General features: G+C 37.6%; 5 protein-coding genes and 1 long non-coding RNA gene across 12 annotated transcripts; 3 read left to right on the forward strand and 3 right to left on the reverse strand.

Annotated features, from left to right (window-relative positions):
• Window positions 1-28,344: 28,344 nt before the first annotated feature.
• Window positions 28,345-29,223, forward strand: LOC149957310 (uncharacterized). Its single transcript, XR_016478202.1, has 3 exons — window positions 28,345-28,448; window positions 28,640-28,743; window positions 29,059-29,223. It is a non-coding gene; the product is annotated as an uncharacterized LOC149957310 (long non-coding RNA).
• A 1,988-nt stretch (window positions 29,224-31,211) lies between these two features.
• On the forward strand, window positions 31,212-40,888 carry twin (CCR4-NOT transcription complex subunit 6-like twin). Of its 7 annotated transcripts, none has more exons than XM_090165514.1 (10): window positions 31,212-31,357; window positions 32,048-32,202; window positions 34,197-34,559; window positions 34,841-34,909; window positions 35,218-35,375; window positions 35,899-36,053; window positions 36,143-36,294; window positions 36,948-37,196; window positions 37,508-37,712; window positions 38,679-40,888. In XM_090165514.1, exons 2-10 carry the CDS (start codon window positions 32,064-32,066, stop codon window positions 38,953-38,955), a joined length of 1,767 nt encoding a protein of 588 aa, XP_090021640.1. In that variant the 5' UTR covers window positions 31,212-31,357; window positions 32,048-32,063; the 3' UTR covers window positions 38,956-40,888. The 7 variants fall into 7 exon arrangements, with proteins under 7 accessions (XP_090021640.1, XP_090021641.1, XP_090021639.1 ...); XM_090165515.1 differs by lacking the exon at window positions 31,212-31,357 and adding an exon at window positions 31,372-31,479; XM_090165513.1 differs by lacking the exon at window positions 31,212-31,357 and adding an exon at window positions 31,404-31,420.
• A 3,208-nt stretch (window positions 40,889-44,096) lies between these two features.
• On the reverse strand, window positions 44,097-47,390 carry LOC149957312 (uncharacterized). Its single transcript, XM_090165518.1, has 3 exons — window positions 47,112-47,390; window positions 46,542-46,862; window positions 44,097-46,483 (listed from the first exon to the last, which is right to left on the reverse strand). The coding sequence occupies exons 1-3, from the start codon at window positions 47,356-47,358 to the stop codon at window positions 44,724-44,726; spliced, it is 2,328 nt and encodes a 775-aa protein (XP_090021644.1). The 5' UTR covers window positions 47,359-47,390; the 3' UTR covers window positions 44,097-44,723.
• Window positions 47,391-53,881: 6,491 nt separating this feature from the next.
• Window positions 53,882-57,994, forward strand: LOC149957313 (uncharacterized). The gene has a single exon (XM_090166963.1). It carries the CDS (start codon window positions 53,882-53,884, stop codon window positions 57,992-57,994), a length of 4,113 nt encoding a protein of 1,370 aa, XP_090023089.1.
• A 22,141-nt stretch (window positions 57,995-80,135) lies between these two features.
• LOC149957314 (uncharacterized) lies at window positions 80,136-92,866 on the reverse strand. The gene is made up of 5 exons (XM_090166965.1): window positions 92,780-92,866; window positions 91,916-92,392; window positions 90,827-91,153; window positions 89,174-89,336; window positions 80,136-87,344 (listed from the first exon to the last, which is right to left on the reverse strand). Exons 1-5 carry the CDS (start codon window positions 92,864-92,866, stop codon window positions 80,143-80,145), a joined length of 8,256 nt encoding a protein of 2,751 aa, XP_090023091.1. The 3' UTR covers window positions 80,136-80,142.
• Window positions 92,867-132,545: 39,679 nt separating this feature from the next.
• LOC149957315 (uncharacterized) lies at window positions 132,546-136,285 on the reverse strand. Its single transcript, XM_090164779.1, has 4 exons — window positions 136,196-136,285; window positions 135,266-135,742; window positions 133,979-134,305; window positions 132,546-132,886 (listed from the first exon to the last, which is right to left on the reverse strand). The coding sequence occupies exons 1-4, from the start codon at window positions 136,271-136,273 to the stop codon at window positions 132,704-132,706; spliced, it is 1,065 nt and encodes a 354-aa protein (XP_090020905.1). The 5' UTR covers window positions 136,274-136,285; the 3' UTR covers window positions 132,546-132,703.
• Between the last annotated feature and the right edge of the window lie 7,894 nt (window positions 136,286-144,179).

A 144,179-nucleotide genomic window follows, 5' to 3' on the forward strand; every position in this document is an offset into this window, starting at 1 on the left:
TATAACGGTGTCCGAGAGGCTTATAATTTTTTTTTAATCTATAAAAGGTATAAAAAAAGTTTCATTTGGCAAAACAATTATAAAATTTACTATTACAATATCCCCTTCGCTTATGATTTGGTATTTTTCGAATTTGAGACTTAAGCCGCGTTTTTTTTCGTATTTATCGCTATCAAACTAAGCTAGCGGTAACTTTGCCACCGAAGAGAGTAAGGTGTTATGTCTATGGTATTTGTATTTTTAATGATACACACATTCAATTTATAACTTGGACGGTAGGCGGCGATACTTGTTACCAAAATTTTAACTATGCACGAAGCCGGAAGGGTCTAAAAATTATAAAAACGTAATGTAACGTAATTCAACGTAACGTAACGGCACGTAACGGCACGTAACTTAATGTAATGTAATGTAGATAATTTAATGATTATAAAGTATAGAGAAAATTCAAAAAGTGACCAGGAATCTAGAATATGGTGAGCTAATACAATGTAAACCTAGACTTTATGACTTTGAGGCTATGGCTAAATCACCTAATAACAAGCACTAGAATCAAATTAAATTCAAATTTAATCGTTGCAAAGTTCACACTCTGACGAATTGCCCACCAGCCTTATACGGCGCTTTGAAGAGTAGCTCACTGCTCCAAACAGTAGATAGATTCGGGAGGCGAAGGGAGCGGAAATGGAGAGAAAGTTTAATGAACAATTGAAAGAAAAGAAAGGCGATTCGACTGTGGTGCATAATGGTGCATAATGGTGCGTTTAATTGGTTAACAAGTTTTAGGGAAAAATGGAAGTGGGGGGTGGGCTAGGATAAAGTTGCCCCCCCCCCCTTTGAAATTGCAATTTCTTACTGAACACCATGGGTGCGTAATGGTTTACTGATGGTGCAAAATGGGTGCCTTTCAATCAACTTTTTAATTTTTGAACACAGCGTTTGGGGGGGGGGGGGACAAGTTTACTGAGCCACTCGAAAGTAGGATTGGGCTCATTTGAAGAAGTTAAGGCGGGTTTATAAAGGAGCGAGAAAATCCAAAGAAGCTTGTGCATGAAGCCGAAAGCTGATCGACGCTATCGGAAAAAGCTTTCGGAATCTGCCTCTGCACCGTAAGCTACTGTTTACAAAAGCGCTTGTCGTGCTGAGCCCGTTGCTCAACTTGACGTGATCACGTGGTGTTTTTTTAGTATAAATGGCGGCTACAAAAAAGTCGCGAAATTGTGGTGCTGAATGCAGTTTTTTATTATTGCTTCAAAAACGAAAATTGTTAATTTTAAAAAAGATAAATAAATTAAATTAAAAAAAAACAATAAATCCACGAAGGTCATAGAACGGGTTGCCTTATTATTGGTTAAATATGACCACGTGTTTGCAAGCGAGAGCCGAGACCCTAGAAAAACACGCGAGAATATCAAACGGAGTTTGATGCCGCCAGCGTCGGAATTCGGCGTAAGCTGTCTGCTACAGCAAGTAGGAAATCGGCTCTCACTTCTTTGTAAACGCTTACGCGGGAGCCGACGCTGACGAAAAAGTTTCAGTTTCTACAAAAAGCTTCAGCTTTTCGCTTGCTTATAAACCCGCCTTTAGTGCTTAGTGGAACCTAATTCTGAAGATAGCTTAATTTTAGTAATGACCAACGAAAGAATGCTTCTCCTTCTTAGGATTGAGTTTGTGTTCGTTGACGTATTAATTTTCCTAAGCTAATAAATTGGGAAATTAATAAAGCTAAAGCAGTTTTTAGCATTAAACTGGGATCGATTTGCTTGGAGTTTACAGTAATCACGCGCTACTGCAAAATTAAACGAACGGCCAGCTGCCCTTATCCGAAGGAAGTCGAGAGAGTAGTAAGAACATTCCAAGTGTAGAGGTTTCTGGGGTGTGAAACCCGTTTGAAAGTAAAGAGTGGACTTCCATGAAAACGTCCAAATACGAGTTTCTTAAAAAGCTCCCCGCTGAGAACAAAATCGGGATTTCCTCAAATCCGCATTTCCTACCTTCATGAAAACATAGTCAATGCTCGGAATCCGACGCTCGGATACAAGCTCAGAAGGGGGTCCAGTAAACGCGACGATAGCCACAACAATAAAACGACCTTGCTCTTCTCGCTTCCTGGAAAATTCTGCGGTTTTTCGATTTCACCACTTTTGCGAAATATGGTCAATGCCAGGCTCGACCGCTAAGCTGCTTTTTGTTTTAAACATTTCTTTCCATTTCGTCTTGACTCTTGAGCTCCAGAACGAGTCAGGTCTATTTTGAAAGTCTCGAATTTTAAGTCTTTAGTCTTTCTGTTCTATTATTTTGGCAAGAGCGGACTTCTACCTCCTCGAGGTTTAAAGAAGCCCTAATGCGCTTGTTTAAAATATAAACACTTAGCTAAATGACTAGTTGATAGTTTAATTTTATTTCAAATTATTTCAACAGCCTTTTAAAGGCTAATTAACTATTAATAATTAATTTTTCCAAACAGCCTTTTTCAAGGCTAGCTAACTATTAGTAGATATATATTTTGAAAGTCTTTCTCGAATTATAAGTAGTTTAGTCTTTTCTGTTCTAATATTTTAGCAAGAGCGGACTTCTACCTCCTCGAGGTTTAAAGAAGCCCTAATGCGCTTGTTTAAAATATAAACACTTAGCTAAATGACTATTTCAATAGTTAATTTTTCCAAAAAGCATTTTTCAGGGCTAGCTAACTATTAGTAGATATATATTTTCCAAACCACCTTTGTCAAGGCAAATTACTATTATTAGTTATTTTTCTAATATCTTAGAAACTTAGTCTTATTATTTACTAAGATAAATATTGAAGGACGCTATAGTGGTTCATGTTGAAAGTAATCTTTCAACTAATAAATCGAACGATGTTATAAATAAACATTCTATGTTGCAAACGAGTCAAAATGTTTTCGATAAAGTTGTAGAAGGCATTGAAGAATCAGTTATTGATAATATCTTAATAGGAGCTCCTAGTGAAAGTGAATCAAACAATTCAAATGACATTGCACTTTCATTTGTCGCTTCCAGGAATTCCCGAGAACTCCATGAGAATAGCAGTATCGTGCACCATTTAACTCCTGCTCTATCTGATTTAAATGCAACTCAATTTATTCCTGACATTAGTATCGACATGGATTCTCCACTCGCTCAACCAAGGCACTTATCATTTCCCCAAACGATTATTAGGGATCAAAAACGAAGTTTCAATAGTTTTTATTATGTAAAATATCCCTTTTTGGAATATTCTGTAGAAAATGACATGGTATACTGTTTTTGCTGCCGTCATTTTCCAAGCAGTGGTAAAAAAACATATTTCACAACTGGTTTTAAAAATTGGAAAAATATGAATGAGAAATTTCACGAACATTTTACTTCCGAGAAATCGACCCACCAATTAGCGGAAACGAAGTACATACATTTTTTACAGTCTAAGAAACGAGGAGCTATAACTTCACAGATAAATAAGCAACACCGTTTAGATACTATTCGAAACAGAGAAGTTTTATCCGCCCATGTGCAAATTGTTTTAACATGCGCTCAACAGGATATCGCGTTAAGAGGGCATCGAGAGAACGACGATCAGCAAAATCGTGGAAATTTCATTGAAATCCTAGAATTGTTAAAGCGCATTTCACCTGACTTAAAGAAAAAAGTAGATAGCATGCCCAATGTAGCAAAATATACCCACGGATCAATACAAAACGAGCTTATTAACACTAGTGGTGCACTTGTTCAAAGAATGATTATTCAGGATATTAATGATTCGGGTGGTTTTTACGCAATAATTGCTGACGAAACTAGGGACAAAGGCGGTGTAGAACAACTAAGTGTTTGTGTTCGATTTACCACCACTAAGGGAGAGGTTCTTGAAAGGTTTTTGTCTTTTGTTGATTTACATAAATTTGACGCTGAATCTTTATCTTCCGCGATTATTAATATTCTTTTATCAAATAGGTTAAAAATATCAAACTGTGTAGCGCAAACATATGACGGAGCGAGTGTAATGAGTGGAAGTAAGTCGGGAGTGAACATTAGGATTAAGGATGCTGTGGGTGGGATGTGTCTATGTGTGCACTGTTACGCCCATCGCCTAAATTTAGTTTTGGTGGATACCTGTAAGAATGTACCAATAATTCGTGAAACACTTGGTTTGTTACAGGCAATTTATACATTTCAAAGTAAGAGGCCCAAAAAGAGCTTGAATACGTTGTAATATTAAAATTACCTAAGAGTTGTGACACTAGATGGTCCAGTAAAAAAAATGTCTAAATTTTTTTAGAACTAGATATAATGCGGTAGTTTTAGCTTTAGAAAACTTAATTGAAAGTGGCAAATCTGAGGAAGCAGCCGAATATAGAGGGTACCATTCCCAGCTTCAAAATTTCAGCATTTTATTAATGGCCGTAGCATTAGATGAGATTTTAGGCGTAACAAATGTGTTGTCTGAATATTTGCAAAATCCAAAAGTAGTTATAACTCAAGCCGTAGCAATTTGCGGTGCCACAATAAAAAAGTTAGAAACAGACCGAAATTCTGAAAGATTCGATCAAATTAGGGATGTTGCGAAACAATTAGCTCTCTCAGCCTCAATTCCAGTACCAGAAAAGAATAATTCCGTCAAAGTACCCATGAAAAGAAAAATTATTCAAAACAAAAGGTTAAAAGGTACCATAATAACGGGTACTATAGGAAGTCGGGAAACTGAGTTCAAAACTATTGGCGACCAACTTAAAGCAACTTATTTTGAAATTTTAGATAGACTCGTATTAGAAATGAAAAAAAAGATTGTTCTATTTATGAAGAACTTTGCGCATCAGACCCAAATTCGAGCGAGTTTTTGAACGTTGAAAAAATTACTGCGTTTTGTCAAAACTACAAAAGATTTAATTTTGAAATGGAGTCTCTGAAAAATCAGGTCAACGTTGCTAAATTGTTATTTAGTACCAAAAGCGGTGAAAACATAAACACAGAAAGTTTGCAAACGCAGCTTGAAACCAATGAATATCTTAAACCTCAAAATTTGCAAAATGTTTCCGATTGCTATAAATATTTATTGACATACGAGCAGGCATTCCCAGATCTCGTAAAATATTTCCAAATTGTATTATGCATACCTGTTGCTAATACTATTTCAGAGCGTAGTTTTAGTACACTTAATGGACTCGAATCATTTTTAAGAACAACAATGTCTGAAAATCGATTAACAAATTTAGCCTTGCTCTCTATAAATAGAGATTTATCTAATAGGTTAAGAGACAATCCTTTGTTGGTTGTTGACGAGTTTAGTAAAAAAGAGAAGAGTGCAATTTATACTTTGAGTTAAATTTTCAAATTTTTAAATATGTAGAAGCTATAAGAGACATATTGGAGGACAAGCCACAGCTGCCACTAAATTATAAAGGGTAACTAAAATGGTAAGGGCCACAAAATTCTTAGGGGCCACAAAATATTTAGCCCACCCGTGAAAAAAACCTTAGCGCCGCTACTGGCTCCAAAATCCATTACAGAAGGATTGAGCTTGAGGTTTCAATTTTAACTTTGTTTAAAATTAGCACCTATCCTCCATAAAAGTTCCATCGCTTTCCTGTCCTACCGTGTCACAATATGGTTCAGTTCTGTAATGTATGTATGGAATATAGCTAGATGGCGCACCATCCATAACCAATCCGAAAGGGTTACCAGATTATTCCGACCACAATATGACCAGAAACACCATCAACGCAGAAAACCATTCAGCAACGTCTGGATTTCCTGCCATACGAAACTCCAGTAAGGATTGCCTTAGTTACGATTAGCTCTGTCACAAGCATTAAGAAATCAACTAAAATTAAAGTGCTAGCACAACAAGCCATCTATAAACCTCCAGCACGAAGCAGGAAACCTCCAGAACGCCTGAATCTTTGAAAGTGTCGTAATGAAATTCTTAAAGCTAAGATCTGATCATCGATAAACATAAATTAAAGTAAAATGTTAAATATAAATAGCAATGTGTAAACCAAACTAAAAATCAATCTAAGAGGAGGGAACTGTATTCAAAATGATGTGTATTAAAATTTTAGAAACAAAATTGGCACTGAAAGTTAGTCAAGTTTCAAAACGTTGCCCTTCAATACAATTTGTGAGCGGCGGCGCGTGACCGACGTCATGATAGCTAAGCTCCTCCCATCCTAACGACTGAGGTCAGACTACCTTATGCAGTTCGATATTCATGGTTGTAAGGAAAACATCCATGCTCATATGTTATCAAAATGTGGCTGGCATTTATACATCGGACCTCCGGAAGGCTTTGTTCTCTAAACAAAACCTAACTCTGGCTCAAGCAATCTCTCTGTTCCAAGCTGAGGAGACATTAACATAACACTCTGCATTCATGCGCACCAATATAATCCGTTACGTCTATGTCCACGTCATCAACCTCCTCCGATGCGTCCAAGTTTCCCATCAAAGTTACAGAGTCAGAGACCTTCTTCTTCTTCACGGCAGACTTCTTCTCAGCGTATCTCTCATCCACAGACCCGCCATCCATCGACTCGTCATCTACCAGCGCGTCCCTTCTCCCAGGACAGGCACCATACTTGTACCAATTGTGGTTTACACCATAATTACGCTGCCCCTTGCCCGGCGGTAAACTCAATCTGTCGGAACTGTTCTTGCCGAGGGCACTGAGCTGCTCATACTTTCAAGACCTCAACCATTCCCAGGAAGATAACTCATTTGGAGCACTACCCTCAGCATGACGATCCCATTGGCTACGACTCCATGTTTGACCGGCAGGATATCATGAATCGGTTTGCAGAGATATTTTTCAACCAATCACACGTGCCTCTTCCTGACAATTCTGTTTTCTCTTTATGCACTCTAACTGCAGTATGCAGTGCCACTCAGTATCTTAACTTATCTTCCTCTGACAATGAGTGGTATGAATCACTTCTATTAAATAACACTTCTATTTTTTTTTACTTGGATTCTGGATCACAAGTGAACATTCTGCCGAAACATCTTTACGATATATGATTCCAGTCAAACCACCTATCCAACGGCCACTTCGTAGGATCATTGCGTATACAGGTCACAGTGTCCCTATTCTTGGTGTTTTCGAATTGCCATGTGCTTCATCGACTGTCTCGAAACTATCCTCCTATTCTGGGAGCGACTGCCTCAGCAGCACTGGCTTAATTCACCAGAGGGAGTTGCTTGGAATTGTTTTTGCATGTGAGAAATTCCACCATTACATTATTGGGATGCAGGTGTACATTGAAACCAACCACAAGCCACTTACGACGATTGTACATAATCCCCTATACATATGCTTTCACCTCGGCTCCAACGTATGGTATTACGTTTATAAAGATATACTTTTACTCCAGGGACGAAATTGCAAATCGCTGATACGTTGCTGCTCTTTGTCACTCCTCCATTGACACATCTGATTCATACCCTGACGGCACTATCTGACGAAAAATGGCTCGCCCTTCCAGATGCCGTCAAGAATGATCCAACCTATCAGATATTGATCACCTACCTCTACGAGGGATAGCCATTAACTCGGAAGAAACTACCAACTGAGTTGAAGCCTTACTGGCCCCACCAAGAAGAGATTCATGAGGCTGAGGGGCTTCCGTACCGAGGGAACCGTCTCATTATTCCACCACTCATCCGCCACGAAGTCATTCGACAGCTTCATGCGGTGCATCAAGGCATAACGGCATGCTTAGCTAAGGCGAAATGACATGTCAACTGGCTGCCAAGTGCCAATGTCAGAAGACATATAGCGAACTTCATCAGGGCTTGCCATGTTTTTCTAAGTTTATAGAGGAGCAAGAGCTACGTTCCACGACTGCTGAATTAGTCATAGACTTTCTCACCCCTCATTTTGCCTGGTATGGCGCTCCGCAGATACTAATATCTGACAATGGGCCACCATTTGGGTCTTATAAATTTAAAGATATAATAAAATAAATCTGAATTTCGTTACTCTTATAAATTAATACTAAACATTGTAAGGTCTTTCTTGAGTCGTAAAGTGGTCCAAAATGAAAGGTTGCCATACCGACTTTAAAAGTGATCAAAAGCGTACTAAACGCGGAATTATCTTAAAAACGTTTAAGACTTTTAGAGTCGACCTTTGGACTAGGACGCAAAAGCGACTTATCGACCAAAGCCCGACACTAATCAACTTTTTGTGCTACAGGGGCCCGACACCATAGCGGATTCATACCAGACTCCGAATAGGATCCATCCCGACCCCATTTCGGATTAATATCCGACCCCGTTATGGAGTCATACCCAACCCCGTTTCAGATTCATACCCGGACTGAACTTTTTGGAATATTAAAATATCTAGACCTTTACTGGTATACACCTATAAAACGTATTATATGAATACATCCCGAATTTAAACAGTACAATATTTCTTAAAAATATATTTATTGAAAAATAATTTAGATTTTTTTAACAAATTTTGATCATTAAGATCAGGTGGCATGAAGGGCTTGCCTCCACCCTCCTACGCATTTTAACCCGGCCACCTGAATTTAAGGCTTCAAAAGTCGCTTGATGACTTAGGCCTAAGGTGGTGCCTTGGGTATTAGCCTAGCTGATTATTATTAAAACCCTGTGCTCCTTCAGGGAAAGTAACTTCGCCGCTAGGGGTCACAGCTAAAAACTTTTCGTGCTGCGTCACTCTCCATTATTTCCTTATTATAAAAATGTACATAATATTTGTAGCAGACCATTTTTAATTTTTTCCAAAATTTGGACTCTTTGAAACACGGTGCGACTGTCGGAAATCAGGCACATAAAAAATATACCGTTGACAGTTATTTGAACAGTTGGCCTGCTGAATATGGTAGACATTGTTCGGAGTTTCAACGGGACATTAAGAGGAGTAGCTTCAGCCGTGGGATATCTCAAATTGGTGTAGAGGACAGAGAGTACTCAACTTTCCGTATCTACCTTGTACACTGCTAGACCTTAACTGCTAAACCTTGAAATACTAAATTATTTCTTAGTCTCATTTGAAACAATGTTGGGGGTTCGTTATTAATTTGTGGTATCTACCAAGACTCTTTTCCCACACTCATCCAATTCAATAGACTCCACTAGCAGAGTGAAACCCTCATTAAACAAAACGTAATCAATTGAGGGCATTCTATTCTGAGCACTCCATAACATTGCTAATGAACATACCGTGTCTTAAAAAGTTAGAAAAAAGTGTTGAAGTTCATATTTAACTAAATCAGCAAAGCTTCAGTGACGGAGACGAAGTTAAAAAAAAGTAAACTGGTTCCCTAAAACGACAACATAATAATAGTTACAGCAACGAGTGCTACAAGAGAATGAACCAAAAGAACAATAATAACCTGCGGTTATAGGCTTCGAGCTTAAGAAATATAACGCCATCTGCCTTAATATCCATGAAGAAATAGCAGACGACTTAGGAATTTCAACGTTTTTCGGTTGAAACTTTCGGCTGTTGTGCAGAGCGAATTTTGAACGAGCAGTCAGCTTTCATATATTCAATTTAGTTCTTTCAAGAAAGACCTAGTCGATTTGAAATACGTCATTTGGTTGTAACGAATGACGTATATAAATTGACTAGAGGGTCTCTTGAAAGTCCCTTTAAATGACATGGCTTATGAGAACAGTATACTGTATAGTCATAATTATTGAAGCCAATTATAGAACCGAACTGATAATTAAGACGCGTTACAGGTTTAAATATACATAGTTAAAAAATACCAGACTGTAACAGATAAACCATAAAAAACCTTAGGTGGGGGGGAAATCTCGTAACCTGGATGGTTTATTTATATATACATTAAAAAGTCTTCTATCGTAATCTTCAAACTTCATTGTGCAGGAGTCCACATTGCTTTATCTCCAACACTCACCCTCGAGCCGGGAGTAGTGGCTCACTCCTGTAATCCCAGGCGTCCGGGAGGCAGAGTTTGTGGATGGCCGTGTGAGGAAGACCACCAATCCCCCAACGGGTGGTCGCAATACTTCCGCCACGGGTGTCCCCACCTCTGTCCCCACGTATCCCCCTGTTTGCGTGGCCGTTACACATATATCGCCCTGATTAATCAGATGGTGTCTTCGCCGGGCTCGTGGTCTTCTCAGACTCAATCAGCCCTTTCGTCTTTGAATAAAAAAAACACTCACCCTCGATGTAGACTTCTGTATGGTCTCGTAGGTTGAGCATTCGTCGAAGATTTCCTTCGGTAGTGGCTTCGATAGATTATCAGCTCGCTGATCATCGCTCGGAACGTTTCGAAAGTGTTAACAGGTTTTTTTGCAAGGAGACACCTGTCTAGTAAGCAAAGACTATATATACGCTTCGATAAATGGACTGGCGTGTTCAATGGCTCAACTTGCATACGATAGCAGACGCTGGTTAAAATTATCCCCGCGCTTCATCAGTGCTACTAGTGGCGCCTCTAACAGCTGGTCAAAGGCTTCACCCGTGTTTCGAAAGTGTTAACAGGTTTTTTTGTATGGAGACGCCTGTCTAGTAAGCGAAGCGTATATATAGTCTTTCGTCGATACTAATGACTGGAACCTCGTTCTCGTTGTGGATACTGATGGCAGATTTGATTGACTAATAATAATAATAACAATAATAATAATCAGTACCACGTTAAGCCTAAGTCATCAAGTACCCGATCCATATACTTCTTTGGCTGCTTCTGTAGCTGCTACCATCTCTGACTCATTTATCGGGATCGAATTTAACGTTTCTAGGTCGAATCACGTCATTAAGCTCAGGAACGTAGATTCGAAAACCATCTGCGTCATCTTCATAACCGACGAAAAACTCTTGTAGGCTTTCTTTGAAAGCTTCTTTCGTTCCTCCTTCGAAATGTGGACATAGCAGTAAGTTCCGAAGACTCTTGGATGCTTGATGGACGGTGTAGGCTTCCCCGTTCATAACTCGTACGGCGTCTTTCCGGCAACTTGTGTCGGAGCTGTGTGGTTTAAGACATCCATCGTCGTATTTACTGCTTCTACCCAGTGTTTTGGTGAGAGATTAGGCTTGGAGTGTAACATAGCCCGTACGGACTCCATAATCGTGCGGTTTTCTATCTCCGCTACTCCATTCTGTTCTGGTATATATGGCATAGACGTGCGATGCTTCAGACCGACATCTTGAGTTGACTCAAGATTTTGGATGCGCTGCATCGTGCTTCTGAGCAAAACAAAACGTTACAGGCGATGTACTTCACGTATCAGACGCTTGAGATGACTTCTTTACGAATCCTCTTTCCGGTGCGGACAAGAAAAACAATGTCTCCCTCATGTTGGCTTTTTTTCCGATTTCAATATATTCTGGAGCATTTAATTTCTGGAACCAAAAATTTTTCGTAGCATCATTCGTGACGAATCTTTCTTGGGCTCTCGGCAATCCTTTGCGTAATGTCCAGGTTTGTTACAGCTGTAGCAGGTGGTTTTCTTTGTAGATCTTTTCTCATTAAGTTTCTTCGGTTTATTGACTTGCTTCTTTTGTCCTTGACCATACTAATTTACCAAGAGACCTAAAGACTCGCCGATCCTTTATCTTTCTCGAGTAGCTCATCCAATTAGAAGCCGTTTAACCTCACCAACCGTCTGCTTATCTCCGGGTAACGGGTCTCATATCATAATAAACTCTCTATATTCGTCATGTGGTAGTGACTCAAAGAAACGGGCAACGATAATAAAATCGTCAAACGATGTCTTTCTGTCGTCCGAATATCTGACCAGAGGGAATGCATCTGGGTGAGATGAGTGACCATATCCACACCATGAGATTTTTTTGCTCGGAACATCTGTTAGCCAATAGCTTTCGAAGACGATTCAACGACTTCCAACAATTTCTCCCACCTCTCTCGAGGAGAGTCACAATTCATAATTGATCTGGACTTAACTTGTTAACGACGACCATATAATAGCGCGGGCGTGCTGAAAGCTATCTCGAATTTCTTTAGGTCTGCCAAGTACGTTATGGTCTCCGATGCTGGTACTGTCGATAGTGGTGCGATTGGCGCAATCCAACTACCATTGAATATCCCTAAGACATCCCGGATCGTAAGGGCATCGCTGATTTGACGTTTGCAGCTCTTCCAATTCTCAAAACCACTCAGCTTAATTATCAATATCGCTGCGAAGAAGACTATCCATATTTGACTGCTGATCGGGTGTCAGAAACCGGATACACAGCTGTGCCACAAGTAACTTAACTTTTGCGCAGTTGTGCAGTGGAAGCGTGCTGAGACCATAACCCGTTGAAGTTCATATTCAACGTGTTCTTTTTTATTAAAACGACTACATAATAATAGTTACAGCAACGAGTGCTACAAGGGAATGAAAGAACAATAATAACCCGCGGTTATATACTAAGAAAAAAAATTCTTTATTTATAACATTATAATAAAACATTCCCGATATTCAGCAGGGTAAATATAATTTGTGTCAGGAGTTCGTATGGCTTTATCTCCAACAAAAAGGGATCCATTTGAGCAGTTATACTATAAGTGTATAATATTGTTACATACGTGTGACACTTCTTATTCTTCACATGCAAATGTTTTACTGAGAGCTATTCACAAGACAGATTGCATTATGGGTTTCGTCGCAGTTTTCCGTCCGCTTGTTAACGCGTCACACGTAGCCTTTGATAGCGCCTCACTATGGGGATATTTTCTTCTGGTGATGACGTCACTCCATTACTAGCTCTCAGTAAAATATTCTTTATAGGGAAATGTTATAGATCTAGACCGTCCCTGTTAAGAATAACGAAGAGTAAAAACTAATAACGTCTGCTTTAGCCGCTACCTATCTAGGTTCAACGGCCGACCAAAAGAGGCGTAAAGATAGTTTCCGGTCGCGAATTGGTACCATGGTAACCAACTATAAAGGGTGTGTTCATTTGATCGGCCCAGGCATTTTTATAAAAAACTATACCTTCTAGAAATGTTAAATTTTCAGTATGTACTCTCTCGGTGGCAATCATTGTTATTTGTGAATTTCAGAAAAATCGTGAAAGTTTTCACTGTTATTGAATTTTTAGTTTTTGAACACTAAGTGGTAGACGAAAAGTTTCAATGAGTAAGTTGTAGAGCGTACTCGAAAACCTTTAAGGGTCAATCCATGTCAAATCACCCGAGGTCCCCACGCTACCCCCTCCGATTTTAGTGAAACTCTCACCAAATTTAATTCCCGCCTGTTTAGTACGAAATCCAAAATTTCAGCTCTGTATTTAATATAGCTCTTGAGATACTGGTTTTGAAATTTACCCCTGGACGCGCTCGAAATTTCAAACCTTTCAAAAATCCCATTTTTTACGAATTATATTTCAGGAACGGCTTCGCTTTCCAGAATGATTTTTTTTATTTTGATAAAACAGTTGCTAGAGTCCACAAATAAGGTGTCACAAAGTAAAATAAATGAGTAATTTATTTTATAAAAATTTTCAAAGATGCTTGATAAATCACGGTTTTTGTTCGACAGATTTATTTAAACAATTTCCCAATTCCTAACAGTAGATATTATATTGTTAATTATGACTTGTAGTAGGTAAAAAGGGGTCGGGAAACACTAAAATAGAACTAAAATTTAAAAATGACGTCACGGTGTGAAGATACGAAACTTTAATTAATGGCTTTTTTTGAAAATTTCAAAATCGAAGCCGTCTTTGGTGGCGATTTCGGGTTGGTGAGAAACTAAAATTGCAAAAAACTGTAATACCACTGGAAAGATAAGGGTTTCATATAAAACATATCAAAAATTCATTTTGAGTTTACAATTCCTTGATACTTTAAATAACTTCTCAAATAGCGGTAGAAATCTCTATGTTTATGTGATAAGTGTCAGCCCTAGAACCGCTTTGGAAACAAGCTACTCAATTCGCAACTAAAATCAGGCACCCTCGTTACTGATTTGTTTTTTATTATTGTGGCGTTAACGTTATTACAGTTACTTTTAATCAGTATGTTCATAAGTTACATAATAAGCATAAGTATGACACTGAATGATATCGGTTAATGACAGTCTCTCACAAAGTGGTTGCGTATATAAGCAGCGTAACCTGAGGATTTGTAAAACAAAATTCGACACTGCCTAATAAAAAATAATAATATCAGCTAGGCTAGTACCCAAGGCACCACCTTAGGCCTAAGTCATCAAGCGACCTTTGAAGCCATTAATTCAGGTGGCCGGATTACAACGCGTAGGAGGCTGGCGGCGAGCCCTGCAAGCCACGCGATCGAGTCAACAGCTCCCTACACTAACTATTACCTATCCTTTGGTGGCATTATATATCAGCCAAAACATATTTCAATCTCAAATTCGAATGTAAGTTCCGTCATAAACAAAATTAATGCATATAATGCTATTGAATACAGAGCTGAAATTTTGTATTTCGTACTAAACAGGCGGGAATTAAATTTGGTGAGAGTTTCACTAAAATCGGAGGGGGTAGCGTGGGGACCTTGGGTGATTTGACATGGATTGACCCTTAATGGAGTAGGTATGGTCAAAATCGTATATTTTGTCACTGAAATAATAGGTCATGACAAATAACAAGTTGGTACTACCCAAATGTTTTTAAGCCTCATGTTATTGTAATGATTGTCTGTGAAAAATGAAAATTCTTTTGAGCCAAATTATTGTTTTATTTTTAAAATTAAGTGTTAGAACAAGTGCAATTTTATAAGGAATGACTTCTAAAGAGACGGCAATGTGAATCCCAGATTCCGCGGACCTGGACGTCATAACATGTTAGGGTTAGCTATTTTGAAATTGATGTTAACCTATATTTAGTTAATGAACGTAACTGCATAATGATGGCGCCACCTTCTCTACAATTGTTTTATTTCTTACCCGTGTTTGACTAGCGGGAATAAAGATAAAAAACGAGCACTTCTCGCGGGGACTTCGTTACGAGCTATAATGTTGTAAATTTACCTGTTGTAACATGATTTATTAATACAGTTAATTAAATGTTTATTTCATTTATAATTAAGTTTTATTGGTAAGGAAACAACCTTAACAAAATGGCGACGGAAATGCGAGTTTATTCGATATCAACGAGTTATCACGCTTCGTAAAACAACACCTTTGTTTGGATGACAACGAAGCCGGCCATATTGACTTTTTTCTCGGACGGAGAAGTGAATCATAGCCTAATTCGAACATGACTGCCACAGTGGGACAATTTCCAGAATTTGATGAAAAAACAACACAATGGACAATTTATGCGGAACGTTTGGAAATTTATTTTATTGCCAACGACATTGTGGAAAAAACAGTCACCGAAGCAAATGCAGCTACCGTAGTACCATTGAACAACGAGGTCAAAACCAAAAAAAGGGCCGTAATATTAACAGTACTCGGACCAAAAACATATACCATTCTTCGAAGTCTTATATCACCCGCCAAACCTACAGAGAAGTCGTACGAGGAGTTAATTGATGCACTGACGTTACATTTCGATCCTGTCCCATCGGAGCTGGTAGAACGAAGTAAATTTTACCAAAGAAATCAAAAACCAGATGAATCCGTGGCTAGTTTCGTGTCATCCATTCGAAAATTAGCAGAATTTTGTGACTTTGGTGCAAACTTAGATGAGTATTTACGCGATCGTCTTGTTTTCGGCATTAACAATGACAAAGTCCGAAAAATATTATTGTCTGAAACGGGTCTCACTCTTAGAAAAGCTATCACTCTTGCTCAATCTATGGAAACTGTGGAGCGCGATGCCTCTGTTATTAAAAGTCACAAGCCCGAAGGGACTGCATCAGTAAACAAGATTTCGAATTACCAACGGAATTTAAAGAAGTCAACCTATCAACACGCTAGCAACAGTGGCCAATCGAAGTCTCAATCGCAGCCAGTTCAAAATCATAATAATAATAAATGTATACGCTGTTTAAGTACAGTACATCCAGAATGGGAATGCCATTTTCTAAATGCAGAATGTTACGTATGTCATAAAATAGGTCACATCGGCAAAGCATGTCGAGGTGGAAGCCGTACCAGTCAACCGCACCGCCACCCGCACAGTCATAGCCAACAACAACGTAAATCACAGAGTCGACCACAGAACTACTCGCACAACCAACACCAACGTCGAAGTCCTGGTAACGAAAATTATGCCAACTGCAGATCTTATACTGGCAACAATAGCAACCGACAGAAAGCTAATCATATAGCTGACGAGACGAGCGAAAAAGGAAGTCAATCATCCTCACGTGTTGAACCACTGACGTAGTACGAAATATTTCACGTAAATTAATCCATCGTCTCACCCAATGCGCAAATGAGCACGGCAAGAAATCGCGCTACTTCACTGTCACCAATTAAAGTATCCTGTCTGGTTAACCAAGTACCGCTAAATTTCGAACTGGACACAGGATCTGTGCACACACTCGTTCCAGAAACTGTACAAGCTCAATTGCCTAACATAGGTACTCTAGAAAAAGTTCTTTAATTTTGTCCTCATTCTCGGGTCACGCAATTCACGTCAAGGGACAAGCAATTGTTCAGGTCAAGTACAATGACATCACTTTATCACTACCATTGGTATTTTATCATGACCCAGGCCCACATCTTATTGGTCGTAGTTGGATCTTCTCGGATTTTCAAATGATACAAAGGCCAATCAACGCAATTTGTCACGTCGCAACAGTGCAAGATCGCTTAACAATAATATTGGATAAGCACAAACCAGGGCCCCCACTCAAATATTAAAATTTTTTATATGAAAAATAGGATTATATTTCTAAAAATATAGGACTTTATAGGACTATTTTTGCAAATTATAGGATTTTATAGGACTAAATATGTTATTTCATTTACTAACTTTATGCATTTATAAAATCAAAATCTATATTTAGTGAAATAAATCTTTGATTTTCACTTGAAAAATAGAAACTATTGAACCATTTCATCACAAAAATATACTAGTAGCTAACCATGTTAACAATGACAAAAGCATAGACTAGAGTGACTTTGTATAGGAATTTATCCTATAGCTAATTCTAGCAATTTAACAGAGTGGCGGGATTTGAAATGGGCAAAATATCAAAATTATAGGATTTTTATAGGACTTTTTAGGGATTTCGCTAAAAATATAGGATGTTATAGGACATTTTTGAAAATATAGGATTTCTGGGGGCCCTGACAAACGTGTATTTTCACCGGGCATTGGCCGTTTGAAGAACGTAAAAGTCAAGGTGCACATTCGCGCAGATGCGCCTACTCCACTTTTCCATAAAGCACGTTCTGTACCATACCATCTAAGGGAAAAGGTCGAAGCAGAAATTTCAAGATTGGAGAAAGAAAATATCATTAGCTCGATTCCGTATGCTTATCGATGTAGATCAGTTCCCTATACTGAAAGTGGAAGACATATTTGCTAGATTAGCAGGGTGCAAAGTTTTCGCACGATTGGATTTACGTAACGCTTACAACCAATTGGAGCTCGAGCCAGAGTCAAGAAAATATGTCGTCGTCAACACGTCTAAAGGATTCTACCAGTATAACTGTCTGCCATTCGGGATTGCTAGCGCATCAACTATTTTCCAAAAACACATTGAAATGGTACTGCAAGATCACCCACAAACCCAACCATTCCAAGACGATATTATAATGGGAGGAAGAAATTCCCAAGATTTGTTGCAGACACTCGATGGCGTATTAGCTACCCTTGATCAAGCTGGTCTAAAACTGAATAGAGATAAATGTAAATTCAACGAAGAAGTAGTTGATTTCTTAGGGTATCGTCTAGACAAAGACGGTTTACACCCACAAACACAGAAGCTATCCGCTATACGCGACGCTCCAACTCCACAGAATGTAGACCAATTACGTTCTTTTGTCGGTCTAATAAATTACTATGGTCGCTTCATTCCCAATTCATCAACACTACTGGATCCATTTTACAAGTTGATGACCAAAACCGCCAAATGGGAGTGGAATTTAATTCACCAACGCACTTTTGAAGCGGCAAAACAAGGCGTACAGTCAACCGATTTATTGGTTCTTTTTGACCCAACAAAAGAAGTAATTTTGGCATGCGACGCTTCACCATTTGGTTTGGGAGCCGTCATTTCGCATCACATTAACGGCGAAGAACGGCCGATAGCGTTTGCTTCAAGAACATTGTCATCGGCAGAAAAAAATTATCCGCAAATTGAGCGCGAAGCGCTATCTATTATATTCGCAGTAACTCGATTCCGCAACTACCTTTTGGGAAAGTCCTTCACGCTGGTCACAGACCACAAACCTTTGGTCACAATTTTTAATGAAAACAAACCTGTACCGCCAATGGCCACTGCCCGCCTACAGCGATGGGCGCTCATACTCTCAGCATACAACTACAAAATAGTTCATAAAAAAGGAGTTCACCACGGCAACGCCGACGCGCTCAGTCGCCTTCCGTTGAAGGTACCAGATCAAGAACCACCTTTACCGACTGAGTTAGTGCTAATGCTTCGAACAGGGTCATTCCAGGACAGATTTTCCCACTTGTTCACCCGACCATCGCCAAATTTCGTGAAAACTTCTATTTAGGGTTATTTTGGCCGTAGAAGTCGATTATGAAATTTTCAGAAAGATTGGAGGAGCGGTTGCTGAGATACAGTGTAGTCACATTTTTGAAAATGACATTGAACCCTACCATTAACCATTTTTTATCTCAGCTTCTACTTAACCCAAAAATTCGAAAGAGGGCTCATTTTAAAGAAATTGAAGAGCGCAATGTAAATAAGCACTTAGGTTCATGCTATATATAATATAAAATACAATAAATCAAGTTTTAAATAGTTGACCTTTAACCCTGAAAATAGCTCATTTTTAATTTTCAAAATTTAATTTTTTTCCGCATTCCCTATACGCGCTTTAGTTGCAGTCTAAAAACTGCGAGGGTAATATTTTTGTTTTCGAGAAAAAAAATTATTTCGTATACCCCTCCTTAAAAAAATATATAGAAATTTAAGATTAGAATACGACACACGACCTTATGGTTTTTGGTCTAACATTTCTCGGCTTCCCATTGGTCAAATTAGATCGGGTCAAAGTTGCTTGGACTTAAAATTAAACGTAGAACGCATTTCTAATTGGAACCATTTTTCTAATAATAATGGTTCTCGAGATAAAATTTGAATGACCTTAAAGACCCGGTTCAAGGTCATTGAAATTTTCATTGACATTTGTCCCCCTGAACCCTCTTTGTAACCTGCAAATTTAAAATTCTAACTTAAAACACATGTTGAGTAATTGGCTCTGTATCGTTTTTTAGTTAACACCCTGTATATATTTTTTTAAATTTCTATGTATTTCTTTAAGGAGGGGCGTACGAAATAATTTTTTTTCTCAAAAACAAAAAATATTACCCTCGCAGTTTTTTGACTGCAACTAAAGCGCGTATAGGGAATGCGGAAAATAATTAAATTTTGAAAATTAAAAATGAGCTATTTTCAGGGTCAAAGGTCAACTATTTAAAACTTGATTTATTGTATTTTATCTTATATATAGCATGAATCTAAGTGCTTATTTACATTGCGCTCTTTAATTCCTTTAAAATGAACCCTCTTTCGAATTTGTGGGTTAAGTAGAAGCTGAGATAAAAAGTGGTTAATGGTAGGGTTCAATGTCATTTTCAAAAATGTGACTACACTGTATCTCAGCAACCGCTCCTCCAATCTTTCTGAAAATTTCAGAATCGACTTCTACGGCCAAAATAACCCTAAATAAAAGTTTTCACGAAATTTGGCGATGGTCGGGTGAACAAGTGGGAAAATCTGTCCTGGAATGACCCAACAGAAGACCCTCCAATTAACGTCGAACTGATGTCTACCGCTACAAATGAAGACCCAGTATTAGTTAAAGTAATCACATTCACCCAAAGTGGATGGCCTCCAAAAAGCACACTTGACGCTGAACTGCTCAAATATTACAAGAGACACCACGATATATCTGTAGTGTTTGATGATCGATGATTATTCCCGGTTTCCGGTTGTCGAAGTAGCTAAAACCACCGCTGGAGGCATTGTCATACCTGTACTAATTCGTATATTTTGTACCTTCGGCGTACCACGTACGGTGAAAACAGATAACGGTCCTCTTTTCAACGGACTTGATTTTGGAACTTTCGCATCTAAGCTCGGATTTCATCATCGACGAGTCACTCCACTTTGGCCTCAGGCAAATGGCCTCATCGAACGTTTGAATCGCACAATTAAAAAGTTTTTACGGACGTCTACAGTCGAACAGTCCCAACTGTCGTGACACCATCCATCAGTTTATTTTGAACTATCGCGCCACACCTCACTCCTCAACCCTCGCTGCTCCGGCAATGGCCCTGTTCGGTAGAGACATTCATACCAAATTACCTCAAATACCCACTGTTCTCGATTCTCCCATCGCGGAAAAAATTCGTATTTCGGACGCAGCTGCAACCCGATTCCATAACCTCAAGAAGTTGACCTCGATTACGACAACCGACGGCATCCTAGACCGAACAACATCCGGCAACCCGAACCTAACCCACAAATAAATCCGGAGGTGGGACAACACGTCGATCAACCTGATAACATTCCTCGGGTTCATAGATATAACTTTCGTCAAGACAGAAGACCCCCGCGATATTTAATTGACGAGATATAAAATAACTGAAGCTGTATTTAAATGTATAATGTTAACCTGAAACTCATATTTAAAAAAAAACATCTATATTTGATAATCAAAGATTGATTAGAACTTTTACCAAGATGATGTACTATAGAGCCGGGTATGTGATAATAAAAGTGTTACATTGTTCTAATGCTGCCGTGATCATTTATTTATCTAAGAAAGTGACAATTCACCAAATCACGTCCCAACAATATCTGTAGCCGACCAAATTCTTTTGATGGGAAATCGAGTCGTAGTGCCTGAAGCACTAAGAGAAGAAATTCTAAGGGAACTACACAGTACCCATCAAGGCGTCAGGTCAATGAAAGAACTCGCTCGTTCTAAGGTCTGGTGGCCTGGAATCGACGCAGACTTAGATAAGACATCAAAAAGCTGTGAAATATGTCGCCAAAATGCTCCTATGCCACACAAACTATATTCTCCGTGGATTCAAGAAAGTGAACCCTGGCGACGAGTACATTTAGATTTCGCGGGTCCCATCGAGAATCACTACCTTCTAGTCACGGTGGACGCCACTTCTAAATGGCTCGAAGTTGATTTCACGAAGAATACCTCATCTGCCACCGTTATTAATTGTTTACGCCAACACATCACGCGTTTTGGTATCATGAACACTTTGGTGAGCGACAACGCCACATGCTTTACCAGTGCAGAATTTCGCACCTTTCTAAATCAGAATGGAATCATACACAAGACCATCGCACCTTATCACCCTGAATCGAATGGCCAAGCCGAAAGGTCCGTTCGAACTCTTAAAACAACGCTTAAAAAGATCAGCGGCGGTTCGTCACACGAACTTCAACTGATTGAAAATGGTTTGAATCGTTTTAAAGAGGGTTCCTTACAACTTCGCATAGCGTGGTTTTTAATGAACTATAGAAGGACCCCAATAAATGGTGGCGCTTCTCCAGCAGAAAATATGTTTCGACGCACCATTCGCCCGAAACTGGATCTGTTTCGTCCTCAACAACTTAAACCGTCAGTCAAACCACTTTACGAAGGTTACTAAAATGAACGTCCGAGAATATCGGGTCGGTCAATCCGTGTACGCACGCAACTTTGGAAAATGGCAAAAATGGATACCTGGCCACGTCAACAATTTCTTAGGCAACATCATGGTCAGCGTTAAAACCCTCAACGGTGATACAATCAGGCGTCACCGAAACCAAATACGAACTGGTTTAGACAAAGACCCGATTAAGAACTCTAAGCCCACCGACACTATACCATTGCAATCTGAAACTAGTCATCAGCTGCCGAAAGTAATTTCTATCAGATCCACCATACATCACGATTCAGTGAGTAACACTGAGTACACATTTGCCGAGACCTTCACTGCACACGCAATCTACCTCTACACCAACGCAGCTGACTCCAAGCGGAAATCACTCCTCACCGAAAGCAGCTACAGAATCTAGTCAATCGCCGATCAATCGGAGATCTTCTACAGCCCCACAAGATGTTTCAACTCCTAGATCAATCTCCCAGAATCAGCTGCATATAACAACTATATCGCAGCCACAACTTCAAAACAATACTACACCAATACTACGACGCTCATCTCGTTTGCGTAAGCCACGTCAACCTTTTGATGTTTAAATTCGTGCATTTCGGTTTCATTTAAAACGGAAAGGTGATGTTAGGGTTAGCTATTTTGAAATTGATGTTAACCTATATTTGGTTAATGAACGTAACTGCATAATGATGGCGCCACCTTCTCTACAATTGTTTTATTTCTTACCCGTGTTTGACTAGAGGGGATAAAGATCAAAAACGCGCACTTCTCGCGGGGACTTCGTTACGAGCTGTAATGTTGTAAATTTACCTGTTGTAACATGATTTATTAATACAGTTAATTAAATGTTTATTTCATTTATAATTAAGTTTTATTGTTAAGTAAACAACCTTAGCATAACACTAATATGGAAGACACAGTCATCGCCTACTTTATCGCTTACCCTCGAGCAAGTATGAGAATGGCACGCTCCGATTTGGACTTGTCAAAATATTATGTCTGGAGTGTCTTTAACCACCATAAATTTCACCCATTTCGTGCCATGCTCTACCAAGCACTTCACGATGGTGATCAGCGCCTTAGGTTGGATTTTGGTAACTGGTTCAGTACCATGGCGGATGCCAACGAAGATTTCCTCCGTCACATCCTGGCGTTCGACGAGTGTTCCTTTGGAAGGGACGGCCCATTTAACCGCCAGAATAACCATATGTGGAGGGATGTAAATCCGCACTGGGGATTTCCACATCACAATCAAGTACAATTCCGCTTAAACGTCTGGGCAGGTCTACTAGGAGATCGCGTCATTGGGACATTTTTTCTTCCGAATCGGTTAACGGGGTGAGCTACTAGGCGCTTCTACGAAATGAAGTAGCAGAAGCATTGGAAGATGTCCCTTTAGTCGACCTGTCACGCCTTTGGTTCTTACATGACAGTGCACCTAATCACCAGGAAAGTCATGCGGTGCAATACCTCAACACCGAGTACCTTGAGCATTGGATTGGGAAGAATTGTCCAGTACGATGGCCTCCTAGGTCCCCAGATTTGACACCGCTGGACTTTTACCTGTGGGGATTCGTCAAGGAGGAAGTATACAAGACGCCAGTCACTAGCGAAGACGACTTGCGCCAGAGAATCATTGCAGCGTTCCAACTCGTTACTCCAGATATGCTCCGTGGTTCGTTCCAGAATATGCTTCATCGCGTACGGATTTTTATAGCAGCGGACGGGGGCATTATTGAACCGTATTTGTAAAAACCTTTCTGGAATTCCTTATTATCATAATTGCACTTGTTCTAACACTTAATTTGTAAAAGTAAAACAATGATTTTGTTCAAATTTATGACGTCAGGCGTGCTTGGCGGCCATTTTCCAAGGTGGCGTCGGAAGCTCACGCTCTAGAGGTGGGAACTTTTAGTATATTTTGTTTGGGGTCCAAAACTACCTATGTACCAATTTTCATCTCTATGGGAAAATGTTCCGGGTCATGCCCATTTTTAGTCTATCTGTCCTGGGCTAAAAAGGATCGACGGGCATACAAAAGCTACGTTCACACGTAGGGTAGAAACCAAGGGAACTATAAGGTTGGATGATCAGACAGAAAATGTTTTCCATAAAAAAGGTACAAACCTGAACAGAAATCATCCTCCTTGAAATGCAGGCTGCAGACCAACTGTGTATCTTTTGGTACAAAATCATCCCAACTAATGTTTTTTAACCATAAACTTCTAAGGCTTTCTTCGCTAGTAAACTCGTGAAAACGTAGGTCTTTTCTATTTACACGGTTTGATGTATTATATGGTACGCAACACGAAGGCATATTGTGATGAATATTTCTATCTTTTACCTATTTAGTTCCAAAGATGTTCACTATTTGATATTCTAGAATTTTAAAAACTAAAATTCGATTTGTCGGTGCGAATAGTTTAGCTTAAAATTACCAAATAATTTGATCAAATCGAATAATGACGAATACTTTTCACAGCCCTACTGGAAAAACGCTACCTACCCCTCTCATTGTTTTATCATTCCCCCTAAAGAGGGCCTGGGCCGGGAGTAGTGGCGTACTCCTGTAATCCCAAGCGTCTGGGAAGCAGAGTTTGTGGATGGCCGTTTGAGGAAGACCACCAATCCCCCAACGGGTGGTCGGAATACTTCCGCCACGGGTGTCCCCACCCCTGTCCCCACCCCTGTCCCCACGTATCCCCCCGTTGGCGTGGCCGTTACACATATCTCGCCCTGATTAATTAAATGGACGGGAGGACTGAATTGTCCCACAAGTCACTATCGACTTAAAAAAAGAGGGCCTAGGGATAGGTATCAGTCAGTCACGAACATAGAGATAGATTTTCTATCTCTATGGTCACGAATAGATAAATCATCGACGTTAAAACAAAACCACGTATCTTTTCAGTGGCCTTTTTGAGAAGAATGGATTTTTTAATTTTGCAGGGACTTGTGAAATTGCGCGTCAGGTTTTTACATGTGAGTTAATTTTATAGTTAAATAATTTCGTTTCAATATTGACTTTTATGAGGATTTTAATTTAAAAATATTTTGCTAAAGGGGAATTTTTAGAGATACGTGGTTTTGCGTCATGAAGTGAGATAGGAGCTGAAAATAAGCAAGATACCTGCTTTTGCGCGAAATAAGTTGTGAATATCAAAGATACGTTTAAATGTTTTCTCGATTTAAAAAAATAAATCCAATTACAACCTATTAATGTTTTTAATGTTATATACGTAAATTGGGGTGTAGAATCTAAATATGTCAATTTTGACAAAACCACGTATCTCAAGTTACGTGGTTTTGTTTTAAAGGCAACGAAATAACGTCACACTGAGTTACCCCATGGACACTGTATCTCTAACCGGACGGGAAAAGCTGTAGCTTCCAATATACAAAATCATCTGCCGCCGCCACCGTCTCTCTGTAAAGGGGGGGGGGGAGGTTCAAGAATTTTGAAAGTTTCGGGCTGTCAAGGCCATATAATTCGTCACGTGGTCAACAAAACACCTTCCGTTTGAAATAGGGGTTTACATTCTTTCGAATGACCTTGATGGCCCTGCGAATCGAGTACGGCCGACTATTTCAGCTAATACGAAGTAGGACGCAAACGGACAGTGAAGAGGTACCTCTTTTAAGCTGCTTTTCTCGTCCGGTTAGAGATACAGTGTCCATGAATAAACCCAAGATTGTACGGGTGGTTAATACGGAGGCGACGACTAGCAGACAACCGGTTGTTGTTCCGTATTCCTGTGGTACTACTTTTAAGCGACGCCTGTCGATTAGGTGAGAAAATAAAAAATCATCACGTGATCGTGTTTGAAATTTTTTCGGTACTCTGACGTGATTGGCGAGAATCGTGAATATTTCGGCTGTGATAATTTAAAATAAGGTTAATTTTAATTATAATTTGTAAATAAGTCAATTAATTCTTTCAAAACCCTAATAAAAAGCAGCAGATAAACTTTTAATAAAAATGATATTTTGTCAAAGACTTAAGTAACTCGTGTACTATACAGGTGTTGTGGTTATGGCTTGTTATGGGAATATTCTGAGATTCTAGATTGTAAACAAAAGCAAATGAAATTTTGATGAAATTGATGATTCTACTAAAGGTATGGAGCTATTATCCTTGAAATAAAATGAGCTTTGACATTTTAAGTCTGATGGCTTGACCCTTCATTTCTTAATTTTTGTCCTTCGCTAATTTGTGGAGTCTGAGATAGCAATATAAATTAATAACTTTCTTAATCCATGGCCAACTTCGATCACGCATACAGCGCTTTAGCGGCCCCGTCAATCGCCTCGCATCTAATGTTAATTTACGTGTATGAATAATCCCGATAGGGGCGGTACATACGACCAAAAACCTACTATCGCCAAAGGCGGGGAATACAAGCGAAATCGCGGAAAAAATGTTTTTTCTTCGGTTTTCCACTTTCCTATTTAGAAAAAACAAGGTATAGTTAGTTAAACTATCTTTTCGCAATATATTTATGTATTATTCATAATTTAAAAAAAAATATTTCCTTTTAAATATTAAATGAAGGAAAAGAGCCGCGTTTTTTAGCAAATTCACGAGTTTATAACCGTTCTTAGGTAGTATTTTCTGTAAATCTAATTAGTTTTAAGAGTAAGAATCTTAAAACTAAAATTTTTGAAGATAAAAAATGCGTAGGTACATCTTTGGAACTAAATATGTAAAAGATAGATGGTCTTCAGCCTGTATTTCAAGGAGGATGATTTCTGTTCAGGTTCGTACCTTTATTATGGAAAATCTTTTCAGTCAGATAAAATTACAAACCGGCCCTTACTAAATATACAATATTATTCTAGGTTTAAAAAGACGAAATCTTAAAACTTGTTGAAACCTAAAAAATTATAATTTATAGCGCTTATAATATATTTTAACTTAATATTATTTAATAAAATATGTTAAAATAATAGTGACTTAGCCCGAAAAAACCTGTTAAAAAAACCTGAAAATATTAATAAAATAATTGAATTGAATTGAATCTTCTTTTCACTTTTTGTTTTATTTATATATTTACATGTGTTTCAAGTATTAAACATAGAAATCGGATAACAAACTAGAAAGCTTAATCGAATGGCTGACAATCCGATTTCTATGGTATTAAACAATAATACAAGCGAGTATACTATGTTGCTGGCAGCATCTAAAGGATGTTCTTAGTTTCTGTTTAACTCTTTTATAATTTATAAACACCGTTAAAAAAATAGAATCATTAAAAAAATATTATACTAATAGTTAAATATTAACCTACATTCGGTTTAATTCAATGTTTTTTTAAATTTATTTAAAAATAATTGTTTTTTGTGGATTTTTCCTATCTGACTAACGTTAAATTTTGGCAGTAGCGAAACCCTGGTGGGAAAATATATACACGGTAAATTCAGGCGATTGACGGGGTGCGATCGAAGTTGGCCGTGCTTAATAAAACTGATGCGATGATGTTCGATATGTCCATGCCAACAATATTTTGTAATACAGCAAGTTCTAGTTCTTAGACTACATTTCTGTTATAGAGAGAGGAATATTTCTTCATAACAACTTAACAAAGTTGGCTAAAAACCAAGGAGATGTCGCTCAAATTATAATAACATAACTAAACCTACACGAAATTATCCTTGGTCAAAATTTAAAGGTGAGACGTTAGCATCACCGGTTTTTTCTATTTTACTTTCAAGTGGATGTAATTTCTTTACATTAAATAAAAAAATAATTTAGACTATTTTTACTTGTTTTGGAAACGAAACCGGAGTTGGAATGGCTTTTGGCGTGACCCACCTTTTCCAAATTACCATCTGTATATCCCGTTCTAAAAAGTGATCATTACAAATTAAATCATGATTTGAAGGTGTCCAGTAGTCGCGATTTACAGAAATTATCCATTGAGAAAGTATTGTAGGTTTAGATAAGGGAAACCTATGCTACTTAAAATTATGGAATGAAACCTTTTCCGGTATTGTTTTACTTGTTGAAAAGTTATTGCAATGCGTAAAAGCTCAAATATTAACCATTTTTACCAAATAAAAACCGATTTTCAGTAGAAAACACTTTTACTACTACTTTTTTAATAAACAAACCATTTATTTATAAAACATGTTAGCTAACATAAACGTACTACCCGTTTTTCAAATTCACCGCTAAAGTTTTTGCGTCTGATTTTAAACCCGATAAATATTCTTAAGCGTTAGGTTCTACCACGGCCGTCTCGAGATCTGCTTCGCGCTCATAGCGGCCCAGGCGATCGTACGAAAATCGCGTATGGGAAATTAGTTCAAAAACTTCTCACATCGTTTTATGGCGCTAGTCTAGCCCCCCCTTGAGAAAATTCACAGCCATGTTATCGAATGGGAGGAACGGCGCGGAACTTTGGAATTTCAATTATTATCGCGTAATGTGTAATTTTTTGTAAAATATTTTTTTAGTAATATTTAAGTTAATTAATAATAAAAAATTTAAACACCTCTTCAGATTTTTAACGCAAAGTAAAGTTTTGAAAAATGTTATTAAAATTTGGTCATTCTGGAGCCAGAAGTCACCGTTTCTGTATAAAAATGTAAACATAAACACGTGGTTCTCTTTACAGCTGTATTTTTGTTATGTAGTAACTTCCAGAGGCCTGTGTTTTGTATTAATGTTTAAAAACTTAATTGAATTAAAGTAGTAAAATAAATGAATTTTAAAAGAAAACAAATGTGACTTCTCTTGAAGATTATGTAAAAGTTTATTATTAAGGTATTAACTTGTTTATTTAAGAGCCAAAATAAGTTTAATAATACATAATAGTTAGAATATAGGATGATGTATTATAATGATAATTTATACAGGACTAGTTGGAATATTGTTTAACATAGTATGATTATTTATTCAAATATTGACTAGTTGAAATATGGGTTAACGTGTGATAATTTATATGTGTTGACTAGGTGGAATATGAGTTAACATATAATGATGATTTATACTGGCATGGATTAACTAACTGTCACTTGGAAGATCTCTATGAATGAAAATAGTGATGGAAACTTGGAAGGTATTTAAATCTGATAAATATAATAAACCAAGGTGGATTTCCCACTGAATGATACACAACTAAACAATAGATAGGAAAAATTTAGAATTTACGACTTGAGTACTTTTTGAGAAAGAGGCTTATGCACAAGTTCTTTCACTTTCTAAAATTTTGCGGACAGAGTTTTGGTAATATTTGTGATAATTAGGGGTACGACCTTTCTACAAATTAAATCAGCAATTTCATTCGGGTGATTATTATTCAAATCACATTGGATGTAAGGGCATAGAGCAATTTTTGGCTACAAGTGGATTTCAATGTTTTTTAAAATTGCAGGTGAATCCCAAAGATAGGGTACAGCTCTCTCTAGAATGTTGTTACTATATCCAATATTAGCCATTAACATGATAAAGCTTTGCTGGGGATACCTAAGGTTTCCTCTGTCGGATAATTTAAATGGTGAGTCAGAATTAGGCACAATTCGCAAAAATGTTTTTCTTCTAGGATTTGTGCTACATAATCAGCCAAGTATGCGATACTTGCTAGCCGTCCAAAGCATTTAGTATGTCAGTAACTTCAGATGGTAATGTAACTTCATGGCTGATAGATCTGTGAAGCTGTCTTGGGGAACGTTAGATGTTTTAGGTTTTTGACTAAATTCTTTTTCCCATAGTTTCATTACCGATTGGAATGCTTTGCCATCAAATATTGTGACACAATCTAATTATCACAAATTCCGCTATTTATTATCTGAACATTTATCTGCCTGGTCATGATCTTTTAATTATTTTTTACTCGTTTGTTCATTGTTTTCTTAATGTTGGCTTTGCTTTTTGCTTTTAATTATTTGTATATATCTCATTATTATTACTATTATTATTTTTTTTTGCTTACTTTTATACAATTTTTTATATTCTGTTCATTTTTAATCCTGCGATTCTGTAAGTCTACACATAAGTTGGCCTATGCGGCTTTGTAGATAACCTCTAAATAAATAAATAATGATATAGTGCCACCTGAATTAAAGGCTTCAAAAGTCGCTTGATGACTTAGGCCTAAGGTGGTGCCTTGGGTATTAGCCTAGCTGATTATTATTATCTCTTAAGGATGGATTCCAAACTGAATATAGTGGCTCTTGCATCCAGCATGTCATTCCCTCCAGCCATTTGCCTGAGAATGCTGAAAAACATTTCAATAGCATCGCTCGTTACATTTCTTGTCAAGACAAACTGGAAACCAGATTTAAGGAGGTATGACACGCAAGATATTGTAGACAATGAAGTTATTCTAATAGATTCATATGTTTCCTTTGTCAATATTTTCTTCTCGCAGTCGGTTTGAACTTTTTCTAGATATTGAGGAAAATAATTTTCTAGCAAAGAATGGACACTTGTTCTGATTTTAAAACTAAAATTTGAGAAATGTGAACTTAATTTAAAGAATAATAAAGCTATTTATTAAATAATATGAATAGTATTTTGGTTATTTATTTAAAATTCTGATAAAATAAATGTGAATACTGGTTTGAAAACTGAAAAACTTGAAACCTGTGAAAAACAAAATAAACTTTGGTTAGGCTTAGCAATTAACTAATATAACTCAATATAAGCATATTACTTTAATTAAATAAATGTTTTAAATGAAAACTTATTAGATAAAGATCAAATCATAAGTTGTATATCCCAAACTTTCCAGAAGTTTTTGAAAAACAATGCAAAAATGATTAACTAGTTGAATTTACCGCCATAGAAAACTATTAAATATCCCGCTGATTTTTTACATTTAAGGGGGGGCTCGGACAGCGCTCCTAGTGTTAAAAAAAGGTATTCGCGGAAATACATAGGAGAGGAAATCTTTGCCTGGGCCGCTATGAGCGCGAAGCAGATCTCGAGACGGCCGTGGTTCTACCAAGGATACTGTATCCTTGGTTCTACGTGGCATAGGCCAAGCGCAACTTAAGTTTGGTCCACAGGCCCTCCGTTTCGTATCCGTCCTGCCTTCCACAAGGCATTGTCTCCGTTACGAAGCAAAGGCTTGTGGAAGGTAGTACGTAGACGGACTAACTGCCGGTTGTCTGCTAGTTATCGCTCCCGTATTTTTTTTGTAAAATCCAATTCCGCGTAAGGTGTCTATTTCTTTATTATGTCTATGGAGTTACCAGACTTGGAAATAGCGGGAGTCTTGGGGCCAATGCATGGCTCTTAAAAAAAATCAGGTGGCCCTTAAAATAAATCATTCGAAAGGGGTTGTGAGCCACCGGGGCTCCCAAATTAAATAAAAAATATATATTACAAATATCATGGACATTTATGGAAATTATTTTTTTACGGTGCTTCTGAACCCCCCTTGGGCCAGTCACTGTGGCCCTCAATAAAAATAAAGTTATGGGGGGTCGGAGGCCCGTAGGACCCCTATTAAAAATATCACTATTACCAGACGAGAGTTAGTTTTACAATTTTTTTGGGATTGGAAACTGCCGATTCTGGCAGTGTCTTACGTCCGCTATTTCGTTCCTAGTCTGTGGTCTGTGTAGGTTAGAAATAGACCTAAGTTAAACTTTGCTTTCTGCTATTTTGTTTTTTATCAAGATGTTGCCTACCAAAATTGATTTTTTAAGCGCAAAATTTAAATAACAGTAAGTATTAATGTTAATTAATTAATTAGTGTTGTCGATAATTTGTAAAGAGGGTCTTGAAATGTAATTCGTATTACAGTTCTCCTTCCGCTCTGGCTTTTAATTATTGTTTTACGTAATAGGTAAAGGCCAAGGCTTCAGCTTTAGAATGTTTGAGATCACTGACCAGTCATAAAATTCCTTTTTATGTTAATTCGTTAACTCTATTCTTGTTTTTAGTAAATATTATTCGCGTAAAATCTCGTTTAAAATGTAACAGGTGCACCACTTAGCTTAATGTTATAATCCAATGATTTAGTATTGGTTATTTAAATCTGCTTACTTTATAAGAACAATTATCAATAGTAGAATAAAGGCAGTGTTAAATATTTACTCTTATGAATTCGTTTTTATATAACCCCATCATAATAGTACACTTAAATAGATTCGAAATGGAATACTTGCTATTATAAGATTTGTTTATCTTTGATGTTAAAGTATATTACGTACATTTGACATGGCCTGGTGTGTGCATTTGTGTGCTTTGTTCCTCCAGACAAAAATAGAATAATATTGTGTAGAAAACCAAAAGGTTTAGAATATACTTGTAGGGTATAATATCTCTATAGTTCCTACGTGTGAAAAATGTCAAATAGAATATATGCGTTGGAAACTTCTGGGTTTAGGTAAATACATTGAACTTCTTTGTAGGAATTATTGGAAGCAAATGTCGAGACAAGAGAAGAATGACAGCAAATCAGAATGGCAAAACAGCTACCAAGTTGGCCGACGTATGCATACCATTATGTCATCAGAAGATGCTAGTAATGGAAAAAAGTCTTTTTGGCCCGAATTGGAGATAACAGGTACCAAATTGTTAAGAATAGTTCTGTATGAAGATTACACAACCAGTTCACAAGGATGTATTTATCTGTTTTATTTTTATTTTAAAAGTAATTACAATATTTGGGATGCCTGCCTTAAAGGGTTTAAATATTGACTCTTTCCTCCTAATCTACCCTCACAGTTTATCTTCTGAGATCTTAATTATTCCACTCAGTGTTCTGAAGTGGTAAATGTCAGGTGTCAAATAATGTGGCAAAAAGTGGTAAATACCGACATGGCGAATAATACTTTTACTGGCTAATATGCCAAAAAGTGTGAAATAATAAATTTTAATAAAAATAAAAAAACATACGAAAGGAAAAATATATTTGTGCCATTTTAGACAAATATACTGTATTAGTTGTCAGGTTTTGGGCTAGATACTCAATTATAGCCCAATCTAGTAATTTCTTTTGGCTATTTTTCAACGATTTTTCCTGAGTTTGAATTCGTCTGCTATATATCTTTAAGGTGTTTTTAATGGTTCTTTTGTGAAAAAACTGAAACATTATCTCACATGTAAGTGATGCTACATCTCTGAAAGATATTATTTACATCATTTAAATGCATTTATTGATTATTAGTCACTATTTGTCACTTTTTGCCATATTTGCCACTTTTGGCCATATTTGCCACTTTATGCCACTGACATGGACTTTATTCTAAAAATGTGACATTTAGGTAACACTGATTCCACTGCTTAAAAGAGATTAGTACACTCTCTAGACGTCTAATTGTTCAAACTAAGTAGTGTAGGGGAAAAGTGCTTCATTCTCAGTATTTATTATAATAAAAATTATGATTGACTGAGGGACGATCCACTTATGTTGCTGGTGGAACCAAGAACTCTTAGGGTTACTGAGACTGTATAAATTAGCCCTTCAGTTTACCTATAGCTACATAGTGGTCAACCTGAGAAGCTCATAAACTGCCAAATTTGGCTTAGCAGTCTGCGAGTTTCACAGGTTTGCCTCAACGCCACTCTGTGACCCTTTGCCAAAGCAAATATTACCTAGACTTGACTAAAAGTTGCAATTCAAACTAAAACCATTAAGTAATGCCATCTGTTTTAACTTTTTAAGTTTTTTACTAAAAGTGAAAATCTAACTGTTTTACTGTTATGATGAATTTATAAATTAGTTTATATTGAGTTTTAATTCAAGTTGCACAAACTAAATTAATTTAACTTTTCCGTAATGAATTATAGGCATTTATTGTCAAAAGCAAAAAAATTCTTAAGAAAAAAAGTTAAAACTAATACTAGATAGTGTACACTTAAGTGTGTCGAATATGGAGATATTTCATTTGAGAGAAGAGTTTATTCTCATAAGTAGTCAGTAATTGAAATAAATTATTGGTGGAACCCTTTCTAAATATGCATGTACATTATTGCCTAATTCCAAATTGTTAAGATTTATTAAGTTAAAGGTCAACACAAGTAGCAAGGCACTGGGTCGTGGGGAAAATGGAAGGGAATTCGGTGACAGGCTGCTTTCACCATTCATTTTCCCTCTCCACAATTTAGAGTTTTTCCATCTTCAGCGATAGATATGCAACATGTTTCTTATTGCCTTTCCCCTAAAGTAGGGAAGTCTCTGTGGCTTTCGAAAAATCACTCCACTCCCAGCAACTTTCTGCCACCATAGTTAAATATGTTTTGCAAAATAAAATTTATTTTTAAAAGCACTTTTTTTTTAAATGGAATATTTATATAATTTAAGGTCCACATGGATAAATTGAACAGCTTATACCAATATCAACTAACATAAAAATGTATGGACAAATCAAAAATTGTCATATTATGGTTGTAATGCTATTTCTGATGACAAGCAATTGTTGCAGTCTAATTGGCCAATTTTTGTCCTTAAACTATTTTACCTATTGAACTCCATTTTCATAGAAAAATTGTTGCTTTGTGTTAGGCAAGCTAATTATTATTTATTATTGATTGGTTTTAACTCTCCTTTTTTTACAGGAACAATATGTAATTTAAGCCCGGCCCTTTGGCATATGCAGCACCTTACCTCTCTGTATTTGAATGATAATAACTTAAGTGAAGTACCTGGGGAAATTTCACTTCTGTCATCTTTGCGGCATCTAGATTTATCATGTAATAAAATACGAAGACTTCCTGCTGAAATTGGCGATATACACAGTCTGAAAGATTTACTGCTCAACAATAACTACCTTCGAGTGCTACCGTACGAATTAGGAAAACTATTTCAACTTCATAAGTTAACTCTTAAAGGGAATCCCTTATCACAAGAAATCACTGGAATTTTCAGTGAACCAAATGGGATTCAAAAGCTTTTAACCTATTTATTGGACAACTTAGTTGGTGAGCTCAAGTCGATGTTTTCTTTGTCATTTTATCAAACTCGCAACAAACCTCCCTCCTAAAATTTTATCCACCAATGGTTCTCATTTTCCTATAACGAATTTAAATTTTTGGTTGGGCTTCCTGGGTGCACGATCACTTGCATTGTTCTTTAAGTAATTCAATATTTTCTACAAGTGTAAGAGCTTTAGTAAATCATAACTACTTATGTTTTTTTTTAGTTATTCTATTATGTTAACTTGTCCCTGTTAATTTAAGGTTAATGTTTTTCATATTTACAGTGACAACTGCTCATCCACCTCAAAGACCATGGCTTACATTAGCTTCACCTGATAAATCACGTCCAACTTGTAAGTTGAAATTTTATAAGAAAGCAATTTGGGTATGCAATTGTTATTTTTCAACAATAGAAAGCTAGCGCTGCTTGGTTTCCATGTCCCCAACTTCAAGAGTTTAATATTTTTCATAAATTTAATAAACTTGTACATCTTTTGTTTTACATTTGTATTTTAACAATAAGTTATTATAATATTTCAAGATTTAATGTAGGCATTAATTCAATTTGTGAAAATGCCTACTATCTAAAATAATTTTTCTGCAAAAATTCCTAAATTCTAAATAGAATATTTTCTTAACATTTTGGAACATTTTCTTTCAGTTGTCTTTACTGTGATGTGTTACAATATCTTGTGTGATAAATATGCCACGAGGCAGCTCTACGGTTACTGCCCTAATTGGGCTCTCTCTTGGGATTATAGGCGGAAAGGCATCATGGATGAGATCAATCTGTATGGAGCCGACCTGATCTGTTTGCAGGTATTTAAAAAAAAATCTCTAATACAAGCGTAAAACTTCTGATGAGAGGAGAGAGAGCTAGGTTGTATCATCTTGTTAACCTTTGTCCATGGCACCTGTGTGAACCTAAAAGAAATCCTGGGGGGATACAATTTGAAACAATGGCTTACTCTTGATTTGATAGACGTAAGTCTAAAAACTTTCCAACATTCACGACCTAATTATTAGTGAAAGGGGTGAAGGGCTAAGGACATGCCCGTTCGCGCACTTCGACCAGAGGTAGGTACATTGTGCGAAAGATGGATTTAGTATTTAAAATCTAAAAAACAGAACCCATGCCAATTCCAAAAGCCGAAATGGGAAAGCCTAGTTTGGACACGGGCGTTGAATGATATGTTTTGAATAAAATCAGTATTAGCATATTTGGGGTTAAATTGGTAAAAATGAAATAGGTGGATACATATGTGCGCAATACTGTTTAATGCTTAGTATTTCGTATTTTTAAAAACTTGTTAATTTTTTATATAAATTTATTGTATTTCAGGAAGTTGAAACTGAACAATTTTATCAGTATTTCTTACCCGAACTTAAAAAAGATAACTATGAAGGTATTTTTTCACCAAAATCTCGAGCAAAAACAATGTCAAAAAATGATAGAAAACATGTTGATGGATGTGCTATATTTTATAAAGCAAACAAGTAAGGTTTTGGTGTAATTTATTAGTTTTTATAAAGTTACGCTACTAGTCGGTCAGTTTTTGTTTGTTATATAAGGTTCTTTCATTCAGATTTACCATGATGCGACACTACCTTTTCGAATTCAACCAATTAGCAATGGCCAATGCCGAAGGTTCTGACAACATGCTAAATCGAGTTATGACAAAAGATAACATTGGACTTGCATGCCTCTTGCAACCAAAGGATGATCGTTCTGCAAATGGTATGTCCAATTTTAGTACTTCTTAGTCTAATGCTGCACAAAGAATCACTGAAGTATATTAAAAAATTTGCAAATATCTCCGCCATCATTAATGTCCTTCATCTGCTGGCTTTTATTTATAGCCAAGGTTTCTAACATAATATTTTAAAATCTTAGATTTTGCACAGTTGGAAATGTGTACTCAAAATTAAAATAATAACTGTGCATTTAGAGGTTGCTGTTTCATAATCTTACACTACGTCACTGCTAGTTCTTTCCCTAAAATAAATATGTCAATATTATTTGAATATGACCAAATTTCACACATTTTTTGCTAACCAAACCATTAGTTACAATCAATTATATTGTAATTTTATTAATTATTAATTATAGTAAAATTATGGTTCCCAATTGAGATTTAGATTCTTGTAGGCCTTGAAATTCATTCCTTTATATCTTTAGCTTTATCCTGAATCTTAAGCAAACAATGTAGTTGGTGGTTAGGTTTAATATACGCCTCAAGATCTACAACAGAAACTATTATTAGTGCTCAGTGTAACAAAATAAATACACAAAAACTATGTACTTAAGCACTCACACTTAAAACCTTTTTATATAGGGTTTAAGAGTGTTACCTGCGTATAAATTTAATTTCTTATTTTCTATTTTTGAAGGTCACATAAACGAATATGGAGGGCGAAATATATGCAAACCCGTTTTGGTTTGCACAGCTCACATTCACTGGGACCCTGAATTTTGTGATGTGAAACTTATACAAACAATGATGTTGATGCGTGAACTGCAAAAGATAGTGGAGGATGCGACTGAGACTTATAACTATCTTTCGAAGATCCCAAAGGAAAATGCTGCTTCAGCCATTCCGCTTATACTGTGTGGTGACTTTAACTCGCTACCAAATTCAGGTATGGTGTACATAAGGTGTTTGATGTAGGAACGTTTTTTGAAATTTACTCTTGAGCCAGCTGTAATTGCCTTCATTGTAAATCACCACTACCTGCTCAAACTATGCTATAATATAAAATGGGGTAGATAAAAGAACATCAAGCTTGTCCTTTATTAGGAATCCCTTGATCTTCCATTAGCCTCATCTCAGCCCCTCATACAATATGGCTACTTTGCTTAATAGTACTCAGCCTATTGGTTAAGCTACCACTGGTTGAAATTGTACGTAGTAATCCAATTTTCAAATACTTCATTTTCTGGTTATTTTCAGGTGTGTTTGAGCTGTTAAGCACAGGCCACATTTCATCTGGTCATGCTGATTTCAAAGGACTGGGTTATAAAGAGTGCTTATTAAAACTAAGCAGCACAATCCCCAAAGGTGACAGCAACAGCTCAACAAAGAATATTGAATATACTCACCCATTCAAACTTACCAGTGCATACTGTGATTCAGTGATGCCTTACACAAACTATACGTAAGTGCATAATATATTCAGTACATATTTATTTTCACCATATTTATTAAATGATTCAGTATTAAATATTCATGATATTGGAGTTGGGGTACTAGCAGAACCAAGAGATAAACTTCATCCTAGTTTAAATTTAACTAAGGTTCCCACAAATCAACTAAAAGGATCACCAAAAAACCTCTTCATTGTCAGTTTTTGGAATACCATAATAAGGCAATTTATTATGGTTAGAGTAGTAAGTCTACAGGGGTCCAAAATAGGAATTTCAATAAAACCAATTCAGAAATCCACTAGAAAGTATTAATACAAAGAGCTTTGACATGCAAGCCACTCTTTTTATGGTTTGGGTCATTGAGGCTTAAAGTGTTGTCAGAATAAGGGCTGGTTTTCGAACGTTCACAAATGCTGCAACAGTGAGTCGTAAAAACATACTTAGGCTTAACACACTTTTTTGTGTTGACACTTGCTGTCATGTCATTTCTACTCTTTGGAAAAATTAACTAGCTTCAAGGAATAAATTGCTGTTATAAAGTGAATGTTGAGCATAGTTGACACAAGAACTTGAATTTGTTAAAATATTTATTTTAGAGCAATAATATTATATTTAAACTAGTGAGAATACTAAAAAGTACAAAATACAATGCTAAATCTTAAATCTGAGTCTACGTGATGTATAATATAAATTTTTTCAGTATAAAATATTTGTTAACTATTTGCCACATTAGCCAGTAAACTGATTATTATTTTGGCTGGAAATTTCCACTACTCCATACTAATTGCAATTTGGATTTTTCCACTTCAGAACACACTATTCGTGGGAAAATTCCTTAATCGAAACCTGTACCTGTGTGTGGAATAAATTTAAATCTGCCCATTGCCAGTTTATTTTGAGGATGGGGTTTAACCATTTTAAAAACCATTAATTCAAAGTAGCAATAATGATTTATTTTTGAACTTTTTTCTTTTAAGGTTTGATTTCAAAGGTATCATTGATTACATCTTTTGTTCCAAGTTGCACATGACTGTCTTGGGTCTACTTGGTCCGGTTGACATGGAGTGGCTAGATAAAAACAAAATCGTTGGCTGCCCTCATCCACACATCCCATCCGACCATTTCAGTTTACTTGCCGAAATTGAACTTTCTGCTTTGTATGCCCCGACAATTCAGAACAATAACTCTAATAGTTCCAGTAACAACAACAGTTCTGGTACTCCGCAGTCCAATAACTTCAGTTTCTCCAGATAGCAAAGGCCTACCTTTTTACTAGCGTCATAAATTTCACCAATTTTTAAATTGAGAAATATTTATCTTATTTTAAATGTAATTGAAATTGCACTTAGTTTTAATAACTTATTAGTTTTAACTTAGATTTTTAATTTTGTAACTGGATTGTAAATTTTTAAAATGTTTCTAAATGGTACAAATATTTGTTTCCACATTTTTTAGAATGTGCAATGCAGTTATCTTTCGATTAAAATTGATTTCAGTAAATTAACGGTATATTGCGCATTTTGGAAGTGCATTATCACCATTACAATGCAGCTAAATAAGGTTCGCCATAGTCTTTCAATTTCTTCAAATTTCTTGTTACTGGTATTTGGAAACTTCCGTTGCTTTTTGGGCTGCCTCTAAGCCTTTTAAATGTTATGGCTGTCAAAAATATTTTAAGTTCAAGTTGGAAGCGGTAAATTGAGTGTTTTAAATTAAGTTTACGGGACGCATCAACAACCACAATCATTTCAGGCTTTTATATTGTTAATGTAATTTTTATTTAAACTTTTTTTATTTGGTGCATTACAATGGACAATCATCATTCATTCAGGACATCATGAGACATTTGGGACTACAAAATAGTATTACGAAAGTGATGATGGTTTATTACAAAATAACAAAGCTCAATTTGTAAATATAAGTACCCAACTGTGAAAAAAAGTAATTGACCAAACAATTCCATTATTATTTGCGACTAATTTATCCCAATATAAGGAAAAATTGTAGATCAGACCATGGAGCTTTAGATCTAGTTTTGAATGTTTGTTCGGAAAACTATCTACTTTTAAATATAACCCTCCACGTATTTAAATAAATATTTTAAAAAGTACTTTATGCAAGTGTCTTTGCAATTGATTAAGGGGCTAGTTTGACATTAGCTTTGTTTTCTTCTTTCGTACTCGTTAAATATGCGAATAACTACGCAAAATCATCTTTTCACTACATAAATATACTTGTACTTTATGTTGATAAGATTTTTCTAATGAAGAATACTACTTTTTACCTACAAGTTCAATTTTTTATTTATTTTCAAGGATTTCATTGGAAGTGTATGAAACTTAATTTATTGGTTTCCGAGTTTCTTTAGGTTAATGCTTTTTAAAATTCTCCTAGTTGGAAAAATTTCAAAATTTTTATTTTTTTAAAAATCAATGGTAATTGTTTGGTACTGGTAATTATAAATTTGAGACTGCTATTGACTGAATTTATTCAACCCTTTGTAGTGAGATCTAACGAAATTTGAGGAAATTTTTGGTTGAAATGTAATTTATCGGTTAATGGCTTAATGATTTAGATAAAACTTAAACGCTCTAAGCATATCATAAAAAATATTCATTTGAAAATAAATGAAGTCTTAAGTAATTTTTGTTTAATATCCCAGCGTTGCTTAAAAGGTTTCAACGGTAGTTTTAATATATTTTATTATAGCATTTAGTTTTTTACTGCACTTTTTGATATTTTAGTAAAATAACCAATATTCAGAAGTAAATGACGAAACGCACACACTTCTCATCCAAAATAGTTTTTCCTCCCCAATGTTGGACTATACAATAACTTGATTAGTAAATTTTATAACTTAAATGTACTGATAATTGTGATTTATCCTTTCACCCATTTGTAACTCACATACTCAAACTGCTTGTTTATTACTGGTAACTAAAAAGTAACAACTCAAAAATAATTTTAACTATTCTAGCAAACTTTTCTAAGACCCATAATTGTATTTTTAAAACGGAAACTTTGTAACCTCAGATGCTATCTAGGTTGGGAAAACCAGCTGTGTTGTGTTTATTTTGTAAAACAATGGATATGATTTGATGTTACAAGTATCAGCAGGAAGTGTGTATAAATGTTGATCTTATTTTAATAACGTACTCTATTAAAATGAGAAAGTAGGGTAAAAAAACAGGATTATAGCTGTTCCTATGGAAATCGTTTCCAGTTCATTAAAAGGAAAATTATCAATTTGTTGTGGTATATTTTGTAACATTACATCAGAAATACATGTCTCATGAGAATAGTTAATCCATATAGGCCGTCAAAGTGAAATATTTACAATTTTGAAACTGAAACAAAGACATATTTATGCAAAACATAAAATTTTAAATTTCAAGACTATGCAAAAATTTCAGAGAGGCTAGTCTAAGGAGTGAGGTTTGAGTCAGTGGTTTTTGTTGTTGGGCTATTCTGTGTTTAGTTCGTTTGATTGCTGGGCATTTCAGTGTTACTTTTTAAAAAAAAACAATTTGTTCCCAAGTAAATTCTAGCTGTCCTAAAACAATATACAATTGATAAAGTAGAGTATATTAGCTTAAAGTCAATAGCCTTACAAAGCGTTTAAATTGCAGAAAATTTGTAATTTACTCATCAAGGTCCTAAAAATATCTCAACCTATTTTATACCAAAATTAAACTTCTTTAAAAAATAAAAAATCCCCCAATGTTTTATCATAAATATTGCTAAAATACCTTATATATTAGTAAAAAATCCGGGTGAAGTGAACTACAGCGGCCTCATTGAATTTTATATTAATTTTGGTTGCGCCTGATAGACCTTGTCACGTAGATGCCGAGGTTATTTTTTTATTTTGGCCGCAAATTATTATTTAATGTAATTTTAAAAATTTCTCATCTTTGGGCATTTTCACGTCTTTCGTTGTACTTATTTCCGTCGTGTGTTCGCCGACACCATAGTTTCGGTGTCCTAATAATTTCTACGTGATATTATTTCCCGTACTTTATAAAATCAATTACAGTTTTTGTTCATTTTCTAGGTGTTTTGTATTTTTGGGCCACAAACGCTTTTTTTTCTGGTTGATATTAAAAGTATATACTTGATGCGTACGGCTTGGTACTGTCCTCTAGGTCGCGTTATAGATGGCCCATCTCTTTTTTTAGTATGGGGTTGGGGAGGCGCCGCGCGCCCCCAGCGCTTGAGCGAAGTGAGTGCGCGGCGCCAATACGGCGAATTTAGTAACGTCTTTTACGTGTTTTGGAAGCAAACCTGTTCTCATTTTTGTTACTATTTAAGTTGATACGATTTCACTAATTACGATTCCACTAGGTACGATTACAGAAGGCCGGGCTGGGGCGCGTCAAAAAAGTGGTGTCAACGGATACACGACGAAACTATTTTTTAGAAAAACGTTACTAATCCCCTAAAATGACTACTTTTTTCAAATTAAGTTAATTAATAAAATTATCATTTGCGGCCCAAAAAAAATAACTTCGTAATCTTCGCGTCAAGCGCTACATTCTCCGCCAAAAAAAACGGTAATCCCCTAAAATTACTACTTTTTTAAAATTGATTAAAAAAATAATCATTTGCGGCCCAAAAAAATTGTTTCGTAATCTACGCGTCAAGTGCTACATTCTCCACTAAAAAAAAGCAAATGTACATGAGGTCGCTGTAGTTCAATTTTGCCAAAAATTCTGTAAATTAATATGAAAATGAAAACCAATATCTTGGCAGCTTACAGGTAACTACAGTGAGCCATCTCCTTAACCAGTTAATTGCTGCTCGAAGCTAATTAGGCTTATTAAAAAAATTAAAACACTTTCAATAATTAAAATTGTTCCACGAAACGATAAATTATTGAATTGAAACCAAATGGACCATTAAAACACCCTTTGATTCTTAGTGTGCATTTAACCTACACTAAAATGATTGGCACCCATATTTACTGATTTATAAATTATTAGTATATTTGTTTATCAGATGAACACTTAGATATAAATATATTCCATGTGACAATAACTAGCTGCCTAATAGGGAGTAGTTTTATGGCTCTTGGAAATTTAGGCCTTGAATAGTTAATGGTTGGAAGCCCCGATATTTAAAATGAAATTTTCTAATTTTACTATTTATTGAATTAGAATATAAATTAAAACTATTAATATCAGATTTTTGGTTTAAATATTGAGGGTAAAAAATTGTTTTATCTTTAAAGGGAGTATGAACTTCAATTTTTATGATGTATCAACAAAATTTACATTTCAGCCACCAACAGTGACGATTTTCCCCACAGGCGCGCACCCTAGAGCCCCCATTTTAGCCGAAAAACCGAAATCCATTAGTAGTGTTTAAATGTGCTAAGTAGCTTTATTTTTCGTAATAAATATTTTAAACAAAATTTAAATTATAAAAATAAATAATTATTTATTTACATACAACACTAGTTTCAACATGAAATAAAATTTTCAGGCCAAACTAAGCTACTCTATACGTTATCTGAAAATCCCGAAGACCCCCTCCCCGAAATGGAATACTGGATACGCCCTTGTGAAAAAAAGGGGCCCCAAAATCAAACGCGCCGCTGGCCACTATGTCGAACAGAAGCTAGAGGTGATTGGCGCTAGTTACGTTACTAACAAGTTGTAGCACATTTTTTAATACTCCCTTTAAGATTATTATTATTATTATTAGTGAAAGGGGTGAAGGGCTAAGGATATTCCCGTTTGCGCACTTCGACCAGAGGTCCATTGTGCAACCCCGAACCTTAAGACTTAAAAAGCCCGATATCCGACACAAAACGGAGAATCCTCTTGGCCAGCATATTATAGAAATCAGAAGTTTCCAGCTGATGCATACCTAGATGCTCGAATCTTTGGGCCGCGTAATAAGCACACCTGCAATGCACATGAGAGGCGGTTTCCTCCTCAGCCTGACATGCCCTACAGATTGTATCATCACTGATTCCAATCAGGTAAAGATGTCTGTTAAGGAGACAGTGACCTGTTAGTAGGCCAACGACCAACCTGATATTAGATTTTGAAAGCGAGAGCAACTCCTTAGCTCTCTGCCTAGAGGGGCCGGAGATAGACTCTTTAGCCTGCCTTTGGCCATCCATCTCATGCCAAAGCTTGAGTTGACAGTCAGTCATGGAGTTGGAGATAAGGCCGGGAACTATGCTAGAGGGGATAGGAACGGCAGGTTCAGGACCAAAGAACCCAGCCTCTGCCCCCTTCTTCCTAATAATAAACTAGAAAAGCCCTGTTACCACCACCAAAAGAAGGGTTTTAGAGATTAGAGTTATGTTACATATTGTCCCACAAAATAATTGATTTGTAGAAAAATTATTATTTTAATAAAAATTTTACTTTTAAAATCTTGGTCATAGTCATTCGTAATATCATAGGCTTCTACATTAAAAATAAAATAGCAAAGTTAAAATATGGAAGTGGGGTGGCGAGGGGGTTAGCACTATCACCTCGAACCTCTCTTGCTTTGATTTTGTAAGTTCTCGCTGCTGGTTAGAGGGGTTTCCCCTTTCCATAAAAACTGGCTGATGTTAAAGGTAAGTGTAGGGAGCTGTTGGCTTGAAGGGAATGCCACCACCCTCCTTTTAGCCGATACTTCATTTTTCTTTTTGAGCTATTGTGCAGTCAGAAAATTACAAGATCATTATTGCTCTTATTTAAAAAGTCTTTAAAACAGCTAAACAGTTAATTGAGTTCTGCAGATATTTATTAATATTAAATGCCAACCATTTTGGTAGTCTCAGGTAACATTGATTTCTATTACCGTGATTGTCTCAGGTAACAAAGTTTTCCAGTATACAGAGCAGGTGCTTTAAGGATTCAGAATACCGGTACAATATATTATTTAAAAAAACGATTTGTAGGTAATAGTACTAATAATAATAATCCCACACTTTTTTTGCATAATTAATTTTTTTTCATTAAAATGTTATCCAACCCTGATCATACTTAAGCAATGATATCTTAGAAACAAAATTATAACTAATAACAATGGTCAAATCCAGTGTGTATATTCAAATATTCTTTTTCTGATGAGTTCAAAAAATTATCCTTTTCCTTTTGAGTGTTCTTTTTTAATGGACACTGATTTTCCGATGTATTGTTTTTCCTCTTTATTGAACGAAATCGAGTTATTTTTATTTTCTTAGTTGGTAGCACTTTTTTTAGTTGCTTAGCTCTTTCTTCATTAAAGTGACTGGCATTATTCTTCTCACTTTTTAATAGATCTATGACGGAGTCGAGAGATTTAGATACTTTCATGTGATCTTCATTTGATAGTGATACATTTTTTATTAATGACAAGCTGTATTCCATTTTCTCAATCAATAATTTTTCTGATGGTTTTTTCCTGTTAATTTCTGTTTGAAAGGGTGTTAACTCCGCCCCTTCTACAGGAGCAATTTTTTCTTGCCTAAATTTTGAAATCTCTGGCATAATCCCAGCTGTTTCCTGAATAAATCTTCCTGTTAGATGAATGTGTTTACAGATGTCTCCTTTAATTATGTTGTCCATACATTGGCAGTTAAATGTATGAACACAAAGTTCACAATCTCGGCATACTAAATGACAGGAAGAGCATTTGTTAACTTCAGTTCGTTCAACTTTATATTTTCTGTTTGGGTTTGTTTGAGAATTAACCAAGAAGCAGCTCAATAAATTTTTATTTGAACTGATGTTAGAAACATTGGATAAATTCAATTGTAAACTTTCTTGATGGATATCATCAATTCTTTCAGTGTGATAAGTTCTCTTCTCTTTGTAGAGGTTAATAATGACATCCCACACTTTATCTCGAGCTAATTTCAAAAGTCCTGAAAGGCACTCATTCACAACTTTTCCATTGAAATATATGCTTTTCAAAGTGTTATGCATGCCTTCTAAGTTCATATTTGTATTCATGGCAGTTCCTTTCCTGTAGCAGAACGCCCACATTTCCTTACAAATAACGTAATTTAACAAAAAATATTTCAGAAATTCTTCAGTTTCCTCATCCTTTCTTAGTTGTTCTACAAAAAGGTTAAGGTTGGTTTCAAATTGGTCTTCATTAGGCTCTTCCTTTAATGTATTTAGGGTCTTATAAATCTGATTTTCTTTTTCCCTGCTGCCTTTAAATTCGCTTCTTAGGGCTCTTCTCCAATTTTGATCAACATGACAGGAACATAATAAGTGCATTTCACTCGGACCAACGACAGTTGACCAAATATCATATACATTCGGGGTGTTGTCTGACACAAACACTTTTGATTTATAAAGGTAGCCAACTTTTTCTGTCAGTGAATGGAAAAACACTTTCATAGTAAATATGTCAACACGGCTACTGATGAAAAATGCAATTGGATAAACCCCACCAAATCCATCTATGACAAGCAGCGTTGTCAGTTGAAAATTGTAGATATTTGTTCCATGAGTTGAATCAATACACAATATGTTCTTCCCAAATTTCACGTAAGTTTCTTTTTGCGCCTTTGTCATGACACCAAGAGCAAAATCATTACATTCTAACTGTTCGTGAGGAATGCCTTGTTTCTTATAGAAAAAAACTGGGTTTTTATCTCCCAAACTTTGCATTTCCAATACATATTGTTGAATACGTAAGTTGTCATCATTTTGTAGGATGAAAGTCCTCTCAATGTTTCGAATATCTTTCTTCGTTAATAAACCAACTCTATCCAATTTTTTCTCTGAATCTACTCGAACGTCCTCGATAATTTTTTCCTTTGCAACACCCATAGCTAGTTTTCCTACAAAGTATAACATAGCATAAGTTTTAATAAAATTGTAATAATTACTAAATATTACCTGCTACTATTAATTTGTCTTCGACTGGTATTCGAATATGAGCTAAGCTATTTTCATGCCCAAAATGATTTTTGAAATATTCAACAGTAATACGTCCATCTTTTGATGCATATTCTATAATGGCAGGACACGATTTGTTCATTTTGGAGAGACCTTGTTTTTTTATCTTCTTTTTCACATCGGCTTTAGGTTTGTAAAATCCTGATCTATTACAAATAAACCAAAGTTTCTTGGTGCCATCTTTAAGTGTAACTGGTGCACGAGGAGAAAGAAAATGTGCAATATCTTCCCGTTCCACTTCTTTTTTCCAAGTATAGAAGTCTGTCAAAAGATTAACATTAATCAAATGTTGTAACTTAATTTCTTGGTTAGTTTTTAAAGTTTGAAAGACCCAATTTAACTAGTTTTTAATATAAAAGTTTATGGACCCAAAATCAATTTTCAAAGTTCTAAACAACTCAAAATATGACTTAATACATTGAATATATACATGCAAAAAATAATTAACTGAATTTAATTTAAAATTGTTATTGGCCTATAAAGCAATATTAAAGCTCAACATGATTTTACCTATTTCGTTTCCAAAAGTGAAGGTTTCACTCTTGCATACTACACTGTGCCTATTACTAACATGTTCCCTTAGTTTCACAAAATGACTGCAAGAAAAAGTACAGTTTTCTCCTGGGCATTGTATTTTCCCAGCCACCGCTTGAGACTTTGGTACTTTGTGGATATTTCTCATGTGCTTGTACAAATTGGATTTTGCCGTAAATGATTTATTACAATTACGGCAAATGATCCGATTATTCGATGCCATGTTTCATATAATACAGAATTTTTACCAACCCAAATTCACCAGCGTCAATCTGCCAGAAGTACATTTTTGACTACAGAAGGGAACGCGACGAAAGAAGAGGAATGTTGGTCTATACTAAAGAACTACGAATTTAAGTTTTATCCCATTTCTACTAAGGACAATTAGAAAATTAAACGAAAACTCAGTAATAAACATAATTAAACCAATTTCAAAGGCACAAACGTACTTTTTAAGAACTTATAAATGAATTTAATGAATTGCACAAATACGACACAGCAGAACTAATTGTCATTCAGCTCAATTATTTAACGTTAACTTTCCAATCGATTGATATAATTGCGCAAATACGACACGGCAGAACTAATTGTAATTAACCTAAATAATTCTACGTTAATTTTTAGGTTTTAATATTAATTTCTAAACATTAGGTACCGTATTTCGAGTTTAAGGGCGTTATTTACCGTTCTCTAATGTTAACGTTCTGGCCGAATTGCGGAAATATGACACGGCAGAACTAATTGTAATTAACCTTAATAATGCTACGTTAATTTTCAAGTTTTAAAATTAATTTCTAAACATTAGGTACCGTATTTCGAATTTAAGGGCGTTATTTACCGTTCTGGCCAAATTGCGGAAATATGACACGGCAGAACTAATTGTAATTAACCTTAATAATGCTACGTTAAATTATCTATCGATTGATATAAGTTCTTGATATAACATATAGATGTGTACGTTCTAAACAACTTTAATTATTAATTTCTAAACATTACCGTATTTCGAGTTTAGGGCGTTATTTACCGTTCTCTAATGTTAATGTTCTGACCGAATTGCGGAAATATGACACGGCAGAACTAATTGTAATTAATCTTAATAATGCTACGTTAAATTATCTATCGATTGATATAACATATAGACGTGTACGTTCTAAACAACTTTAATTATTAATTTCTAAACATTACCGTATTTCGAGTTTAATGCGTTTTTTCTCGTTCTCTAATGTCAACGTTCTGGTAATAGCGTAGAGTAGCATATATTAATATGGAAGAGATCTACTTGGTCGTTAGCGAGATATGACGTGAAATTACGTAACCAATTTGTTTGAAGAACAAAGATTTTTCGTTTTTCTCCCCGATTTTCAAGACGATATTTCTCTAGAAATATAAGAGTTACCAGTCCAGTTTTTTCTTTTAATCGAAATGTTTAATAGCGTAGAGTAGAATATATTAATATGGAAGAGATCTACTTGGCCGTTAATAATTAGCGAGATATGACGCGAAATTACGTAACGAATTTGTATGAAAAACAAAGATTTGTCGTTTTTCTCCCCGATTTTCAAGACGATATTTCTCGAGAACTTGGGTGTAATTAATGTTAATTGGTTGATATTATCTTTTCATTATATTGTTCATTTCACTTTTTATTATTATTCAGTTTTTAATTTGATCAATTTCTGTCAGGTTTCGTGATATTTAAATATTTGTAAAGTTTGTTTATCATTATTTTGTTAATTTCATAGTTTTTTGCGTTATTAAGGCTTTGATTTAATCATTTTGTTTTTATATGAAGCTAGTTTAGTTCTAATTGCTTTTGAATAGTGAAACTGGTGCCATCTATGAAAGTTATATGGGATTTAGTTTCGTCTAACATTCGAATAAATTTGTTTTTGAGTTTCGTGAGTTCTACTGTATTCAAAAATATCTTTCGTGAAACCTTTTTCGGCGAATTGACGGCGGTAAACTATTGGCACTAGATTGGCATGACCCCACGGACTGTAAATTTTAGAGGACCGGTATTCCAGAGGTATTTTACGCCCCGTTCACCGATCAGGCTGACGGGAGTCGCTCAAGGTCATAAAAAAAAACTAAAGCGCGTGTATTTCGGTCGGCCAGATTTCCAGATAACATGCGGGGGGGGGGTCTATCTCTATGCGTGGTACAAATGACCTTGACGGACTCTCTCTCCCTAGTTCGAAGTGATTGATGCTCGGGGAAAATAAAATTCTACAGGGGAAGGCTACGCTCTACTGGTCGTCTAAAATTTACAGTCCATGATGAGCCAAGGTTTATAAATACGCTAATAATGGGCATGACCATTGAATTGGGAATAATACTGCTAGAATTACAATTACGATTTCGGTTGCCATGGTTACGCGGGATCTGTTCTGAGAAGACTGTACGAAATTCATCTTTATAATTAGGCGGTAGCGCCATGTATATTGTGTAAAGATATATTGCTAAAAATAAATAATTATTAGCTAACTCACCGTAACTTGTGTTAAAAAGGATCGTGTTGACAGATTAAAATTATTTTTAAACATTTTCAAAGGTTTGTTTGTTACGAGAAATCATACATTTCAATTTCGCGTCAGATTAGCTCAAAAATTCAATTGCCATATAGTGGCCACCACCAGAGACAGATGCCGCCACGGTAGAACGATAAAGTTGATAAAGTTTCCTTATTGAAAGAAATTGGTCCCACGTCAGCCAGATTTAGTTGTACCTCTATTTATTAACAACTCAATGGGCATGACCTAAGGTGTACTAATAACGTTAATTTCATTAACCTCTCCCGCGTCAATTATTTTAAAATTTAAATAGAATACTACCCTATGCCGGTCATGGTCCCGAAAACGGCTCGTTTTTGGGTAAGCTTACGTCATTGATATTTCACTCAATTATGGCGCTCCCAGAATAAAATTAATTTTAAACGATAGAGCCTTTAAAGGTGTATAAATAACGTTAATTTCATTATTCTCTCTCGCGTCAATTATTATAAAATTTAAATAGAATACTACCCTATGCCGGTCATGGTCCCGAAAATGGCTCGATTTTGGGTAAGCTTACGTCATTGATATTTCGCTCAATTATGGCGCTCCCAGAATAAAATTAATTTTAAATGAGAGAGCACTTATAATTGTACTAAAACATTAATTTCATTAACCTCTCCCGCGTCAATTATTATAAAATTCAAATAGAATACTACCCTATGCCGGTCAAGGTCCCGAAAACGGCTCGTTTTTGGGTAAGCTTACATCATTGATATTTCGCTCAATTATGGCGCTCCCAGAATAAAATTAATTTTAAATGAGAGAGCACTTATAGGTGTATAAATAACGTTAATTTCATTTTTCTCTTTCGCGTCATTTTTGAGAAATATGAACCCTAGCACTTACTCCCCAGTTCGTTTTTCTGTAGCTTAGACCAAACTTCCTTTTCCGCGTCGCGTTCCCAACGTTATCCAAAAATGTACTTTTCAGAATTTTCGTTCTGGCAAATTGACGTTGGTGCAGTAAGCATAGACAAATTAAAGATTCTCCAGGACAGCTATCGTCTTCCAAGGATCCTATATGTTTGAAAGATAGGTAGCCATCCGGCCCGCCCGTGTTTTCAAAACGTCGATATTAAGAGAGCCTCTAAACGTGGGTCGTCTTGTTTCTATTCCCTCAAGGACAAATTTTGGCGGTGCTTCCTCCATGTTTTGTCCCTGACGGAATCTAAAGACGAATTCTCTATCGCGCATGACCACCGACGGCGCTGCCATTTGTCGTCACTCGCCTCATATCCTTCTAACATATAGGATCCTTGCTTCTTCAAAAACGCGTCTTCTCAACGTAGCCCTCGACTACTGGCGCCCTTTTTTTTTTAAAATGTTGCAAACGCGGACTACGTCACAACTTTGGGTACATGTAACGTCATAGACTTTCTAATAGCGCGTTCCACTGGTAAGACCTCGGAGCGCTCTAAAATTGTTATCTGACGTCATAGATCTGCCTCCGATTTTGTTGGAGCGCCGAGAGTCGTGTGTTCCACTGGCGATCGCACTCTAGCAGCGAGCGCTCGAAGTTGATCCGAAAATTTTGGGCAGATCAACAAATGGCGAGCATTTTTTATGTGCGAAATTTCGGCTGCTAGAGACAGAAATTCTAGATTTCGGCTAGCTTACATGTTATGGGAGTCATCTTCTGACAGCTCTGATGAAGAATTGGAAGCGATAGCATTAGAATATTATGCACCGAACATAACTAGACCGAAAATTATTAATTATGTAAATGATGTGGTTATTTCCATTAATAGAAGCTTCAATAAATCATCCTCCAAGGAAATCGCCAAGAAGTAATATTTCTGAGAGACATATTAATGCTTAGAAAAAAACACGACGTTCTGTTTACAGGTGAAAAGTTTCCTTTATTTCAACAAGTATAATATAAACAATACCTTGAGGGTCCTGGCTCTGGTAAATATTTCTTCTTGGCGATTTCCTTGGTGAATGATTTATTTAAGCGCCTATTATTTATATAATTCACTGGAAGCTGGCTCGCTGCAAGACACGCTTTAGTCCCATTCGACCGAAGGCGGTTTTTGAGGTGTCCCATTCGACCGAATTCCGCCGAAACGTGCGGTTTTTATGTGTCCCATTCGACCGAACGCTGCTATATAAATTGGCTTTTGCTATGTTTTCAATTTAGTTACTGAAGTCGTTTGCAATGGAGCGGATAGCTAATAAAGGAGGGTATTTATACATCAATAATAATTATTTATTTCGTCTTAATAAAAAGAAAGATACAATATTTATGCATTTATTTGAAAATAAAATGGAATGAGCATGAATTATATTTTTATCTTCACCTAGTCAAGAAAACTAACTGAACCAAAACTGAAATAGTAAACTTAACCAACTCTAACCTAACCTAACCTAACCGAACCTAACCTAACCTAACCTAACCGAACCTAACCTAACCTAACCTAACCTAACCTAAACATGGATCTTCGATAGTACATACCTTATAAATAAAATACCAAATCACCCCGCCAATTGGGCTACATTTTAAAATTATTTCGGTCGAATGGGATTCGGTCGAATGGGATTCGGTCGAATGGGATTTCGGTCGAATGGGAATAAACGGCAAGACACATGTGATATGCAAGCAGTTGTAAAATAAAAAATATATCATTAGAAAATTGATATCGTGAAGTCATTAGAAAACAAATAGTAATATAGTAAAATTGTAGTATAAACGTTTATTTGTAGCATTTGTAAATAGAAATATAAGTGTAGAATATAATAGAGTGCCGCCCGTGAAAACTGTACGTGTTTCTTAAAGAAGAGTTTTATTTTTTATTGTTAGATGCGAATTGCTGTAGCTCGAGAAAAGACGTTTTAAAATTTGTATCTCGTGATAAATGATTTTTCAAAAGGGACTTGTTTTCCGTTAGGCTTAGTAAAAATAAAGAAAATTCGAAAAAGCGTTAGAGTCTGTTCGTCTCACACCAAACCGATCGGTGTTTCAGTCCGCCGATAACCGCTCTCCCTCACTAATTCCAGGACCTGTTTAAATTCTATTACCTAAGGTAAAATAGTGGGAACAAAAAAACTTCAAACTCCCAACATTTGGTGCCGAAACCCGGGATGATCAAACGTCGCGATAACTAGTTCGCAGTGTGAGACAACTGATTGAAGTGAAAGAAATACATCAACAAAATGCCAAAGAAAAGAAGTCAAACAAAACGAAATCAACCTCAAAATTGGGAGGAGACGACTTCGAGCAGAGTAGTTAGAGAGACAGCTATCATAGAAGATTTAGAGTCGGAGGGGGATAATCCAAACCGACGTGAGCCGATGGAGTTACAACGCCTTAAGCTACAAAGAGAAACAGTTCGTTCTCAAATAAATAAAGTAATCAAGGAAATAGAGGATCTACTCAATAATGTTAACTCGGACGTCGCTGATGTCGAAGATCACCTTAATATACTGATCAGAAAAGAGCCAACGCTGACTTCGTTGGAAGAACAAGTTCAAGATCAAACGCTCAATCTAAAGGAACTCCAACGAGAGTTAAAGGCCGCCGACGAGTACGTGGATATAATCACCATCGCAAAATCAAGAGCTAACCGGAGAATAAAGGAGGCAGCAAACGCGAGCTATCAACGCCAGCCAAGTTCACGATCCAAATAATAACATCGCAACAGCTAGTATGGGCCAAAATATGACCATCTGTCAAGTACCTTCGGTGACCAAGCTTCCCGAACTCAAAATGCCAATCTTTGATGGAGATATTCTGAAATTCAACGGGTTTTGGAGCAGATATCAAGCGGCGGTTGATAAAACCAACCTTCCTAAAGTAGAAAGTTTAACTATTTGATATCATATCTATCAGGTGAAGCTAAAAAATTAATATCGAGTTATGAAGCTGACGTTTCTGATGGCTCTTACGACGAAGCTGTTAAATTGTTGAAAGATACCTACGGCCGGACAGATCAAATGATACTGCACCATCAAAAGTTAATGTTAAAATTAGAGCCAGTTACGAAAGTTAGAGATTTAAAAGGGTTGCGTAATTTGCTTTTGTCGTGCGAATATCACATCCGTAGCTTAAAAGCGCTAGGTTGTGATACTGGAAGTAGTAGCTCATGCTTGTGCCCGGCTATCTTGCGCGCTATACCCGAAGAAGTGAGATTAGAATTTAGCCGTACGCGTACATCGGACGCTGAATGGAATTCCGATACGCTCGTAGCGTTTCAATATGGCCGTATGTCCATCAAGCAACGCCAACAAAGGGGCACCGAAATCGAAACCAAAATCAGAAGAAAAACTAAAACGTACCGACGAGAATTTCAGCACAGAAAACAAAACATGCGCCTCAGTTACGGTAAATCAAACTGTATTTCTACAGACAGGGCAAGCGATCGCGAGAAACCCCCGAGACAACCTTTCAAACAAGGTGTCGCGCGTAAGATGCTTGCTGGATGGAGGGAGTGAAGCCACCTTTGTCCATGAAAGCATTTCGCGTCCACTCAATCTGCCAGTGATAGGAATTGCCTCAATAGCTATAAACAATTTTGGGAACGAGACACCTGAGTCATCTCGAAGAAGAAAAGTATTGTTGACATTGGAAAACGTCAATCAAAAGGGAACCAAAATCGAAGTAGTGGCCATTGAGGTACCTTATATTTGTCAAGCGGTCGCCAATGTGAGCTGTGAAGCAATGAAGAAATTCGTGGAAGCAAACAATTATCAATTGGCGGATGAATTTGGACAAGGTCCAAAAGGTGCTTACAAGGTAGACGTTCTCATTGGAAGCGATTTCTACTGGGAATTCGTAACTAGCAATATGCAAAGGTTAAGCCCTTCGTTAGTGGCGCAGGAAACAAAACTAGGCTGGACTCTACAGGGACCCATCAACGTAAATCAAACTGGAATTGGGAATTATGAAGTGGTGCAAGTGCTACGAGTCAGTGTTGAAGAAAGATTGATATCGGATACGATCAAAAGGTTTTGGGAGCTGGAGTCGCTAGGTATCGATTCAAACGAGGACCAAGTTCCGACAAACAATAAAATTATGGAAGAGTTTCAAAACAATGCCACCTTTCAAGGCGAACGTTATCAGGTTAAACTACCTTGGCTCGTCGAAAAATCAACTCTAAAGAACAACTTAAGCGTAGCAACAAAGCGAATGGGAAGTTTAATCAAACAATTTGAAGCAAATAGAGAATATTATGAAACCTACAAAAGTATCATTATGGAACAAAAGGACATTGGAATCATTGAAATCGTAGAGACTCCAGACACTCCAGGAACATTTTATCTTCCACACCAAGGAGTCAAAAGAGAATCAAGTAGCACAACCAAACTTCGAATCGTGTACGACGCGTCAGCCCACGCCGTTGGAGAACCGTCCCTAAATGACTGCCTGGCATCTGGTCCAAATTTAAATCCTGAGCTGCTTAAATTATGGTTACGCTTTCGAAAACACGCCATAGCCGTAATATCAGATCTAGAGAAAGCCTTCCTGCAGGTGGAATTAAAGAAGGAAGATCGAGATTGTCTAAGATTCCTATGGGTCATTGAAGAAGGTGGTAAATTCAAAAGAGATCAGTTTCAGGTGTTTCGAGTAACAAGGGCCGCGTTCGGAGTTACAAGTTCACCATTCCTTTTGGCAGCTACAATAAAACTACATTTAAAAAAATACGATCAAACTAAAGAAGAAGTCATATCCCTATCTAACGATATCTACGTGGACGACTGGGTATCCGGAAATGATGATGACGATAAAGCCTATGAAATGTCTTCAGGCGCCAATCAAATTATGAAGGAGGCAGGAATGCATCTTAGAAAGTGGAAATCAAACTCAAAAACATTGGAGAAAAAATGGAAAGATGACGAAAACTTTACAATGGAAGAAAATTCTGGCGAATCAAACGCGTCTCTTAAAGTATTGGGACTGCAATGGGAAAACAACCAAGACGTCATTACTTTCGATCTCAGTAACATCCTGGACACTTTGAAAAATCCCAAACGAAGTAAACGTTTCATCCTTAGTACGGTCGCGCAAATATTCGACCCAATCGGAATTCTTGCACCGTATACCATACGGGCGAAGATCCTGTTTCAAAAACTGTGGGCTCTAGAGAAAACTTGGGATGAAGATCTCCCAGTCGACATAGTAAACGAGTTTGAAAAATGGAGTAACGAGATGAACGATCTAAAGAAGCTGAAATTACCGAGATACTACTATCAAGATAAAATAAAATCCCAACAACTACACGTTTTCTGTGACAGTATCAAAGCGTACGGAGCCGTAATTTACGTCAGGTACGAAACAGAAAGCGGTAAAACTGGAGTATCATTCGTTACTGCAAAGGCCAAGGTTGCGCCATTGAAGAAGAGGCAACCCGAATTATCACTTCCTCGATTGGAATTGTTAGCGTGTCTGATTGGAGCCCAACTCGTCAACCACATCAAAAGCGTTTTCGATAAAGGAAATCTAATCATTAACATGTGGAGTGACTCAACTATAGCGCTTCATTGGATCAAAGATAACCCCAAAGCCTGGCTTCCTTTCGTCTCAAACAGAGTCGCCGAAATCCAACGCGTATCGGATCCGCAAAGCTGGTCGCATTGCCCCGGCAGTCAAAACCCAGCTGATCTCCTGTCAAGAGGAATCGAAGTCAAGAAATTGATCGAAGGAGACGCCTGGTTCTCTGGTCCGACGTGGCTGGTAATGGGTCAAGAAAATTGGCCAAAAAATCCAGTGGAAAAAATTCCGCGAGAAGTCTTGGAACTGGAGAAACGCAAAACAACCGTATTGGCTATCCAAGTAGTAGAAACTTTAGACCTTCAAAGTTTAATCGACTTAAACAAATTTAGTACCTGGAGAAAACCGCTGCGAATTTCTGCAATGTTGTTACGAGTCGTTAACAAATGGAAGAAGAAAGAAAAATTACGCGGTCCTTTAACCGCAAACGAACTAAACAACGCCGAAAAACTATGGGTAAAATCTGCTCAGCTCAAGGAGTATCCGGCTGAAAGTCGAGCTCTAAAAAATAACGATAAAATTCCTTCAAATTCAAAAATTCTATCGCTGACACCAACGTTAGGACCTGATGGGTTAATTCGCGTAGGTGGTAGGTTGGAACAGTCCGAACTGAGCTACGAGGAGAAGCATCCCGCAATTCTCAACAAGGACCAAAGACTAGCTTATCTTATAGCCGAAGAATGCCACAAACGGGTCATTCACGGAGGTGTTCAAGCTACCTTCACGCAATTACGTACGAGGTACTGGATTCCCGCCGGTAAGCAACTGGTAAAAAAGGTTGTAAACGATTGTACAACATGTAAAAAATATCAGTCAAAACCAGGCGAAATGCCATTCGCTCCTCTTCCAGCGGGCCGAAGCCGTATCTCGGAGGTTTTTACTGTCGTAGGAATTGATTTTTGTGGGCCGTTGTTCATAAAGGGCAGAAATAATGACAAGGACTTGGAAAAGTCATACGTTTGTCTCTTTACGTGTGCCGCTGTCAGAGCGGTACATTTAGAATTGGTCCAAACTCAATCAACCAGAGATTTTTTACTGGCTTTTCGTCGATTCGTGGCCAAGAGAGGACTTCCAAGTTTAGTAATCTCGGACAATGCTAAGAGTTTCGTAAAAGCGGATTCTGAACTTCAAATAATCTTTAAAAACATAAACAAACCGGAGGTAGAAAATTATTGCGCTAACCACGGAATCACCTGGAGATTCAACGCGGAAAGAGCCCCTTGGTGGGGCGGCTTTTTCGAGCGATTAATACGTTTGACCAAAACTACGCTCAAAAAAGGACTAGGCAAAACCACATTAGACTATCCTGAGATGCAAACAGTATTAGCGGAAGTAGAAGCTGTTATTAATTCAAGACCTTTGACCTATACATCTTCAGATGCGGGGGAACCAGAACCTCTAACCCCAGCTCATCTACTGATAGGGAAACGATTGACAACTCTGCCATCGCAAAGGGTTAAAATAAATTTCGAAAAGCAAACTCGAGGAGAGATATTGAAGAGAGAACGTCATCGTCTCATTCTTATGGAACGGTTATGCGGTCGCTGGAAATCTGAATATTTAATGGAGCTACGCTCCGCCCATCACACTCCTCCGACTAAAAATGAAACCTGCTTCAAAGTGAACGACGTCATATTAGTTCATGATGACAAATTATCTAAACACATGTGGAAAATGGCTGTAGTTGTAGAAAACCAAATCGGGCGCGACGGAAAAACTAGGTCTTGTCTCGTGAGAACCGCAAATGGTTCTCTTTTGAGAAGACCAATTCAGTTATTATACAAATTAGAAATAGGAGAAACGGAAGCGCAATCTAATTAACTGAGAAATGCTAGTCGCATTTCGGGCGGGAGTGTAATATAAAAAATATATATAGTATCATTAGAAAATTGATATCGTGAAGTCATTAGAAAACAAATAGTAATATAGTAAAATTGTAGTATAAACGATTATTTATAGCATTTGTAAATAGAAATATAAGTGTAGAATATAATAGAGTGCCGCGCGTGAAAACTGTACGTGTTTCTTAAAGAAGAGTTTTATTTTTTATTGTTAGATGCGAATTGCTGTAGCTCGAGAAAAGACGTTTTAAAATTTGTATCTCGTGATAAATGATTTTTCAAAAGGGACTTGTTTTCCGTTAGGCTTAGTAAAAATAAAGAAAATTCGAAAAAGCGTTAGAGTCTGTTCGTCTCACACCAAACCGATCGGTGTTTCAGTCCGCCGATAACCGCTCTCCCTCACTAATTCCAGGACCTGTTTAAGTTCTATTACCTAAGGTAAAATAGTGGGAACAAAAAAACTTCAAACTCCCAACAGCAGTAAACTACCAGTGACACGCAAAGTAAACCGAATAACAATGTAGTCCGCCTCTAAGTTTAGTTATAAGGATGTAGATTCCAAGACGAAAATCACTAAATGGACTAAAACAATATGCATTGTCATACGAATGGTCTTATGTTACCTATGAATTTACTAGAGTTGTTAATAAAAAAATGAAAAATAAAATGCGGAAAAATTTTCAGAAAATTTTCCGCAAATTGGAAAAATAAGAATTTGAAACATAAATTACTTTTTAATATGTTGGTTGCACGAAATTTTAGCTATGGCTAATTAACGATTCATTAGAAAGGGCAAACATTTTATAGCAAGTACAGAAAATGTCATCAAAATCGGTTAAGTGGTCTTTGAATTATTATAAAAAGAAGTCGAAATGATGGAAATCGAGTTTTTCGGCGAATTTCCAGACTTCCTAAATTCTTCTCGGCCCCCATGACGTCAGAAAATGCGAAGCGTATCATTGGCTAATTGTCTGTAATACAACTGGGATTAAAAGCAGGTTGAGTTAACATCCAGGAAAAAGTCCTACGGAGTAGTAATTGAAATAGGCATACACAAGCCTACGTAATAGAAAAACGATATGAAACCGAAGGCTCCTTGTAAATTCTTCTTAAAACGTCGGGTCGCGCGCGTAAGAAAAAAATATTTCGATAATAAGCCTAATATTATGGTTAAAAACCTCTGGTTTGAAAACTTCTACAAGTAAACAGAATCTCTCCACTTCAGTTCCTTCTATTTTAGGACTAAAACTACAGCTTTGATTTGCCCCAAATTGGTCGTGCTACGGAGGAGAAAATTCGCCGAAAAATTCAGGATTTTGGGGAGCGAAAAAGGTCAGTTTCGGACTCAAAGTTAATAAACTAGGCTTGGAAATTTGTTTCGACAATGACATTTTTGGAAAGAACGTCCTGGGCTTCAAAACAAGCCCGCATTCATTCGTTTTTATTACTATCGATTTTTCGTGCAACCAACACTTTAAGGGTTTTTAATGTTTTTATCGATATAAAATGTCTAATAACAGAAAACATACTACTAAACATTAATAGTGTTACATTGTTAATCAGTTTAAACAAGTCTAGAGGTTTAATTATTAGTTTTACTTTTACACTAATTATGAAAATTACAAAAGTATACTTATAGTAGGAGTTAGAAATGTTAAAAACTACATTAAGATGAAATCTGGGCGTGTTCCAAGTTCTTCCATGTGTAAATCGGCTTTTGTTAGAGCTTTGTGCATGCAAGTTAAGTTCTGATAACTCTCTACCATTTATTTTTAAACAAGAGTACCAATTAAGAGGTCACAGAATCGATCCAATATCACTTGTTTTCCGTGGTACTACATGTATTTTACCGAAATAAAGCATGAAATCAAACAAAGTCACCTGCTTCACCGTTCATTTATAAAACAAGAATTATGATAAAATAAACAATGCGGCTGTCCCAAGGTAAAACGGACTATAGGCATTTTCCCCTTTTTGAGAAATGAAGCCTCAAAGATTTTTATCTTTTTCCGTGAGGAAATCAAAAATTAAAATATTTTCTCGTGGAATATTAGGTTACCCTATAGTAAAATTTAATTTAGAATCTAATGGTTTTCTCAGAATTTCAAAATAAATCAAATTAATCAACTTAAATAAAGGAAATTCTTTATTCCACTTCAAAATAATTTTTTTCGCTGAATTCAACGTGTAAAACGAATTATATTTGGATATAGTCTGTTTTTCACTTTGTTAATTTAGAATCTTCGGCAGTAAAACGAACTATATTTATTTGTAGTCTGTTTTAATATTCATTTACAAACTCATGCATAGCGGTATAAGAGACTAAATATGTTTTTAATATGTTTTTAAAATACGACTTTTAAAGTTACAGATGGAAAAACAAACTATAAAAAAAATTATCTTTGAAAATAAATATGATCTGTTTTGACATAACACTTTTTAAGAGATTTTAGCTTTACTAATGGAAAAATAATCCAAAAAATATATAGTTTGTTTTGTAACATTCGAAAATCAAAAAGTGCTATCACCAAAACAAACTAAAAAATACTATAGTTTGTTTTCATATCGCTACTTATTTCCTTTGTTTATAGTAAAACGGCCCAAATATTTATTTAGTTCGTTTTGCTCAGTGAAACACTAAATCTTTATTTTTGAAAATCGAACTTTATTTAAATTTAGTACGTTTTACCATCGTAATATAAAATTACCAAGGAAGAACGATCTAAATACATTTTATGGCCTTTTTTACCTTGGTCAAATTGGAAATAGGCTAATTTGCATAAAAAATGTGTTACAATATCTTAAAAACTAAAAGGAATAGACGATTGAAATTAAGCATATATATCAGACTCCAAATAAAGGTTAATAAATTGTAATTTTCAGAAAATCGCAAAAAATGCCCTTAGTCCGTTTTATCTTGGGACAGCCGAATGTATTCGCGACCAAAAACTATCGTTACGCCCCCTTTGGTTCGCCATTGAAACCTAGATAGTATAGCGCCTAAAGCAAACACTTTTGGTTTTTCCGCATCGTTATTCCTAAATTTGACTTCATAAATATTTATACTTGCATTTTAATATTAATTTTGCATCTTCTTCTTATATTTTGATAAGATTAATTAAGAAAAAACGTTCTTATGACTTTTTAATTTGTCTGCACGCTAGATCATAGGCGCTACCTCGGAGAAGCTAGCGCCGTTACGCCATCTACACGCGTTTCGGTTTCGAAATAAAATAAATACTTAGCGACGACGCAAGGTTCGTAAAATCGTGTTGGCACGACATACATGTATGCCTACGTACATAGATCAACGCCAAGAGCTAGGCTCGAGCTCACCACACTGAATTCGTATATGAGCTTACGGATGGTCTCAAGTTCCCCTCGGTCTCACCAATATAATCTAACTTTTCTACAAACCGTCTTGGGCTCGGACTCACTGTAGTCTGTAGTTATAAATATACGTGCAGTCTCATGTTCGCACTCACTATATTTACAAAACGACGGATGGTCCCTGGCTAGGGCTCACAGAAACTACAATTCGACATGTGATCTCGGGCTCAGGCTCACTATAGTTACTTACAAATAAATTGGTGGCCTCGAGCTCTGTCTCACTATGTTTTAAAACTACTAAAGGCTCAAGCTCGAGATCGATGTTTCAAAATACTCAGACAAGCTCTAGCTCGGGATCACTATATTGTAGCTCTGCTCCACATGATATAATTAACCTTTTCGACTCTGGACTCTAGAGTTGCTCAAGTTGCTCAACCTGATTTTTGTCGCACAATTTATTTATCAAATTGCCCAATTAGTGTTTTCGAGCTCCATTCCGGCATAACTGGCACACCTGGAAGACAATCGGAGGCGGTCAGGCATCCCTGAGCCCGGGGATCCAGACGGCGCTAGGCCATGCTAGCTTCTAACACGTTTTTTAGAACGTGGGCTTAGGGCTAAGCAATATCGCGAATTGGAAGGAGATCAAGCGCATCCTCAGATACGATAACAGTATTCAAATCGGTCTCGGGCTCGGGCTCACCTCAGATATGAAAATTAACGAAATCAGTCTCGAGCTCGGGCTCAAGTATTATGTCGGGCTCAAGGTTGAGCTCTTAGTACGTAATGTGAATCATGAAATAGGTTCCATCTCGAGCTCAAAGTAATTTGTATTTTAACAGGGGCTCAAGATTGGGCTCACTAGTTGCAATATTCGTTCCACAATACCTCAGCTCGGGGCTCGGTTTTAACGTGAAAATTTATCGGTCTCGTCTTAGGCTCACAAAAAAAATAGCAAGGGTCTACTTCCAGTAGTACCCGGCTTGATGAAAAGAATGAGGAAGGGTCAACTTCCAGTAGTAGCCGGCTGGGACTGTGTTTTGGAGGGAACGAAACTTTTAGTAATAAAGGCTAGTGAACTACCGAAACCGGTCAAGGTCGCCTTCAGGACTAAGGATGTCTGGACGAAGAATCCAGAAGTCCTTCTAAAGAGGCTGCACCTCTATAACAACAAGCTCATTACGAGCCGTTGGAAAGTGGTCACCTCTATCTGTGACAAGAACTTCATTCGGTGGATTTTCCTGATGGATGAAGATTCTGTCGTAGTTTTAAAGGAGGTAGGATTTACTGCCTACACAGGGGTGGATGGGGGGACTTTTAAAGTCCTTAAAAATCCTAACACCCCAGCGCAGCCTGAAGCGGTGGCAGAGGACTCTGCTACTGAGATGTCGGACTTTGATCTGGCAGGAGAACTGGGTGATATAACCCTGGGCTCCATGTCGGACATTTCCGACATCACGGTGGTAGAGAACATCTCAACCGGCGCAGAAGGGTCTGTCCAGCCCACAGGGGCATTAGGTGAAGATGGGAGTGGTTCAGCTGGTGATGGAGGTAGGGTCAGTCCTGTACCCACCCCCTTAGAAGGCGAGTAGCCCAGCACCAACACCGGCAACTGTAGTTGGACATGAAGGTGATACAGATTAATCTGCATCACTGTAAGGCAGCCTCGGCAGTTCTCTGTCGCAGGTTTGTTGTGGAGGGCCTAGACGTGGCCTTCATACAGGAGCCTTGGATCCATAATGGAAGAATCCTAGGGCTCAAAATTGCAGGTACTGTTTATTATGACTACAAATCTGCTAATCCTAGAACATGTATTTTGATACGAAAGGGTATTCACCCTCTTCCTCTTTCATTTTACCAATCTAGGGACACTGCCACCATAAAAATCTTCTCTTCATCAGCTGATGGAGAAGACGAATTAATGATGGCTTCTGGCTATTTTCCCTATGATGCCTTGTCCCCTCCATCACAGGAGGTTCCCAATCTGGTGAACCACTGTGAGAGACTGGGCAAGAAGCTTGTCATTGGGTGCGATTCCAATGCTCACCACGTTGCATGGGCAGCAGTGACTGCAACCAACGCGGTGATGACTTAATGGAATATCTGGTTAGTATTAAACTTCATATTCTTAATAAACACAATATACCAACTTTTGTTAAAAGTTTCAGGAGTGAGGTTATTGACTTAACTCTATGCACAGAAAATGTATTACACTCTGTGACACAATGGCATGTGTCTAATGAACCATCACTTTCGGATCATAGGCAAATATGTTTTTTTGTTTTGGTCAAACCTGCCCAGGTAGAAATACGCAATCCTAGATCAACTAATTGGCCTAGGTATAGGGAAGACCTTGGTCTTCACTTACGGGGATGTGGCTCTAGGCTCTCCTCGGTGCTGGAGCTCGAAATGGCTGTTGATCACATGCAACAGTCCATAATCGACTCCTACCACCAAAATTGTCCTGCAAAATCTACCAACCAGCCAAGGTTAGTTCCTTGGTGGAACAATGAGATTGGTAGACTTCGCAAAACTACTCGTAAGCTTTTTAATAGAGCTAAGAGGACAGGTGATTGGTCAGCCTATAAGCAGACCCTCACTTCCAATCATAAGTCCATCCGAGAAGCCAAACAGGCTTCCTGGAGGGATATTTGTGAGAGTATCTTTGATATTCCCACTTCAGCCCAATTAATGAAAATTATGGCACATGACAATACAAAACATCTAGATACTATTTAGTTGAAGGATGGTAGTTACTCAAGTTCTGGAAAGGAAACACTGACACATATGTTGGAAGTTCACTTTCCAGACTCTAAAGTCACTGACACAGATGACTCTTATGATCTTCCTCTTCGGCTCAAAAGAACTAAAACGGTAGATTGGGATGTGGCAAAACAAGTTGTCACTCACTCCAAGCTTATGTGGGCTATGAATTCATTTAAGACCACCCATCTTGTTGCCGGAGGGAATAGATATTATCTCTCCTGTGTTGTGCAGGTCCTGTATTGCTCTTGGGCACGTACCGAGCTCCTGGAAGCATTCAAAGGTTATCTTTATTCCTAAGCCCAGGAAAGCCAGTTATCTTTAGGCAAAGGCATTTAGACCAATCAGTCTAACTTCATTTCTCCTAAACGTTTTGTAGAAATTAGTTGATAGATATATTAGAGAGGAGGGTCTTACAAGGAGACTACCCGAGGTGGTTATCACCGATTTTGTTGAAACTCGGGGGTTAGGTAGACCTTATGGTAGTATGAAAATTGCCAAAGGGAAAAGTTGCAATGGGCTTTAGTTTTCCCATGGCAACCGAAAATGTTATTGATCTCCCAAAACAAAATAATCTCCATTTAAAAAAGCATGGGATTTTCTCGGTTTCACAGGGTACTTACTTACTTAAAAAATTTGAAAAAATTAATTTTCAAAACATACCCAAAAAGGTGAATTTGACCTATTTTGGGTAAAATTGATCAATGATTTTCGGTAAAATTGATCAATTTTGGTTAAATTTTAATACAATTTGGTAAACTAGAAAATCCCATGCTTTTTTAAATGGAGAGGTCAAAAACATTTTCGGTTGCCATGGGAAAACTCAAGCCCATTGCAACTTTTCAAACTACCATAAGGTCTACCTAACCCCCTAGTTTCAACAAAATCGGTTATAACCACCTCGGGTAGTCTCCTTGTTAGTGTTACACCCCTCTCAAATGCTTAGTATGCCTATCAAAAGGGGAAATCTACTGAGACTACCCTTCATGGCATAATTAATTGCCTTGAACGTGCAATTGAGTTCAAAGAAATAGCGCTAGCTGTTTTTCTGGACATCGAGAGGTTTTTTGATAAAGTCTCTAAGGCTGTCATTCTTAATGCTGCTAAAAGTTTTGGTATCAATGACACATTGTGTCGTTGGATCGACTCTATGATGACTGATCGGGTCGCGACGGCTTCCCTGCTTGGAGAATAGCTAAGGGTCCCCACTGCCCTCAGGGGGGTGTTCTTTGACCCCTGCTGTGGTGGCTGGTTGTGGACGAACTCTTGGTGAGGCTAAACAGGGATGGCTGTCGCGGCTTTGGTTATGCTGACGATGTCGCAGTGATAATTACTGGGAAGTTCCTAGGAACCATTTTGACTATGAGAAAAGCTCTCATCTCTGTGGAATGCTGGTGTAGGGATGTTGGCCTCACCGTCAATCCTGACAAGACGAGCCTGATTCCTTTCACTCGCTGGAAGGTGCGGGACTTGTTCAATGATATTTCTTTCTTTGGGACCAACCTGGTCAAATCAATTGAGGTAAAATACCTCGATATTATTCTCGACAGTAGACTAACATGGAAGCCACATCTTGACCTCAGTATCAGGAAGGCAAAAATGTTATTCTGGAGAGTAAGGGGTACCATAAGCAAGTCTTGGGGTCTTAGCCCAAAGGTTGTGTATTGGATATATACCATGATAATCAGGCATATGCTGACGTATGCAGCAGTGGTTTGGTGGCCGAGGGTAGTGCTTAAGTCAGTTCAGGCTGAACTACGCACTGTGCAAAGGCTGGCCTGTGTCAGCATTACAGGAGCTATGAGAACGGCCCCAAGCGTTTCTCTGGAGGTGCTCCTGAATATTCTACCGCTTCTTCTTTATATAGAGGAAGTTGCAATTAAGAGTGCACATCGGTTACTGCATAATGCCAAGACTCACTCAGGGGTGGGTGCTGGAGTTTATTGTCAGACTAAGAAGTTTGGCTTCTCTGAGACCCTTGGCGTTTTTGCTACGGTTTTTCAGGCTGAGATTTCAGCCATCTGCTTCTGTGTAGACTTCTGTCTTAAGAAGAAGTATCGGGGCAAAACTGTTCAGAATTTCTTGGACAGTCAGGCTGCCCTTAAGGCTCTTAATCAGTTTAGTATTACTTCTAAGCTCGTTCTTAACTGTTTGGATCTCCTTTCGGAACTGGGCACCCATAATAGGGTTCAACTATATTGGGTGCCTGGTCATAAGGGGCATCATGGCAATGAGATGGCCGACACTCTGGTCAAGGAGGGTGCGGAGGCTAGGTTCTTATTAGCTGAACCTGCTATTCCAATACCCAATGGTCTGGTTCGCAGCCATGTGCATGGCGCTATGACTGAGAGGCAGGTCAGGATTTGGCTTGAGACGGAGGGTCAGAGGCAGGCCAAGGAGTTTATTCTTGGCGAAGGGTCCGACACTCGTCTAAAATGCGTACGAAATTTGAAAATCTTCAAATCTTTTCGTCCAGATTTGAAGATTTGACCGAATTAAATTTCATCAATTTACAAAATTTGCTGAATTTCCAAATTTTATATGTGATTTGCAAATTTCAATGAGATTTGATAGGGATTTGAAAATTTGGATGAGATTTGATAGGAATTGGGAAATTTTAGTTAGATTTGATAGGGATTTTAAAATTTTCATGAGATTTGATCGTGATCGTCATTTTAATATTTCATTAATTTGACTGTTTTTCGAAAATCTATAGCTCTTTCGAGCTCGGTTCACATTTCTCTCATTATCTCATAGCGATTCAAGGGGCTTCAAACCATTTTCGTCAAAGTCTCTAGTGTTAACGCGACTCAAAGTCGTGTTCACACTAGAGACTTTGAGAGCCGTTTTCGATCGTTTTGAGAAATAAAAATTAATTTTGAAAAGTATAATTTAATTCTTCAACGATCACTCTATCGAAATGGCTAAAAAAAATCAAGTTGACCATTCCAAAACGGTCGAAAACGGTTCTCAAAGGCTAGTGTGAACCGCGTTAATTATCTTTAAACCGTTTCAAAGGGCTTCGAAATCGTTTTCGTGACGTAACACCGTCCTTCCAAAGTAGTCCAAAACCTTTTCGAAATCGATTCCAACGTGTGACCAAAGCTTATGAGAAACGCAAATTTTGATTGTAATTAAGAAACTTAAATTTGACATTTATATAATTTTAAAGCAACGAAGCCAGAGTATTTCTTTAAGGGATATCTAAGCTTTTGAATTTCCAAAGGTGTGTTAAGAGGCCAATTTTATTGAATTTACTTAACTAATCAATCTAAAAGTAGGTATTACTCGGTTTATTATGATTTCAGGGTAGTACATCAACATTTCGATATTACCAACATGTCCGGGATTTTACCGCTCGGAATTTACCGTAATATTCAGGTAGTATTTTTTCGATAGACAAGAGTGTAACAGTACTTTTAAATTTGTAAATTCGACGAAATATCTTTAATTCTGGACCGAGCGAGAAACAACAAGACGTACGACGGTCAGAATACACAAATACCTTCTAATGTGTTAAGTTTGTTTGAGCTATTAACAGCAACCTGCAACGCCCGTATCACAACTAATATATATCCACGGTCACACATAATTGTATTTACATTTATTTGTTACTTCTGGTCATACTTTGAAAACATCGAAGATTCTTTCGATCAGTGTCACTCTTATTTTTTACTTCTGATCACACTTTTTTGTTACTACTAGTCAGCCGTTGAGTGTCACACTTATTTCTTCTGGTTATACGACAAAGACTAGTTCGATCAGTTTCATGCTTATTTGTTACTTCTGATCACACTTATTTGTTACGTTGAGTGTCACACTTATTACTTCTGGTCATACGCCGAAAACTAGGTCGATCAGGGTCATACTTAAGTGTTACTTCTGGTCATACGTTGAAAGTGCGGCGCACTCTGAACGGCCTTGAAAAACGCTAGAGGGAAACGGCCGCGTAGACCTCTATAAACACGCGGATTTACAATGTTGGAAATTGCGGGGGTCCGTATACGCTGAACAAAACATCTTACTTAGAATTAAATTTAAGGAACGTATTTGCAACTCGAGGTTATATGTAAACTACAGCTATTCAAAAATATAACTTTCATGAAAATCGGACTTAAGGAACTGTATGTAGATATTTAGGCCAAAATATAAAACCACGAAAATTGGCGTCCCGTAAGTTACCCTGAAAACTATACTTAAATTTAATGCTTACTGATATACCCGATTAACCGAAGTTGTAGGTCCGCTGAATCCTAACCTATCCAAAATATTTTTTTAACGTTATCGGACTTAATTTTAAAGAAAATATCAACCACACAAAGCCAAACTACCGGAAACGGTAAATTGGGCAAATGCCCAACTTCTAGGGCTCCGATTTGAAATTTTTTGAAAGGCTATCAATGGCGATGTATGTACATTCGAACGAAATATCATTGACTCTTCTAGCCCTAACCGTTGAAAAGATATGCGCGACACGGCAGCATCGGCATCGGCTACACTGTCCTTTAGGGTGGTCCAAAAAAGAGGCAAAAAAATATTTTCCGAATTTTCTTTTTTCCTCAAGCTTGGCTTTGTTCCTTTGACTGATATACATGTTGCCAGAAAAAATCAGCCAAATCGGACCACATTTTAAGGTCGCAACCAAATTCGAATTTTACTAGTACGTTTCAGTCGTTCACATAACCATAATATCTCCTTTATGCGGTGGTGTTAGTGTGGAAGCGTTTTTGAAATGGCAAAAACAACACGTCGTAGTTCCGCCAGTGTTTGGCTCATTGGGAAGCCCGATAGAGATTTATGTAGCTCACGGCTACCATCAAAAGGGGATGCCTTGTCTAAGTTTATGTTCCACCACATGGAGGAGAAACTACCCACAGCCGTTATCAAGTTTTGTAACAAGGCGCGGATACCAACACAGCGTCTTGACAATGCTGAGCGGAAGCTGAAGAAACGTTTTGAAAGGTATGTGCAACTGAAGAAGGGCAGGACAGTTCAGAACGACAGCTGTCGTATGAAGGAGGACATGTTCAAAGAGGAACTAACGGAGCTCTTTGACATTGCTGCCGCGAACGCTATGGAGACGATGACATCTGAAGAGGACAAACGCTTTCTTGCTATGCAGAGAGAGGATTTATCCAGCGCTAGCTTTGGCAGCAAGGACAAGATTCTAGCTGAAAAAGAGGCAGGAAAGAGGAAACGATCTATGACAGAAGATATCAGAAAGAACAAATCAGATGTAGAAAACCAACAACGATTTAAAATTGCGTCAACGTCGGCTGTCGATTCCTCAAATTCCCCTTTGTCGACGTCAGAAGATGAAGATGAATACCAGCCGTCAGTACCGATGTCTTCTACTGCTTCACCCAATATAAAACAGACCAAGAAGCTAGTCACACAGGAAGTGGCGATGACACTTGACCGAGTCAACATCAGCGACAGAAAAGCTACGTTGGTCATCGCGGCAACGGCCCAAGCTCTCGGACACGATTTACACCGTACTTCTCTCTCACGTAGCACTATCCGGCGATCGCGGAGATCCTTCCGTGAGGCAGTTGCAACAGAAGATATGGCCACGTTTTCCATGAATGCACCCTTCCTTCTGCACTGGGACAGAAAACTTCTGCCAGACATGGTCAATGGGAAAGAGAAAGTTGATCGCATAGCCATCGTAATATCCTGTGGGGGACTTGAGAAGCTCCTTGGAGTCCCTATAATCCCTCGCGGGACTGGTCAGGCTCAAGCTGACGTGTGCATCAAAACGCTTGAAGAATGGGGCCTGAAGAATCAGCTGCGTGGACTAGTTTTCGATACAACGGCCTCAAACACTGGACTAACAAGGGGGGCATGTGCGATTATTGAACGACCTTCGATCGTCCTTTACTGTGGGTGGCTTGTCGCCATCACGTGTACGAAGTTGTTTTAGCTGACGTCTTCAAAGAAACCCTCGGCGGATCTTCTGGGCCAGATATTCCTGTCTTCAAACGCTTCAGGACTCAATGGATATCACTCGATCAAACAAAGTTTGTAGCTGCCTCAAACGATTTATTCACCGGTGTCCTTAGTGATCTGCGTGATGAAATGATTAGTTTTTACTCAACTGCTCTCGAAAATGGAGGGTTTCTGAGAGATGACTACGCTGAACTGCAATATTTAAGCCTTGTTTTTCTCGGAGGGGTTCCCAATAAACAAATCGGCTTTAGAGCACCTGGAGCTCTCCACCATGCCAGATGGATGGCCAAGGCCATTTATTCCCTAAAAATCTACCTCTTTAGGGATCAGATTATACTTACGTCTCGTGAACGGAAAGGCCTGCAAAGGATCTGCCAGTTTGTGGCACTCATGTATGCCAAATATTGGCATAAAGCTCCTCTTGCTGCAGAGGCTCCGCGGAATGACCGAGACTTCCTCATTACACTAACAGAGTTCCCGGACCGACCAGTGGCCGATGTGGCACTCAAAGCTTTCAAACGACATCTCTGGTACTTTGCGGCAGAACTTGTCGGACTAGCATTGTTCGACAAAGATCTCGACGTCGAAACGAAATCGAGAATGCAGAAAAATTATCTCCTGCCGTCCAAATCCAAGGGACTCAAACGACTGGACGGTATTGTGTTATTAAAATAAACTAACGATTTAAATAAATAACTACTTTTTACTAGTTAAAACATACGATCATGATTATGACTGGTTTGCGTGATAGCTACAACATAATGAATCTAGGTGTTAGTTCTTAGAAAGTCATGACACCTAAAGCGCCCCTGGTGGATTAATCTAACATTAATGATGTAAACAATAAATAACAATATTACAAGCTTTTTTTTTTAAATTTGGCGTATATGGTCTTTTTGGTTTTAATATTCTGCCTCGGGAGGATCTGATGTTCTCTTCTATGTCCATAGTTCTCATTGCGGTAACTGGAAATGGTGGTAGTGGTTTTCTACTGCCCTTTTTTGGTGACTGAGTTTCACTAGTTGGTCCAATTGGAGATAGTAAAATTGGAAGTTGTTCTGGGAATGGTGTTATTGGTCTCCCCGGAGGTGGCAGTATGTGATCCATTTTATTGGGTTGTTGTATTCGATAATGAAGATGGAATCCTTGTTCACTAGGTGTACGTGAGACATCTTTTTCTGATCTTGTTGAGGAATTATCTAGTGTGTGAAATGTTTCTTGATTTTGGAACTGAACCTCTTGATTTACTATTAGTTCTCCATTATCTTGATGTACTCTCCTCTCCTGTGGTATTATCCTTTTCTCATCTCGAGTTGTTGGATATATATATATCTTAGCACCAGCGTCTTCCTCTAGCTCTGCAAGTGTTGCAGTGTTGTTTTAATATAGTTTGTAGGGTAATGTGGTTTGAATACTGCATCATTTGTTGTAAGTGGGGTTCTAATATTTCTTCCCATTAGCATTTCTGTTGGACTTGGTAATGGTGGCTGGGCCGTAGTGCGATACTCCATGAGGACGTAGTTTAAATATCTCCTTTCTTTTTCAGCCTTACTCATCAGATGTTTTAGGGTCTGAACCGTTCGTTCTGACAGCCCATTACTCTGTGGAAAGTATGGACTTGAGGTGACGTGTTTAATACCCCATTTCTTCAGGAAAGTTTCAAACATGTAGGAGCCATAAGGTGGTCCATTATCTGACATAGTAGTTAGACTGTACACTGTAACATGAGGACCCTCTAGGTGATTGGTGTTAATAGTTTCATCGGGTACAGGTGCCCGTGATAAGGTATCAGCTATGTGAAGCAAGGATCCTGGAACGTATATCAATGTCGGTTTGTATCGTGCCAATTCCAAGGAGAGTCTTTGAAGTCTTGCTGATAGCAAAGCTAATGGTTTCTTTGTGACAGCCAATAGTGGCTTATGATCAGTCTGTATTGTTACTGGTGAAGCTGCAATATAAAACTCAAAAGCCTTACAGGCGTCGACAACTGCCAGTAATTCCTTTTCTATTTGCGCATAGCGCTGTTGAGTCGGTGTCAATGTTCTAGATGCATATTCTATTGGTTGATTGTTTTGTAGCAAGACTGATCCTATGCCGTGTTGGCTTGCGTCCACAGAGATGACTGTTGGTTTATTTGGATCGAAGAAAGTGAGTACCGGAGCTCTGGTAATTACGTCTTTGAGGTGATCAAATTCCTTTTGGTAATTGGCATCCCATCGGAAATCGGCCGTGCTTTTTAGGAGTTGGCGGAGTACTGCCGTAATTTCGGAATAGTCAGGAATAAATCTTGATACGAAATTCACCATACCTAGGATACGACGTAAGTCTTATTTATCCTTTGGTGGCGCCATTTCCTGTATCGCTTTAATCTTTTCTGGGTTCGTCTGAATACCTTGTTGAGAGATTATGTGACCCAGGTAGGATATCTTTGGAACCGCGAGTTGAATCTTTCCAGTACTAAATTTTAATCCTGCTTTTCGAGCTTGTTCTAGGACTGCTTTTAGGAGTATCATGTGTTCTGCTGTTGTGACACTATGGATTAGGAAATCATCGGTAGATATCTGGGTTTTTGGGATGTGACCAAAAATGGTATTCATTGTGCGTTGGAAGATTTCAGATGCCGTAGCTATGCCGTAGGGTAAACGTGTGAATCTTCCAAATGGGGTGTTAAAAGTACAATAGTTAGAGCTTGGTTCGTCCAGTTCAATTTGCCAGAATGCACTTTGTGCATCTAGCACAGTAAATATTTTGGCTTCGTACAAATTTGCGAATATTCCTTGTGAAGTGGGCATCTGATAATATTCCCTTAATAGGCTCGCATTTAACACTCTTGGGTCCAAACACACTCTTACTTCTCCATTTGGTTTAGTAGCCACCACTATGGGGTGTACCCAGTCTGTTGGTTCAATCACGGGTACAATGTTACCCAGTTTTTCCATTCTTGTTAATTCCATCTTTAATTTCGGTTTGAGTTTTTGTGGAATATAATGGGGGGTGATATATGTGGAACTGCACCTGGTTTGAGCCGCAACGTATGTTTCCCAGGTAACTTTCCCATTGAATCAAAACAGTCTTTGTACTCGTGTAGTAAGTCTTGTGGTGTTTGGCCGGATCTGGAAGGTGACGCTAATAGTCGTGCCTCTCTGAGGTTTAATAGAACTTGTGGAAACGACACTCTATCCGATGTAAGTTTCCGAACTGACTGTACCACATCCAATGTGTTATGTGGTTTGACTTGGTTAACCGTGCTATGTGGTAAACGTGCAATTAGGCTTAGTTGTAAAGCCGCTGTACCACCTTTTATGGGTATATTGTTCTGCCGTATGATGTGGAACAAAGTCGGGAATGTAGCAACTGTTGATGAACACTTTGAACAGGGCAACATAGCTGTACCAATAACATCAATCCTGTGACCAGAATAAGCTTTAATAGCATCTCTCGTTTCTTGTAGTTGTTGGTCCGTTGATATAGTCCGGAATAGGGACTCCGGTAAAACATTGACTTGGGCCCCTGTATCTATCTTGAAAATTATAGCTTGACCTGCCACATGTAATCTAGTTGTCCATGGATCATCTGGTACCTGATCTTGCCATGAATTAAGCGAATGAATTTTGTGTACCGTGAGACTATATAGGTGTAGGAAAGGATCGCTCTCATGGTTAGAAAGGCTGCCATAGTCAGTTTCATTTGGTGCCTGAGTCAAATGGTCCACTGGATGGTACGTAGACGTATGGGAAAGTTCATACTGTGGTGGTGATATATATTGATGTGAAGATTGATATTGATCCGAGGGTAGATATTGTTCCAATGTATTTACTGCACGACAAGTAGCCATGAAATGATCCCAGCCTCCGCAACCACGACTACGTTGGCCTCTAGCTGGACAGGTTTGTGGAGGTCTATGTAAACGGTTACAACGTTGACATCTGCTGGTAGTTGAATTTGAACGGAAGGTGTTATTCGGGCGTTGCCAAGGTCTAGGATATGTGGTGCGAGAAGTTGTGGTATCGCTGTATGCCCGTGGTCGAAAGTAATCTTGTCGAGGTGGATCTGTCCGGTCATTAGTACGAGCTGTTTTATGTCGAAGTAGTGCATCCACCGAAGTGAGCATCTCTGTAGTCGAGTTACTGGTTGCACTAAAAGATTGAGATTATTTATTTGCTGTTTCATGAGTTTTACACAAGGATGTAGCCAATTGTAACGTTAGAGTCGGTTGTTGCAATAGTTTCTTTCTGAGTTCCGCATCCTGGATTCCAATAGTAATGACTGTGGCAATAATGGAGTCCTGAAGAGATCCCCACTCGCACCCATCAGCCAAAGTCTGTAACTTCAACAAAAAGTCATCAAAAGGTTGTTGCGGAGCCTGCGTTGTAGTCAAAAACTTGTATCGAGTGTATGTGACATTGTGGTATGGTTTATAGTGTAAATCGAAAGCGGCAAAGATCTCGCCTAAGGTCCTGTCTGCTGTTGCACTTTGAAATGGGAGAGTTCTGTATAACTTCAAACCATCATCGCCCACCACGTGTAAGAAAATATCACGTAATTGTGGAGCATCTGCCTCCCCCGTCAATTTCGCCGCTGCCACAAAAATATGATACTTTTCCTTATAAAACTGCCATGATTCCGCCGGATTCGAGCCAGGAACAAATTCCGTTGGATACTTGATATGAGCCATGAGGTAGACAAGGCTTAAATTGAGGGCCTTGGACTGCAATCGCACCAAAAGTTCAGGAAACAAAATAAATCAACACCGCGCCGATGGAAAAAGTTCGACCACTTCTGACACCATATTGTGTTATTAAAATAAACTAACGATTTAAATAAATAAGTACTTTTTATTAGTTAAAACATACGATCATGATTATGACTGGTTTGCGTGATAGCTACAACATAATGAATCTAGGTGTTAGTTCTTAGAAAGTCATGACACCTAAAGCGCCCCTGGTGGATTAATCTAGCATTAATGATATAAACAATAAATAACAATATTACAGACGGGAAGTTGTTTGTTCCTGCAAACACCCTAGATACCTATGTCACAGAGAAAACGTCCAACATCTTTGATGTTCTCTTGGACAACGGCAAGAACATGTCCGCAGAGAGTTTCTTGCTCAGTGAACCCAGTCAGTGGCCAGAAGATGCAACCTACAAGCTGTTCCAGGAGAAAGCTGCACAAATGAAGGTGGTAAACGACTGCGCCGAGAGGGGAGTCGCTCTGATTCAGCAATATAATCAAAGTTTGACAAAAGATGAGACCCAAAAGCAGTACCTTCTGCGCCTGGTGGAGCTCCATAGGAAGGCGTACCCTAACCCTTCCAAAGGCGCCTTGTTTCAAAAATATAATAAATAAAACGTTGTTGACGATGATCATTGTGTTTGCTCCAATTTGTGAAGTAACTTTCGTTATATAAACAATAAACATGATTTTTCGTTTATTGGCTTTTTTTCAAACGCATTCATTAAATATAGTTGCGACCCCTAAATATAGTCCAAATTATCTGAAATTTCGCAGGGCTTATCCAATTTATGTAAGAAACAAGATCCGCCTTGAGGAAAAATAATTTATTAACTTAAAATTTTTTGGACCACCCTACTGTCCTTGTGTGTAAAAACGAGCGAACAACTGAGACAAAAACCAAAACGGGGCAAAATTCAAGGTTGATGTATAGGTGGGTGAAATAGAACTACGATTTATACAAAAACAATGTTAGATTAAGTTGAGCGCTCGAAGTTGATGGTAGAAATCCGATTTGTTTTACAAATATATTGTATGTGAACGAACACTCGGCAAACCCTATGGTAGATCCGAGGGCCGACAACATCGACCCACCCTCGGACCCACCCTATAAGAGAATTTCGCTGCGATTTTTGTAAATTTGTAAATTTTGAAGATTTCTTAAATTTCCCGTAGAAATTTATGAATTTTCTTAAGATTTGCTAAAATTTCAATTCAAATTTACAAATTTTTGGAAGATTTCATAAAAATTTGCGGAAAACCATCAAATTTCATAAGATTTATTAAATTTGAGAAATTTGTCGGAATCGATAAAAATTTGAAAATTTGACAAAACATTTGAGAAATTTGAGAAATTTGAAAAGATTTTCAAAAATTTAATCAGAAATTTGAAATTTGGAAATTTTCAAATCACTGGCGTGTACGAAATTTGAAAGAGTGTCGGACCCCTCGATTCTTGGGTCTTCTATGGATAGAGCACTGTAGGTATTAGTGCGCCATAGGCATTCTATAAAACCATAAAACTCTATAAAGCTTTTTAAACATTTTTAGAATATTTTTACAAGAAAGTACTTGCATTTGATATTCTAAAGTTCACATAAAACTTATCGTTTGTTCCTTATATAACTAGGTTTAATCGTAAATTTTAATTTTCCCAGTCATGGCTTATTTAATATAATAAAATAATAGTAAAAGAGGCTGGATACTACATGACTAAAATTTTAAAAATTTAAAAAAAAATTATTTTTGGCGAGCTTTCGAACCATCTAAATAAAAAATGTAACCACATCATACAATGGGGGGAGTCAAAAATAATAACTAGGGAAGATAATTGGGGGAAAAGAAATTTTAAAGAGGTTGTGTATATTAAAGACAGAGGGAAATTAAATCAATATAAGGGGCCTATAGATATAAAACATTGGGGGATGTTTAAAATTAAAAAATTAAAAAATAAAAATTAAACCTAAAAAATGATTAAATAAAAAATTGTCTAGAAGTGTATCGATATAGAAATTTACAGTTGTATATTTGACATCGGCTTGAAAAGGAACTACGGTTCGAAAGCTCGCCAAAAATAATTTTTTTTTAAATTTTTGTCATGTAGTATCCCGTCTCTTTTACCACGGCCAACTTTGATCACGCGCTGTTCGCGATACTACGGCCAACACATTCGTCGAAATTCCGCGAGCAAGGATTTTCCCCCTATAAACTGTACTATAATGTGTAGGAGGTCAGCGCCACGCTCGGTGGTTATATTGTCTTCAATGTAAAAACTATACTAAAAATAATAATCCGCTAGGGGCGCTGACGTCATACACATCTTTTGCTCATAGGTTAACACAGAAACGTCAAGGAATGAGATGGCCGCTGTAGCGCGAGAGATGCGCGAGAAATCAAAGTTGGCCGTGCTTTTACTATTATTTTATTATATACTAGGTTTAGTTTCGACGAAAATTACGACGCCATCGTTGAACGGTTGCACTACATCCGTAATTTCATAAATAGGCTTACTAAAATAATTTTATCACTAAGATACTTGTGACTTACCATAAATTTATATATATATAAATTATAAAGTAACAATAACATTTCCTGAAGTTTAATAAAAAAAAACACAATGTATCGTACATTTTCCATTGGCCTGGCCCGCGCCCTTGCCTCCTCTAGAAGAAGGAACGGAAACGGCCGTTAACACCTCGCCGTTAATCGCTGCAGCTGCCGCGGCCTTGAAATTTATCTCCGAATACCGGGTCTCGATTTTCCAGAAGGGAGTCAGTGACTCGGCCTGCAGCTGCAAGAATTTTAGCATATAGGTGACGGTCGAAGTTCCGCTGTTAAAGCTCTGGCAAATTTACGTTACGTAGCTCTTCTGTAGCTGCAGTATCTCTTGCATGTAAAAGACCGTGACGGCATGTAAGCAGTAGGCTGTATTGATTTCTTACACCTACATGATACGTGTATTTACTCATCGTAAATATCAACTATTTTTTTTTGGGGGGGGGGGGCAAGGGGGACATGCATTGGTATGCATTGGTTGGAAACGAGCGATCTTTCCAACATCCCGGCGAAGCAAATCTTGCGCTTCGTTTCTAAGACTGGGCTTTTCCATGTTTAATTGGCTGGGGCTGCGCAATGGACCTCTGGTCGAAGTGCTAGGTTGGGTCTAACCCAGGCCCGTAGCCAGAGGGGGGCCAGTACTGGGATCTCTTTCGCCCGACCTAGCCTTTTCTGCAACTCAACTCCGACGCCCCATTTTGGGACAATTCTACCCTCCAAAAATATGGTTCGCCCGCTCACCTGGCTACGGCCCACTCTAACCCAACCACCCAACTTTTACTAGGCTCACAATATTTATTTAAAAATACCTGAGTCAGAGCCCGTTGACCTTTGCGTACAAGTGTCGAACACTGAAGACTTTATCTGTGGACCCGTCTTTATTCTTTCACACCGGCTCATGAATTTAAAATTGCTTAACACACAAGGTCTCTAATTAGGGCAGGTTAAATGCAAGAATATGATTAGTCAGATCCGCTATTACGGGGTATGGAAGGGGAGGGGCTTATCGATTTTCACCCAGGGTTTTGAATTTCATATACTGCCCAGCATTTTCACTTCTGAAACAAAGCGAGGATAAAAGGCTTGCAGTCTTTCGACTACAAAGATTTCAAAACGTTCTTTTCAACGCTATGTCGGGAGCTGTTGGCTCGCGTGGCACGAAGGGCTTGCCACCACCCTCCTACGCATTTTAACCCGGCCCCCTGTTTAAGGAAATAAAAGCCTCTAGATGACCTGGGCCTAAAGTGGTGGTATTAGCCTAGCTAATTATTATTATTATTAACTAATACCAGAAGTATATAATATTTAGTAAATGGCTTTAATTGTTGTAGGGTAGCATCCCAATTTTATCCAAATTAATTTTTTATTCAGACTTAATATAATTAAAAACCAATTTAATTCAAATTATTGTACAGAGATATTCCTATAACAAAGTAAATTAAAAAAATCGGTATTTAGTGAACTGCCAAAAAAGCAAAATTGACAATTTACCACTTTCAAAAACATTACCGCCATCTATCGGTTGAAAATATTTGCACTGAAAAAGGCAGGGCGTTCTTAAAACTAGTCTCGCGCTAAAGTACCATCCTTTCCAATTGACGGCTTTTAAAATTCATTTTGCGCGTGAAAATACCTCTACATGTTTTGGTCAAAAAAGCACGCAAAGAATTCTGTGTGCCCAAGACATGTACCTGTAGTGTCGCGCACTAAAACGTCATTTCAAAATCCGTCAGTTGCGATTCAAAACTATTGAAGCTGGCTCTACTTCCGGTATTTAAAAATATACCTTAAATTTACATTATTGAAACTGGCGAATTTGTAATTCACGACCGACACGAGTCTAGGTTATAGATATATGAAAAAAGCATTGATTTCTTACGCTGGACACCGGCCAGTGGTAAGAACACGGAAGAGAGAGCTACACATAGAGCATATACTCTATGGATAGCAGAATTAGACCGATATTTTCTGGATGCGCTACGTAATAGTGCCATCTAAAGTTGAAAAAAATTAGTATCCTTCATGAACATATGTTTGATGTTGAAGTTGTCATTGATCATAATCGTATAACTTTAATCAATAAAATTATTCATTTATATTGGAAAGTTAAGCTACAAAAATTAGCCAAAGACAAGAACTTGGAATTGAAGGGCTAAGCAATCAGGCATAAATACTCAAAAATAAAATTATTTCAGGGACAATAATTTCTTACATTTAGATACACATCATATTTTCTTGTAACTAACAAACCGTATACGTCAGTTTCAGAACTTTACATTCTTTATATCAAGCCCAAGAAGCCTTTGCTAAATGTTTCGAATTTACCAATAACGATGAGGAAAACTAATAGCTTCGCTTTAGACGCCACCGGTCTAGGTTTCAATGGCGAGCCAAAGGGGCGTAGCGATAGTTTTCGGTCGCGAATTGTTCTTACAAAATAACAAGAAACACTCCACAAATTAAATATACATTTCTGTATTGAATAGATTAAAAAAAATTATTCGTAAATTAATAACATTTTAAAAACTGAAATTGACTAAATCTATAATTCTGTTATTTATTAGAATTTAGAACATTATTTAACAAATTATTTAACATTGGACCTTAAACAATTAAATTAGCGAACTATAAATCTTGTTTATTTCTGAACAAGTTTCCTTACAAAGGTACAAAATGGAAAATCTCCACCAATTATTTTCATGAAGAATAATTTTGACTCACCTAAATTAAATTATAACAATTCACCTCAATATGATAAAATTCAGCTTGAGATTAAGTTCTTTGGTATCAATATGTTAGAATAATTCAAACTCATCAGGAGCAGAAGTGTAAGACAAAGCAATTACTTTTTCGTATTTTGTTTTGTAGCGCTTAACTAGTGATACGACAACAATCGCAAAGAAGACCAGGAAACTAGCCAAAATCAAACCTAGAAACCAATCTTTGTACATATCCCAAAATTTCTTGCGTATCATAACTTTAAACTCCCTTTTGATTTCTGGCAGATCTTCCAAAAACGATTCCTCCATTTTCTCGATAATGAAGTTGAAATCCTTTAGCTGTCTGTCGTTCATAAGTTGGTTGTCGCTAAAGCTCATTTCAACCATTTGGTCTCCAATGTTAATTTTTAAATCTTGCAAGGCGTCCAACGGTTCGTCTTGGTTGAAAAAATCGAAGAACATTAAAGCACTGACTTCACTCATATTTCCACTGCTTCCCAAGTTGGTCAATAGTAGCTCGTTATCTTTACGGACGAACTGAAAGTTATTCGTGTCTATAGTAACCGAGGATTTTCCCTGAGATACGACTATTTCCTGTCCGTATTCAAAGTCGTCCGGCGTTATGACGTTAAGAGTGTCCTCGTTGATGACAAAAGGCATTGGTTTTAAATTCCAACGACCTTCAACATCCTCTAAAATGGATCTTTTACTTCTGCCGCGCATCTCCAATTGCATCACCGCAGCGCTGAACAAGAATTTTATTCGATGTCCGTAATTAGCTCCGTCCACAATAATAACTTTCCCGGGGAAATTGGATTTGAAGTCGTCGACTAAAATCTCCAAATGACCTTCAGCCATTTCCACCAGACGAGGAACATACTTGGTTTTGGTTTCTTTTCTGATTTTCCAAACCACTTCTGACAAATCGACCAACTGAGTTTCGCTACTGTGCAAATCGAATCCAGTGTAAATAAACACATCAGCTTTCAGATCGAGAAGAATGTAATTGGCGTTGGACCCTCCGCCGCCCACGAGATGGCTTCGACTGTCGGTGTTGGTAAGGACATTAGGTCCAGCGTCGGCTCGATTGCCGATGTAAATGAAATCCGATTTCGTTTTCACTATAATAGTGACATTCAGATTGTTAGCCAATTCACCGTACGTGGGAATCCAGTCATTTTGAATCTCAGCCAAAGACACTTCTCGGTCGGGAATTGCCAATGTCAGAAATATACCACCATCTCGAGTGATTTGAATATGAAATCCGTCAGATGTCATTAATTGAGGTTGAGCGTGGAATTGCTGATCGAGCTCCAAGTACTTGTCCACGGAGTGCTGGTACATTTTGTTTTTAATAAAATATTGAACTTTCGAGTTGTTTCGCGAGTACTTTATTGCTTCAAGATCAGTAATGGTAAATTTTAAATAATACACTTGAAGCGTATCGCGAATGGTAAACCAAAAGTCGAAAATAGGATCGAAAGATCTGAGCGTTTCAAATTTGTAATAGAACTTTCCACCAGCGAAAGCTCTTTCGTACGTTCCAGAATCGCCTACAAAACCGACCACCGTGTCCGTTCCGACTTCAAGAACGACGTTGTAATTCCAGCTTTCAAAATCAGTGAACCAAATCTCATCCGCTGAAGCTACGAACTTTGTGTTACAAGACGCAAGAACGATATCGTAAGCGTCGATTCTTCCTCGAAATACTTGGATATTTTTAATTCGTTTAACCAGCGCAGTTTCATTACTGAATCTAATTGCTCCACTATTTTCTCGCAAGTCTACAAATAAACGATGGTCCGGATACAGTTGCGGCAGAAGAATGATGGTGTTGGTACCGATTAAACCGTCCAATGTTCCGATGGAGCCAGCCGACTCGAGCCAGAAGTTGTCGTCTTCGTTACCACCGTAAATGACACCTTCCATAGCGTCACCGATCCCCAAATTAATCCAAAATTCGTTGACTATTCCTTTAACGCCATAAACGTTCTGTCCCGTGGCTTTTTCAACTAAAATCGACGAATACATGGATCCCGTATTCTTAACCCTAATCTCTGTGACTACGGTTTCCATATCTTGAAACTTTATGGTTGGATTTGTAAACTCTTCACGCTCTTCATTAATAGTGCTTAGTCCGAAATTAAATATTTTATTCGAAGATAATTTCAAACTTAGAGACTGGTTGATCCGTTCAAATTTTAAATCGATTAGTAGTTCAGTACTTAATTTAAATATGTATGTATGATAACTATTAGTGGAATGATTCGCGAAGATGTCAAAGTTATGGTCGTTTAAGATTTTATAAGTGAAATTACCAATCTCCCTGTAATTAACCACCGACGTATGCTTTGGTACGGTTATGAAAAGAGTGGTCTTTTCTGCACAATAAGGAACTATGATTTCGTCGATGGCATTTTCATTTCCGCCTTGACCGTTCACCACTTTACTCTCACAGGAACAAATAACTTGATCGGCCTTCTCGGATCGACCTTCGATATTTTGAATGTTGTCCAAGTATATATCGTTGGGAAGACCACGGACAACTTTACCTCGCAAGTCAATTAGAACGTTGTCCACGGTAATGTTTTCCCCAATTACAAGCGTATTAGAACCATTGCCACCGTTTATGGATCCTGCGAAGTGAAGTCCGCCCAGCACAAACGTATCGTCTCTTGATCCACCGATGGAAGCCCCTGATCCGGAAATCAAATTGAAAATATTGGGCATCAACTTGGCGCCAAAACGTTTATTGTCACTAGTCTGCGAGTCGACAGTATGTAGGACGATTCCCATCGCGTCTGAGCTGCTAAGTAACAAGGATCCTTGCACTTCGTTGTTTCTCCCTAAAACGGTTATTTGAGGAGTGTTAAAAAAGGGCGAGGTCATCTCTGTGTCATCCGCCGTGAAGTCCAACGCAAAAACATTTGCACTCGCGCCAGTCAACTTTAAATTAACCGAATAACGTTTCGTTTGTTCGACTAGAGTCGTGGAAGAATGCATGTCCAGTAAATCGTGGACATCAACGTGGATAACGAAGATTCTCTTTCCTGTTGTGTGAAAAAACGCCGAGAAGTTTATGTCGCCGTTGTCTCCTGGTAAAATATGAGCTTCGAAATTAACAGCGTTTTTGTGACTCGTTAGTCGTGTATGACCGATGGACATGATTTGAATGGTATTGTCGCAACTAGTTACTTCCGTGATATTGATAAAGTCTGGCGTGTTTCCATTACCACCATTCAAAGAAACGAAATTGGTTTGACAGTCACTTATGAACTCATCGCCTTTGTTGGTTCTACCGTAGATTTTCTGCACATTACTGAAAGATATTTTTTTCGAATCTCCGAAACTAACTTCCCCGATTGAGGCGTCGATGACCACCACATCGGCGACTATTCCTCCGTCTAAATGAAGAGAGTTATTTCCTTTTCCGGCTACAATTGATCCATTAAGTGCTTCGAGAATTTGAAAGACGTCGTCTCCATTACCACCATGTACTCGCCAATTGCCACTTCTCAATTGAAAATTGTTGGGAATGATAGAAGAGCCAATACGCTCGAGAATGGTCAAGTTGGTGCCGTTGACCGAGTCCAGTTGGTGAAAAGCTATAGCAGAGCCAGTTGCCTTACTTACGAGAAGTCTGCTGGTGAGGCCGTCTGGTTCTTCAAACATTACAACAGGCTGGGGCCAATGTTCTTCTTCTTCTCCCAATAAGTCACTTTCTACAACAACATCAAAGGTAACACTTTGGTTTGAATCGAATTCCAAGCGAATTTGATAGCTGCTTAAACTACTGGTAGGGATAATTGATTGAACGGAATTTAGTGGGGACTTGAAATAAATGGTGTTCGAGTTGTTGGAAATTGACAATGTAGCCGATATTGCAGAATAAGGAACGACCAGAATGAGCTGACCTTGGGTCGTGTTACTAATAATTTGGGTGAATCCCGAAGCAACGACCGTCAAATGATTATCTTTTTTGTCACATTCAGCCACGATTGTAATAATATCCGGTTCATTCTGGGAATATCCACCTCCGCCGGACACGTACGATGTGGTGCATCCGCACTTGACATGATCCACCGCGGCTGTCCGTCCAATTACTCTGTTTATGTTCCGTATCGAAACGTTAATAGTACCATTGTTCCGGCTGGTCACTAATCCATCTACCAAATCTACAAATAAATAACCCAGATTTCTATCCAAGTTCAAAGTATCTGCGCCTCCACCTCCTTCTATAGTTCCCGTAAAATTATCACTCCTTAAAAAAAAATCGTCGTCGTATTTTCCTCCGAGCACGGACCAGTTCCCTTCCAAACAGTTGAAGTAATTGGGAACCGCGTTCGTTCCTTTTCGAATTCTACGTACTGTGTCGTTAGTGTCCAGCCAGTGAATTACTCTAGCCGTCAATTCTTCGTCGTAACTGATTGAGGAATGTAATCCATCCTGCTCTTCTTCCAGAAATATGGTTGGATTAATTACTTGGTTGGCAGGGAAGGTGGTTGAATTAATATCTTGATCGGCTGGAAAGGTGGTTGAATTAATATCTAGATCGGCCGGAAATGTGATGGAATTAATATATTGATCTGAAGAAAAGGTGGTTGAGTTAATATCTTCGTTGGCTGGAAAGGTGGTTGAATTAATATCTAGATTGGCCGGAAATGTGGTTGAATTAATATCTAGATTGGCCGGAAATGTGGTTGAGTTAATATCTTCGTTGGCTGGAAAGGTGGTTGAATTAATATCTAGATTGGCTGGAAAAGTGGTTGAATTAATATATTGATCTGAAGGAAAGGTGGTTGAGTTAATATCTTCGTTGGCTGGAAAGGTGGTTGAATTAATATCTAGATTGGCCGGAAATGTGGTTGAATTAATATCTTGATCAGCAGGAAAGGTGGGTGAATTAATATCTAGATCGAACGGAAATGTGGTTGAATTAATATTTTGATCTGCAGGGAAGGTGGTTGAATTAACATCTTCGTTGGCAGGAAGGGTAGTTGAATTAATATCTTCGTTGGCTGGAAGAGTGAATGTTGCGATTTGACCAATTTCGAAAGTAAGAACTAATCGCGTCGTTTCGTTAGAGTCCTTAAAGACGGAAACGTTCTTCAACAGATTACTAGGAGTTTTAAACGTGTAACTGGTTAATTGGGTCGCGGAGTTGACCAAATGAGAGAAGTCGAGACCTTTTTCGCCTCTTGGAATCATAATGGAGACATATCCTTGAGAGTGAGCCAAGTTGGTCTTTGTGTAGTTAGCCACCGTTATGGATAAGTTTACATCACAGTTCAAATCAGGAACGTTGACATAATCGGGGAAAAGACTTGACTGTCCTCCACGACCGTCTATCAGTTTAGAATCGCAACTAGCGTGAATTTCGTCTTGCTGTCCAAGTCGACCGTAAATCATTTGCAAATTCATTATTGTCATGTTGACCTTGTTTCCTGATGTCATCACTTTTCGCCGTAGATCAATGATAAGATTTTGACCAGCTACGCAGTTTTTCCCAACTGCTAGAACGTTGTCCTCCCCGAATTGACCACCGTCAATTTCACCTTCCAGCTTAGAGCAAGTTCCTGTTACGGAGAACGTATCCATGCCGGCGCTTCCGTAAAACATCTTTATTCCGGCGTCGACCACAAACTGGTTATTAGTCTTATCCAGAGGGTTGAGATAAATTTGGTCATCACCTGTTCCGAGGTTATACAACATGTATTTACCCATTTTAGAAGTTCTTCGAACGGCCAGGGCATTTTCGCAATTGTAACCAACAATTGGGTTTCTTTCAGATACACGGTGACCTCTATCGTAAAGGGATGATGGAGAACACAGGAGTTCGTACCGGTAATTTACCGGTGGATTAGGGGATGATCGTTCTAAGTAAATTTTGTGCTTGATGCGGAAGTCAACCCTGCTGTTGGGATGTTCCTCTCCATAAGTGGTTCTTGGTCCTAAATCGCACTCGCACTCAAACGTGATATGTTCTACCCAGGTGACCATTCGATGGGAATATTCACATGGCCTGTCATAACCGTCGCAAGGGCCACCGTACCCCCAACAGCTTCGAGATACCTCCTTTCTCTCTTTGTAGAACCAAAGACTATATCTTCGAAAGAGACGACATGACCCCTGAATATGAAATGTACGACTGGGAAAAACATTTCCGATTACTTCGGGATTTTGCTCCAAGAAATCAACACTCGATGTTACGGCTATGTTATTGGCATTTTTAGTTTTAATCAAGTTCATCAAATAAGGCGACGTTTCCTTCTGCTGTTTATTGCGCTCAAACTCTTCGGCTCTTTCGTGATCCAATAATTTAATTTGGGAATCCAAGCTCTTCACGTGATCGTGGGCACGCTGGGCGATAAATGCCGACGATATGAACAGATTAGAAATTAATGCGAAAATTGAAATTATTGTAACAAGGGGCGAAAATACGACCGCCGCCACGGCGACTGCGGCGGCGCCGAAGTTAAAGACTGTGCTAGCAAGTACGATATCTTCTATAGCTTGGTTTTGTTGGGATTTAACAGCGGATGGGTCATTCTCTCTCTGTACGGCGTTGTTTAGCCCCCACGCGCTCAATCCTTCGTCCATCGAACTTCCCAAAGGTCCGGCAGCTTTCCCCAAGAGACGCAACCCTTTACTGGCCACCTTCGCGGCGGCTTGAATTCCCAATTTAGTTTTCAATTTCGGAAAGGGTCCGATAGCGCTTAGAGTGACCACGTTTCCTACTCTTCCACTAGTTAGGTCCAAACTGGTTGTGTCTCCGCTATTTAGGGCTTTTATAACGCTTGAGGCCAGATTGGGTTTCCCTAATAGGCCACTAACCTTCACGACTGTTGCGGGAGACTTTGCAATTTTGCTGCTTAACGCTTTGACTGTTTTTGTGGGGCTTAGCTTGGTTTTCGATAGCAGTTCTTCAGGACTGAATAGGCTTTGCGGTTCACTCGCGAAGAAATCTCCCGTTTTCAGGATCACCGAGGAATGGTCCATTCTGGCTTTCACCTTTTTCATGGTTTCGTAGTCGATGAGTTTCTTTATTTGGCTGATGTCGCCTGGTGAGCCTACTAGCTTGTCCAAATTTGCTACAACCGTTTCCGTTATTTGTTTTTTAGTTTTAGAATCCGCGTCCGCGTATACCCTCAGAAATTCTTCACTCTGAATTTTTTCGATTCTAGTTCGACTACTGACAGAATTATCGTTTTCTTTAGTGACAACAAATACACATCCTTTCGATGATTTGAGACATGATCCAATTAAGTCCGTTGAATCTTTAACAATAAAAATAATTTGTGAAAGGCTGAAATACTATTCTTAATCAGAAATACAAATTCCAAAAATGGAGTAAAAGGTTCAATTATGACCCATTTAAGGGAAAACTTAGTCATGAATATATTTCAATTTAATTTGTAAAAGTGGTTAAAGTAAACCATAAAATTATTACTGAAATTGCATTCATAAGTTGGCCATCTTTTTTGGCTTTGTTGAAAAGGCCGCTTTATACAGGGTGTTTCAAAAGCTTATGCAAAATTTAAAAGAGTTGTAGGGGATGAGTTGAGAAGTAGGTCTGTTTTTTCCAAATTTTCCTACGATGAGTTAAAAGAGCGCCAGAGAGCTTCAAAGTGTGGCCTACTAGCCCCTGGAAGTAGGCTGCAACAGGCAGCAGGGAAATGCGAACATTAAGTGTTGGGTTCGTGTGATTGGTAAAAAAGTACTTTGTAAACAAATCGAGGTAACCAGCGTAAAAAAGTAAACTTAAAAAGGAAGTTAAAGCCGTGATGGACCGCGATTACTGGCGGATATTCATTTCGTGTATGGACTAGCGGATGGCAATGCTTTGGCTGCACAACGTCTCTACCAGCAAAGGCACACGAACCGGCGCATCCCCGTCTCACGAACTTTTTCCAATGTCCATCGTCGATTACTTGAGTCAGGCATATTCTGGGTACGCAATTTAATTTTTTACTTGAACTTCTTTGCGACTGGTTTGTTGCAAACGTTTTGTTCGTTTTGCAGAACAGGAACGAAGTAGGTTGACCACGGGCTGCCCGCAATGTTCGGTTGGTTTTGTGCTTGTTGCAGCCTACTTCCAGGGTCTGGTAAGCCACACTTTGAAGCTCTCAGACATTCTTTTCACTCATCGTAGGAAAATGAAAAAAAAACCACTCCTTAAAATTTGCATAACCTATTGAAACACCCTTTATAGCCGGAATTTTATAATTTTTTTTCTTATCGAAACGGAGCTTTTTGGTGGTGTTTTATTGCCTTGATTGCAATAAGTGATTCGTAGTTACCCACGCTTTTTTTAGGGAATAATATCCATATTACCTTAAGCATAAGTTTAACATAATGTAAAGAATGACACCTGTAGCCTTGACATTTTTTCTTACTACAGACTTTGTTAACCACTGACAAATTAGTAGAAGGATAAGAAAACTCATAATTGGGACATTTAATAAACATTTTTACCTATTGGTCAAATTAAAAGACAAACCAAATCCGATAAATCTCTAAGAACTTAGTTTGTTGAGCAAAACTCAATGTAAACACGTTTAAATATCTAATACAAAAATTATTATATCTTAAAACGAAGCTAGTGATTTAAAGTTAAATTTAGGTTCGTCATTATTTTCCCAAAGTAAGCGTTAGTTTTCATTTTGAAAGGGTTTTTAATTTAGACGCGCTAAGCTTTGGCCCTAAATTCTAAACAAATAAAATAAGTTATTACATTCATTCTCAGAAGTATATTTACGGAAGCAATTGTAAAGAAAAGATTTAATAAACAAATGACCCTATTCTCATACCTACGGTTATTAAGTAACTTATGCCAAATAGTTATGTTACTTAGGTAATACATATTATTATGTCGGTTACTACAAAAGTGTTCATTTCTGAGAGCAGATTTTACCTTTCATAATATCTAACATTTTACCTATAGTCTCAAAAATGCCCTAGTAAAGAAATCGCGTGTGGAGAATAGGAACTGACACACTTATGGTTTAAGTAACTTATGGCTTTACCAAAATTAGCCAACAATTTAGATTATCTTTCGTTGAGTCGATTTATCTAAAAAGAGTCTCCTAATCCCTAAGTAACGTACCAGGAACTGTTTGGGCTTCAAGGATTGCTTTGGCGGTGACATCGAACTTCTTCTCCCATCTCGCTCTGTGTCTCGAAAGTTCTTCGTCTTTTGTAAAATTAGTGGTTTTGGACTTCGATGGATATGTTACACGAACTATATCAGAGTCTGATCCAAGGTTAAACTGAAGTGGACAAGTTAGTTTAAATTTAACGAAATTCTTCAACAATGAGCTCCATTTTACACAATTTTATGCGGCACAAAGCTTTTTAGCATTTATTCTAAGAACTGCATCGATTGGTACGAAAATGTAACATTGTCGAGTATCAAGATAAGAGAATTTGTATGAAATAAGAGGGGCGGCGTATCAGTGCGTTGGCTTTTAAAATATAAAGTTATCTGATAAATTGTTAAATTAGCTTCAAATTCTAATTTTCTTTGAGTGTTTGAAATAATTTAAAACTTGTTTGGGAAGTAAAATTAAAGAAAATATGCGCCCTTTTCGTCAAATCTGTGGCCATTTCGAAATGTTTAAGTACACGATAGCCTACCTCAGCACCACTAATGCCGGCACCTATTTCATTTCGACTATGCATGCTTGGTAGCGCTTTAATTTTTAAATACGTTTTAGTTCACAGGATTTGTAATTGAGTTCACGTTGGACACTTCAATTTACGTAGCCCGGTCGCGTGGGTTCGTCTACGAACGGCAGTTGAATTTTCCAATCAAGCTGAATTCTCGCTTTAACCAACGGTGGATGTTTCCATACATTTCGACTATACTAAGCAGATTCAGTTCGTTTAATTTTTTAAACTTATATTAAACTCACTAGGATTTAAAAAAATTAAATTGAATTAATCGATAATAAATTAATCGAAATTAAATTAATCGATATTAAATTAATCGTAACTAAATTAATCGAAATTAAACTAATTGAAATTGTATTAATCGAAATTAAACTAATCGAAATTGTATTAATCGAAATTAAATTAATCTAAATTAAATTACTCGAAATTAATATAATCCTAATTAAATAACTCGAAATTAAATTCATCTAAACTAAATTATTCGGAATTAAAGTCATCAAAATTAAATTAAAACTATTTATATAATCCTAATTAAATTACTCGAAATTAATATAATCCTAATTAAATTACTCGAAATTAATATAATCCTAATTAAATTACTCGAAATTAATATAATCCTAATTAAATTACTCGAAATTAATATAATCCTAATTAAATTACTCGAAATTAATATAATCCTAATTAAATTACTCGAAATTAATATAATCCTAATTAAATTACTCGAAATTAATATAATCCTAATTAAATTACTCGAAATTAATATAATCCTAATTAAATTACTCGAAATTAATATAATCCTAATTAAATTACTCGAAATTAATATAATCCTAATTAAATTACTCGAAATTAATATAATCCTAATTAAATTACTCGAAATTAATATAATCCTAATTAAATTACTCGAAATTAATATAATCCTAATTAAATTACTCGAAATTAATATAATCGTAATTAAATTACTCGAAATTAGTATAATCCTAGTTATATTACTCGAAATTAAATTAATCTAAACTAAATTGAATTAGTCTTTAATAAAATTATAATTATAAATAACTTATTGAAAATAACTTATTTAAATTTGTCTTACCGAGCTGCTTTGATCTTTCAAATTGAGAAGTTGAAGTTCAGCGTGAGGAAACCTATTCAGGGTTTTATTAGCTGGGGTTACATCGGATTCCCATATCTTCACCAGACTCCGGTATTGGTCCAGTTGGTTACTTTTTCTCTGGTCCATTCGATCATGTGTATTTGACTTGGCTTCGAGGTTGTCTTCTTGGGTTCTACCATCTTCATTTATTTTTCCGTGAAGGGATGTCGCATTCTGAAAATCTTCCTCGAAACATTTATGGCTAACCACGGATGGTTCAATGTCCGCGCTAACGATGAAAATATTTCTGCCATTAAAATTCAGAATCTGTAAAAGAAATCGCGATATAATGTTTATTCAGTAATTTAATAAAAACAGCGAAGGTCTGAAAATCTGCGTAATAGGTGTACACGCTTCCCATAAAAAGCCTAATCTCTGCTTACTTCCCGTAAACTAAGCGTACTAAGTGAAATCCGTGTATTGGGAAACATTAAGCGATCAGCCCCTCGTAGTAGGCTAGCTTGTAACCACACAAATTAAATTAAAACCGAAAAACTTGCTCAAAAATAAGAAATCACCAAAAGTCAAAAACAACCAAACGCGCGGAAAAAAAACCAGAAATGTATAAAACGGTAAACACCACTTATAGGTTTTTAGCTAAACGTGAGTTACTGCTAAAATTGCAGAAAGTTTAAACTGCTTTTAGTGGAAAAACGACAAGTATTATAAGACTAGAAAAATCCACCGAAAAAAAGGTGTTTTCGAAAAAACATTTCTAACACGAGCATCAGATACCCTTGCTTCTGAGAAATCTGATTACAGAAATGTGAAATTTGGTAAACCACCGTAAATACTTAATTATAGACTGGCAGATAAAGTAAAGCTTTAGTAAATACTCACTTAAGGCGCGACAGTCTAAAACAAAATTACACTTTCTCATCCTTTGCGAGGTCTACAGCGATATCGTTGGAAGATTAACGCTTGCTGCAGGATTTTGTACCTTTTCTAGACTGTCGGGCCTCGAGTGCGCGATTAAGAAAGCTTGACCTTCTGTACTCCCTTTAAGTGAAATTTAATCGTCAATTATACCTGGCTTCTTTTGAGAGCTCTTCCAATGGCATCCGAATCCGAATCACCCAATCCAGAGTCCTGGCACCAATATTCGAACGTTTGATCGACCTCCAGAACATCCGCCCACAGTTTGGGATCATCCAGCTCCGGAATTAGAAGCATTTGAATGTTAGCGGCCACCACCAGGAAATCCCCTCTTTCGGAGTGCATGACTGCGACGGAATTGACGGTTCTAATGAACTTCCCGTCAAGGACCTTCCATAAAGTGTCTTTCATTTCAGCGCTGGTCATCCTCTTCAGCGTGTCCACTTTCTCTTTGACCTCCTCCACTCCGTCGTACTGACCGACGAGACTATCCCGTATTTGTTTCAACGAACTGTGTGATATAGCTTTAATTTTGGCGTTGACACTGGCTCGCCTGTCGCCGTGAACCTCTGTTAAGATTGATTCCGCCAGTTTCATCGTTTCCATTTGAATTATGTCATTTTCTGTAGTCTGGAAATTACATATTTTAGTTTCTATAAGTGTTTCGATTTGCCGAAGTGAATACTGATAGCTATGGAGTGACTTGGAATTGATGAAATCACCAAATTGATCAGATTTTCTTTTGAGAAAATAGGCTACTTCATGCGCCAATCTTATGGTCCAGGCTGCGCAGGCCCTGGCGATTTAAACCTTACTTAGGATTTTAGTTTGACTTCAAAAAAAAATATTGAAATTTTGGGATTCTTCGTGGCGTAGATTAGCTTAGATGAACACGTATTAAAAATTACAAAATAATTTTTTAGCCTTCGTAATGTAACAAGCCAAGTTTCAAAACAATTTTTGAGTAGCGTCTCGTGAACAACGTCTATTATTTTTATTGTAATGTATTTTCCATACCGGTTTTAAGGCTTCTGCGAGTGTTTGATCATTCCAAACAGCGTTTAATGTCAAAAGCCAACAAATGATTCGTCTCATTTCGTTCATCTTTTCATATATTCCTACAAATCAGCGCTGACAAGAATTTTTTCCTGTAAAGTTACCACATCGGTACATTAACAAAGAATGACAATGAAATTAGCGTTTTATCGGCTTAATTTTCGTTATGGCACCTCGTTGATTGATGGAGTGAGTCAATTCTCCAAATTAGTTTACTACGAGGACCAAAACAGTTTTCTTGAATTTTTCTGAAGCGATAACAGGGCTAGGCTCTTATAAGATTCCTGTGACCGTTAGAGTTCCCGCCACCGACGTCCACAAATCTCCCGGTAACACTGCGCTACTACAGTCAAAGTACGTTCCCGCGCCGCAATCACACGGACCAGTGGCACTGCCACTATTATCAGTTACGCTAAAATGGCCTGCATGGTTGCGGCATGAAGCTCATTGGTGACGACATGGAGCTAATTGGTTACGGCAAATCTCCCTATTAGAGATACGTTCTAAAACGCCTCACTCGGTGGCGTATGTGTGGTAAAAATTAAAAGAAGGGGCTGATACTATACCTTCCACTGAACTATGCGGCTTCATCCCCATCCGCGGGGTCAAGCGCCGGATAGTCTACTAAAAACCACGCGATCCGGCGAAATAATCACGTGACCGTAATGGGCGTTTTAATGTCATGGCCGACCTTTACGCGTTACCATGGCCACGAACACGATCCACACCCACGAGCAGGCTACGAAGGCGGCTTACGTCGCCATCCGCCGGGCCAAGCACCAGAGAGACGGAAAGGGAAGCGGATACTTTTTTTTGGAGATGTGGTATTAGGAAAGGGAGCCCGGAGCCCCAAGCGGTAAACGACGAAATCAACGAAACCGCGCTAGCTTTGAAAGTTTAACAATATTTAATAACTGTTCAGTATGTTTTTTATGTTAACTCGTGTGAAACTATTATTTGGGGCACGGCGTGGTCAAAGACTATTTCTACGCTTCGCTTACTAGACCGGCGTCTCCCTAGGCAGAGCCTGTTGACAGTGTCGATTGTAGAGCCAAAGACTATACAGCAATAACTTAGTCTTTGGAAGGCGGGTAAATTAAACCTTGGAGGAAGAAATAATGTTTTTTCCCCTCAAAGCTTAAACAAATCATCACTTAAGCGTTTAAAAAAGGAATGTATATATATATATATATATATATATATATATATATATATATATTTATTAAGGAAGTAAGAATACGCAATTATTAAAAAATTATGGATTATTAAGTATTTTGAAATATGATTAGTATAAAATTGCAGATAATTTTATATTCACTAGAATATATTTAAAACCTTCAGGATACTGGTTTTGCCAGCCATAGTTTTATTGATTTTATAGGTTTAATCACAAAATGGTTTTCAAATTTCATAAATCCAAATTTTAATACTCAAATATTATCACAAAACTTAATATAAGAAAAACAAATTAGCAACCTAAATGTTGCATTTTTCTTTTTTTCTGTTTTGCTGGTTTTACAGCAAGGTTAGTTTGATTGGCTGATATTGTGTTTCCACTTCCAGGTGTTGCTGAAGTAGTGTTTTTATTTGCTAGTCGTTTTGCTATCGCTTGACGTGCTTTTCTGTTACTTTCATCACTCCAACGTTTAGAAATTTTACAGCAGTAAAGTTTCAATAGTTTTTTATCCCCAGTAAATGTTTCATTGAATTTTGCAATGCAATTTTGCTGATGTATGTTTTCATTAAATTCTTTTAGAAAAACATGTTCGAAATCCAACATTAATTGTAAAACTGCATCAGATGGGGAAATAAGCTGCCCTTGTCGAACGAGTATGCTTTAAGATACGTGAAAATTTTACTTTCGATTTCCAATTTCTCAGATTGAGTTATAAATTGACACATTTCTTTACTGGAGCCACAATTATGATTGTTCTTGACTTTACGAATGGTACTACCGATGACATATGATAAGCAATTGAGATAAATTTTTGACCCAAAGTCATTAACAGTTTTTTCAACGTGCAATTGTTTTAAAAATCTTTTGCAACTATTAAGGTTGAACTTTCGGAAGAAACATGGTTGGACTTTTGCGTCAATGATTTCAGTGAAAAAAAAGGGTTTATTTACAATTTTTTTCACAAAAGTCAAAGAGGCCAAGAGGGGTCCGTTGCCCACCAAAATTTTCGTTCAACGCATTGAGCCGTGTTTGGTGTTGTTCCCGATGGTAGTTTCCGAGTTATTACCTAATATTTACTGAATTACGTGGTTTTTACTCTACTATGCAAAAACCAAATCCTTAAATTTTAAATTTAGAAATCGGGTTCGAGTTCGGTATCATTTCCGTAGTATGTTATAACGCGGAGTCGAATGTGACCCACCACGGTTCGCTAGGACTATTAGTTTGGGAGTTATTACCAAAAGTACGCTCAAAACGTGGTTTTTTCTAAATTTAACTAAATATTGAATGTTTTCTCAAGATTTTGGCCAGGACCGACCATACTTTCGGCTCTTACGTATTGTTTAGTGCCGAATCGAATGTGACCAATCGCAAGTTCGTAGGATGAATTGGTATTGAATTATAGCGAAATATGTTCGGAACATAATTGGTGCTTTTTTCAAAAAGTTATAATATTGGCACCTCCAACGTTGTCTAAACATTGCTCTCCGGACCACCACATTTTACCTGTCTTACGAACCGCTTAGGAAGACCAACCACTAAGGGAGACCAACCACAAGTCCGTATGAATCGTGTCCGAGCTATAACGGAATTTACATTAGAAAATTTACATTCAATCCTCAAATAGTGTCTGAAAATGTGTTTTCTTATTTTTTGATTTATTTTTAGTGAGATATTCATTAATTCTATTTAGTTGTATTGTCTGTATTAAATTTTCACTTAATAAAAATGTGTTTGATTGCAACAGCTCCGTGCCTGTTTTTTAAACATCTCTTGTAGCAAACATTTAACAATACTGTTAGAAAATAATAAAAAAAAATATTCCTACACTGTTGAAGGATTAAATGTCAATTTACTAATGTAAATTCCGTTATAGCTCGGACACGAATCATACGGACTTGTGGTTGGTCTCACTTAGTGGTTCATAAGACAGGTAAAATGTGGTGGTCCGGAGAGCAATGTTTACACAACGTTGGAGGTGTAAATGCCAATTTTAGAACTTTTTAAAAAAAGCATCAATTATGTTCCGCACATATTTCGTTATAACTCAAAACTGATTCATCCAACGAACTTGCGGTTGGTCACATTCGATTTGGCTCTAAACAATACGAAAGTATGGTCGGTCCTGGCTAAAATCTTGATATAACCTTTCAATATTTACGGAAATTTCGAAACAACCACGTTTTTGAGTGTACTTTTGGTAATAACTATTAGTCCTAGCGAACCGCGGTGGGTCACATTCAACCCCGCGTTAAAACATACTACAACAACACCAAACACGGTCCAATTCGTTAAACGAAAATGTCGGAAGCAACGACCCCCTCTTTCCAACTTTGCTCCCCCAAATGTTGTCCACCCCCCATCTCTACGGACTCATCGGATCCTCAAAGTAGACACCAAAATGGAATCTATAGGTCACATTGCAAGTTGGGACGAATTTTGTCGCTGGAGAACCCTTTATCCATAAGGCAGCCTAGGCAAAGTGCCTAGGGCCTACGAAAATTTTAGGAGACATTACAGCCTACGTTTCCATATAATATATAGGGCCTACGTAGGTCCGAAAAATCGGTAAATGAGAGATTTTTTTGCCAGAGGCCTACGGAAAGGTTAAAACGGCCCGGACTATTGTTTGAACGCATGCTTGAATTGTGCAGAGTTGGATCGGAATTGTTTCCCCTTCGTTACCTAATTGTGGCGAACAGATTTTCCAATGGGTCTTGCGCCAATCGTCTAGCGAAGAAAATTTATACCCTTCACTTTTTAAATCATCCCATAATGCTAGGATGGCGGGAGTCGATTGAATCCATCCATATACACAGTATATTTTCAAATTCTTGGCAACTAAAAAGTCCAGTTCTTCAAACATTTTTTTTGGCATTCACTAACACTTCTTCGTGATCAGAACTTTCCTTAAGTGGCCTTAACAGCTTTTGACCACTTTTGAATCGGCTACAAATTACAGCGTCGAAAACTTCATCTACAGAACTGATGAATTCTGCGGTCGCAGCTGCTTGGGCATCAAGTTCGTTTATAAATAATAAAAGGAAAACATTAACAAAGGCAGAGTTGAAATACCTAGTGAAATGTAGGTTGACAATCCAACGGAGAATGAATGACTGAAAAGGTTCGCAGCCCAATTCACTCTCATCTTCCCAAAAATTGTTTGGCTTGAGCATTCTTTCTGTTAGTTTTTGTGCCATTCTCACAGGTCGTTGTCTGTCCTTTTTAATGAACTCATCCACGTAGTGAAATAAATTTCTTCTACCTTTGTACACTACAACGTACTTCCTAAAGTGGTGTCTCAATCTCTTGAGCAGATGGGGTCAATCAAATACGCAATATATTTTATTGTCATTAATAGTGATAAACGGTTGCGTTTTGGTAACTTGCATCGTGCCACTATGGTCGCAGACTATAGCTCTTCTTCTAAGACCAATCGAGTGTAATTGGTTGATAGATTCTATTAGAAATGTCTTCAAAAATTCGGGGATGGTTTCCTTTGCAAAAATGTACGATACTAGCTGTTTATATTGTTTGAATAGCCCATGAACCATGACCACCAGAGCTTCATTAGCGAGTATTCGTTCTTTGGAATTTTCCCCATAATTCACGAAGCCTTCAATTTAATCTCTGGCTGGATAATAAGCGAGCATTTCAGTAAGAGATATCTCATCTACTGTCCAAATGCAATTTGGATCCTTAGGTTTCACGTTCTTAGCCTTGTTCGCTAATTCTTCAAAAACGAATGAATTTAGACCTGGATGGATGTTTATAGTGGAAAGCCAATCACGTAGTGTTCTTGGATGTGGCAGGCAGAAAATCTTCCTCAAAACTTTATAGCATTTTGGGGTCGCATAATGTAATGACAAGGCGAGATTTTGTTTGTTCTCTGTCCATCTTCCGCCTTTTGGTTTTAAGTCCGATAGTCTTAATTGACTTTAAAAAAAAATCAGATGTTCTTTTGATAAGAGATTCTCGCTATATTCTCGAATTGTTCTAATTTTAGCAAATTTTTAACGTACTTCATTTGTATTAAGATGTAATATCTCATATCGGCTTATTTGAGTCGATTTTACTCGGAGTTTAGCTTTCAAGAACTTTCTTTTCGGTGTAACTTTCAGCGAAGGGGGTGTAACTTTCTGCGAAGGGGCTACAACTATTGGACCTAGAAAATTTGGAAAAATGTTATATATTATATTCATTAGGTTTTTATTTTATTCAAAATCTGTATACTAACCTAAACTGGAGTTTAATAATGGAAAATCTTTGGTTGACTGAAGTGTGACATTTAAACATTTCGAGCAAGGAAGGCAACGTATCAATTAAAGATAATTCCTAAAGTAATTAAAGAGATACATTAGTAAATATAAACCAGAGACAAAAGTTTCACTATTTCTAACTTATGTGAAAAATTTTCCACCAGCAGTTGCGAAGTTTCAATATAGTTTTTTTTATCAAGTACTTTTGAATCAAAGTGTTTAAAAGAAGACGATCTTCATCGACTGAAATTTCTTCAGCAGACCGGTAACAAATTCTGGTTCTTGGACGTTGAAATCTCGTGGTGACAAAACTGTCATGATGAAAATGGAAATTAGATAATTTACAAAATAAAATGTTAATGTCATCCTTAATAATACCACGTGTATTTTGAGCCATCAAGATAATTTTCTTGGGACTACGATGGTCTTCGGAACCCAACAGTTTTCTTTTTTTTGGAGTTATTTTTGGTGTTGATAGTGGTTGTCTTTGACACACATTTTCAATTTGTTTTGGTGAGGCGCTGTTGCTCATCTAGGACTTCTACGGAGTGTTGTAGTTCCAGTTCTACTCGGAGTTGTTTTTGGTGTTGAACCTCCAGATTTTCTCGGGGACGGATGTATTAGCTCCCACAAGTCCTTCCGGTAAATTTTCTGATTGCTCTTCGGAGATGAAAATTGTCGGAACAGCATTTGGCATCGTTTTATTTATTTTCTGTTTTCATAAACTGCGATATTTCGTGTTAGCCACATTCTCGGTGACATCTGTACAATAACAAGGAGTTTAAACCAGGCAACTTCACATTCCCGTAGTTTGAACCCATTTCTGACATCTAACAAAAAATTGTATATTAACGTAAGAAAATACAATGGACTATGACCTTTGTAGTTTTTGATGAACGACGAATTAAAAACATCCGTCACTGATGCCTATAATGGTCAGTACCGGTTACATACGAGGGGTCGGACACTTATCATTATTTTGTACGGGATTTCGGGATTTCGTAGAGATTTTGTCGATTTTATCATTACTTGTTGAAATGATTTTGGGATTTCAATGTTAATTTACCATAGAGATTTTGCGATTTTAGACAAAGTGTACGGGATTTTGGTAAATGTCCGACCCCTCGGTTACATATCATGATGAATAACCCAAAAAAGTCATACCGTTCGTGATCTTTTAAAAACCGAAAAAATGAAAAATTACACCCTGCCACCCCTTGTTTGTTGTTACATTGCGGAGCCGAGCAGGTCTTCAAACCATAGACTTGGTGATATTTTCGTTTGGCAATCATGTTCATGTTTTCAAATACTAACACAGTAAGTACGCTTTAAATAAAAAATCTAATTATAATAAAATCTGGTAAAAGCAAAGGCTAAATAAACTTACCAAGTTGTTGCGAAGTTGTTTATAATCGCCGTTAATAAGGTGGTTCGTATAAATGAAAATATCACATCACAAAAACAACTATTGTAGTTTTAAAACAAAATCCGACAAATAATAATTATTAATTAAAATATCATAAATGTATCATAACATAAACAATACCCCAGGGTTGACTGGTTTAAATCACAGGGGTTGCAACCAAGTGATTTAAAAAAACTATGGTTTTTTTATAATTTGCTTTTTTAACTTAAAGTGTTGGTTGCACGAAATTTTATCTATGGCTAATTAATGGTTCATTAGAAAGAGCAAACATTTTATAGCAAGTACAGAAAATTTCATCAAAATCGGTTACGTGGTCTTTGAATTATTATAAAAAGAAGTCGAAATGGTGGAAATCGAGTTTTTCGGCGAATTTCCAGACTTCCTAAATTCTTCTCGGCACCCATGACGTCAGAAAATGCGAAGCGTATCATTGGCTAATTGTCTGTAATACATTTCTTTACATCTGGGATTAAAAGCAGGTTGATTTAACACCCAGGAAAATGTCCTTCGCAATAGTAATTGAAATAGGCATACACAAGCCTACGTAATAGAAAAACGATATGAAACCGAAGGCTCCTTGTAAATTCTTCTTAAAACGTCGGGTTGCGCGCGCCGCGTAGCGCGCGCATAAAAAATATTTTTTATTTCGATAATAGACGCCAAAAGAAATTATTCGCTCCAAAATAAAAACCGTCAAAAGGAAGGGTTTTTAAATTAAAAACGCGTGAATCTCGATGATATCGCCCATTTTTTCGTCGCACGTGTAATTATTTATTCTGATAATAAAATAGAATCACGTGGGCTTAGCAATATTTATCTGCATTTCTCTTAGCCAATAAGATTATCCCTTCCGAGCAAGCACGCGCCAATTTACACAATGAACCGATGAAGATTTTCAAATCAATTTCTTTTAAGATCTATAAGCCTAATATTATGATTAAAAAACCTCTGGTTTGGAAACTTCTACAAGTAAAATGAATCCCTCCACTTCAGTTCCTTCTATTTTAGGAATAAAACTACAGCTTTGATTTGCCCCAAATTGCTCGTGCTACGGAGGAGAAAATTCGCCGAAAAATTCAGGATTTTGGGGAGCGAAAAAGGTCAGTTTCGGACTCAAAGTTAATACACTTAGCCTTGGAAATTTGTTTCGGCAATGACATTTTTGGAAAGAGAACGTCCTGGGCTTCAAAACAAGCCCGCATTCATTCGTTTTTATTACTATCGATTTTTCGTGCAACCAACACTTTAACTAACAATTATTCCAAAATGTTTGTACATTTTCTTACCGAAATGATTACATTTCTAAATCATTTACAAGATGACCACATTTACTTTTTTTTCAATACCTATCCTATTCACACCTTAGTTATTCTCATATGTAGTATATAACCAGTGCCGTAGCGAGGATTTTTGACGCCCGGGGCAAAAACCCAAATTCGCACCCCACCCGTGGCCTCTGAAAAACAGAATTATATTATGTTTTATTTATTTTATTTAAAAAAAATGTACTTTTCTAGTTTCAAGAAAAATGTGTTTAATATTTAATCCAATAAATCCATTTTACATGTAATACTTAGGCGCCCCCTAGCCGTCGGCACCCTTGGCCGATGCCCCCCTCACTATGCATCTGTAAATAACCCGTCGTTTATAATATCGTCGTGTACCCTTCTTCAACCTATATTTAACTTTATTTTTTATCAACTGTTTTTCGATAAGAATCCTTATTTTTGCTTATGGTTTTTTCCTATAGTTTCATTAAATTCCCTTGAAAATTTCCTATTTTTTTATAAAATGTTCAAGGCATTTATAAAAATTCAAAAATGAAACGAAAATTAAAACTTCGTTCTGGTGAGACTTGTAAAAAACGAAACTAAAACTTAAACTTTGTAAATTTACTAGAGACGAGTCGGGCCCCCGATTGAGTCGGGCAGAAATAAATTTTAATTTTTACGGGTCGAATCGGGTCGGGCAAATTTAATTTTTGAAAATTTCGGGTCGGGCCGGGTCGGGCTAATTTTCAATCGGGTCCGGGTCGGGCCGGGTTTTTTATATTTTAAAATTAAATGGACCGGGTCGGGCCGGGCCAATTTTCAAAAGGGCTGGGCTTTTAAAAAAGGCCCGACCCGACCCTTACCCGCGTAGGTCGTGTGGAATGTTTCGGGCCTTCGGGTGTTGTAAGAAGAGAGATAGACGTAATGAGTTCTGCGAGCAGCGCGACTAGCGTCTATTTCAAGGTCGTCTCAGTCGTCCGATTCGACTAAACCTTGTAACCCTTCAGGTTCACCTTCTCCTCAGGCATACTTATTTTTTTATTTACTTTGTTACTAGTGTTATTTAAATACGCTCATGACTTACGCCACATGACTCTCTTATATATAAAAATCCCCGCCTTCTAGAAAATTACTGGTTTTGACCATCTTGTTACAATATTTATGTTAAAATCCCCCTTTTAATAGTAATGATTAATTAATCAATACGCTCGATACATCAAAAGAACGGAAATCGTCACCCCCAACCATTAAAAATTATCCCAAATTGACTAAATTAATTTACAATTAACATTAAACTTAAAATTAAATAACTTCGGAACGATCTGTTGGAATTAAATAAAATTTATACGGATCATAGCAAATGATCTACCCTCGCCCTTGAACATAAAATTAAGTTGATCATTTAAATAGTATAGGTCAAATAAATTATAAACTAAATCCCCGCCTTCCACAAGGCTAATATTTAATCCGTCGCCAAGGTGGTGCTAATTAAAGGCTTTCCTCTTCGTGGCTCAGTATTTCCCAACATACGTAGACTCGCTGGCGCGGACGCATAAAAGACCTTCAACAATCACGAGGTGCGCCCGGGCAAAGTCTACTTTAACTACTTAATACCCTCAGCGGACCGCGACTCCCTGGAGATATTTCCGAGTGGCTATTCTCCGTTCAGGCTTCCAGGTAACCCTAAAGAGACCAGAGAAGCGAGTTTGGCCTACTCCAAGATAGAAACCGATACCCCCGCTTATATCCGTTGTCAAGGGCCGAATTTCAACCCCGGATGTTTTCTTCAAAAACAAAAGTAATGGAAAGACCTCTGAAACCCCCGCAACCACGTGAAACCAACCAGCCAATGACCACTGGAAAAAGTGAAGCCACCAATTATTTTTATTTGAACTCCGCCCCATATCCGTTAAACAAAACCGAGGAACAAGACCAGAGAGAATTTAGATAGGGAGAAGAAGGCTAGCCTTTATTAGTACAAACCATAATGTCGCTCCTACGAGCGGCCGTTACTCGAATTTCTGGCCAGGTCTTCTTCCGGTCACGTGACAATACCTTAAAAACAAATTTATTTCTCTATTTTCATTGGCAGCAGAGAGAATTTATCTTTGTTGGCAGTCATTGGTTGTTCGTTTCCGAACCAAGTTTTTTTATTTTAACCGAAAAAGTTTTTTGAACGAAAAATATTTTAAACATACTTTATAGTGAAGTTTTAAACAGAAAGGTAAATAATATTGTACTAAAATACATTATTAAAGCCTTTATATGTGTATTATTATTAATAAACACTCTTATTTTAAAGGTGTAGAAAATTTCCTACGGAGTCCAAGGCTTAGATAGTAGTTTGGCGTTCATCATCATCATGCCCCAAAGAATTGCATGCAAATATGGTTCATGTGTGTCAAAACAAAATTCCGTAAATAGACAAGATAATGGCGCTCGAGGAGTATTTTTTGTGAAGTTTCCATCGGCAAAAAAAGATCCTGAAAAATGTAAACTTTGGATTTCTGCCTGTGGGCGATATGATTTAACATTATCAAATGTTACTCGTGGGACCAACTACAGAGCATCCGGATCCAATTCCTTTGACTAATCTCTTGGACTCTAATTTTGTGTTTAATAATCAAGTACGATAAATTGAAATTTAAGTAGATTTTTTATTCATTTTTTAACCTATATATTTGTAGAAAACAACGACACATGAAAAAGCGTTAACCAAAATCTCAGGAAATGAAAATCACAGTGTTTCTGGTAATGATAATAGAAATAATCAACTGAACTTTAAAGTCCTGTCACCACCAAGTGGATGGTCGCTGGAAATTTTGGATAAAGGCGTTGTTTTTACTAAACACAGAAATAAAGAGATAGTTTTATCTTGTTCAATCACAGCAATTGAACCCATTTCCAGTGAATTAAATAATCTTAAAGTTACTATTAATGCATTGGGAAAAAATGTATCATCTGATAAAATTAAGAAGAATTTAAAAATTGAGAGCAATAAGGACATATATGACTTTTTAATAAAAATGAATTGTTTTAAAATTTGCCCCGGGAACGATGATAAAGATCTTGTTAGGCTATTCAAGGAGAGACGTCCAAACAACCACAAAACTAACAGCAGTTATTCTGATAACTTAAGAGCTGTATATAGCAATAGATGTGATGCTCTCATTGAAGTGAATAAGAAACGTTGTGTTGCGTGCCGACAATATCGATCTAGTCTTAGAACTCTACGTTTGCGGGCCAAAGCGGTAGCTAATCTTAGACCTACGGAAACTTCAGGCAAAATCAACGCATCTAAATCCAAAAACAAAAAATCCAAACTCATTTTATCCCAGAAGGCAAAGAAAGACTTTTCAGCAATAAAGCAGCTTTTTAAAGAGAAAATTAATAAAGAAAAACCTGGATCTTTCATGTCAATCTTTATTAAGCAGCAATTAAAAGCTTTGGAAAGATCAAAATATGGCATGCGATGGGACAGTTTCTTTCTGAAGTGGTGCTCATACATCAAGAATAAGTCAAAGTCAGCTTACGAAGCCCTAAAAAAATCTGGAATTATCACGCTACCCACGACAAGAACATTGTACAATCACAATCACACTTTAAAAAACAAATCCGGGCTCAATGAAGATGCATTTAATGAAATGGTAGAAATAACAGACATAGACAACCTCCCTGAACACAAAAAATACTTCATACTTTTACTAGATGAAATGTCAATCAAACCCGATTTAATTTGCCATAAAGATACTGGATACCTTACTGGTTTTACTGATATTAGTGAACATCACAATACTCTTAATGATATTGAACAGAATTTAATGGGTAGTACTACACCGCTTTTTGCAACAAGTATCCTCCAACTTATGATCCGTGGAATTACCAGTAACATAAAAATTCCCTTTGCCCATTTTCCAACAAAAGGTGTTACAAGTGGCGAGCTTTATTCAATTATTTGGGAAGCCATTAGTTTGCTGGAAAATAATGGATTCAGAATTTTAGCTGTTGCTGGAGATGGGGCGTCAACAAATCGCAAGTTTTTCCGTATGTCTGCCATTGACGAAACAGCTGTTCCCTTCGTTACTCCTAATATCTACGCTGCTGATGAAGAAAGGGACATATTTTTTCTTTCGGATGCACCTCATCTAATAAAAACTGTTCGCAACTGCTTCAGTAATAGTGGTGCACACTCTAAGTCACGCAGTATGTGGAAAAATGGTGAGGATATTTCATGGAAAGTAATTTTCCGATTGTACTATTCCCAACTAAGAATGATAGGGCAGTTTAAAAATGCATCTCGACTAACATATGCCCATGTGTTTTTAAACGGGTATTCAAAAATGAAAGATAATTTGGCAACCCAAGTTATGAGCGATACTGTAGCCTCTGCAATAGAAACGCTATTTGGTGATAATAAATACCCAGAAACTGTGAAGTTTATTCGCACATTCAACAAATTTTTTGATTTGTGTAATGTAAAAAATTGCATTGAAGGTGTACGTAAAAGGAAGTCTGATAAAAGAGTTTACAAAAATGAGAATGATGAACGATTAAAGGTAAAGAAGACCTTTTCAGAATATTTCCATAAATAATATTATTTTTAATATTTTTTTTAGCGGCTTGAGGGAGATTTTATGAAATATTTGGACGACTGGGAGAAAGACGTTAATAATCGGACTGGAGATTTTTCTAAGAGTGCAAGGAGCAAGATGTTATTGAGCCAAACTACTATTGAGGGTCTACGCATGACAGGTATAATTATTTTTGGACTTCACAAAGGACTATGAAATAATTTAACTTATCAATGTGTTTTGTTTCACGATTATAGCTCTTTCGACAGTAGGAATTGTTAAATTTCTACTAAGAAAAGGAGCGAAATACATCTTGACTCAGCATCTAAACCAAGACCCTCTAGAACAGTACTTTGGGAGACAGCGTTGCGCGGGCGGTAGAAATTCGAATCCTTCAGTTGCTCTTTTTGAAGGCAACATGGACAAACTTAAAGCCTTGTCAGGGTTGGTTTTAGAAGCGATTAATGGAAATACGACAATTTCTGAAAAGGGAGTCAATTAATTTGATTGGTTTATCGTTCTTTTGTAGCTGTGTAGGTAAAGAATGCTTTGTATTTTCAATAATATTTTATTTACTGCTTTTTTCCTAAATTGGATTTTAAAATCATTGTACCGCACAAATAACATGAATTTAAAATAATATTTAGTTTAAAAATTGCACAACTATGCCTCCTCCTTGACTAATTTTGAAAGGCTTATTCATTAGGCACATTGTTTCGAAAGTTAATTTGTAGAGGGAAATATTACATTTGAGTTTCCATGAACATTGCTTGGAGGTAGGAACTGTTGAAATAAATCAATATCTGGATCCCCATTTAAAAAGTTAAAGCTATCATAATTTGTTATTTCTATTGAACTTTGGGTTGAGGTAGTAGGTTCAGGAATATGAATACAGGGGATTTCTTTTAATACTGTTTTACTTTGAACTCTTTTTTGGACAACACTTTTGGGAGATCTTGGTTTTTCATTTTCTGAAAAATGTTGAGTATTTCTTTTTATTTTCTTTGGAGCCATCACATTACTTGAGCTCTGAGGTATATTTTTAGCAGGTACAAATTGTTTATAAAGATCGAAATCAAGATCCTCGTTTAAAAAGTTAAAGTCGCCGATATTTTTTGTTGAGCTGTTGGCTTCGGGAATATGGATACTAGGTATTTCAGTTAAAAGCTGCCTTTGAAATCTTTTCTTTTTAAGATTTTGACTTTTTGGAGATATTGTTTTATTTCCTGGAAAAACTTGAGTAGGGCTATTTTTATTTATCAGTATGTTCTTTTTGTTTGGAGTCATCACATAGTTTGAGTTATGATATTCATTTTCAGAAAGTACGAATTGTTTTGTGGTGTCAACTTCAGGAATTTCTGTCAATACCGATTGTCTTGGAACTCCTTTCCCCTCGGTATTTTTCTTTATCACAGATACTGAGCTTTTGCTTTCTCTTTTGGAAGTACTTGGAGTGTTTTTACTTTCTTGCACGTTCTTTCTAGTCTTCTTCTTATCAGTTGAATTTATATTGGATTCTTTACTTTTCTCCATAAGACTTTTACGCAAAGCTTTCTTTGATCTGAGGGCTTCTTTGGTATCATATTGGTATCGTTCTAAAAGGTCTCTTGTATTTAAAAAAACATCTAGAAGTTTCACAAGCCATTTTTTGCTATCCATTTCGTCATAAATTAATTTCCACCTTTGAACAATGTCATCGTTTTGTAAAATATGTTGCTTTGCTTTAATTTTAAGGTTTTGGTGTCTAATCTTTTTAATATCAGTAACATATATTAAGTCTGAAACAGTTTTAATGACTTTGACTAGAGCAAAAAATTCCTCAGTGACTGAAATCAATCCACCCCTTGATAGTTTTACTGTCCAAGACTCTGTTACATCTAGTTTGTCATCTTCAAATTCAATATTGCTTGGAACCTTATTTTTTACTATAGCTTCCGCTAGTTTCGTGGGACATTTACTTTTTACTAGTGAAAATGCTGAAAATCCAGCAACGTACCTTGTCACCGGAAGATTTTCAGCTATTTTTGTGTTAGAGATGACCTCCAGTATCTTGGGTTGGTCAGTAAATCCTAGAAGCTCCATTTTCTTCTCCGCTCTTTCAGCTTTTGATTGTTCTTTTATAAGTGCGTGGTCAACTCCAACCTCCATTTTCACCATGAGCTCATGGAAAAATAAATGAAGCATGCGAATAATTACATTTTTTTGGGTGGGTTCCAATAAAGTTTTAAAGCTTGGATGAATTTTGATTAAAATATGCCTACGGCATTGCTCATTTCTCTCCATTTTTAAAATATTATGTACCTCTTTTAGGTATTCCTCCCTTGTGGAGTTTTTATATTTTAAAGTTTCAGCTTTAGCGATAACATATTTCACTAGTTCATCTTTTATTGCATCTAAGTTTGTAAAAAAGTTTAGTACTTGTTCTCTCTCCAAACGAAAGGCAAATTTTTGGGTATAAAGCTTTTTGAAAGTATACTCCAAGCAGTGGTTTACAGTACCTAAGAAAATGTTATAAATAATTAAAATAATAATAATATTCCAGTGTAAATAGTTGATAAATATTTACCTCTCAAGAGAAACGACATAATTTATTCGTTGCAAATACGTTTTCTAGCCAAATTTCAAATAATGACCCCGCCTCTCGGGGCGGTTACAAAATCGTGAAACCGGAAATCAACCTGGCCAGTTTTTTTGATCACGTGGTATTGTGAGCTACATTCTGAACCCATCTTTCTTCTCCCTATCTAAATTCTCTCTGACAAGACCGAAAAAAGAGAGTGCGCCCAAGACGAATAAGCTATCCGGAAGTCCAGCGGGACTCACGATATACCGCCGCTGGAAATCCGGAAAGAAAGGGACCCAGATCACCCTCGCCTCACCGGATCAGGCCCTCGCAATTCCATAACGATAAACCAATTGGCCCATGAAAACCAATCAGCTGATGCCATCCAAAGCCATCCGACATCAAAGATCCTTTCCAACGCCTATCCGGAAACTCCAGAATCAAAACCCTTGACGTATCTACATCCCCGCCAACGCCCGTCTTGAAGTTCGACGTAGAAATCCGGACGTCCTTGCCGTAACCCGGTCCATGTCTTGCCGTAATCCGTGTCCCGTGCCGTAATCGAATCGAACTGTCAAATCCCACGCCCGCGTCACCAAAACCACGTGTGTGAGCATCTTGCGCAATCCGGACCCCAATCGTACCGTAACGAAGTGCTACAACGTCCCAGAGAAAAGCAAACTGACGAGCCGAAAATAACCAGTGATGAGTACAATTTTCCGTTCCTTCCCTCCCCCCGTAGATACCTAGGGTCAGAATCTATAGTAGCCAGTAAGACTGGAAGAATTCCCAAAATACAAAGAAGCAAAAAGGGTTTTTCCCTCGCCATGGTCCGAAGAGGATATAAAATCAGGCCCCGAGTTTGAGAGCTCATTTTATCCGTAGATTATCCCTTAGGAGGTCCCACTATTTTCACGGTCGTTCCGAATAGTTTTCTGTCCCATATATATGTATAAATCTTTTTCGTAGTGTGGTGTATTTCTTTTTGTTATATAAGTCTTAATTGTAGTGAAGTTAATTGTAGCATTTTTAATTGTAGTTTTATTTAAGAATAGTGTATTTAGTATTTTCATTTCCCTCGCCTAAACAAACCGATGGCTTTCGCCCGAGAAATTGGGACTGATCCCATAAATAATTGTAAGTAATCTAAATATTTAATGTTAAAATTGTGGTCAGAGCATTTGAATGTCCCGCGCTAATGACAGGAAATCAGAATTAGATTTCCATTTCCCTTTCGTTTATTATTTTGTGTTCCGTAGAGTGTATAATATTAACCCTCGCCCTAATTTACTGTATTGCATTTTAATTCCCGCGCTATAATATCCTTACCGTCCGATATTTGTTCATTGTATGTATATATATTTTAATACGTAAATAAAGATTTCTGGAATTTAATCGCAGGCAAAGTGTTACCAGACTGAAATCCGAACCTCCCCCCTTTTTTTCCTTCCCTTATTTTTATAATCATTCTCTCGCTCCGATATCTTTCACCCCACCAAAGGCCACGACTAGCAATTACCATCATCTTCCCTTAGCCTTGGAGAAAGTATCGTTGAGATCGTTAATTGGTTAAACAATAACGAAAACGGGAAGAAGAGGTTATAGCCTCTCTTACGTTTCGTTTTGGTTTTACTTTCGATTTCACGGCGTTAAATTGTGTCTCGGCGTACTTTGAAAAAATATAGCTAAAAGAATTCTAGATATTCCCGCGTCACAAACGAGTGACGAACGTGTATTTTCCAGCACGGGACGGACACTTGGTCCTCGAAGAACGAATTTAAAAGGTTCAACTCTTTCGCAACTACTTGTTCTCTACAAAAATTGTTTAAATAAATAAATGCCTCTTGTTACATTTTGTATTGCATATCTACCTCTTGTTATATTTTGTATTGCATATCTACATCTACACTATATAATAAAATAAAAAAAAGCTTCATGCTATGGGTTGCGGCGGTTCTACGGGTCTTATCGGGTGGGGTTTTCTGGTCGGGTCGGGTTTTCGGGAATTATCTGGTTTTCGGGTCTTGTCGGGTTTCCGGACCGGGCCGGGCAAAATCGATTTTTTAATTTATCGGGTCGGGTCGGGTCGGGCAAAAATTATTTTCATTTTTTACGGGTCGGGTCGGGTCGGGCAAAAATTATTTTCATTTTTTACGGGTCGGGTCGGGTCGGGTCGGGCAAAATTTAATTTTAAAAATTTCGGGTCGGGTCGGGTCGCGTCGGGTCGGGCAAAATTTTATTTTAATTATATCGGGTCGGGTCGGATCGGGCAAAATTTATTTTTACGTTTTTCGGGTCGGGTCGGGTCGGGCCGAAAAAAAAGTGGGCCCGACTCGTCTCTAAAATTTACGGAATTCGGTATATCCAGATTTCGCCTTTGCGGGAACACTTTTTTAGACTATTTCTAACGCAATTTAGTCGAAAGGTTACATGGGGCTCCCTAACGTCGACGCTAATTTTTCACATGTAATCAAATGTTTGAACGTCGACGTTCGAGGAGATACATGTACGTCGATTTAGCGAAACCTACCTCGAACGGTCGACTTTAGGAGCTACGTCGACCTTCGAGGATGCATGTAACTACCCAAAGACGACGTTAATTCGTAACAATTAATATTTCTACTACTTTTCTAATGTTTTTAAGAATTTTTAAAGAAAGAACTATCTTCTTGAAATTATTAAAACAATCGTCATATAAACAATGTTAATAGTTAGATAGGCTATCTAATATATAAACTATCTTACTAATAACGTTAGTTTCGTTTATATGCCGACATTTTTGATCGTAATTAATATTTAACACACACATACGAATATGAAATAGTGAACATTTTCGGGATAAAACGGTACTGAGTTAACTTTGATGTAAAATATTTGTACATATTTGGAAAAAACGTAGATGCGAAATTAAGTTATCTCACATTTCCAACTTAAAAAAACCCCCAGCATATCAAACCCCGTGTTCGTGCGTTTTCAAGCTTAGAAAAATCGGATTTTCTAACACAAGCGTTTTCATGCAATGTAGCACGGATTTCGAAATTCAGTTTACACCAAACATGAAAACGTAGTCAGAGGTGACAGTTGGGAGATTTGGCCCCCAATAAGGCTTCTTTTGAAAGTACAATTCAGCTAGTATAAAAGCAATAAAATATTTTAATTATATCCTTCTCAGTGGTTCGGATTTTACGATTACAAAAATTTTATATCCTGGATTTCTTGCCCAGCTAGCTCGCTACACTGACAGTTTCATTTAGGAGATGGGACGTCAAACATATACTTTGTTTCTATTTATAAGGTAGTTTTGTTATTTAGAACGCTCAATCTTTACTTCGTGAAGCCCTCGGTGAAGCCAAACCTCTGTCAGCTAAAAACCGGGAACTTTTTTTGTATTTTTAATATTTGTGCGTGGTCTGCCGGATTACCCATGAATTATTTTTTTCTATAAAACCATATTCTCCTTATTACGCATAAATTCAAAAAATGTAAAAATTCATTAGTTTATTTTGCACCTTATGGTCGTTAAAACAAGTAATTCAAAAAAATCTTCTTATCTCAAGTCTCTCCCATTAATGTTATTTTAAGTGTGCATATACGTTGAAAGTGTGTGTTTGTTTCCTTCATTGTTATACTATTTCATATCCGTTGCGTTACGTTTCGTTAACAGTTAAGATTAGTTCCTCCTTAATTGGAAAAGGTAAAATTGCGTATAAATTTCGCGCAATTATATATAACATGTGTTAATGTGTAATAATACTGGAGCCTCTTCTAATATTCAGACCCTATTAATATTTCATATCCCTAATATCCCCATCAAACCAGTGACAATGTTAAATTGAAAGCTATCAAGTAGACCTGGAATTCACATTAAAAATTCGAGTTAAGTATTAATCCAGCTACGGCTTAGTTAAAGAGACCTTTCCCATTGTCTATTCTTTTCACCTCTCCCCCGAAACTCACCAAACGGACACCAGTAAAATAAATAGAAAGTCGAAGAAAACAACTTGAAGGTTAATTGCGCCTAGAAACCTGATCACGAAAGTAAGAAGCCCCAAACATCTGCCTTGGTGGAAACTTTACCGTTTCTGCAGCCTTCCCTTTTAGGAGCCCAGACTCACGAGGTCCGAGAAAGCCTTCCATTCGCCGTCCAAAGACAAGAGAGGAAAGAGAGACTACGAACTTACGAAGTCCATTAGATAGTCTTTGCCGACCCAAACGGACTGAGATCATCCCCAGCGATTCGGAAAATTTGTCAAACTAACACGTCACCCTAGACCGAAACTATAAGTAACAACCTTTCCAGCACTTAAAATTGGCCCCCTCCGCAAATAGAAGGATAACAAAACCACGAGACAGAGGAAAATTTAAGGTGAAAAACCAAAATTCCGCTTCAGTTTCTGGCTGAAGAAAGTGACCGAAGATAAAAGAGAGACTAAAGCCGAGAGATAACCCGGAGAAGCTGAAAAACTCCCCCTTCAAACAAACCGCCAAGTCAGAAGAAAACCTAGTTATTGATTTTCCCACTAAGTTATATTGAAAGATGCAAAGTGCACAAATAAATAGCACTAAATGATGTAAAGTGCACAAAAAATAGCACTAAATGACACAAAGTGCACTAAATGATGCAAAGTGCACAAATAAATAGCACTAAATGATGTAAAGTGCACAAAAAATAGCACTAAATGACACAAAGTGCACTAAATTATGCAAAGTGCACAAATAAATAGCCCTAAATGGTGCCGTAATCCTGGTTTCAACCCTTCTTTGCGGAGTCAAAGTCGTCTCAGGTCCCTTCTAGCACCGTTGTATCCAGAAAGAATCCCAAGAACGCCAGAAATCAAATCGAAAAGTAAAAAACCTTTCGTAAACCCTCCCTCGCCTGAATCAAAGCTAGCCGTAGCCCAAATAAACGAAATTATCCTGAAGCAAATTAGAGTCGGGCCGATGTCGGCAAAACGCCCTAAACACTAAAGTCGGCAGACCTTTGGATTGAGGGTTGAAATGTCCTAGGGGTAAAAGGGTCGGCCGACTCTTTACCGCCTTTTAATAGACCTAAGAACCAACTGCGAAACGACGTGGGGCCGACTTTATATTAATGCTTATTTCCGACACAAACTGATCTAATTATATGATGCCGCGTTTTTCGAATATAAATAAGTTTGAAGAAAAAATAAAAGTGAATAAAAAATTATCTCAGAATATCATCAAATAGTCAGAAAATAATTAAAATATCCCCTTTTCCTAAATATATATGGTCTGTTTCATAAAGTTAATGTTGAATCCAATAATTAAATGTAAGGTCTATTTTAAGTCAGATAATGGTCGGCATACCGACCACAAATAGTCCCAAAAAGGATTTACGGTCGAAAAACGTTCGTACGTTTTTAGGTCGGCATTTGGTCGTCGACTATAAAGCGACTTTTCGACCGTACCCCGACCCTAAAACGACTTCATTTCCTAAAGGGGTTCATATTGAGTCTCTCAACCCCAAGATCATCGAGCGGTAATAAAATTTTGCTCACGGGATTTTAAAAATAAAAAATTGATTTCAGAAATTGACTTAGATTTTCATGTTGATTTTTATTTTCATTTTATTTAGTCCCTCTTGTTTGGTAGGACTATACCAAGTCTACTATCCCTTTAAGGGTCGCTCTTCAACATGGTATATCGTGTGAATTTAGGGCTTATGATTATATTGCCCTGTTTAAATGGTACACGGGCAACGAAATAATATTATCACCTTCTTGGTGAACTGGTTTTTTACATTTTCGTCGGGACGAAAATGCGATGATTTTCAAACATGTCTCATTTAGCATGACAATTCATAGAACCGAAAAACAGGCCAAATTTGCTCTAAGACGCTTGCGGGATATTTTGGCCGGTGTTTCGGGTGAAAATAGAAATCTCTTAAAAGAAAAGCCCGAAATAGCAATGACCTAATAAATTGGGCCTTGAATTAAAAAATAATAAGAATAGAAAATAAACCGTTTAAGGACGGGGAACTTTGTTGAGATATTTACTACAACTATATTAAAGAGCAAACCAGTGTACTCGAATTCTTACAAAGCTTAGATTTGTTTCTACCGTTGATAAAGCGATAAAAGGCATAAACTTAAAGTATAATACTTACTTTTTGTTGAAATCTTGGTTAATTATTTTCATTAAAGTGCAATTTGTATAATTATCATATATTTGTTACGAGATAGATATCGATCTCCCTTTTCAAGAAATGTTATCCAATTGAAACAGGTACCTTCGCGAGCTACCGCTGAGATTTCCAATGACGGCGATGAAAATCATTTAAGACGAAAGCGAAATTCTTTAACGGTACAGTCAAGTTTATTTCATTCCCGATTAGATAACAAAGTTTCTGAATAAGAGTAACTGATAATAACTAATGGCACCGAAGCCCAGGCTTAGGGTGCCAAAATTGTCCGAATGAGACGATGGAAATGTTTTAGACACTTGCTAGATAATTTACGGAAGAAAAAGGGTTTGGCGATTATTTTTATTTCATTAGAGATAAACATTTCTTTGAGGCCATTAGATTAGCGGTTTCCGGCTCTCCATATTTCTCTATTGATTAAAAACAAATGCGTCACCCAGTCCCTGTAGCATTAAGGGGTCGGTTAAGAAGCGGTGTTTGGTCGCACAGTCGGTTAAGAGTAATCGACTTCACACCGACTTTAAAACGGGTACGTACAAAATCATTTTCTGTAGTTTGGAGTCGATTTAAAGTCGGCGCCTAATGCGTTGGCCGACTTCCATAAGGTCGACTTAGAGTCGGCTCATACCCGTGTAGCATTAAGGTGTCGGTTAAGAGTCGGTGTTTCGTCGCACATTCGGTTAAGAGTAATTGACCCCACACCGACTGTAAAACGTTCCTACTAAGCGTACGTACAAGAAATGTTTCTGTAGTTTGGAGTCGATTTAAAGTTGGCTCCTAATCCGTTGGCCGACTTCGATAAGGTCGACTTAGAGTCAGCTCATACCCGTGTAGCATTAAGGTGTCGGTTAAGAGTCGGTGTTTCGTCACACATTCGGTTAAGAGTAATTGACCCCACACCGACTGTAAAACGTTCTTAAATCCTGATTGCAAAGCCTCCTCGTGGCGAGAGCCGGGCAACGTATGGCTAATAACCTGCGGCTGATTTGCACAGTTACACTGTTCCTATCCAGTGGTTTGATGGGGTCACTGGAGCTCTTGAGGGGCTCCACACCCGGCGTTCGGAGTCGCTGGGCTCTTGGGGGCGGTCCACACCCGGTTTGCTGGGTCACTGGAGTCCTTGGGGAGTCACGTGCTCGGGGCGCTGGGTCACTGGAGACTCGGGGGTGTTCCACCGAGGATGGTTGGCGGTGGAAGAGGAAGTCACTCTAGTCCGCAGCTGTGCGAGGGTGGGAATTAGGGCAGCCCATGGTGTCGCCTTTTGTTGGGCCATGATGAGGGCATTTGTTTGCCATATGTGAGCCTGTCTTTGTGGCTGTCTCACTGGCCGAACGTTTGTTTCGCAAAGTGCATTTTTGTCCCGGCATGACTCTTTGTCTTGTGTGCCGCCTTAGTGCCCAGCGGAACGGCGGGGTACAAATACATAACCTTATGTAAAACGTTCCTACTAAGCGTACGTACAAGAAATGTTTCTGTAGTTTGGAGTCGATTTATAGTCGGCTCCTAATCCGTTGGCCGACTTCGATAAGGTCGACTTAGTGTCGGCTCATACCCGTGTAGCATTAAGGGGTCGGTTAAGAGTCGGTGTTGGTTGCACATTCGGTTAAGAGTAATCGACCCCACACCGACTTTAAAACGTTCCTACTAGTACAAAAATATTTTATGTAGTTTGAAGTCGATTTAAAGTCGGCGCCTTATCCGTTGGCCGACTTCGAATAGGTTGACTTACAATTTTTAGAGTTGGCTCACAGTCTTTAAGTCGATTTCAAGGTATCTGATAAAAAAATCGTAGTTAGCGAGGTTTCCAACTACATTTTGCTAAAATATTATTTACTACTGCAGGAAAATAAATGTATCGCCAATGCGTCTGCTGTAGGCCTAAAATAAAATAACGCCTTAACCTACCAAACGCCATCTATTAGTCACGATATGATTTATTAATACTAGAATTGGTCGGACTCTCTTAGGCAAATTGTAAATGTAATTGCGCTCGAGAATTTTACTATTTACTGAATATTTTAAAGTGCCAAACTCTAAAGACTGTTTCAATTAAAGAAATATTAAGTTTCCAAGGTAAGAAATTCAATAAAAATTTCTTATTTTTGTAAAATAACTATTTCAACTACAGGCTTTTGTTATAGCTGTTAAGCCTTTGTGGGTTATTGTTTACCCCAACAGATTTGCAGATACTGAAGGAACTATTGATTTTATAGATCAGTTTCAGCTGGTTTTTCGCTATTAAAAATTAATAAAAGTTGAAAGTTCTCAAGCAAACGTCTTATCTTAATGGTAAAAGATGAAAGTATAATAATTTAAATAAGTTTTTTTTAAATATTTTTCAAGGTTATATCTTTTTGGTGGCATTTAAGTAATTATTATTATTTATTATAAATAAGTTGAAAGTTATCAACTAAGCAACTTTTATGTTAAAAGATTGAAGCACAACCTTAGACATATTTCGGGATTTTTTAACAATAGGTACTTTTGTTTTTTTGGTGTTTTTTTTTGGTTTGCTATTTGTCAAGGATTACAGTAATGCAAAAAGTTTTAACCGCAAGTTATTATTTAAAAAGATATGAACAATGTAAAATTGCTACTTGCTAGCAATTTTTACAACGGAAAATACGACATATTTCGAGATTTCTGTATGTGTTGGATGAGGTAGGACTGTTGACGAGGACGATTCTTTAAATTACTAGATTTTAATACTTTTTGGATGAAGTAGGACGGATGACGAAAAAGAAAAAGGCTGAAATACAAAACAGTACTAACTTTTAAGGGTTGGGGATTTTTCCGGTATTTCAACGCATTTTAGCCTTTTTTTAACCATACTATGTCATATTATATGTCGTGTGTATGATGTTGACTTATACAATGTCGAATGTATTCTGAGTATTGGCGTCTGACGGCGCCGCGCACTCGCTTCGCTCGAGCGCTGGGGCGCGCGGCGCCTCCCCAACCCCATACTAAAAAAAGCTATGGGCCATCTATAACGCAACCTAGAGGACAGCACCAAGCCTGACGCATCAAGTATCGTCAACCCGATATTAATCCAACCTAATAATATAAATAACCTAACCCATTATCCCCGCCAAAACCCCTAAAATGCATTGAAATACGGCGAAAATACCTGAAATAAAAAAGAAAGTTAGTATGTTTTGCATTTCCACATTTTCTTTTTCGTCATCAGCGCCACGTTATCCACAACGCACTAAAATCTAGGAATTTAAAGAATCGTTCTAGGGAAAATTCACTGCAAAAGGCCAATGTTTAAAAATGCATATCTTTGTTAATATTCATTTTCGCCAAAATAAAATGAAAATTAAAGTAATCCCCATCTTGCCCTCTATCCAAAAAAAATATATAAAAAATCGGGTGGGGGGCAGCTATTCTACACTTATCCCAAAATTGCTGGCAAATAACAATTTTATATTTATCATATCTTTCTAAATAATAAATTGCGGTTAAAACTTTTCGCATTACTGTAATCCTTGACAAATAATAAACAAAAAAAACAATAACAAAACCAAAAAAGCCGTAAACACATTTTCGGTTTGCACACGTTTTAAAAATTTAGTAATATCTTGTCGTTAAATCTAATTCGTCATCAGTCCTACCTCATCCAGCAAGTACAAAAATCTCGAAATATGTCGTATTTTCCTAGGTAAAAATTGCTGGCAAGTCAAAATTTTAAATTTATCATAACTTTCTAAATAATAAATTGCGGTTAAAACTTTTTGCATTATTGTAATCCTTGACAAATAATACAACTAAAAAAATAAACAAAACCCAAAAAAAACAAAAGTACCTATTTTTAAAAATAGCCCATATGTCTATTATACTAAAACACGTCGTTTTATGGTCTAAATTGTTGAATTTTACCTAGTCGGCCCATGCCTGTTTTGAGGTACTATCACGTTTATTTCACAGTCGGATTATTTACGGGTTAAAGCTTATTATATAGTCGGCCGACCGTCGATCGACCCTATTTCTACTAACAATCGGACGGTCGCTCGACCGTCGATCGACCCTATTTCGACTAACAATCGGATGGTAGGTTGACCGTCGATCGACCCTATTTGTACTAACAATCGGACGGTAGGTCGACCATCGATCGACCCTATTTCGACTAACAATCGGACGGTCGGTCGACCCTATTTCGGCTAGGACATTTCGACTAACAATCGGACGGTCAGTCGACCGTCGATCGACCCGGCATTTTTAGAATTTTTTAGACGTCGGGCCGACCCAAAATTGCTACAGGGGAGGTTTCGAATCCAGGCTATTCGACTTGGCAGTCGAGCGCTCTATCACAGAACCACCGATAGCTGCTTAGCTTAACTGAAAATAAGACACTCATCGTAAGCATAATAGGTAATAAAGTCTTGAATTTTTTTAGAATGAATTTATGAAGGCCCAATCTGTTTTTTTTTACGAATGAAATTATGTTGATTTAATCTTGTTTGTCTAATCTTTGGTATTGTTGGTTTTTTCTGCCTTATATTTGTATCTACTATTTTTTAAGTTTTTTTCCTTTTAACCGCAAAATCGTCCAGTCTTAAGCCCGCCGAACACTAGAAAACAAGTTGGCAAGCCAAAATATACCTCTCCTCGGAAGAGTTTTTAATTTTCAATGAAGCGTAACTGTATCCGTGGTTCTGCGGTAGAACGCTCACCTGTCGTGCAAGAGGGTTCGGGTTCGAATCCAGGCCGATTAAAAAATTATACTACACCCAATGACAAAAAGAGGGTGATTTTGGAAAAATCTTTTTTCTGATTCTGAGAAACTGGGTACGCAGTGATTACCCTTTGCCCCGAAAATGCGAACGCGTTCGCAGGCCTGACAGACCCACAGACAGACACGGTGGTTGTATAACCCCTCCTAGGGTACAAATTCCCCTCGGAGAGGTAAAAATTTCTCCAAGTTGACGCTGGCGCTGGATATCATTTTTTTCTTCAAAACAGGTTTTTGTCGTCAGTGCAAAAGAACGCTGGCGCTGACGTTGGCTTCATTTTCGGAGAATCGCACACTAGCAGGTCGCTACTATAGACATCAGGAACACCATCGGATGCGCGCGCAGTCGTTTGTTTTGATATCCGTCGTGTCTGCCGCGCGTGCATTAATATCGTTTCGTATAGCTATTTTGATTTCATTTATCATTATTATCTTTAAATATTTTAATAATTTTGTGATATTTTAGAATTTTAAAGTAGGTGTGAGTTTACTATATTATAAATATGAAAAAAAACCCGGGTTATTAAAGGGTGAAATATATTTTACGAAAATGTTTTAGGCCTTTTTAATGGAAATAAACATATGTTTCATCCCAATTTAAACTATCACAGTCATTTTCATAGTTCATTGCATTTTTACGCCCCTCATTTTTTCTAAAATAATTGACATTATATCATCTGCCACAATATAAGCCGGCTGATTATAATTAAATTCAACAAAAATAAAACATATCCACGTGTTTCGTGGCGTGGTGCAATCTCTCTTTTTGGCGGAAAAATCTAGTGTACTCCTTCTCCCTTCACTCTTAAAACCTTACACTCAAAATTGAATGCTTTAACGTTCACATGACCAACACTGGGGCAGCATGCTTTATCATTCAAATTTTTAAGGCGTTCAAAATTGAAAGTTGAATTTTCGTTCACAATTGAAAGGTGAAGTATTCGTTATTGAATTGTTTGTAAAATATGGCTAAAACATTAAAATTGGAACGCTATAGCGTTTAAATTCGAATTCAGAGTTTCGCTTGCAAATCAGAATGGTTTAGTACTCATATTTGATGGCTTTGAGATATTATCCATCCGGTATATTAGCGTGCAACTGTACGATTGACGACTTACTCCGTAACTGCGTTAAACTTTTCAAAAACCAATTATCATTACTTTCTTCCCAATATTTCACGGTCCGGCCGAAAACTTTACGTCGATTTCCACCCACGTCTATCTACAGGTTGACGTGACATAAATACGCTTATTATGACTACGCTTAGACCTACGATTGGCAATCGAACCACACAGCGCCCTTTATGACCTTAGAACGGGGCAATTGTCTTTGCATGCGCGCGCATTGTGTATTTTCACCTCTCGATGGCCAAACTTGTTTTTTGTTCGAATTTTAATGCTTTGGTCGGGTTTGAATGGATTCAAAAAAGCAGTTGGAGCGAAAGTGATTTTGAACGCTTTTTTTCAATTTTGAATGCAAGCGTTCATATTTGCAAAGTATAGGGATGCTCTTTTTTTAGAGTGTTGGATAAAAAGAGTAGGAATGTAGTGATGTCAGAGACCGAAGCTGAGAGGAGCGTCAAAATGTTCAGGCAAGTTGTAGTCGGTACGAAACGTACTTTCGTCCGAACAGCAGGTCGCCAGCGTCAGCGCGAGTTTAGGCTGGACATGCATCAGATTTATAGCCCGGTGTACCGGTAAGATTTAAACCACACCACCGGAGGTCCATCATCAAATGGCCTACGCCAGCGTCCACACGCCCGGACAGGTGACAAAACCAGCATGGGTAGCAGAACCCTACTACTGATGGTCGCACCTTCGACGCAAGCCTCTCAACCCAGCAGAAGGTGCAGCAATGGGCCGACCAACTCGCCACTTCGCACACAGCAGTGGGAATGAGAGCGGATGCTCTGGCAACGCCAGCCGACACCCTACCTAGAAAGGTAGAGAGCCTAGCCCATTGGAAAGAGCGCCTAAAGGGGAACGGCGGGCACACGGCAAACCGCATAACCCGGCACAGCTGGCACCGGAAATCCCGGCGGAACCGCAAAAGGCCGGGAGATGGGCGCCGTGCCCTCATACGGAGGCCCGCAGCCCCACAGCAGGCAACTCAATCCGCCGAGATGGCCAGTTTGCCCGGCCCCTCTCCGTTAGCCTGGGCCGAAGCCCAGTTACCAGCCCACACCGGACCGAAGTCGGAGGTGGAGATAGGACCATTTGGACGGAGCTAACATCTCCCAGTGCGCCACCGCCCGTGCTGGGTTACAAGAGCCGGACCCCGACTCCCCGGTAAAGCCACCAGTTATTGCACACTCCGACCCCTCGTGGGCCGCGAGTTTAGGCTATTGTAATGTGCGATATATTGTCGCCGATACGAGCAACGTTGGCGGTGCCAACAACGGTTGCTAAGACGAGCAACCGTCCAGTGTGCGGCGGGTCTAAGAGGAACCTTTAAGAGCTTAGTCATGCCCAAAAGCTTATCCAATTTCATTATAATAACGTGAAAAATCGTATTTGTGAATATTAAGGTGTTGCGCTTCTTGATATTATATTTTCTATTGCTTGATTTCTAAGTATTTGAACTAATTTATTGCTTGACTGCGTTATAATATATATATATATATATATTTATCTAGTTGTATACATCGTGCGCTTACACTTATGTTGGTCTGGTTTTTAACTGGGTCGTCATTATTACGTAATTTATTTTAAACGTTTTCTCGACTGATTAAGATGTTTAATTTAAAATAAAATGAGCGTTAAAGATGCGGCAAGTATTTCGTAAGCACGAAAAATACAAATACCCTCTGTAGATATTTCTTTCATTAAAATTGGCTTCGTATTATATTTAACTGATAAACTTGTACCGTAAATAGGGTTAAACTCAATTGTACATTGTTTTAGTACGTCTAACTCACTGTTGTAACTACTTAGTTTATAATATGCTGAATAAATTATACTCGGTTGTTTCGTCTCAATTATTTTAATTATAATTAAAATTTTATACCGGGCGGGATTGAACCGGGATTAGGTTTTTAGTAAATAACTCTGAATTGCGGAGATCTATCTTTAAGGGTAATCTCGAGAAATTAATACCGCTAGGGACAATTCTTCCGAGGAGAGGTATATTTTGGCTTGCCAACTTGTTATTTTTTTAACGGTGAAGCGATAAACACAATATCAAGTACCAAAAGTGTATTATTGAATTGTGTGCTAATTTCTACAATGATGTTATTAATGCCAAGTTCCAATATTTCAATGAATCGAAATTTTGGAAATAAGCAACTTGTACGAGGTGAATGCCAATTCAAAGTAATAATAAACTAAAATAAAATAAAATACACGACGGATACTTCATGGTTTAAACATATTTATTTAAAACATTATAAACACAGAGTTTATAAAGTTTTAAATAAATATGTTTAAACCATGAAGTATCCGTCATGTATTTTCTTTTAGGTTATATACCTTGACCATGGTTAAAGAATTTAATTACAATTCGACATTTGATCTCGGGCTCAGGCTCACTATAGTTACTTACAAATTAAATGGTGGCCTCGAGCTCGGTCTCACTATGTTTTAAAACTACTAAAGGCTGAAACTCGAGATCGATGTTTCAAAATACTCAGACAAGCTCTAGCTCGGGATCAATATATTGTAGCTCTGCTCAACATGATACAATTAAACCCTTTCAACAACTCTGAACTCTGGAGTTGCTCGAGTTGCTCAACCTGATTTTTGTCGCACAATTTATTTATCAAATAGCCCAATTAGGGTTTTCGAGCTCCATTCCGGCATCAATGGCACACCTGGAAGACAGTCGGAGGCGGTAAGGCAGCCCTGAGCCCGGGAATCCAGACGGCGCTAGGCCGCAATAGCTTCTAACACTTTTTTTGCCAAATTAAATTTTGAACGTGGGCTTAGGGCTAAGCAATATTGCGAATTGGGAGGAGATCAAGCTCATCCCCAGATACGATAACAGTATTCAAATCGGTTTCAGGCTCGGGCTTACCTCAGATATGAAAACTAACGAAATCAATCTAGAGCTCGGGCTCAAGTATTATGTCGGGCTCAGGGTTGAGCTCTTAGTACGTAATGTGAATAATGAAATAGGTTCCAGCTCAAGTTCAAAGTAATTTGTATTTTAACAGGGGCTCAAGCTCAGGCTCACTAGTTGCAATATTCGTTCCACAATACCTCAGCTCGGGCTCGGTTTTAACGTGAAAATTTATCGGTCTCGTCTCAGGCTCACAATATTTATTTAAAAATACCTGATCCGGGAGCCCGAGCCCGTTGACCTATACGTACAAGTGTCGAACACTGAAGAATTTATCTGTGGACCCATCTTTATTCTTTCACACTGGCTCATGAATTTAATTGATTAACGCACAAGCTCTTTAATTCGGGCAGGTTAAATGCGAGAATATGATTAGTTAGATCCGCTATTACGGGGTACGGAAGGGGAGGCGCTTATCGATTTTCACCCAGGGTTTTGAATTTCATATACTGCCCAGCATTTTCACTTCTGAAACAAGGCGAGGATAAAAGTCTTACAGTCTTTCGACTAGAAAGATTTCAAAACGTTCTTTTCGGCGCTATGTAGGGAGCTGTTGGTTCGCGTGGCACGAAGGGCTTGCCACCACCCTCCTATGCATTTTAACCCGGCCACCTGTTTAAGGAAATAAAAGCCGCTAGATGACTTGAGCCTAAAGTGGTGGTATTAGCATAGCGGATAATTATTAACTAATACCAGAAGTATATTACATTTAGTAAATGGCTTTAATTGTTGTAGGGTAGCATCCCAATTTAATCCAAATTAATTTTTTATTCAGACTTAATGTAATTAAAAACAAATTTAATTCAAATTATTCTACCGAGATATTCCTATAACAAAGTAAATTAAAAAATCGGTATTTAGTGAACCGCCAATAAAGCAATATTGACAATTTACCACTTTCAAAATTACAAGAAACACTCCACTGTATTGAATAGATTAAAAAAAATTATTCGTAAATTAATAACAATTCTAAAACTGAAATTGACTAAATTTGTAATATTATTGAACAAATTATTTAACATTGGACCTTTAACAATTAAATTAGCAAACTATAAATCTTGATTATTTCTGCACAAGTTTCCTTACAAAGGTACAAAATGGTAAATCTCCATCAATTATTTTCATGAAACATAATTTTGACTCACCTAAATTAAATTATAACAATTCACCTTAATATGATAAAATTCCGCTTGAGATTAAGTTCTTTGGTATCAATATCTTAGAATAATTCAAACTCATCAGGAGCAGAAATGTAAGACACAGCAACTACTTTTTAGTTATTCGTTTTGTAGCGCTTAACTAGTAATACGACAACAATCACCAAGACGACCAGGAAACCAGCCAAAATCAAACCTAGAAACCAATCTTTGTACATATCCCAAAAATTCTTGCGTATCATAACTTTGAACTCCCTTTTGATTTCTGGCAGATCTTCCAAAAACGATTCCTCCATTTTCTCGATAATGACGTTGAAATCCTTTAGCTGTCTGTCGTTCATAAGTTGGTTGACGCTAAAGCTCATTTCAACCATTTGGTCTCCAATGTTAATTTTTAAATCTTGCAAGCCGTCCAACGGTTCGTCTTGGTTGAAAAAATCGAAGAACATTAAAGCACTGACTTCACTCATATTTCCACTGCTTCCCAAGTTGGTCAATAGTAGCTCGTTATCTTTACGGACGAACTGAAAGTTATTCGTGTCTATAGTAACCGAGGATTTTCCCTGAGATACGACTATTTCCTGTCCGTATTCAAAGTCGTCCGGCGTTATGACGTTAAGGGTGTCCTCGTTGATAACAAAAGGCATTGGTTTCAAATTCCAACGACTCTCAACATCCTCTAAAATGGATCTTTCACTTCTGCCACGCATCTCCAATTGCATCACCGCAGCGCTGAACAAGAATTTTATTCGATGTCCGTAATTAGCTCCGTCCACAATAATAACTTTCCCGGGCAAATTGGATTTGAAGTCGTCGACTAAAATCTCCAAATGACCTTCAGCCGTTTCCAGCAGACGAGGAACATACTTGGTTTTGGTTTCTTTTCTGATTTTCCAAACCACTTCGGACAAATCGACCAACTGAGTTTCGCTACTGTGCATATCGAATCCAGTGTAAATAAACACATCGGATTTCAGGTCGAGAAGAATGTAATTGGCGTTGGACCCTCCGCCGCCCACGAGATGGCTTCGACTGTCGGTGTTGGTAAGGACATTAGGTCCAGCGTCGGCGCGATTGCCGATGTAAATGAAATCCGATTTCGTTTTCACTATAATAGTGACATTCAGATTGTTAGCCAATTCACCGTACGTGGGAATCCAGTCATTTTGAATCTCAGCCAAAGACACTTCTCGGTCGGGAATTGCCAATGTCAGAAATATACCACCATCTCGAGTGATTTGAATATGAAATCCGTCAGATGTCATTAATTGAGGTTGAGCGTGGAATTGCTGATCGAGCTCCAAGTACTTGTCCACGGAGTGCTGGTACATTTGTTTTTTAATGAAATATTGAATTTTAGAGTTGTTTCGCGAGTAATTTATTGCTTCAAGATCGGTTATGGTAAATTTTAAATAATACACTTGAAGCGTATCGCGAATGGTAAACCAAAAGTCGAAAATAGGATCGAAAGATCTGAGCGTTTCAAATTTGTAATAGAACTTTCCACCAGCGTAAGCTCTTTCGTACGTTCCAGAATCACCTACAAAACCGACCACCGTGTCCGTTCCGACTTCAAGGACGACGTCGTAATTCCAGCTTTCAAAATCAGTGAACCAAATCTCATCCGCTGAAGCTACGAACTTTGTGTTACAAGACGCAAGAACGATATCGTAAGCGTCGATTCTTCCTCGAAATACTTGGATATTTTTAATAAGGTTAACCAGCGCAGTTTCATTACTGAATCTAATTGATCCACTATTTTCTCGCAAGTCTACAAATAAACGATGGTCCGGATACAGTTGCGGCAGAAGAATGATGGTGTTGGTACCGATTAATCCGTCCAATGTTCCGATGGAGCCACCCGACTCGATCCAGAATTTGTCGTCTTCGTTACCACCGTAAATGACACCTTCCATTCGGTTGCCAAGTCCCAAATTAATCCTAAATTCGTTGACTATTCCTTTAACGCCATAAACGTTCTGTCCCGTGGCTTTTTCAATTAAAATCGACGAATATATGGATCCCGTATTCTTTACCCTAATCTCTGTGACTACGGTTTCCATCTCTTGAAACTTTATGGTTGGATTTGTAAACTCTTCACGCTCTTCATTAATAGTGTTTAGTCCAAAATTAAATATTTTATTCGAAGATAATTTCAAACTTAGAGACTGGTTCATCCGTTCAAATTTTAAATCGAGTAGTACTTCAGTACTTAATTTAAATATGTATGTATGATAACTTTTAGTGGAATGATTCGCGAAGATGTCCAAGTTATGGTCGTTCAATATTTCATACGTGAAATTACCAATGTCCCTGTAATTAACCACCGACGTATGTTTGGGTACGGTTATGAAAATAGTGGTCTTTTCTGCACAATAAGGAACTATGATTTCGTCGATGGCATTTTCATTTCCGCCTTGACCGTTCACCACTTTACTCTCACAGGAACAAATAACTTGATCGGCCTTCTCGGATCGACCTTCGATATTTTGAATGTTGTCCAAGTATATATCGTTGGGAAGACCACGGACAACTTTACCTCGCAAGTCAATTAGAACGTTGTCCACGGTAATGTTTTCCCCAATTACAAGCGTATTAGAACCATTGCCACCGTTTATGGATCCTGAGAAGTAAAGTCCGCCGAGCACAAACGTATCGTCTCTTGATCCGCCGATGGAAGCCCCTGATCCGGAAATCAAATTGAAAATATTGGGTATCAACTTGGCGCCAAAACGTTTACTGTCACTAGCCTGCGAGTCGACAGTATGTAGAAAGATTCCCATCGCGTCCGAGCTGCTAAGTAAGAAGGATCCTTGCACTTCGTTGTTTCTTCCTAAAACGGTTATTTGAGGAGAGTTAAAGTACGGCGAGGTGATTTCTGTCTTATCCGTCGTGAAGTCCAACGAAAAAGCATTTGCACTCGCGCCAGTCAACTTTAAATTAACCGAATAACGTTTCGTTTGTTCGACTAGAGTCGTGGAAGAATGCATGTCCAGTAAATCGTCGACATCAACGTGGAGAACGAAGATTCTCTTTCCTGTTGTGTGAAAATACGCCGAGAAGTTTATGTCGCCGTTATCTCCTGGTAAAATATGAGCTTCGAAATTAACAGCGTTTTTGTGACTTGTTAGTCGTGTATGACCCATGGACATGATTTGAATGGTATTGTCGCAACTAGTTACTTCCGTGATATTGATAAAGTCTGGCGTGTTTCCATTACCACCATTCAAAGAAACGAAATTGGTTTGACAGTCACTTATGAACTCATCGCCTTTGTTGGTTCTACCGTAGATTTTCTGCACATTACTGAAAGATATTTTTTTCGAATCTCCGAAACTAACTTCCCCGATTGAGGCGTCGATGACCACCACATCGGCGATTATTCCTCCGTCCAAATGAAGAGAGTTATTTCCTTTTCCGGCTACAATTGATCCATTAAGTGCTTCGAGAATTTGAAAGACGTCGTCTCCATTACCACCATGTACTCGCCAATTGCCACTTCTCAATTGAAAATTGTTGGGAATGATAGAAGAGCCAATACGCTCGAGAATGGTCAAGTTGGTGCCGTTGACCGAGTCCAGTTGGTGAAAAGCTATAGCAGAGCCAGTTGCCTTACTTACGAGAAGTCTGCTGGTGAGGCCGTCTGGTTCTTCAAACATTACAACAGGCTGGGGCCAATGTTCTTCTTCTTCTCCCAATAAGTCACTTTCTACAACAACATCAACAGTAACACTTTGGTTTGAATCGAATTCCAAGCGAATTTGATAGCTGCTTAAACTACTGTTAGGGATAATTGATTGAACGGAATTTAGTGGGGACTTGAAATAAATAGTGTTCGAGTTGTTGGAAATAGACAATGTAGCCGATAATGAAGAATAAGGCTCCGATGGTACGACTAGAATGAGCTGACCTTGGGTCGTGTTACTAATAATTCGGGTGAATCCCGAAGCAACGACCGTCAACTGATTATCTTTTTGGTCACATTCAGCCATGTTTGTAATAATATCCGGTTCATTCTGCGAATATCCACCTCCGCCGGACACGTACGATGTGGCGCATCCGCATTGGACATGATCCACCGCGGCTGTCCGTCCAATTACTCGGTTTATGTTCCGTATCGAAATGTTAATAGTACCATTGTTCCGACAGGTCACTAAGCCATCTACCAAATTTACAATTATATCATCCAGATTTCTATCCAAATTCAAAGTATCTTCGCCTCCACCTCCTTCTATAGTTCCGGTAAAATTATCATTCTTTAAAACAAAATCGTCGTCGTATTTTCCTCCGAGCACAGACCAGTTCCCTTCCAAACAGTTGAAGTAATTGGGAACCGCGTTCGTTCCTTTTCGTATTCTACGTACTGTGTCTTTAGTGTCCAGCCTGTGAATGACTCTAGCCGTCAACCCTTCGTCGTAACTGATTGAGGAATGTAATCCATCCTGCTCTTCTTCCAGAAATATGGTTGGATTAATATCTTGATCGGCAGGAGGGGTGGTTGAATTAAAATCTTCGTTGTCAATCAGGGTGGTTGAATTATTATCGTTGTTGGCAGTAAGGGTGGTTGAATTAATATCTTCTTTGGCAGAAAGGGTGGTTGAATTAATATCTTGATCGGCAGGAAGGGTGGTTGAATTAATATCTTCGTTGGTAGGAAGAGTGGTTGAATTAATATCTTCGTTGATAGGAAGGGTAGTTGAATTAATATCTTCGTTGGCAGGAAGAGTGGTTGAATTAATATCTTCGTTGGTAGGAAGGGTGGTTGAATTAATATCTTCGTTGGTAGGAAGGGTGGTTGAATTAATATCTTCGTTGGTAGGAAGAGTGGTTGAATTAATATCTTCGTTGGTAGGAAGGGTAGTTGAATTAATATCTTCGTTGGCAGGAAGAGTGAATGTTGCGATTTCATCAAATTCGAAAGTAAGGACTAATCGCGTCGTTTCGTTAGAGTCCTTAAAGACGGAAACGTTCTTCAACATATGACTGGGTGTTTTAAACGTGTAACTGGTTAATTGGGTCGCGGAGTTGACCAAATGAGAGAAGTCGAGACCTTTTTCGCCTCTTGGAATCATAATGGAGACATATCCTTGAGAGTGAGCCAAGTTGGTCTTTGTGTAGTTAGCCACCGTTATGGATAAGTTTACATCACAGTTCAAATCAGGAACGTTGACATAATCGGGGAAAAGACTGGACTGTCCTCCACGACCGTTTATCAGTTTAGAATCGCAACTAGCGTGAATTTCGTCCTGGTGTCCATGTCGACCGTAAATCATTTGCAAATTCATTATTGTCATGTTAACCTTGTTTCCTGATATCATCACTTTTCGCCGTAGATCAATGATAAGATTTTGACCAGCTACGCAGTTTTTCCCAAGTGCTAGAACGTTGTCCTCCCCGAATTGACCCCCGTCAATTTCACCTTCCAGCTTGGAGCAAGTTCCTGTTACGGAGAACGTATCCATGCCGGCGCTTCCGTAAAACATCTTTATTCCGGCGTCGACCACAAACTGGTTATTAGTCTTATCCAGAGGGTTGAGATAAATTTGGTCATCACCTGTTCCGAGGTTGAACAACATGTATTTACCCATTTTAGAGGTTCGTCGAACGGCCAGTGCGTTTTCGCAATTGTAACCAACAATTGGGTTTCTTTCAGATACACGGTGACCTCTATCGTAAAGGGATGATGGAGAACACAGGAGTTCGTACCGGTAATTTACCGGTGGATTAGGGGATGCTCGTTCTAAGTAAATTTTGTGCTTGATGCGGAAGTCAACCCTGCTGTTGGGATGTTCCTCTCCATAAGTGGTTCTTGGTCCTAAATCGCACTGGCACTCAAACCAGATATGTTCTACCCAAGTGACTTCTTGATGGGAATTTACACATGGCTTGTCATAACCGTCGCAAGGGCCACCGTACTCCCAACAGCTTCGAGATACCTCCTTTCTCTCTTTGTGAAACCAAAGATGATATCTTCGAAATAGACGACACGACCCCTGAATATGAAATGTCCGACTGGGAAAAACATTTCCGATTACATCAGGATTTTCCTCCAAGAAATCAACACTTGAGGTTACGGCTATGTTATTGGCATTTTTGGTTCTAATCAAGTTCATCAAATAAGGCGACGTTTCCTTCCGCTGTTTATTGCGCCCAAACTCTTCGGCTCTTTCGTAATCCAATAATTTAATTTGGGAATCCAAGCTCTTCACGTGCTCTTGCGCAAGGCGGGTGTTAACTGCCGACGGTATGAACAGAAAATAAATGAATCCGAAAACTGCAAACATTGGAATAAGGGAAGGAGCTATGACCCCCGCCACCACCAAGCTGATGGGAAAGACTGTGATTCCAAGTACGATATCTTCTATAGCTTTGTTTTGTTGGGATTTAAGAGTGGACGGGTCATTCTGTCTATGAACTGCGTTGTTTAGCCCCCATGCGCTCAATCCTTCGTCGATCGAACTTCCCAAAGGTCCGGCAGCTTTCCCCAAGAGACGCAAACTTTTACTGGCCACCTTCGCGGCGGCTTGAATTCCCAATTTAGTTTTCAATTTCGGAAAGGGTCCGATAGCGCTTAGAGTGACCACGTTTCCTACTCTTCCACTAGTCATGTCCAAACTGGTTGTGTCTCCGCTATTTATGGCTTTTATAACGCTTGAGGCCAGATTGGGTTTCCCTAATAGGCCACTAACCTTCACGACTGTTGCGGGAGACTTTGCAATATTGCTGCTTAACGCTTTAGCTGTTCTTGTGGGGCTCAGCTTTGTTTTCGATAGCAGTTCTTCAGGACTGAATAGGCTTTGTGATTCGCTCGCGAAGAAATCTCCCGTTTTCAGGATCACCGAGGAATGGTCCATTCTGGCTTTCACCTTTTTCATGGTTTCGTAGTCGATGAGTTTCTTTATTTGGCTGATGTCGCCTGGCGAGCCTACTAGCTTGTCAAAATTTGCAACAACCGTTTCCGTTATTTGTTTTCTAGTTTTTGAATCCGCGTCCACGTATACCCTCAGAAATTCTTCACTCTGAATTTTTTCGATGTTAGTTCGACTACTGACAGAATTCTCGTTTTCTTTAGTGACCACAAATACGCATCCTTTCGATGATTTGAGACAGGATCCAATTAAATCCTTTGAATCTTAAACAATAAAAATAATTTGTGAAAGGCTGAAATACAATTCTTAATCACAAATACAAATTCAAAAAATGTAGTAAAAGGTTCAATTAAGACCAATTTATGGGAACACTAAGTGATTAATATATTACAATTTAATTTGTAAAAGCGGTCTAAGTAAATCCCAAAATAACTACTGAAATTGCATTCATAAGTTGTCCATGTGTCGTGATGGACCCCGATTACTCATAACTTTCAAACTGCAACAATGGACTTGACTTCGGAAGAACTGGCGGATATTCATTTCGAGTATGGACTAGCGGATAGCAATGCTTTGGCTGCTCAACGTCTCTACCAGAAAAGGTTCCCGAACCGGTGCATCCCTGTCTCACGGACTTTTACCAATGTCTATCGTAGATTACGTGAGACAGGCACATTCTAAGTACATTACTTCATTTTTTTACTTGAACTTCTCTGCGACTGCTTCGTTACAAAAGTATTGTTCGTTTTACAGAACAGGAACGAAGTAGTACGACCACGGATTGCCCGTTATGTTCAGTTGGTTTTGTGTTTGGTGCAGCCTACTTCCAGGGGCTAGTAGGCGCCACTTTGAAGCTCTCTGTCGCTCTTTTAACTTATCGTAGGAAAATGAAAAAAAAAAAACATACATACTTCTCAACTCGCCCCTAGAACTCCTTAAAATTTAGCATAACCTTTTGAAACACCCTGCTTAGCTTGAATTTTATAAAAAAAATTCTTACCGAAACTGAGGTTTTTGATGTAGTATATGTCACTTGGAAAGATCGATGGTGTTTTATAACTTTGATTACAAAAAGTGATTCATAGTAACCCACGTTTTTATAAGGGATAATATACATATTACCTTAAGCATAAGTTATAATGTAAATAAGACTGACACCTGTAGCCTTGAAATTTTTTCTTACTACAGACTTTATTAACCACTGAAAAATTAGTAGAAGGATAAGTAAATTCATAATCGGGACATTTAATAAACATTTTTACCTATATTGGTCAAATTTAAAGTCAGGCCAAATTCGATAATAAATCTCTAATAACTTGGTTTGTTGAGTGAAATTCAACGTAAACACTTTTTAAAATATAATACAAAAATTATTATATCTTAAAAAGAAGCTAGTGATTTAAGGGCAATTTTAGGTTCGTCATTATTTTCCCAAAGTGAGCGTTAGTTTTAATTTTGAAAGGGTTTTAAATTTCGACGCGCTAAGCTTTGGCCCTAAATTCTAAACAAATAAAAAAGGTTATTATACATTCATTCAGGACCTGAAACACTTATGGTTTATGAAACTTGTGGTTTTACCAAAATAAGCCAACAATTTAGATTATCTTTCGTTGAGTCGATTTATCTAAGAACAGTCTACTAATCCCTAAGTAACGTACCAGGAACTGTTTGGGCTTCAAGAATTGCTTTGGCGGTGACATTGAACTTCTTCTCCCATCTCGCTCTGTGTCTCGAAAGTTCTTCGTCTTTTGTAAAATTAGTGGTTTTGTGCTTCGATGGATATGTTACACGCACTATATCAGAGTCTGATCCAAGGTTAAACTGAAGTGGACAAGTTAGTTTAAATTTAAAAGTATTTATATTATTTAATTAAATAAAATTGTTCTACAATGTGCTCCATTTTACGCAATTTTGTGCTGCACAAAGCTTATTAGCATTTATTCTAAGAACGGCACCGATTGGTACGAAAATGTAACAATATCGAGTATCAAGATAAGAGAATTTGTATGAAATAATAGGGGCGGCGTATCAGTGCTTTGCCTTTTAAAATATAAAGGTCTCTGATAAATGGTTAAATTAGCTTTAAATTCTGATTTTCTTACAGTACTTGGAGTGTTTGAAAGAATTAAAATTGAAGAAAATATGCGCCCTTTTCGTCAACTCCGGGGCCATTTTGAAAAGTTTAGGTACACGATAGCCTACCTCAGCCTACCCTTAGCACCACTACTGCCGGCACCCATTTCATTTCGACTATGCATGCTTAGTAGCTATTTTTAAATACATTTTAGTTCACAGGATTTGTAATTGAGTTCACTTTGGACACTTCAATTTATGTAGCCCGGTCGCGTGGGTTCGTCTACGAACGGCAGTTGAATTTTCCAATCAAGCTGAATTCTCGCTTTAACCAACGGTGGATGTTTCCATACATTTCGACTATACTAAGCAGATTCAGCTCGTTTAATTTTTTAAACTTATATTAAACTCACTAGGATTTAAAAAAAATTACATTTAATTAATCGATAATAAATTAATCGAAATTAAATTAATCGATATTAAATTCATCGAAATTAAATTAATCGATATTAAATTAATCGTAACTAAATTAATCGAAATTAAACTAGTCGAAATTGTATTTATCGAAATTAAATTATTCGGAATTAAAGTAATCGAAATTAAATTAATCAAAATTAAATTAATCGAAATAATATTAAAATAAATTGAATTAAAATTATTTATATGGTATAAATAGTAATTATAAAATTAGTCGAAATAAAAATACTCGAAATTAATATAATCCTAATAAAATTACTCGAAATTAATATAATCCTAATAAAATTACTCGAAATTAAATTAGTCTTAAATAAAATTATAATTAAAATTAACTTATTGAAAATAAATTTAAATTTGTCTTACCGAGCTGCTTTGATCTTTCAAATTGAGAAGTTGAAGTTCAGCGTGAGGAAACCTATTCAGGGTTTCATTAGCTGGGGTTACATCGGATTCCCATATCTTCACCAGATTCCGGTATTGGTCCAGGTGGTTACTTTTTTTCTGGTCCAGTCGACCACGTGGATTTGACTTGTCTTCGAGGTTGTCTTCTTGGGTTCTACCATCTTCTTTTAGTTTTCCGTGAGTGGATGTCGCATTCTGAAAATCTGCCTCGAAACATTTACAGCTAACCACGGATGGTTCAATGTCCGCACTAACGATGAAAATATTTCTATCCTTGAAATTCAGATTCTATAAAAGAAATCAAGAAATAATGTTTATTCAGTAATTTAATACATATAAGGTCTGAAAATCTGCGTAATCGGTGTACACGATTCCCATAAAGAGGACGTAATCCCGGCCTACTTCGTGTAATCTTAGCGTACTACGTGAAATCAATGTATATAGGAAAACATTAAGCGATCAACTCCTCGAAGTAGGCTAGCTCAAAGAATATAAAGCCCCCGAAATGGAAGGATTGATATTATTGGCCGCGTGTTTTGGCCGAGCTAGAAACTTCCGGCAAAGCAAATCAGAGTACCCGGAAACGGTTAACGCAACCCGGTCTCTCTTTAAAAACGAGAGGCGCAAAGGTTCCACTAGACGGAGCTACACCTTCCATTCCTGGGGCTTTATATTCTTTTGCTAGCTTGTAACCACACAATTTAAATTAAAATCAAAAAATTAGCTCATAAATAACGAACCCCCAAGTCAAAAACAACCAAACGAGCTGAAAAAAATTATAAAACGTTAAACACCACCTAAAGGTTTTTAGCTAAACGTGAGTTACTGCGAATATTGCAGAAAGTTTAAAAATGCTTTTAGTGGAAAAACGAAAAGTATTATAAATCTAGAAAAATCCACCGAAAAAACATTTCGAACACGAGCATCAGATACCGTTGCTTCTGAGAAATCTTATTACAGAAATGTGAAATTGCATTGGTAAACCAAAATAAATACTTAATTATAGACTCCTCCCTTTAAATGTAGTAAAACCCTAGGATATAAAGTAAAGCTTCAGTCAATACTCATTTGAGGCGCGACAGTCTAGAACAAAATTACACTTTATCATCCGTTGCGAGGTCTACAGCGATAACGTTGCAAGATTATCGCTTGCTGCAGGATTTTGTACCTTTTCTAGACTGTTGGGCCTCGAGTGAGCGATTAAGAAAGCTGTACTCGCTTTAAGTCAAATTAAATCGTAATTTATACCTGGCTACTTTTGAGAGCTCTTCCAATGGCAGTTGAATCCGAATCATGCAATCCAGAGTTCTGGTACCAATATTCGAACGTTTGATTGACCTCGAGAACATCCGCCCACAGTTTGGGATCGTCCAGCTCCGGAATAAGAAGCGTTTGAATGTTAGCGGCCACAACCAGGAAATCCCCTCTTTCGGAGTGCATGACTGCGACGGAATTGACGGTTCTAATGAACTTTCCATCAATGACCTTCCATAAAGTGTTTTTCATTTCAGTGCTGGTCATCCTCTTCAGCGTGTCCACTTTATCTTTGACCTCCTCCACTCCGTCGTACTGACCGATGAGACCGTCTCGTATTTGTTTCAACGAACTGTGTGATATAGCTTTAATTTTGGCGTTGACATTGGCCCGCCTGTCGCCGTGAATCTCTGTTAAGATTGATTCCGCCAGTTTCATCGATTCCATTTTAATGATGTCATTTTCTGTAGTCTGAAAATTACATATTTTCGTTTCTATAAGTGTTTAGATTTTCCGAAGTGAATACTGATAGTTATGGAGTGACTTGTAGTTGATGAAATCACCAATTGATAACATTTTCTTTTGAGAAAATAAGCTACTTTACGCGAGAGGGTTGTAAACGATATTTTAGTCTTGAAACGCGGGCAAATTGGGCCCCATAATCAAAAGGAGCCACAAGTTAGTGGTGTAAACACGCCTCTATTAATTTTATTGTAATGTATTTTCCCCTTTTGATTTTTTTGTAGATAAGGAATCTATGTTCCGCTATTAGAGAAGTTAAGCCCACGATATAAAACGAGTACGGAGAATGTGTAGCAATGTAGACGAAGTGTACAGAGTGTTCTACCTTCTCGTTTTCCAGGTGGGCTGAGCCTCTCTAATGTATAATTATCCAGGAATATGCAAATAAAGATAGTTCCATACCGGTTTTAAGGCTTCTGCGAGTGTTTGATCATTCCAAACAGCGTTTAATGTCAAAAGCCAACAAATGATTCGTCTCATTTTGTTCCTCTTTTCATATATTCCTATTAATCGGCGCTGACAAGAATTGTTTCCTGTAAAGTTACCACATCGGTAAATTAACAAAGAATGACAATTAAATTAGCGTTTTATCGGATAATTTTCGTTATGGCACCTCGTTGATTGGGGGAGTGAGTCAATTCTCCAAATTCGTTTACTACGAGGAGCAAAACAGTTTTCTTGATTTTTTCTGACGCGATAACAAGGCTAGGCTCTTGTAAGATTCCTGTGACCGTTAGAGTTCCCGCCGCCGACGTCCACAAATCGCCCGGTAACACTGAGCTACTACAGTCAATGTACGTTCCCGCCTCAATCACACGTACCAGTGACACTGCCACTATTATCAGTCACGCTAAAATGACCTGCATGGTTGCGGCATGAAGCTCATTGGTGACGGCATGGAGCTAATTGGTTACGGCAAATCTCCCTCTTAGAGATGCATTCTAAAACGCCTCACTCGAGGGCACAGGTGTGGTAAAAATTAAAAGAAGGGGCAGATACCTTCCACTGTACTATGCGGCTTCATCCCCATCTGCGGGGTCAAGCGCCGGATAGTCTACTAAGACCACGCGATCCGGCGAAATAATCACGTGACTGTAATGGGCGTTTTAATGTCATGGCCGACCTATACGCGTTACCATGGCCACGAACACGATCCACACACACGAGCAGACTACGGAGGTGGCTAACGTCGCCATCCGCGGGGCCAAGCACCAGAGAGACGGAAAGGGAAGCGGATACCTTTTTTTTGGAGATGTGGTATTAGGAAAAGGAGCCCGGAGCCCCAAGCGGTAAACGAAGAAATCAACGAAACCGCGCTAGCTTTGAAAGTTTAACAATATTTAATAACTGTTAAGTATGTTTTGCTATGTAAACTCGTGTGAAACTATTATTTGGAAGGCGGGTAATTTAAACCTTGGAGGAAGAAATAATGTTATTGCAGATAATTTTATATTAACAATACTATATTTAAAACCTTCAGGATACTGGTTTTGCTAGCCATAGTTTTATTGATTTTATAGGTATATTAACAAAATGGTTTTCAAATTTCATAAATCCAAATTTTAATACTCAAATATTATCACAAAACTTAATATAAGAAAAACAAATTAGCAACCTAAATGTTGCATTTTTCTTTTTTGCTGTTTTGCTGGTTTTACAGCAAGGTTAGTTTGATTGGCTGATACTGTGTTTCCACTTCCAGGTGTTGCTGAAGTAGTGTTTTTATTTGCTAGTCGTTTTGCTATCGCTTGACGTGCTTTTCTGTTTCTTTCATCACACCAACGTTTAGAAATTTTACGGCAGTAAAGTTGCAATAGTTTTTTATCCCCAGTAAATGTTTCATTGAATTTTGCCATGCAATTTTGCAAGATGTTGGGCTGATGCATGTTTTCATTAAATTCTTTTAGAAAAACATGTTCGCAATCCAACATTAATTGTAAAACTGCGTCAGATGGGGAAATAAGCTGCCCTTGTCGAAGGAGTATGCTTTAAGATACGTGAATGGTACTACCGATGACATATGACAAGCAATTGAGGTAAAGTTTTTATTGTTTTAATTGTTTTAAGGTCGCTTTGTTCGGATCTTTTGCAACGATTATGGTTGAACTTTCGGAAGAAACATGGTTGGGCTTTTGTGTCAATGATTTCAGTGTAAACAGGGTTTCCTTACAATCTTCGTCACAATTTTCATTGCCACTACTGCAAATTAATGTCATCATTAATACTTGTAGTACGGGTAAAATAGGTAAGCTCAGCGGCAAAATTAGTCCCAATTTGCAATGTGCCCTAAAAGTTTCATTTAGGTGTCTACTTTGAGGACTCGATGAGTCTGCAGCGATGCGGGGTGGACAACATAGATTTGGGGGGGGGGGAGGGGGAGGAGTGCAAAGGGGCCAAGAGGGGTCCGTTGCCCACCGAAATTTTCGTTCAACACATTGAGCCGTGTTTGGTGTTGTTCCCGATGGTAATTTCCGAGTTCTGACCAAATATTTACTGAATTACGTGGTTTTTACTCTAATATGCAAAATCTAAATCCTTAACTTTTCAATTTAGAAATCGGGTCGAGTTGGGTATCATTTCCGTAGTATGTTATAACGCAAAGTCGAATGTGACCCACCGCGGTTCGCTAGGACTATTAGTTTGGGAGTTATTACCAAAAGTACACTCAAAGACGTGTTTTTTTTGAAATTTCACTAAATATTGAAGGTTTTATCAAGATTCTGGCCAGGACCAACCATACTTTCGGCTCATACGTATTGTTTAGTCACTTTAGTGCCGAATCGAATGAGACCAACCGCTAGTTCGTAGGATGAATCGGTTTCGAGTTATAACGAAATATGTGTGGAACATAATTGGTGATATTTTCAAAAAGTACTAAAATTGGCACTGAACATTGCTCTCCGGTCCACCACATTTTACCTGTCTTAAGAACCACTAACAAGGAGACTACCCAAGGTGTTACACACCGATTTGGGTTTGCCATGGCAACGAAAAATGTTTTTGACAACATAAAATAACATGGGATTTTGACCGATTTCCCTGTGATTTTTTTTTAAATTGATAAAAATGTGACCAATTTTGATTTTTTTCGTAAATTTTTATAATTTTTTTTAATTTTGGTATTTTAATTTTTTTTTCAATTATGTAAAATGTTTCACAGGGGGGACCCATGCAATCGGTCAAAAACCCATGTTATTTTCAATGGAAAAATTTCCATTTTAAGTGGTCAAAAACATTTTTCGTTGCCATGGCAAAACCGTTGCCCATTGAATAAAATCCCTTTAGGATTTTTCAAGTAACATGAAGGTCTAACAATGCCCCGACTTTGAACAAAATCGGTGTGTAACACTTGTAAGTGAGACCAACCACAAGTCCGTATGAATCGTGTCCGAGCTATAACGGAATTTACATTAGAAAATTTACATTTAATCCTCCAACAGTGTGTGAAATTTTTTTTTATTTTTTTATTTATTTTCAGTGAGATATTCATTAATTCTATTTAGTTGTATTGTCTGTATTAAATTTTCACTTAATAAAAATGTGTTTGATTGCAAGAGCTCCGTGCCTGTTTTTTAAACATCTCTTGTAGCAAATATTTAACAATACTGTTACAAAATAATAAAAAACATTTTCATACACTGTTGAAGGATTAAATGTCAATTTACTCATGTAAATTCCGTTACAGCTCGATTCATCCTACGGACTTGCGGTTAGTCTCATTCTATTCAGCAATTAGTAGTTCGTAAGACAGGTACAATGTGCCAATTTTAGAACTTTTTGAAAAAAGTACCAATTATGTTCCGCACATATTTCGTTATACCTCAAAACTGATTCATCTTACGGACTTACGGTTGGTCTCATTCGATTCGGCACTACCCAATACGTAAGATCCAAAAGTATGGCCAAAATCTTGATACAACCTTTCAATATTTAGGGAAATTTCGAAACAACCACGTTTTTGAGTGTACTTTTGGTAATTACTCTGAAACTATTAGTCCTAGCGAACCGCGGTTGGTCACATTCGCCCTCGCGTTAAAACTTACTACAACAACACCAAACACGGTCCAATTCGTTGAACGAAAATGTTGGAAGCAACGACCCCCTCTTGAAATTGTGTCCCTAATTGTGGCGAACAAATTTTCCAATGGGTCTTGCGCCAATCGTCTAGTGAAGAAAATTTATACCCTTCACTTTTTAAATCTTCCCATAATGCTAGGAGGGCGGTAGTCGATTGAATCCATCCATATACACAGTATATTTTCAAGTTCTTGGGAACTAAAAAGTCCAGTTCTTCAAAAAAATGTTTTGGCATTCAGTAACACTTCTTCGTGACCAGAACTTTCCTTAAGTGGCCTTAACAGCTTTTGACCACTTTTGAATCGGCTACAAATTACAGCGTCGAAAGCTTCATCTACAGAATTGATGAATTCTGCGGTCGCACCTGCTTGGGCATCTAGTTCGCCTATAAATAATAAAAGGAAAACATTAACAAAGGCAGAGTTGAAATACCTAGTGAAATGTAGGTTGACAATCCAACGGAGAATGAATTACTGAAAAGGTTCGCAGCCCAATTCACCCTTATCTTCCCAAAAATTGTTTGGCTTTAGCATTCTTTCTGTAAGTTTTTGTGCCATTGTCACAGGTCGTTGTCTGTCCTTTTTAATGAACGCATCCACGTAGTAAAATAAAATTCTTCTACCTTTGTACACTACAACGTACTTCCTAAAGTGGTTTCTCAATCTCTTGAGCAGATGGGTCACTCAAATACGCAATATATTTTATTGTCATTAATAGTGATAAACGGTTGCGTTTTGGTAACTTGCATCGTGTTGAAAACACTTCTGTCAGTGCTACTATGGTCGCAGAGTATAGCTCTTACTCTAAGACCAATCGAGTGTAATTGGTTGATAGATTCTATTAGAAATGTCTTCCAAAATTCGGGGATGTTTTCTTTTGCAAAAATGTACGATACTAGCTGTTTATATTTGAATAGCCCATGAACCATGACCACCAGAGCTTCATTAGCGAGTATTCGTTATTTGGAATTTTCCCATAATTCTCGAAGCCTTCAATTTAATATCTGGCTGGATAATAAGCGAGCATTTCAGTAAGAGACATCTCATCTACTGTCCAAATGCAATTTGGATCCTTAGGTTTCACGTTCTTAGCCTTGTTCGCTAATTCTTCAAAAACGAATGAATTTAGACCTGGATGGATGTTTATCGTGGAAAGCCAATCACGTAGTGTTCTTGGATGTGGCAGGCAGAAAATCTTCCTCAAAACTTTATAGCATTTTGGGCTTGCATAATGTAATGACAAGGCGAGATTTTGTTTGTTCTCTGTCCATCTTCTGCCTTTTGGTTTTAAGTCCGATAGTCTTAATTGACTTTCAAAAAAAATCAGATGTTCTTTTGATAAGAGATTCTCGCTATATTCTCGAATTGTTCTAATTTTAGCAAATTTTTTACGTACTACATTTGTATTAAGATGTAATATCTCATATCGGCTTATTTGAGTCGATTTTACTCGGAGTTTAGCTTTCAATAACTTTTTCTCGGTGTAACTTTCTGCGAAGGGGGTGTAACTTTCTGCGAAGGGGCTGCAACTATTGGACCTAGAAAATTTTGAAAAATGTTATATATTATATTCATTAGGTTTTTATTTTATTCAAAATCTGTATACTAATCTAAACTGGAGTTAAATATTGGAAAATCTTTGGTTGACTGAAGTGTGACATTTAAACATTTCGAGCAAGGAATGCAACGTATCAATTGAAGATAATTCCTAAAGTAATTAAAGAGATACATTAGTAAATATAAACCAGAGGCAAACGTTTCACTAACTTATGTGAAAAATTTTCCACCAGCAGTTGCGAAGTTTCAATATAGTTTTTTTCTATCAAGTACTTTTGGATCAAAGTGTTTAAAAGAAGACGATCTTCATCGACTGAAATTTCTTCAGCAGACCGGTAACAAATTCTGGTTCTTGGACGTTGAAATCTCGTGGTGACAAAACTGTCACAATAATAATAATGGAAATTGTATAATCAAAATCGAAATAAATAAAAAATGTCCTTAATAATACCATGCACATTTTGAGCAAATTCTGGTTCTCGTCCGTTGGACTCTCGTGGTGCCAAAACTGTCATGATAAAAATGGAAATTAGATAATTTACAAAAGAAAATATTAATGTCATCCTTAATAATACCACGTGTATGTTCAGCCATCGTTTATTTTTTTTCTGTTTTTCATAAATTGCGATATTTTGTGTTTGCCACGTTATCGGTGATTTTTGTACAATACCAAGGAGTTTAAACCAGGCAACTTCACATTTCCACAGTTTCAACCCATTTCTGACATCTGACAAAAAATTGTATATTAATGGCCTTTGTAGTTTTTGATGAACGACGAATCAAAAACATCCGTCACTGAGGCCTATAATAAGTCAGTGCCGGTTACATATCATTATGAATAACCCTAAAAAATCATACCGTTCGTGATCTTTTGAAAACCGAAAAAATGAAAAATTACACCCTGCCACCCCTTGTTTGTTGTTACATTGCGGAGCCGAGATCATAGATTTGATGATATTTTCCTTTGGCAATCATGTTCATGTTTTTAAATTTTAACACAAGGTCCCAGACAAACAACTGAAATAGAATAAAAAAACTAATAATAATAAAATCTGGTAAAGCAAAGACTAAATAAACTTACCAAGTTGTTTATAATCGCCGTTAATAAGGTGGTTCGTATAAATGAAAATATTACATCACAATAACAACTATTGTAGTTTTAAAACAAAACCCGACAAATAATAATTCATTATTAAAATATCATAAATGTATCATAACATAAACAATACCCCAGGGTTGACTGGTTTAACTCACAGGGGTTCCTTTTTTTAATTAACTAACAATTATTCCAAAATGTTTGTACATTTTCTTACCGAAATGATTACATTTCTAAATCAGTTACAAGATGACCACATTTCCTATATTTTCAATACCTATCCTATTCACATCTTAGCTATTCTCATATGTAACGACGATTTTTGACTCCCGGGGCAACAACCCAAATTCCCACCCCACCCGTGGCCTCTGGAAAACCGAATTAGGCCTTTATTTTATTTTATTTAAAAAAATCGTACTTTCAAGAAAAATGTGTTTAATATATAATCCAAAAATTTCATTTTACATGTATTTCTTTGGCGCCCCCCTAGCCCTCGGCGCCCATGGCTGATGCCCCCCCTCGCTACGCTTCTGTGAATAACCCGTCGTTTATAATATCGTCTTGTAGCCTTCTTCAATCTTTATTTAATTTTTTTATCTACTGTTTTCCGATACTCATACATGTAGTAAATTTATGGAATTCGGTATATCCCGATTTCGCTTTGGACGGGGGCCTTTGCGGAAACACGTTTTTAGAGACTATTTCTATCGCAATTTAGTCGAAAGGTTACATGGGGCTTCGAACGTCAACGCTAATTTTTCACATATAGTCAAAGACGACGTCAATTCGTAACAATTAATATTTCTACTACTTTTCTAATATTTTTAAGAATTTTGAAAGAAAGAACTATCTTCTTGAAATTCTTAAAACAATCGGCAAATAAACAATGTTAATAGTTAAATAGGCTATCTAATATATAAACTATCTTACTAATAACGTTAGTTTCGTTTATATGCCGAAATTTGTTATCGTAATTAATATTTAATACACACCTACGAATATGAAATAGTGACAATTTTCGGGATAAAACGTAATCGAGTTAACTTTGATGTAAAATATTTGTTCATATTTGGAAAAAACGTAGATGCGAAATTAAGTTATCTCACATTTCCAACTTAAAAAACCCCAGCCTATCAAACCCCGTGTTCGTGCGTTGTCAAGCTTAGAAAAATCGGATTTTCTAACACAAGCGTTTTCATGCACTGTAGCACGGATTTTGAAATTCAGTTTACACCAAACATGAAAACGTAGTCAGAGGTGACAGTTGGGAGATTTGGCCACCAATAAGGCTCCTTTTGAAAGTACAATTCAGCTAATATAAAAGCAATAAAATCTTTTAATTATATCCTTTTCAGTGGTTCTGCGGTAGAACGCTCACCTGTCGTGCAAGAGGGCTCGGGTTCGAATCCCGGCCGATGAAAAAATTATACTACACCCAATGACAAAAAGAGGGCGCTTTTGGAAAAACCTTTCCCATTGTCTATTCTTTTCACCTCTCCCCCGAAACTCACCAAACGGACACCAGTAAAATAAATAGAAAGTCGAAGAAAACAACTTGAAGGTTAATTGCGCCTAGAAACCTGATCACGAAAGTAAGAAGCCCCAAACATCTGCCTTGGTGGAAACTTTACCCTTTCTGCAGCCTTCCCTTTTAGGA

The sequence above is a fragment of the Leiobunum rupestre genome, chromosome 2 (genome assembly GCF_980474605.1).
Source record: "Leiobunum rupestre chromosome 2, qqLeiRupe1.1.hap1, whole genome shotgun sequence".
Taxonomy (NCBI): domain Eukaryota; kingdom Metazoa; phylum Arthropoda; class Arachnida; order Opiliones; family Sclerosomatidae; genus Leiobunum; species Leiobunum rupestre.

Bases quoted from the DNA above. Each gene is read 5' to 3' on its own strand.
- LOC149957312 (XM_090165518.1), bottom strand. From the start codon at position 47,358: ATGGCATCGAATAATCGGATCATTTGCCGTAATTGTAATAAATCATTT. The intron at 46,863-47,111 runs GTAAAATCATGT...ATCTTTTGACAG, and splicing joins CACTTTTGGAAACGAAATAG to ACTTCTATACTTGGAAAAAA. The intron at 46,484-46,541 runs GTAATATTTAGT...TATACTTTGTAG, and splicing joins AGACAAATTAATAGTAGCAG to GAAAACTAGCTATGGGTGTT.
- LOC149957315 (XM_090164779.1), bottom strand. From the start codon at position 136,273: ATGAGACGAATCATTTGTTGGCTTTTGACATTAAACGCTGTTTGGAAT. The intron at 135,743-136,195 runs GTATGGAACTAT...TGTAATTTTCAG, and splicing joins TCGCAGAAGCCTTAAAACCG to ACTACAGAAAATGACATCAT. The intron at 134,306-135,265 runs GTATAAATTACG...TTTCTTTTATAG, and splicing joins GAGCTCTCAAAAGTAGCCAG to AATCTGAATTTCAAGGATAG.
- twin (XM_090165511.1), top strand. The intron at 32,203-34,196 runs GTACCAAATTGT...CTTTTTTTACAG, and splicing joins GCCCGAATTGGAGATAACAG to GAACAATATGTAATTTAAGC. The intron at 37,197-37,507 runs GTATGGTGTACA...GGTTATTTTCAG, and splicing joins TAACTCGCTACCAAATTCAG to GTGTGTTTGAGCTGTTAAGC.
- LOC149957313 (XM_090166963.1), top strand. From the start codon at position 53,882: ATGGCCGTATGTCCATCAAGCAACGCCAACAAAGGGGCACCGAAATCG.
- LOC149957314 (XM_090166965.1), bottom strand. From the start codon at position 92,866: ATGAACGAAATGAGACGAATCATTTGTTGGCTTTTGACATTAAACGCT. The intron at 91,154-91,915 runs GTATAATTGACG...TTTCTTTTACAG, and splicing joins GAGCTCTCAAAAGAAGCCAG to ATTCTGAATTTTAATGGCAG. The intron at 89,337-90,826 runs GTAAGACAAATT...TGTCCACTTCAG, and splicing joins TGAAAGATCAAAGCAGCTCG to TTTAACCTTGGATCAGACTC.